This window comes from Girardinichthys multiradiatus, chromosome 10, assembly GCF_021462225.1.
Source record: "Girardinichthys multiradiatus isolate DD_20200921_A chromosome 10, DD_fGirMul_XY1, whole genome shotgun sequence".
Lineage (NCBI taxonomy): Eukaryota > Metazoa > Chordata > Actinopteri > Cyprinodontiformes > Goodeidae > Girardinichthys > Girardinichthys multiradiatus.
The window spans coordinates 8821028-8965206 of record NC_061803.1 but is presented as its reverse complement, the minus strand read 5'-3'; the positions used below and the strand labels follow the sequence as shown (position 1 = coordinate 8965206).

At 38.6% G+C, this 144179-nt stretch overlaps 6 protein-coding genes across 8 annotated transcripts; 4 read left to right on the top strand and 2 right to left on the bottom strand.

Moving 5' to 3' along the window:
* The first annotated feature begins 66982 nt into the window (after positions 1–66982).
* crygmxl2 (crystallin, gamma MX, like 2) lies at positions 66983–68711 on the top strand. Its single transcript, XM_047376224.1, has 3 exons — positions 66983–67111; positions 67751–67993; positions 68383–68711. Exons 1-3 carry the CDS (start codon positions 67103–67105, stop codon positions 68656–68658), a joined length of 528 nt encoding a protein of 175 aa, XP_047232180.1. The 5' UTR covers positions 66983–67102; the 3' UTR covers positions 68659–68711.
* Positions 68712–68957: 246 nt separating this feature from the next.
* Positions 68958–71230, top strand: crygmx (crystallin, gamma MX). Its single transcript, XM_047376225.1, has 3 exons — positions 68958–69077; positions 70291–70533; positions 70623–71230. The coding sequence occupies exons 1-3, from the start codon at positions 69069–69071 to the stop codon at positions 70896–70898; spliced, it is 528 nt and encodes a 175-aa protein (XP_047232181.1). The 5' UTR covers positions 68958–69068; the 3' UTR covers positions 70899–71230.
* Positions 71231–75534: 4304 nt separating this feature from the next.
* aldh18a1 (aldehyde dehydrogenase 18 family, member A1) lies at positions 75535–89168 on the bottom strand. The gene is made up of 16 exons (XM_047377633.1): positions 89031–89168; positions 88701–88850; positions 87554–87658; positions 87308–87460; positions 86281–86371; positions 83254–83378; positions 82849–82993; positions 82472–82545; positions 82176–82275; positions 81733–81953; positions 81396–81533; positions 80640–80835; positions 80402–80523; positions 79578–79764; positions 77102–77197; positions 75535–76286 (listed from the first exon to the last, which is right to left on the bottom strand). Exons 2-16 carry the CDS (start codon positions 88842–88844, stop codon positions 76120–76122), a joined length of 2064 nt encoding a protein of 687 aa, XP_047233589.1. The 5' UTR covers positions 88845–88850; positions 89031–89168; the 3' UTR covers positions 75535–76119.
* A 14266-nt stretch (positions 89169–103434) lies between these two features.
* Positions 103435–106381, top strand: LOC124874672 (phenylethanolamine N-methyltransferase). Its single transcript, XM_047376131.1, has 3 exons — positions 103435–103616; positions 103901–104111; positions 105295–106381. The coding sequence occupies exons 1-3, from the start codon at positions 103445–103447 to the stop codon at positions 105731–105733; spliced, it is 822 nt and encodes a 273-aa protein (XP_047232087.1). The 5' UTR covers positions 103435–103444; the 3' UTR covers positions 105734–106381.
* On the bottom strand, positions 105953–122108 carry LOC124874673 (protein phosphatase 1 regulatory subunit 1B-like). Its single transcript, XM_047376132.1, has 5 exons — positions 121723–122108; positions 112972–113055; positions 110888–110963; positions 109249–109365; positions 105953–109174 (listed from the first exon to the last, which is right to left on the bottom strand). The coding sequence occupies exons 1-5, from the start codon at positions 121849–121851 to the stop codon at positions 109056–109058; spliced, it is 525 nt and encodes a 174-aa protein (XP_047232088.1). The 5' UTR covers positions 121852–122108; the 3' UTR covers positions 105953–109055.
* Positions 122109–128720: 6612 nt separating this feature from the next.
* LOC124874662 (neurogenic differentiation factor 2-like) lies at positions 128721–134615 on the top strand. 3 transcript variants are annotated; one of them, XM_047376112.1, is made up of 3 exons: positions 128721–128950; positions 129361–129412; positions 133277–134615. In XM_047376112.1, the coding sequence occupies exon 3, from the start codon at positions 133290–133292 to the stop codon at positions 134364–134366; it is 1077 nt and encodes a 358-aa protein (XP_047232068.1). In that variant the 5' UTR covers positions 128721–128950; positions 129361–129412; positions 133277–133289; the 3' UTR covers positions 134367–134615. The 3 variants fall into 3 exon arrangements, with proteins under 3 accessions (XP_047232068.1, XP_047232067.1, XP_047232069.1); XM_047376111.1 differs by lacking the exon at positions 129361–129412; XM_047376113.1 differs by lacking the exons at positions 128721–128950; positions 129361–129412 and adding an exon at positions 131503–132990.
* Positions 134616–144179: the final 9564 nt, after the last annotated feature.

Genomic DNA, 144179 nt, shown 5'->3' with positions numbered 1-144179 from the left:
AAGCAAAAGAAAAGCGAAGGAAGAGGGAGAAGGGGTGGACAAGCCTCTGGTTTGGCATATGTGATCAGCACATTGGGCCAAATGATGTCATCCATCAGGATGGACACTGCAATTTCCCATCTATTTCCTCATCAATCAAACTTGAGTGTTCGTACAAGGTGAGGGAGGGGTGATATTTGTTTATGTATGTGAGCTTGTACACCTGCATGTGTGTCTTCTAAAGACAGAGAGAAGCACTGGCAATTTACAGACCAATCCTGAAAGTCATTAGATGCCTTTAAGAGAGAGCAGTGATACAGTCATATCATTTAAAATGCAGAAAACCAAAAACAGTTACATTTGAGAAGTATTTTGCAACTGACCCTAAAGATCAAAAAGCAACTAAACTGAAAAAATAAAAATAAAATAAAATAGCAACTGAAATATTTTAAGTAAGGAGGATTTTGAATATATTGATTTTATTTATCTAACGACATTACCTAAGTGCTTTATTTAAATATTACATAGAATTGCTCCTTCACCTTTGATATATTGTAAGACATGCTGCCACTAATTTTAAGACAGGTAAAAACTTGTGGCATGGCATCAGCGCTGCAACTCTTAGATGCCATATAAATCTCACATATGCATCCCTGCTAAATAATTTACAGAAGTGCAACTCAAATTTTGTAGCCATTATCTTACCAATAACATACATTTATCTCAAGCTACACAATGTAGACACCTTGTCTGCATTGATGAACATTCACTCACCTCTGCAAGCCCAATACTTGGAGTGGCTGACCCAGTAGTGGTGTTGGACTTATTTTCCCAATAGTTAAGCTAGTAACTGTTTGACCCCTTGAGGGCACTGGAGAGCACTAGAGAGCTTTGAAGGTTGAGGTCAAGTGATCACTGAATATGTAAAAAGTACGACAAAAAAGAAGTCTAAGTAACACTGCAACAAACAGGTACTTTTGCTATCCTAGCACACCGTAAATTTTACACCCTTCATCCCGATATACATGCAATTTATGTAACAGAGGGCATCATAAAGGATGAACATACTTAAGGCTTCAGAAAATGCAGATTAACATCTTTGCTACAAATGGTAACTCTTTCATTGAAGAGGTGTTTTATCCTGTTGTGCAGTAGGATGATTTTTCAAGTTGGCTTTTTAAAAACTACTATAAAAATAGCTGCCACAGTCTCAGGGGACTCACAGGAGTTTTAAACTGCTGCTTTTCTAACTTCCTTTCGCAGCTCTGCTGGAAGATTTGATTTTAGCTGTTGTTTTTTTTTTTTTGCTTCTCTCCTCAACAATAACATTTCTGTGGTCATATTCCTGTTAGCTTCTCTGCTGCTTCTGTTTTATACGTTAGTTGTAAAGTTTGTGTTAGTGTAAGTTAGTGGAGTTAAGGTTGCTACGTACCTTAGCCATCACTGGTGTGGTAGGAGGGTCTTCCTGTGCTAATTACCTACAGTAATGAATTTGTTCCTTTATTTTATACACAGGATCTCAAACAAGATCTAACCTCTGAATGTCATCCTTGCTTAATTTCCAAAATGACTTCTTAAAAACGAACAGGTATTTAGCCATTGACACAATCCCTTTGACTCTTAGACATGCGCTGCCCCTAAAAATGCACCAAAAAAGAATCCATTTAGTATCAGCAACTTATAGTGGTTCAAATCTTAGTTATCATAAAACTGACAGCTGCAAAAGAAACATTTCAAGAATACTGAAGAGTTTGAGCATGCAGTTTCAGTTTTGTCATGTAAAGCAGATACTGAAACTGCTGAAATGCTTTAAAGTGGCCAAAGATAATCCTCCTTGCCTAAATTCTGCTGTATGGAGAAAAACTGAACTGCTTTCTGTTCAGCAAAAATACAGGATGTGAATCAATCACCATAATAATAAAAGGTGTAGAAATAATCAGATTCACTGAAGAAGTAATGTTTGTTTTTAAAATTTAGGTCAATAAAAATAAAAACTAGAGCTTAAATTCTGTTTCATGTAAAGACACAATTTCAAATAAGGTTGTGCTCAATCATTCATTAATGTATTCATTATTTCATTTATTATCCAACATAGACATGAAAACAGATACAAATTATCTTCTGTGTTCAAATGTTTGGATATTATCACAGATGTAAAGAAGCTGTTGAATGGTGAATGCGCTTGAGAAGATTCCTTGTTTGCACGTTGATTTGACTTGGACTATCTTAGAAGGCATGTTGTTGTTTAGATACCTAACAAGCAGTTTCTTTAGGCAGCAAACCGAGCCTTCCGTTTCTCAGAAAAATCCTTGACAGACAAAGTTGCAAATGCTTATCTGGTACCAGGCAGCAGAGCCATTTATGTCATTCTGTCAGTTTTAAGCTTGCAAAATGCAAGTGCTGTAAAAAATGCATTTGCCCCACTATAGATTTCTTCTGTTTTAGCTTTTTGTCACACTTACATGTCAGATTTTAATGTCAAAGTTAACCTGTTTAAATACAAAATGCAGTTTTTAGACAGAGATTTCATTTAAGTGTAAAAACTTCTCAAACCAACTTTGCCCTATGTGAATAGGTAATCTCCCCTGCTTCATTACAAGATTCAACCGTAATTACCCAGACACAGACTACTGCCTGATCAGTAGAATCAAGAAATTACTTTTCAAGAGTACCTGTCTGACAACATGAAGTAGGTTAAACCATCCCAAAATGCAACACATCATGCAAAAGAATAAAGAACAAAATCTAAACCCCGTTAGGGTTTCACTGCCTTATTAGATATCAATGTTCATGATTCAACAAGTTATATAGAAAGTCATACTTATAAGTTATAATACTAAAGTTATAAATAGCCTTCACGGGAGTATTCTGCTGACTAAAAAGGAACACAAAGACCCATTTGGCATTTGCAAATAAGATACCAAAAAAGATCCCTAAGACTTATGGAAAAATATTCTGTGGACAGATGATACAAAAAGGAAACTTTGTGGAAAGTGTGTTTCCCATTACATCTGGTGTTAAATTACCACAATAATTTCAGAAAAATAACGTCAATCTGAGATTCAAACATAGTGAAGGTAGTATGATGGTCTGGTCAGGGGCTGATTTGCTGCTTCAGGGGCTGGACGACTTGTTGTAATTGATAAAAACTTGAATTCCACTTTCTAGCAGAAAATGCTAAAAGAAAAACTCTGACCATTAGTCTGTGACGCAAAACGCAAGTGCGCTTGATTTATGTAGCAGTATAATGATCCAATGATCAACACAGTAAGTCTACCCCTAAAAAGGCTCGAAAAGAGTAAAATTAAGTTTTTGTTGTGGCCTAGTCAAATTATGGACCTAATTTATTTAACCGAGATGTCGTTTGACCTTACTTATGCCATTTATACTTGAAAATCATCCAGTTTGTGTTATGATTCTGGCACGTCTGCTCTACCCTGTCTCCCTGGCTGCAATCAGCAGATTAGATGCACCTGGTGGCTGCTGCTGTGCAGTGCAATCTGTGAAATGCCAAGCACCTGTGTCTTCCCTGATATATACTGACTCTGACAAGCAGACGGTGCCAGATTTTTGAAAGCCATTGTGTGAGTAGATATCCAGCATTCCTTCCTGTCTGATCTTTGTTCTTGACCTTGCCTTGCTTTTTGGATTTATGCCTCTGCCTGCTCCCTGTCGGACTATTTGGATTCTGGTTGTCAACCTTGTTTCCTGCAACTGGTTTATGCCTCTGCCTGCCCCTTGCCTGACGGCTCTTGTTCCAATCATTGACCCTGTTTCTGTCCTTGGATTATTGAGCCAGCCTAGCCCTCGGATTATTCAGCCTGGAGTCACTTCTTACCTGTGCTGTGGAGATCACCGCCTGCCGCCCACTGAGGTTTCCCCTCTGGGTTTCAAGTTCCACTGAAGACAAAAGCAGGTTAGTGGCTTTTCTGATCCCTGCAAAATCTGGAGAGACTACAAGTCACTAATCCCTCTTTCTGCCTCAGTGATTCCTGGAAGCTGTGAGGAGTGTTACCTGTGTGACATTTTCCTGTGGCTGAATAAACCTTTTAAACTTTCAGTACTGTGTCTGACTGAATCTTGGGTCCGCCTTTTTCTGATTCATAGCAGAAAAATCTGGCCAAAAATGGACCCATCGCCAGCACAACAGTGGCGTACCCACGTTGATGAGATCCTTTCCTGGTTGGGTTCCGGCATTGAGGAAATAATTTCTGCATTACGTTCTGGTAATCTTGTATTCGAGCTGCCACCGTCACAAAGAAACCCCGCCAAAGTAACATGGACAACAGCAGAGGTAAGGGAGCCACGCCTCTTTCCGCCTGAGATGTTCAGGGGAGACTCAGACCAATGTCGAGCTTTTCTAACTCAGTGTGAAATTCATTTTGAGCTTCAGCCATCATCCTTTCCCACTGAACATTCCAAGGTGGCGTTTGTTATATCTCTGCTGGCAGAAAAGGCAAAACAGTGGGGAACTGCTGAATGGCATAACAGGTCTGCATCTTGTAATTTTATGAAACTTTTCCCAAGGAACTCATTCGAGTTTTTGACCCAGTCCTTCCAAGTTGTGAGGCCGCAAGAGGATTATTGTCCCTCAAACAGGGTGATCAGCCTGTCTCGACCTATATAATTGACTTTAATTTGTTGGCTGCAGAGAGCTGTTGGAATGAGGCAGCACAAATGGATGCATTCATGAAAGGATTAAACGAAGACATCAAGGATGAGCTAGCGACCCGTGACTATCCTTCTTCTCTGAAACAACTCGAGGATTTGGCTGCTCGCATTGATATGCAGAGAGAAGGAAGGAGAAGCGCCATGAGAAGGTTCGCTCATCATTAACTCAGGTTTCTGCACACCGGTATGAGAGAAGGAGTCGGTCATCTCTCACTGAGGATAATGATAATTGTGAGCCCAATGCCATTGGGCAGAACCAAGATTACCCCTGAGGAGAAAGATCGTCGGAGAAGATTCAAGCTCTGTTTTTATTGTGGAGAGAAGGGACATTTAGCACTCAGGTGTCCACTAAAAGGACAGCCTCAGCAGAGGAAGGGAGGTCTCTACTGAGCTGAAGTCAATTATCTGCCTCCTCCTTCTTGTTTCCTGCCCATTTTCAAACCTCTCCCATGTCTCTCCAGGGGGCCGTGTTTATTGATTCAGGAGCAGACACTGAATTCATGGACGAAACATTTGCAAATAAGAACGGCATAAAACGTATTCCGTCAGCTGACACAAGAAACGTGCTAGCTTTGGATGGTCACAGCATGAACAATTCACTTCTCAGGACGGAGGAGATTACCTTAACAGTTGGAGGTAATCATCAAGAAAAAGTAACTTTCATGATCATTAATTCACCTGAACTTCCTGTAGTCCTAGGGGCCTCCTGGTTGCAGAAACTCAACCCTCACATCGAATGGAAGAAAAAAGAAGTTCTGGGTTGGTCTGAGTCATGTTACGCTGACTGTCTTTTGTCTGCTGCTACGGAGGTCAGTGTGGAGAATGAGGTTGAGGAGACCTATCCGGATTTATCCAAGGTACCGCAAGAATATCATGATTTAAAGGAGGTTTTTAATAAAATCAAGGCCACAGCTCTGTCACCCCATAGACCTTATGATTGTGCTATTGATTTGCTTCCTGGCACATCACCCCCTAAAGGCAGAACCTATTCATTATCTGGTCCAGAGCACAGGGCCATGAAGAGTTATGTTGATGAGGCATTAAAGGCAGGGCACATTCAACCCTCTTCCTCTCCTGCAGGTGCTGGTTTCTTTTTTGTTGAGAAGAAGGATGGTTCATTGAGACCATGCATTAATTATAGAGGCCTTAATGAGATAACAGTTAAAAATAGATATCCCTTACCACTCATGAACACAGCTTTTGATCAGATCCAGGGAGCCAAGATATTTTCTAAGCTGGATCTAAGGAATGCATATCATCTGGTCCGAATCAGAGAATGAGATGAGTGGAAAACGGCTTTCAACACGCCTACGGGCCATTATGAATACAAGGTCATGCCATTTGGACTTACTAATGCTCCTGCAGTTTTTCAGTCATTGGTCAATGACGTTCTAAGAGACATGGTGGGTCAATTCGTATTTGTTTATCTTGATGACATACTGATTTATTCTCAAGATCTGGAAACCCACAGAAAACATGTCAGAGCTGTTCTCCTGCGTCTTCTCCAAAACCAGTTGTTCGTCAAGGCAGAGAAATGTGAGTTCCACATAACTACCACTTCCTTTTTGGGCTTCATCATTTCCCCAGATCAAGTGCTTGTCGACCCCTCCAAAGTTAAGGCCGTATTGGAATCGCCTGTTCCAACTGATCGCAAGCAGCTTCAAAGATTTCTGGGCTTCGCAAACTTCTATGGGAGGTTTATTAGAAATTACAGCCTGGTTGCTACTTCCCTAAATGCTCTTACCTCTTCCAAGGTGAAATTTGTGTGGAATAAGGATGCAGAGAAGGCCTTCAATAGGTTAAAGGAACTCTTCACGTCAGCTCCAGTGTTACGGTCTCCTGACCCAGAGAGACAGTTTATCGTGGAGGTGGATGCCTCAAGCACTGGGGTCAGAGCTGTATTAAGCCAAAGAGGTGAGGATGATCGTGTTCACCCATGTGCCTTCTTTTCAAGGACTCTGTCACAGGCTGAGCGGAATTACGACATGGGAGACAGAGAGTTATTGGCTGTCAAGTTGGCATTGACAGAGTGGAGACATTGGCTGGAGGGGACTAAGGAGCCGTTTATGGTGTGGACTGACCATAAGAACTTGGAGTACCTGAAATCAGCAAAACAGCTAAACCCCAGACAGGCTAGGTGGACTCTGTTTTTCGGTCATTTTAATTTCTCCCTGTCTTACAGGCCAGGAAGTAAAAATGGCAAACCTGACGCCCTATCCCGGATTCAAGAGCCTGAAGAATCTCAGTCTGCGGGTGAAGAGGAGTTTATCCTTCCTGAAACCGTCAGGTTGTCTGTGTCCCGAGTGGAGGTGGAAAGGGAGGTCCAGGAAGCCATTAGGAATCTGCCTATCCCACCATCATGTCCACCTGACCGCTGTTTTGTCCCTGAACGCCTTGTGCCTAAGGTACTGGAGTCTTGTCATTGCTCTCGTTTAGCTTGTCATCCAGGAATCAGCAGAACCATTCAGACAGTTTGAACTCAATTTTGGTGGCCATCGCTGGTCAAGGATGTCAAAGACTTTGTTGCTGAATGCACTCAATGTTGTCGAGCCAAGCCTTCTCGTCGCCCCCCTGCGGGGTTGTTGCACCCTTTGCCAATTCCCCCTCGCCCATGGTCACATATTGCGATGGATTTTGTGACAGGTCTACAGGTTTCTAATGGTCACTCTATACTACTAACCATAATTGACAGATTTTCAAAGATGGTTCATCTGGTGCCATTGGAGAAGCTTCCATCTGCTAAGGAGATGGGTGAGATATTGACCCGAGAGGTTTTCAGGCTCCATGGAATCCCTAATGACATTGTTTCCGATAGAGGACCCCAATTTGTGTCACATTTCTTGAAGGAGTTTTGTTCTTTGTTGGGAATTTCTGTTAGTCTTTCCTCAGGGTTTCATCCTCAGTCTGATGGCCAACCGAGAGAGCCAACCAAGAAATTGAAACCAAACTTCGTATCTTATGTGAGTCTGACCCGACCAAGTGGTCACAAAATTTGCCCTGGGTTGAATACGCCATGAACTCTGTGCCATCAAGTGCCACTGGTTTGTCCCCTTTTCATGTTGTGTTTGGTTTCCAGCCACCCATGTTTTCAGTTCAGGAGAGAGAAGCTAATGTTCCATCCGCCCAAGCGGCTGCCCTAAGGTGCCAAAGAATATGGAGAAAGGCCAGGAGATCGATGATCAGAATGTCACTGGTTCAGTCAAGAACGGCCAACCGGAGACGGATCCCTGCCCCTAAGTACCAGGTGGGGCAGAAAGTTTGGCTCTCCGCCAAGGACCTCCCATTAAGGGTAGAATCCCGGAAATTGGCACCCCGATTTGTTGGACCTTTCCCAATCTCCAAGATCATCAACCCTGTCGCTGTACGACTGAGATTACCCAACTCCATGAGGATTCACACCATGTTCCGCATTTCTCAGGTCAAGCCCTTTGTGGAGCCCCGAGTTGGAAACTTGAATTCCACTTTCTAGCAGAAAATGCTAAAAGAAAAACTCTGACCATTAGTCTGTGACGCAAAACGCAAGTGTGCTTGATTTATGTAGCGGTATAATGATCCAATGATCAACACAGTAAGTCTACCCCTAAAAAGGCTCGAAAAGAGTAAAATTAAGTTTTTGTTGTGGCCTAGTCAAATTATGGACCTAATTTATTTAACCGAGATGTTGTCGTTTGACCTTACTTATGCCATTTATACTTGAAAATCATCCAGTTTGTGTTATGATTCTGGCACGTCTGCTCTACCCTGTCTCCCTGGCTGCAATCAGCAGATTAGATGCACCTGGTGGCTGCTGCTGTGCAGTGCAATCTGTGGAATGCCAAGCACCTGTGTCTTCCCTGATATATACTGACTCTGACAAGCAGACGGTGCCAGATTTTTGAAAGCCATTGTGTGAGTAGATATCCAGCATTCCTTCCTGTCTGATCTTTGTTCTTGACCTTGCCTTGCTTTTTGGATTTATGCCTCTGCCTGCTCCCTGTCGGACTATTTGGATTCTGGTTGTCAACCTTGTTTCCTGCAACTGGTTTATGCCTCTGCCTGCCCCTTGCCTGACGGCTCTTGTTCCAATCATTGACCCTGTTTCTGTCCTTGGATTATTGAGCCAGCCTAGCCCTCGGATTATTCAGCCTGGAGTCACTTCTTACCTGTGCTGTGGAGATCACCGCCTGCCGCCCACTGAGGTTTTCCCTCTGGGTTTCAAGTTCCACTGAAGACAAAAGCAGGTTAGTGGCTTTTCTGATCCCTGCAAAATCTGGAGAGACTACAAGTCACTAATCCCTCTTTCTGCCTCAGTGATTCCTGGAAGCTGTGAGGAGTGTTACCTGTGTGACATTTTCCTGTGGCTGAATAAACCTTTTAAACTTTCAGTACTGTGTCTGGCTGAATCTTGGGTCCGCCTTTTTCTGATTCATAGCAGTTTGACTGAATTGAAAGAATTATGCAAAGAACAAATTCCTCCAAAATAAATTTTGGAGGCAAACAATTAACAGTCAAGGCACTGTTAATGTATATCTTCAAATGAGCTTGTATTTAATTTCAGAAATTCAACAATTTATTAAATAGGTCTACAATCATATTACAATACATACAATACATTAGTGTGGTTGGCCGTTGTCAAGCCTGGTATGTTGTTAAGATATAAGCTATACTTGGTAAATTTCGTTTTTATATGCGATCCTCAAATTGGCTTCTCTTAAGAGTTACCAGAATTTTGTCTGAACTTGGTAGAGCTGCAACTGCTATTCTCAAGCAGGACTTTGTACCTATACTGTAATAATGTTGTTGGGACCACAGCCATGGATTAAAACATCAAGATGCGGTACAGACTTTTCTAGAACTTTCAAAATAAATTGCATTTAACTGACGTCCAGCAACTGAGGAAGGGGGAGTAACAGCGGACTTCCCATGATGCCGCTGGCCTTATAAAACCCCCACCTTTCCAATGGTCCGATCTCTTCTACGCGGGTCACACAGGGACCTAGACAGAGAGACACAGCGCTAATGTCTCTTTGCTGGCAAACAGGCATAACTCTTCAACTGGATCCAAGGGCGTCATACGATCATCGATCAAAGTTAAGTACGAATGAAATACTGTCTGTGTATCCGGTAGATTAATTCATGAACGGGAATTAAGGTACAAGCGTTGCTTGACTTTCTCTCTGAGGCCTGCAGAAGCAAACTGTGTTCCAGAGAATTAACTGCAGAGACGCTGTCTCTATGAAGCCGAGTGGAGCGGTTTTCCCAGTCTGAAGGAAGGACACCGGCACCGCATCACCGTGGTTACAGTAACTGTGCAGTTGGTTGGCGGACAGAGCGAGCCGTCTTTCACCCACAGCTACGGAGGTTAGCTGAAGCTAACCCTTTGTTCACAGAGCTTTATTCAAACGTCGTCGTTGTCGCCCGGACAACTCCTCCTCAACACGATTCAACGAGGTTAGGGTTTGGGCAGAGAGATTTAAGATGAAATGATCTAAACGTTTTTCATTTTATGAAGTTTGGTTTTGTTTGTGTATCCTAGTGCTGGCAGGCACTAGGATAGCTGTCTGCAGCACATGCTCAGTTTTGTGTTCTGTGTTTGTGTGTTTTTAAAGTTAAGACATTTACTTGAAGGGTGATTTTTAAACAGAAGATTGATCATAACGCGCCGTCCGCGCTTATGCATTTTAACACTTTTATTAGCTGTATTTTAAAGGTGTTTGTTTGACTCAGGTGCTAAGCTATCAGCTTCTTTTGTTAGCTATCACTGCTAACAGCTAAGAACACGTGCTTGCATACTTAATCCCATTTCTCCAGAAGGTTTTGGTTCTTTTCCAAAATACCTCCCTAAATATTTTAGTATTTCCTTAAGAATATTTCTTTAAATATTATTTCAATAAATACAAGCAGCTAATGAGACCCCATTGAGAATTAGTCATCCAGAAGGTTGGTTTTATTCAGCAAATCATTCTTTAAAACATTATTTTATTAAAATAATATTTTATCTGATCTTGCATTGTGAATGGTTGTCTAAACGTTTGCTGATTATTGCCTAAGTTGGTTCCAAGACTAACTTAACTTCATTTCCAGATTCTTCAAGATAATCCTTGGTTATCAAGCATAAACATTACATGGTAATGTTGCATCACTCTGTTGGTCATGGTTTCAACCATCTTTAATCAACTTGTTTATATTGTACATAGCCCATTAGTCTTCATTATTCTTTAATTCTGCTTGGTAGTTTAGTTGGATTGTTTTAGCATAGTAAAGAGTTTGTTGATTGAAATATGTTTGACTTTGAGTTGACTTATTTTTGTTGATAAGTTCTTGTATTTTAAGAAATTGTGTGAATTCATTCCATGTGTGTGCTGTTCAATAATGCCAGAACTTGGCTCACTCTTTTCGATCTTGTCCTGATACCACCGCCTTACAAGGCTGGTATTCACAGGACAACCCTTAACAGACCAAAATATTATTATTAATATTAAATATTAAATAATATATTCAGATTCATAGTCACAACAATGTGCTTTATTTTGTCTATGTATTTTGATGTTAATTTTAAACTTTTAGCTTGTAAGTTGCAACAGTGTGCCATATAGCCCGGATCCATTGAATTCAGGTGTTTCAATCACTGGCATGGTATAAAATTGAGCATCTAGGCATGCAGACTGCTTTTACAGACATTTGTGAAATATTAAAGGTGAATTATGGGTCGCTCTTGGGAGCTACAGTATGTGTAATCCAGCATGGTGTCATGATAGGATGCCACCTGTGCAATAAGCCCAGTGGGGATGTTTCCTGCAACTAAATATTCCATAGTCAATAGTTTATGGTATTACAACAAAGTGGAAGCGACTGGAAATTCCAGCAACTCAGCTGCAAAAATCTTAATTTCTTCTCTCCTCCTACAAATGCCTCCTGGAAAAAGCTCAGAACCCAAAATCATTGTTTGCAATAAAATCATATGTACTAAAAACATCGCTTCAGCATTTGAAGACAACTTATGTAAATTTATGTCAAAGGAATATAAATATGGAAGGTGGGACTTAAGGTGTCCTGGCAGAACATTGCTTAATGTATCACCACTTTCAAAATATACTTGATGACTGCAGACCAAGGACACCCTACAAGAGCTGCAGTGGATGGATGGATGGATTGGATGGAAGGATGGGCAGACTTTTTTTCTTCAGAAACTGAAATATGTGTCTAAGACTGAAGTTAGCAGCAGCACTGGGGTCAACGGTCTGATCAGAGATTTTAGACTGTGATTGTATAATCAACATCTGAATTAAAAAAGGTCAGATTTGACAATGGGGCAAAACTGTGGATATGTTACAAAAACTACACAAGCAACGATATGTCTTCCATTAAAAATTACATTCCTAAAGTCGCTGTATACTCTATTTCTCCGCGTGAATAAAGTTACCTCTATGACGAATAATACATTTGTCTTTTCGTAAACCTTTTCTGAACTAGTGGTCCAGAACCCGCGTCAGTTTTATCATCATCATTTTCCTGTTTTAACATCATTGAGATATCTGTCTCCTTCCCTGTGTTGGGGGAACACAGTATCTGCTTATCTCTGGGACTTGTAGAGATCAGTTTCACCTCATTATTAACCTACACCCCCCTTCTGACCTTTCCAGCTCCCACCCAGCAGGCAGCAACATGTGCATCTCATTGTGGGAGGACTCATTGGCCTTCTCTTTACCCCTTGTGTAGAGATCCAGAGCCGATTTATGAGCTAACAGATTGGTCCCAAGTGACTCAGATGACTTGAAAAGTAAAACACTTGACTAAAGGTTGTGTCATAACTGCTGAAAAGCCAAAGTCAGAGTGATTTAGTACTTTAAACCTCAAAATATTCAAAACTCTAAAAACCTTTCTTAGATTTAGTTTTACGTCACTAATGTAGTGGCAGCTGTTTTGCTATCAATGTATAAAAACAATCTAAAAACTTGGGCATGCACATCATAAAAGTCGCAACAAAATACTTGTTCTTAGTGATGCATTGTTATTTTGACAATAACAAAGCTTCAACAAACCAACGAGAAGTATGATGTGATGAAAACATATGCTGTTGATTTGCTGTACAGTACATGAAACTAGATTTACTTAGCTCGGTGTTTGTCATTTAAAAGCAAGAGATAAAATAAATATATTTTGTTTCTTCACAAAACCTTAGTGTACAGTCACACATTTTGTTAGATGATATGTATTCTGCAAATATAAAGCAAAACTGTACATTTCAAAGGAAACTTAAATAATTGCTGCAGTCCAAACAAGTGAGGATTTTAGTATAATGTCATTGTTTGTTAAAACCGTTTAATCTTTAATCATTAAATTTAACCCAATGAAAGAATTTCCTTTATGTAAAGCATTATATTAATGTGATTTTAAGCCTGTATAACAGGCTTTTGTTTAACACAAATTAATTATAGGGAATCAGATGGTAATATTCAGCAAGTGTGTGATTGCATGTAAAGGTTTACTTCAATTCAGTTCCTGATGACTGAGAACCTCTGCCAAAAATATAATATTTGTGCTTCTTGCACAAACACAATGCACAAACAACTCACTACAAGAGTTAAGAAACCCTTAAAATCTTCCAACATTAAATATCAGCAAATAAATGGCCCTTTTTATCATTTCTTAAAGTAAACAGGCCATTTTAAAACACTTACCTCTATGAAACTAAAACATTATTACAAAAGAATGAGTGTTTTCAACAGATAGCTTTGTTTCTTAACCAGAAATAGCTTTCTAACCAAATTTTGTTGAATGGATTTGTTGTTGCTTATTGGCAACACAACAGGACGGAGTGAGCACTTCAACTCTCCCAAAAGATAACCCATTTAAAAAAAGTGAGTGAAATTGAGGAGGTGAAAAGGGTGTAATTCTCCTCAACCATCAAGATTATGAAACAACTGAAATCTCTGAGTCAAAGGAAGGGACAACCCAAGGCTCAGGGACTCTCACAGTTCCTGCCACGGCAAAGAAAAATGGCTTTAGCAGCGGCTAAAATGTTTGACCATGAACTTAAATTCACGTCCACCGCCTTGGGTCGTTTTATAATATAAATCTATAACTTTTCTCTCTAAAACATTCTTCCTGCATGTTTGTTGTTTTTAAGGATTTTGACTTTTCACATGTGAAGCATTAGCTTAAAAAACCCTAAGGGCCTAACAACATGTTGTAAAAAGATTGACGGTAGTATGTGGTGGGAATAATACTAGACAAGTAAAACACAAATTGTTTATTTGGAGAAAGGGACACTTTCAGCTGCTGTGTTACACAACCCTTGCACATCTTGCTGAATCCTGTAAAAATCAATATAATGATGATCAGAATCAGGGCCGAAATGCAAATTTGCAGAATTTTAGCTTGAATTAAAATGTTTGTCACAAGCAGATAGTCACAACTGTGAAGACTGGGCTCACCACAGAGAGCTTTTATATCCTTTGGTAGGTTTCCTGTCTGTTAGATCTAAAAAAATCCTGACATCTTTTGCCTCACTGAACAAATCACCATTTACATCTCACTTACTGAACATTCACATTGGAGACTTTACAATCACTACTTTCTTTTGGGAAAACATCACATGGATTGATAGTGATGCAACCTCATTACTCTTTCATTTTCACCAGATTCTCTGCCTTCTTTGTGCTTTTTATCTTTCTAGCTTTTAAAAAAATATATTTCTTAACCTTAAACATGGAAATTAAAATAATTATTATGAGCTTCAAGTCAAAACACAATTGAAAATTAAATACAATACAAATGATGATACTGTTTATTCTCTTTCAGAATGATCACTGCATTGATTCATATTAAATTCTTTGCTTTTGCTTTCTTGGATCTTTTTGGCCTCCACACACACATTGCACCCTCTTTTCAATTTTTGTTTTTTTTTATATTTCACATAAATAATAAATGTTTTGTTTTAAGTCAGAGACGCCTAATGTTGAGCTACAGTAGAGAAACAAAACAGAAGGACAGTTTCGGGCCGACACTTTTGTGGAAGAATAAATATGCAGAGAACAAAAAAGTAAAGGTACTGCACAAAACACACACAGGCAAACACACACAACACAGTGTGATTCTCTATTCTTCGCTCGCTATCTCCCTCACTCCCTTTGTCATCCAGTCTCAGTGCTAGCGAGAGTGCTGGCATCCACTCGGGCTGGGAGATGTTCTAAGACCTCTTCTCACTTTGTGCCAGCTCTGCTGTACCCTAGTGGGAGTGCGTTTAAGTTTCCCCATCTGCTTCTGTTCACATTATCTAGCTCCAGGGCAGGCACCTTGCCTAAAATACACACTCACACACACACATATGCACCCAGAGAGTGTTATCTTTGTGCTGATGACGCAGTTTTGGAGTTGTATGAAGCCCACACACACACAGCATTGCATGAGTGTGTATATATATATTTATATATATATATATATATAAATATATATATATATATATATAAATATATATATATATATATATATATATATAGAGGAAGTGCTGGCAACTGGAGAGCGGAGGCCGCTAACTTCCTTTGAGCATTCTGATCGCTGGCTTCTCATCCCCGCCAGGTTAAATTGACAGTGGAGCTCAGAGGACGTAGGGGAGGAAACATTGCTGTTTGTTTGGGCCAGATTTGCATCAGAGTCCCATTTTAAATGCCTACTCAATCAGATCAAGCTCTTTAATTTTAAATTGTGAGATACAAAGAGGGAAAAGCCACACAGGAATTAGTATTACAAGAGATCACTAATCATGAATAGGGAAAAACAAAAGCAGAGAGTTATATACAAAGACCCGGAGCAGATTCCAAGGCACTCTGAACTTAAAGAGGCTGCAAATGTGTTGTTTTTTTTTCCAAGTGATGTGGCCGGTGCTGTTTCCTTTCTCTTTTCTTTACGATGACAGGTGCCATAAAAAGCTTATTGAGCTGTCTGCCCAAAAGGTTAGAGGTCAAACTCATCTTGTCAGATGGTGAGCCACAGAAAAGGGGCCGGGGTAAAGTCCAAGATATGATAGACTGGGAGGAAAGCTGCAGCATGGAGGAAATCAATGGTGACAAGAGGTGATTCTGGGGTGGCTGGGCAATTTTGTCACGACCTGACGCTTTCTTCGAAACTCGGGAGAAGAAAAAAACCAGAACTCTGAACAGTACCGAGACAGTGAGAAAAAGAGGAAAAATGTGTCCAGCAGGGGGCTTTTTTTCTCTGAATGTTTGTCGTTCAAAGGTTCAGGCAGACATCAGTCAGAGTTATTTAAATCAACATCAGTGGAAGTTAAAAATAAGAGCAGCATGAGGTACCTGGCACAATCGTTGTTATGCAACAAGCAAACAAAAAAAATCATGTAATGCTTCGGTCCATTTCTAGAGGCTTCATATCTCTAAAAATTCATGGCGGATATGAAAAGTTTACGAACCTCTGTAAACATGGCTGATAATTAAAAACATTAGACTCTGAGGAATCATTTAATCTTTTTCACTTTTAACATAACCTATAACTAATCCGGCTTAACCGAAATGCAAAAATTGTTTGAGGGAGAAATAAAAACTAAAAACAGTTAAATAATGTGGCTGCATAAATGCTTTTACCCTTGAGCTAATATTTTGTTAAAGCACCTTTTGATTTTGTTACAACACTAAGTATTTTTGGGCAGGAGTTTTCTGAAGAGACACTCCATGTCTGTGTAATTGTGAGGGCATCACCTGTGCACAGTCTTTTTGAGATCACTCTAAAGATTTAGGATTTCATTCAGGTTAGGGCTCGGACTGGTCCATTCCAAAACCTTAAATCTCTCTTGGTAAAACCATTCTTTTGTTGATTTAGATGTATGCTTTGGGTTGTTGCTGTGCTAAAATATGAAATTCCTCTTAACCTTCTTGCAGAAGCCTGAAGGTTTTATACAGACATTTACTGGTATGTGGAAATGCTCATAACTCCCTACGGCATCACTAAGCCCTGAGTTCCCACTGAGGAAAAACAGCCCCAAGGCATGATACTGTCACCGCCATGCTTCAGCATAGGTATGTAGCACTTCGGGGGATGTTGTGCTTTAAATAATAATAGGTCACTTGTATACAATAATATCATTTTTAAAACCCCTTGTTTATCTGAACTGAAGTCACTTTTAAGAATGCTGAAGACCGAGATCAGAACAAGAACATGTAAGGGAGAAAGTGGTTGGTTGTCACACGAGTTGGTTGTCACAGTCACGAAATCTTGCTCCCTAGAGAGCACTTTTACAAAATGTTTGTGTGTAGATTTTTCAGAATAGTTGTCACAGACTATCTAAATTTTCATTTTAAGCAGCTTCATACTTGACATTGAGGTGAGAGGACTTAAAGTGTTTTTAAAGTGTTGTCATACGGGTCCTGTGCATGCAGTGCAATAAGTGGGCACACCAAAACAGTACAACCACTGTACATCTGTCAAAAGTGTGACTCAGAAAGTGAGAAAATAACATAATAGATATTTGGGTAGGCCCAATTATGTTCTGTTATAGACGCCTTGATTCCGTTTGTTTGTAATACCGAATTTTTTAAGTAGCCTAGCCTATATGTTCTGTCCTTTCATTTCATGAGATGTTGTTGTCTCTATAAGATGTTGTTTTAACTAAGATATGAAATTAAACATTGTAAATTAAAAAATTGCACTAAAAACTAATATATTTTTTCCTTTCAAAAATGTTTTTTCATTCAACTATTATCCAGGAGGATAACGTTACTCTACTGCAACCAGACACAAATTGAAATAATAATGAGCATAGCATTATTTTGGAATTTAAATGAATGTAAAAAGTGTGACAACCAACCTGTTCTCCCCTACATGAACAGAACATCTCTATGCAGATCCAAAATGTCAGTAATGCATTATTTAAAAGATTGCTCTCGTTCTACACTGGCATCTGTGTGCAAGAACAAAATATGTTTTACTGCATAAATTGACATCAACACATCGTGTAAAATACCCTGTCCATACTGCATACAGCATTGGGAGTTTTTTTCTCAAATAACCCTGTCCAGGTCAGTTTGACATTTTATTGCAGGTTGTTACATTTAATCCCTGCACACTTGTCATTTGTAAGCTGTGCCTTTGGGGATTCTTTATCTGCTGTTTGTTGGTCTGGAACCAACTAGTACAGTTTTGTTTTAGGGCAAACCTTTTAAAATTATGGCAGCTATAAAGAACAACCGCTGTAGTAATGTGCAGGTTTTTCATTGAAACCACAAAACCTTTACTTAGCCAGAATGTTCCTACTGACATACAGCATATCTTCTTCCAGGAAGTCCTGGCCAAGATGGCAGCATAAATTTAATCAATGTTGTTGAGATATGATAAATTTTATTTTTATCCCATTATCTGATTTGGGCTGCTTACTAACTGAGGTCTATGTTTGCAATGAACCCAAGGTTACACTGTGTATTTGAGTATTTATCGCAGCTTCCATGACCATTTTTCCTTCTCATCTTTTCATCAAGTTTGAAGGATCTTGGTTATGTCTCTATCCTGCCATTTTATCCACTTAAAAATGGCCGTTCCATGATATATCTAAATCCTTGAAAATGGTTTGTAACTTTCTCCTGATTCAGAGCTTTTGACAGTGAGATCCCTCAGACTGTTTGGAAGCTTTTTGCAGACCACAGCTTTTGCTGTGAGATACAACTTCGAAAATGCCTCAGGGTTTAATGGTTATTGGCTAATTCTGAACAAAGCCATATCCATAGTTACGAGAGAGAGTAGGCACTTATGCCAGCACATTTTTTTAGTGTTAGATTTTTGGTTCTTCCCCCAAAAAGATTACAGTTTGTTTCCTCTAAAACATTGTACAGGATAAATATCACATGAAGGAATTTCCTAAAAGATTAATCTTGGTCTCTTTTTTTTCCACACAAAAAACAGGCATTTTAAAAGGCCTGTGTAAACCTTCAGTATCCAATGTATGTATGTGTGTCGCATCCTCCTCTACTAAGCCTTGTAGGGCAACGTCCGAAGAGCTGTGACAGCAACTTTTTTCCTGTGCACCTGCGAGAAACAGACCCTGACAGCCATGCTGCGCCATCAAACAAACAGTTTTATTTTAAAAGAACCTTTAGATACGTTAGTTTTCATGTTTCTCCCAGCTCCTCATCCTAGGCTCCTTGCGTTTCATGGTCAACAAGATGTTCTTACTTCTTGCTTTACATTAGCTCATCTGCGTTTTGGGCACTTCTCTACTTCTATCTTGATATTTGTCAATACGAGCTCGACCTCAGTGGGCCTCTCCTCTCCTCTGAAGTGGAAGCCGGCAATAGCCTTGAAAACAGACCTTTAAATTAAATGAGGAAGAACACAGATTGTTGTATAATTCATCTCCATGCCCCGCTGAGGCTCCTCTGCGCGGCAGCGTTACTATCTAGATTAGAATTTCCTTTTGTTGCCGCCTGTTTGTGTAATACACAATGTGGATCCTGCCAGGACCCAGTAAATTACCTCTTTAAACATTCATTTGCTTTAACCAAGAGGAAGAGAGAGGGAGGAGGGGAGGAAAAAAGGGCTCTTGATTTCACATACAATGAATAAGTTAATAAAAAGACCCCCCCATTCTCCTGTGCATGCATTTTTTCTTCTCCACACTTGAAATCATTCTTCGCAAATCAAAAAAAAAAAGTAAGAGAAAGATAGAGGGAGGGAAGAAGAAAGACAGAAAACTAGAGTGAGACAGAGAATGTCTGCATATGCAAAAGTACAACAACAGAAGAAAAAAAAAAGAGAGAAAAAGATGGGGTGAAACCGATTGGAGAGGAGAGAGAGGAAGAACCAGATGAGCTCCTGGAATGATGTGCCTCAGAGTCCCCGCTTTCCGTATCCCAAAATACCTGGTGCCTTGGAAATGTGAAAGCCAGGCGTGCGACGGACGCCATTCCCCAGAGAGGCTCCGCTGGTATCATTAGCGAGGGAAACGGTGGGCTCAAGTGGCGTACAAACTTCAGCAAAACGTCAAGCGAGAGAAATCTGCTCGCATTGCGCCTCGTTTTTTTTTTGTATTTTTCGCCCCCCCACTCTTTTCTCCCTCTCGCCCTCTCTTTTTTCTTTCTTTGTGTTGCGTTTCAGATGCGACACCACTTCTTCTACCAAATTAATATTTCTCAAAATAAAAGGCAGGACAACTTTAAACTAGCGAGCGAAGAAAGGAGAGGGAAGAAAAAAAGACGAGACAGAGAGGGAGAATTTGGTTCAGTTTGCACGCTGCCTTCTGAAGTCAAGCCTCTGTCTTCCTGCTCTTCTCATTTTGAGGTCTGTGGTTTTGTCATCTCCGTCTTGGAGTCAGCTCTATCTAACTGATGAGGTCGTCACAAGTGCTTATGAATGCCAAATGAAGGAATAAAAGTGTATTGGCTGGTGGGAGGTCATTTCCATATCTAAGTTTGTTGGATAAGCACAAATCCTGCTCCTCGACCTGGACAAAGGATTGTCTCATTTCTAGACAGTTTCTGCACAAAGATAGCACACGCCAACTCTAGGCTTTAATTACATTCGCTTTGGTTTGCTTCTGCAGTGTGTGCAGTTACCATCTTTCACTTTTTCTGGCACAAACGAAACATACAGCCCTACCTTTTTAATCCTGAGAAACACACGCATTTTGAGAGCACCAAGTTACTTAAATGAGTTACTGGTAAGGTTTGCTTTTCTTTCCCGGCAGCAGAACCACAGTAGTGGCAGGGCAACAGTGCATAAAAGCAATCAGAAGGGACATTGAGTGTCCTCTGACAACTGGCTGGCGAGCGGAGCCAAATGGGTCTTTTCAACGCGGTGCAGCCTGACGCAGACGTAATTGCAAGTTAGGATCTAAATACACAAACAGTCGCAGCCTCAACTAGCCCTTAAGGAGCCATTTAGGGGCTGCCGCCGCTGCTACGCTTTTTTTGCTACAGTCTTAGAGCCCAATCAGAAGAGCATACACAGACATGTTCTATACAGGGTGCAACAACTCAATTCAATTCAATTCAGTTTTATTTATATAACGCCAATTCACAACACATGTTGTCTCAAGGCACTTCACAACAGTCAGGTACATACATTCCAATTAATCCTAACAATTGAACAGTGCAATCGGAGTTAGCTTTTTATTCAAATTGGATAAAAAGTTTTTCTATCTAAGGAAACCCAGCAGATTGCATCCAGTCAGTGACTTGCAGCATTCACTCCTCCTGGATGAGCATGTAGAGACAGTGGACAGTCACTGGTGTTGACTTTGCAGCAATCCCTCATACTGAGCATGCATGTAGCAACAGTGGAGAGGAAAAACTCCCTTTTAACAGGAAGAAACCTCCAGCAGAACCAGGCTCAGTGTGAGTGGCCATCTGCCACAACCTGTTATCATACACTGCATAATTCCTAATGACAGCTTAAACATGAGGTTAAACATACAGGGGACATACATTCAATGACACAATGTGTAATTTCAGTTTTTTGCACATTATGGAAGCAGAAAAAGAGGCCATTTCTGTCTAATGAGGCAAGTGTAATTGTTGAGTAAACTAACCATTAGTCCTGTACTTTAATTTGAGCTTTCCAAAGTGTATCAAAGATTCACTGAGGCCAACTTAAACCCCTGAGTGATGTTAAACATGGAATGTGGTGGGATATTTCTCCTCTCCTATTTCAGAACAGAAGAGCAGACAGAGACCTATAGAAGTTAAAAGAGGTGATATGTATTTGGGCGCATTCCAAACATATTCTCTGGCTTTCATCTTATTGAAACGTTAATGTTTTGTGGCAACTTTTAAAATGTATTTAAATCCTAAATGGTGGACAATATAATCTTTTTGCTTTGGACTCAAATGTGCTTTTAACCTGTAGGTATCATGGACTTACATGGTCATTAATATTTGCTTTAACTCATTGGTTATATTAATTTACATTTCTGCGGTAGCTCAGATGGGACGAAATTAACCCTTTACTCAAATGATCCACAATTAGTTCACTTTTGCTCTTACATGGATAAGGATAGGTAAGGAAACTCGAGTCCCAGACCTTCTCTCAATCAATTCTCAAGTCTTTAGACCGAACGGAAAAGTCAAGTCTGAAGTCTTTGTTTTTGTGACTTAAGTGTAACTCAAATCTAAGTCTAAGAATCTAGTCCTCATTCTTGCCCTTTCATTAAAAATAAAAGCATAATTTCTCTGCATCAGTAACATAAGTTTTATACTTGACTTCTTTTCTGAAATCAAAATAATTTCTGGTTAGCAACTAAGGAGAAGAGATCCTTTAAAATTTTGCAAAGTTCAAGTTTCCAATATACACTCAATGCCTCAAACTGACTTATCCATCCATCCATCCATCCATCCATCCATCCATCCATCCATCCATCCATCCATCCATCCATCCATCCATCCATCCATTGTCTATATCCGCTTATCATTGCAGGGTTGTGGGGAGGCTGATGCCTATCTCCAGGGGTCATTGGGTCAGAGGCAGGGTGCACCCTGGACAGGTTGCCAGTCCATCACAGGACAAAACCACGCCCACACACTCACACCTACATACAAGTCAGAGAGACCAATCTGTCGGGGTCTGTGAGTTTACTGTGTATTTGTGTTTTCCTGCTATTTAATCTGCTTGGTCACTAGATGGTGTTGGAGTTCACAGGTGCAAAGGGGACAAGTGCTTTGCATTCACTAATTACCTGGAAGTGTATTTAGACTGGAAGCTGCCAGCACTTCGATGCCTGAGTATTATCCACCAGTGGTAACAGACTCTCGCCCAACTCTAGCTCTAGTTTTGCTTTCTTTTTTCTTCTTGAACTCTGAGTAATTCAAGTGTGTCCTCCTCCTCAGATTGTTTCCAGACCTGGTTGAGTTCAAGCTGATTTCCAGACTCTTCTTAAAGAGCGTTCTCTGACTTCTGGAAAAGGATTCAAGTCTCCAGTTATTTTCTCCGGATCAAGTTCAAGCTGGCAGCTTCCTGGCTCTTCGACCATCCGGATCAAATCATAAACGAACCCTGTCCACCCTCCAACCAACTCTCACGCAAGTTCCTCCAACCCGTGCTCCACACCATCAATCCACTCTCATCACACAGTCCTGGATCAGAGCTTTTAAGGATCTACCTTCACAGAACTGCTCCAGCGTTGCGCTCTCAGACCCCGCATCTCTCATCCCTCTGGCGGTCCATCTTCCTCCCCCCAGTAAGCATAAAGACAAACTGACTTTACAATAACTGTTTATTTCCTCTGGTCTTACCCTCTCCCCATCTTCTGTGCAGTTGGAGATTTACTGGTCGAGGATCTCAAACCCATTTCACATAAATCTTTTAAATTTACTATTTATCTCCTGAGTATTATTCTGCATGTGGGTCAAATCATTAACAAAAACTATGACAGAATACTCAGGCCAACAAGACCCAGCAGAAGCACTTAAGAGAACCTTATCTTAAAATTCATCACAAATTCTAGCTCATGATTCATTTCTCTGTTCCCTTGCACAGCAGCGGAGACAGACCAACATTCAACTCAAACAAATTGCCTCAATACTCCAACACACTCTGATCAGCCAAAATTCCACTGCAGCAGGGGCCAAAGCCTCCCTGGTCTCACAGCAGCTTCCTCACTCGCGTGACGTCACTTCCCCTAACCCTGAGAAGTATTCTGGAGAGGTGGGTGATTGTCGGGGTTTTCTTCTTCATTGTTCGCTTGTTTTCAATCGCTCCCCACAATCCTTTCCGCATGATGATGTAAAGATTTCTTATATTCTGGGTTTATTGAGTGGTAAAGCTCACCACTTGTGGTCTCTAAGACAAAGAAATAGATCAGTGGCAGAGTTTTCGGTTGATTTTCACACTGTTGCTGTCGCTTCCGGTTGGAACAACTGTGCACTAAAGACTGCCTTCCTTCAGTGCCTTGATAAATCTCTAAAAGATGAGTTAGTATTGCTAGACGAACCTAAAACACTTAATGAATTGATCGCTTTAGCTACTAGGGTTGATAACCGTATGAGAGAGAGAAGGAGGTCCTGAGTTGAGTGAACCGCTGTGAGATCTCAGGTCCCATTTAACGCCCCACCTTCCACCAGATCTCGCTCTCAGGCAGCAGTTTCCGACTCAGAACCCATGCAGATTTGGCACACCCACCTCTCTCCTGAGGAGAGACAGAGATGCAGGCAGTAGAACCAGTGTTGATATTGTGGCTCTCCAGATCATTTCATAGCCTTATGCCCCCATTGTCCAGTGCGGCCAAAAGACAGGGTCCGTCGGTCTCCGACGGACCAACACAGTCCCTTCAGACCCCCCAGACTCGTTCTACCTGCCTCAATTGTTTTCAATCAACAGACTCAAAACCTGTCAGCTCTGAACAATTCTGGTAGCGAGCAAAATCTACTCGATCAGGAGCTAGTAGACCGTGCTAAAATAGAGGTGGAACCACTTCCCTCACCACGCTTAGTTTCAGCTCTAGATGGTCAGAGATTACATAAGATATCTCACCGTACTAAACCTCTTGAACTCATACTTTCTGCAAATCATAGGGAAAAGATTTTGTTCTTTGTGTTCCCCGTTGCCCAGAACCCTTTCGTTTTAGGTTTCCTGTGGTTACAAAGGCACAATCCGCACTTAAATTGGTCAGTGTCGAGTCGAGTCATGGTCCACCCATTGTCTCTCTTCCTGCCTCCAGTCAGCTGTCTCTCAAAGTCCCCCTGAGTTAGAAAACATTGATAATGATCATCCAGATCTCTCACAAGTTCCCACCGAGTATCACAATCTGAGACAGGTTTTTAGTAAGGCCAAGGCCTCGTCCCTGCCACCTCACAGACCGTACGACTGTGCTATTGACCTCCTCCCAGGGGCCCCACTCCCATCCAGCCTACTCTATAATATTTCTCGACCTGAGAGTCAGACTATGGAGAAGTACATTAATGAGTCTTTGTCAGCAGGAATAATTCGCCACTACTTGTCCCCTTTATGAGCGGGTTTTTTCTTCGTGGGTAAGAAAGATGGGTCCCTGCATTGATTATAGGGGTTTAAACCAGATCACTATCAAGAACAAGTATCCCCTTCCGCTCATTTCTTCTGCTTTCGAAGCGGTACAAGGCTCAACCATTTTCATTAAGTTAGATCTTAGAAATGCCTATCACAACCCTTCAAGACACCACTTGGACACTTCGAGTACTTAGTAATGCCTTTCGGTTTTTGCTATGCACCAGCAGTCTTTCAGGCTTTAGTCGATGACGTTCTCAGAGATTTTCTGAACATTTTTGTTTATTTCTACTTGGATGATATTTTGATTTATTCCAAGAACATGGAGGAGCACCATCGTCATGTCCGCCTAGTACTTCAACGGCTTCTGGAGAACCGGCTTTTTGTAAAGGCCGAGAAATGTGAGTTTCATCACCATCTGTTACATTCCTGGGTTTCATTTTAGAGGGTGGACAGGTCCGCTCGGACCCTGAAAAGATTAAGGCTGTGCTCAACTGGCCAGTTCCTGATTCCCGTAAACAGCCAATTTTTACTGTAGGTTTATCAGAAACTATAGTCAGACAGCCGCCCCCCACAGCTGCCCCCCTCGCTGGCTTGACCTCCACTAAGACTCTTTTCTCCTGGACACCGGAAGCGAACAATGGATTTCAGACCTTGAAAGATAAATTTTTCCTTACTCATCCTTACTCATCCAGATCCATCCAAACAATTTGGATTTGAGGTCGATGCTTCTGACACCGGAGTAGGGGCAGTGTTGTCACAACAATCACAAACAGATAAGAAACTGCACCCCGGTGCTTTTTTCTCTCGCTGCTTCAGTGACGCTGAAAGGAACTATGATGTAGGTGACAAGGAACTCTTAGCCATCAAATTGGCTCTGGAGCAGTGGTGTCACTGGCTAGAGGGGGCTGAACACCCAGTCTTAGTGTGGACGGACCACAAGAACTTAGCTTACCAACAGTCAGCCAAATAGTTAAATCCTCGCCAGTCACATTGGTCTGTGTTTTTCTCCTGTTTTAACCTGTCTATCTCTTACAGACCAGGTTCCAAGAATGCCAAACCTGATGCCCTATCCAGACAATTCTCCTCTGATGATTCTGAGAGAGAACCAGCTCCTATGTTGCCTCCCAATTGGACAATTGGTTCACTTACATGGGAAATAGAGGATCTCGTCACTCGAGCTCAACGCGACGAGCCCGACCCTGGAGCTGGGCCCCAGAACTGAACTTTTGTGAGTTCGACTGTCCATTCATGCCTTATCCACTGGCCTTATCCACTGGCCAAGTTTTCGGCCCATCCTGGAGTTAGCAGAACAATTACTCTGATCTCCAGACGGTTTTGGTGGTCTCTCCACCGTGATGTAAGGGAGTAAAGATACCTTCAAATTGGAAATTGTCCTGGTCTAATGATTATTGCAGATGTTGATTCCTGAAAGCTAGCAATCTTCTATTTTTTAATCACATCACAACACTGTGACAAAACTGGTAAAAGTTTTAATACTTTTCATAGACTGAAAATGGGTGGGATTGTCTGGTTCTGTGCTAGGTTGGACCACATTTTACAATCATAAATCTATGCAAAGAAAAAAACACGTGGGGTTCCTCAAGGCTCAGTTCTCTTCCCTCTAGTACATATGCTGATGAAAAACTTTATATTTTTGTGTCAACACATGCAGTATTCATGAATTAATTGGTTAGACTTTTCTCCAGCTTAACGGAGAGCAGACAGATGTCATAGTTTGGGATCCCAAAAAATGCAAGGTAATAATATAATTACGTGGAAGAAACCTAGGTGTAATTATGAATTTAGCTCTAAGTTTTAACATCCACACCAAGTGTAAAATGGAATCAACCCGTTGCCATCTTAAAAACATTACAATAATAAAGTTTAAATCATGTAGACCCCTCAGGTCATCAGAGACCTGTTCGCTCAGTGTTTCCAGGACCAGAGCTAAACAAGGGGGAGGCAGCATTTGATTTCTATGCTTCTGAGCTCCAGAATCAACTGCCTGAAAACCTGAGAATTACAGAAACTATTGGCTCCTTTAAATCAATACTGCAAACATTACTGTTAACTGCAGCCTTCCCAAAGATCAAAGAGTATTTCATTAATTCATTCTTATCATGTCTTAGCTACTATTTATTTGACATTTCCTTTTATTGTTTCTTTATTTTTATGTGATGCTTAAATTGTGTAGTTTTTATTTTAAAGCTTATCTTGGCTTTAATATCATTCTCTTGACCTCTTTTCCTTTATTTTCCTGTAAAGCATTTTGAATTTCATTTCATTTAGACCATCAGCCATCAGCAGCCAAACAACTTATTGAAACAAGTACATACAATAAAATGTGTTTTACTGCAGAAGGATTAAATGAATTTTTTTTTTTATAAATTCTGAGTTCAAGACTTTCAGCAGGCAAGGTGGCAGAATTGAAAGGGCGCTGCCCTTTTTCCTGACTGCGTTGCACTGTTCCCTGCAGATCCATGAAGCACTGATGGAGGTTTTAGAGCAGCTAATGTGCTGATAACACATTACATTTGAAGGTTCTGGCGCTTTGAAACGCTGTCGGAACGAGGTGTGGGAATCCAATCCATTAGATAAAGCCAACAGTAATAGGTATCCCATATCAAAGGGATATAGTTTAAAACTGCAGGGGCTTTGGATGTGCTCATTGCTATTTATTGTTTTAAGTGGAGCTTTATGCACAGGAGGTGATATCAACAGACTAACAAAACCCCTTTAAACACCAGTGGGCTTTCAGTGACATCAAATGTGTCTATTACCAACCTCTTGACAAGCCAAGGTGATTCATCTCTACTGTGCTGCCAGTGTGTGTGAGTGTGTGTGTCTGCTCGCTGTAAAGTGTGTGAATTATTTTTAATCCAGACTGCAATTTGAATGCTGCCTAGCTGAAATGTAAATGTTTTTTATTTATTTTTAAATTAAATTACTATATTTACTCTTAAATTCGATAATATAATCAAAAGAAAATATTAAAACTAAATGTATATTTTTTAAAAGCTAGATTCCTTGTTGGCTTAGTATGACAAACTCTTTTTCTTGTGTGTAAAATAAAAATAATAATAACAATAAAAGTTACCTGTCAGGCACTGACAGCTCACCACATTCTTAAACGCAGTGGTGCAAAATAACTACAGGTCCTAAAATCAAAGTCCCCCTTCAGCTCAATCACTCCGGCTGCCTCTCGCAAACACTGATAATCACTTTCCTCCCTTCCTTTTTTTTTCTCCCTTGTGTGAAACATCAGATTGTCTTTGATTGGGCTGTTTAAATGATTAGCACACCGCCTCGGTAGAGACGGCTGGCGGTGGCACCGGCAGAGAGAAGGGGAGCTCAAACCTCCTGCTGAGTGCTGCTGGATGCACCGCTGTAGAAACAAGGCATGGACCCCCCTCCACCACCACCACCACTACCCTATCTCTCACATCACAGGGAAAGATGGCGTCCAATAAACACTCACAATGGCCACCATTCTCCTGCACAGTTTGTCAAGTGCGGTTACATGTTTTCGCTTAGTATTTGTTCCCTGGAGGGCTGTTTTCTAAAGGGAGAGATGGGCGGGGGCAGCTTGTTTTGTTGCGGCTAGTGGTGTAATACAAATCTGGGTGCATGTATAGTATCATGAGTTGCCAGCTAAGAATAATATATGGTTTTATGTGTCCACAGGATGAGCTGAAAGAAGGCAGGTAGTTGACAGTTTCCCTGGAGTTGATTCTGCCCAAAGTCATAAAAAGACAGTATCTTTGCACAGCATGGGTGAAATATGCAACCTTGATCCTTGGCTATGCAAGAATGAATGTCTAACAGAGGGGATTTCTGGTGACTAGTAAAATTATGTTCTGGGCAAATAAGAACAGCAAAAGTGGAATAAATCAAAACATAGAAGCACAACAAAACCTCCCATTTCTATTTTTTTCTGCCACACAAGGAACCAAACTTTGGTCTCAGTGCCCAGAGTCTTAAATGAACAGCGCAGGGAGATACTTTGATATGACAATCATTCCCAAGCTAATTTGTCTTCAGTCGCAAGTGCTCAGGGCATCTAGCGTGCAATCAGCAGAGAAATAAAGAAACAGACAAAAGGAATTGTTTTCTGAATAATGTTCTGACATTGATACGCCAGTTGATTGGTGCCTACCTGAAGGCTAGATTGTAAATTACGAGCCACAATGCATCTCACGGATGGATTATGCAACAATTTATTTTGCCTGCTTTTATTTTTTTGGATAAATATAAAGAAATAAATTTGTTCATAATTAGGAAAAGGTTTGTTAGTCAGTACATGTAAGGTTGCTCAAATATCCTAAAATATACTTTTCTGTAATATTTTTCCAGTCATGATAATGAAGATTTTTTATGGGTTCTTTTTAAATTAGATTTTTCACATGCATGTTGTTTAAGTATGCAAATCATGCATACCAAATAGTATAATAATAAGCCCTTTCAAATGACTTTGTAACCCTTTTCAGGCTGATAATGCCATTGACTTTGTTTCCTTAGATCGAGGCTTGAAATATTTCTTTTTGAGATATTTTAGTCCACTTTATGTGGCTAGTGAAATTAAACAAAAATGTTGTTAATTACAATTAATTAATGATTTAACAAGGGGGTAGTTAGATTTTCACATGGGGTGGTTTGAAGAAATGTTCTTAATAAATTAAAATAACATTTAAGTGTGAGAAATATGTAATAGAGCAAACACCTTTCTCATTACTCATATGCAGGATTACCTACATGAGATTTAAAGACTATGTACTGTACAATTTAACCTTTACCCAAATTTACATTGAGAGATCAAACATGTGTAAACATGCTTCAAAAACTAGAATTTTTACATGTTATATTTTTCTGTCCACTGTCATTTGAATTCAAATAAGTAATATATTATTGACTGTCTATATCAGCTCATTATAATCTTTTCCACAGAAAGATTTATCTTTAAAAAAAAAGGAATGCAGAAGAGATTGGTTCAAATAGATGTGTAGAAAATTAATAAATGGTGTGTTTTTTCCATCAGCTGAAAGGATATTTAGGCATTTCTGTTTTACAATAACCCTTTCCATAAAAACTTCTTTTTTCATTTATGATCATTAAGATTTTCAATAGTTCTTAAAAAACTGAGCAGATGAATAAAATGCACTTATATCTTTTATATACTGTATGTCTAAACTTTCCATTAGATGTTATCCAGATCTAAACTTACTGTTTTTTCACTTTAAGCTACCTGTAAGTTATATACTTAATTATATATCTTATATGTACAAATTAAAAAGCATTGTTCACTCTTCTGTAATAATGTAATTTTTCTTAAATCTCACATATCAACTTGTAAAATGCTACTGCTTTAATAAGCTGTAAATACTATTGTGCTGACCAGTGTTTTCTCTTCATAATTACTCATAATGTAATGAAATGTAAAGATCTTACGCTAATTATGTGTATGTAATTTAATTTAATAGATTATTTTAAAGGTGTGTAAAATTTTGTCAGTCTTTTCCCAACTGTGTTGTTTGAACATGCAAAACAGATGTGTTCAAATATAAAATGTGTAAAAAGTTTATTTTTTTCCTTAAACTAAAAGCATATTTGGTCAAAGTGTATATTCAGTGTCTGTAGAAAATATCGTTTCTGTATTAACTACTATAAATCTTTCTTCCATTTGGGATCAAAAATATATTCCATGGCTCTTTAAAAGTTACTTTTCTAACATAAAAGATGTCTAAGTATTCAAAGTGCATATAAATTAGTAAAATGCTGTTTATTTCCAGAGTGCGCATAAACCGAACGTTTGTGAGATGATGTGCATAAGTAGACTCCCGCATTGTCATATATAGTGTTTTTACTAACCATAGTTGTTTTTATTGCAATTCATTTTAATGAACTCAAATTTAAATTTATGTTTAAGATATGTATTTAGATATGACTGAATGCTATAGATTATTTAAAATTTATGTAACATATTCTCAATTCCCAATTATTTCAATTGAATTGGGCTCATTATTCCAATTTATCATGTTTTTACCCACAAAAAAGCCTTTTAAGATAAATAAAAGAGTTGGTTTAACAACACCCGGCTATAAGCATTTGATCATAAACATCTCAGCGCTCTTTACTGTAACTCTAACAACAATTTCCAAGCTGTTTGGTGTTAAAAGGAATAAAAAAACAGTCCTGTCCTTGGTCTTTTTTACTCGGTGAGCAGAGCGGAGTCATTTCAAAGGCCTGGCGTGTTCCTTGTGCTCTTCTGCCACCCGGTGGCCGATGTGGAGAACAGAAAGAAAACCTTCAAAGAGGGCTGTCCAGGAGAAGTTGATCTGTCCCTCATCTCGCATCAAAACATCATGATTTGTATATTAGGAGATTCTTAGCCCTCAGGCTGAAGTAACAAAAATAAAACACTCATTTTTTTCTTTTTGTCTTCCTTTTTTCTTTATGTATTTGTCAGAGGCGTGACAGCTCATAGCTCCTTAATGGCAAAGATAATTAACTTTTTACAGGTAAAAAAAATCAGCAATAAGAGGGTTTGTGGTGGAGGGGGGGGGTCTATGTCTGTTTACCCACGTCATCATTAAAGTGACGACCAGCACCAGCGTACAGTGGGCTCATCTGCATAATTGAACAGAGTTAAAGAGTTACACCAAAGCCAGTGATTTCAGACTGTGTGTGTGGGTGTGTATGTATGTGGACTCTAGAGACTCAGTTTCTTCTTCTTGGTACAAACGTCATCATTAAAACCCCTTAGTCCGACGCATAACAAAGAGGTAGCTCATTAATGACAAAAATATCTCTGCTTTCGCTTTGCTTGGTTCTCTTCTAATCTCTCCTGGCACAAATGAGTTCAACTTCATGACGATAGCATGGCAAGACAAGAAAACAGGGAAAAGACACCGCTTTGGTGAGATGGCCACACTACATACAGAGATAGGCATGCCGAAATATGGAGAAAATAAAAAGAAATAAAAGGGCCTTCTTCCTGGCAACAGCCTTGTGTACATATGTCACAGCCTGTGCTTGTGCACTATCCATGTATACTTCCCTTCTAATGTAAAGGAATGCATATTCATGTGCAGGGAGAGCATGCACATCTCTGTACAAATGCAGATGTTTATGGGATTCACTTTGAATATCTGGGTGCATTCACACAGTGCATCCGAAAGGTTCCCTCCCTCATTTCCTGCACATTTTTCAGCACATGCAGGGGCCAAGCCATACATCCAAAGCTTTCCTCTTTTACCCCACATTTGTAGGTGCATCTGTATTCCACCATGTCATTAAGATGAGCAATGACAGCTGTAGCCTCTTCACCCCTCTGGAGGCCTCCGCTCTGCTTCCAGAAACGTGCCTCCCCGCTCGTCACAGGGATCCTCGGCCTATCTCTGAAACTGATATCAAACTGTGAGCACTGAGGTGATGGAAGGAGTGCAAGAAATGTTTGACACAAGTACAGTTGCTGCAACTTCAGTAAGTACCCACCCTTTTCAAAACTCACTTCAGTGGGAGCTGAATGGGATTATAGAAAGGCCATTTTAAAAGGAATCATAGGACGTTAATGGCCCTCTGAGAAAGAAAAGAAAAACGCTGGAGTTGCTCTCAAAATATTTCCTAAGCAGACAAAGAAGAGATGAAATGACTAGTCAGTTTCTTCCTCTGGTGTTGAGACGATCTAACAGAGAGTCAGTGGATAAAAGAAAAAGTGGGAAATGTTCAGATGGTGGTCCCTTCAAGGCATCATTTCTCAAGGAAACCTAAAGCCATGATAAATCAAGTGCAAGGATGCATTCATTTCTGTTGCAAATAAGGAAAGTTTTGAGTGATAAATGAGGTTTTTAAAGTCTAATAAAGCTGAAACAGATAAGTGGTTAAATTCAAGGAAACACAATTATTTTTAATAAGCTGTTTAGATTTTAAATATAGATCACTGCCTTCACCCAAGTGCTTCTACAGCACTTTCCACCAGGATAGAAATAGAGTTTATGTAATATAATTGGTATAAATTTAAACCACACATTCAGTATAATAAAGAGGAACAAGTGTGCTTTGAAAATGTATATATAGTGCCTTACGAAAGTATTTATACCCCTTAAACTATTCCACGCGGTGGGGACTGTGGTAGGGGTTCAACCTGTAACCGGTGGGGTTCAAATCCCTGCTTTGTCTGTTTCAGTTGTTGTGTCTTCAGAAGACACTTCACGTGCCTTGCCTGCTGATGGCGCTCAGAGGGCTCGGTGGTGCTGATTGTATGGCAGCCTCACTTCTTTCAGTCTGACCCAGGGCAGCTGTGGCTACAATGTAGTTCACCACTGTCAGTATGTCCCAGTGTGAAGTGCTTTGTGGTCTCTGGAGGCTTGATAAAGTGTTATACAAGTGAAAGCCATTTATCATTTACCATTCTATCACATGAATATGCTTTGATCTAAACCATTAGATTGTAGCTCTGGCTGTATTCTTCTCTGACTACCACATATTTAGCTCCATCAGTATTTCCCTCAGCTCTGACCAGATTTCCTTCCCTTACTGAAAAAAAAAGCATCCCCACAGCATGTTACTGCCACCACTACATTTCATGGTGGGGTTGGTGTGTTCAGGGTCATGTGCAGTGTGTGTTTTCTGCCAAACATTGTGTTTTGCATGAAAACCAAAAATTTCAGTTTGGCTTCATCTGGCCAGAACACCTTCTTCCACATGTTGCTGTGTCCTCTATGACTTGTGGCAATCTCTCTCTTGTTGACACACTTCCATGGAGGCCAGATTTGTAAAGTGAACAATTAGCCGTCGTCCTGTCAACACATTCTCCCACCTAAGCTGTGGATCTCTGCAGCTCCTCCAGTCCTGGCCAGACTGTCAGTTTAGGTGGGCAGTCATGTTTTGGTAAAATAATGCAGTTTTTCTCTGAGGGATTTTCAAAGCTGGGGATATTGTTTTATAACATATCCATTTTTAAACGTCTCCACTTCTACATCTTTGACTAGTCTACTGTATTACTTGATCTATATGATTCTCTTTGTCCAGTAATGTTCTCTAACACATCTCTGGTGCCTTCACAGAACAGCTCGATTTATACTGTGGTTAAAAAACACACAAAAGGACTCCGTTTACTAGTTGACTTCATAGGGCAATTGGTTGCACTGGATTTTAGGGATATCAGAGTAAAAGGGGTTGAATAGAAATTTTTTTAAACCATGTAACCCTGTGTTACTTTGTATTGGTCAGTCAATAAAATTCAGATTAAATACTTTGAAGTCTCTGATTGTAACGTAACGAAAAGTGAGAAGCTTAGAAACTTTTGCAAGTCACTGTAGATGTTTATGCTCAAGTTTCTCCTCCAATGTTTTTTGATTAATAAATACAACGCTGTATAAGTAATCAGTATTTACCATTTATTAGCAGTAAGATGTTCAAAGAATCAATATTATATCTGGCTGACCCAGAGTTAACATTGAGCATTAAATCAATGGAACACACTAGGAAAGGTATTAAAATGATGGGTTTTGTCCTGAAATGTGCCAAACATAACTGGTTTTTAAACAAAGCTTACAATCGACCTTTTACTGGCTGTAGCTAGCACCTTCTGTAACCTCACCCTCTGACCCACATCAGCATCACTAAACCCCACAGAGCCCCAGAGCTCAGTCCGAGGTCTCCCTTCTCTCAGACGTTTCTAAGTAGGCAAAAGATCCAACACCTGCTCTGGAAAAAGTCCGTCTCCAAAGAGGAGCAGACATGGCCGACCATCTGGTCACCTCTCCCCACACATCTTCCCCTTGTTTGAGCAAAGCTTCGGTGCTTCTGCTCGGGCTGATTGGGCCGGCTCAGAGCAGGAAGGCAGATAGGATCTTTCTATTTGCCCAGCGGCAGGGCTGCCTCTCTATCAGCGCTACCTCTAGGGGGGGGTGGGGGGGTTTATCTGGCCTGCTGATAACAGTGTTTGCACCCTCTGCCTTCTAGCCCTCCCTGACGGTTTGTTACACCAGTAAATGGGAGTCAAGGCTGAGGCGGCGAGAGGCAGCAGCAGTCTGCAGTTTTAAGCTACTCCTTGTAAACACGATTGACTTGGTTTGCTTTTACAGCTGAGTGGTCTGTGTGTGATAGAGAAAAAAGTAGAAAAGAAAAAACACTTTTTCCACCACAAGCACAATCTGGTCGGAGATATGAGTTTATGAGCATTCTTATAATACATTCAGCCCTGTTTTTCCTTTTTTTTTCTTCCACTTTCTCTTTAGCAGGCTCTGTATCCCTGTTTCCACTGTTGCTGCTGCCAGTACATCTGTCACTGGAGAGCGGCCAACTTGAGAAATGTGTGCAGAGGCAACATGCAGCATTAAGCAGCATCTGTGTCAGTTGAAACCCAGGGCAGTAAAGGAGACAGTATACTTTGCAAAGTGCACCTGAGTGTGAGCTGCAGATCACTTTTAAAGCTTGGCTGGGGCAAAGAACTTCAACATGCTTTCTTCATTTGCGTTGTGGTGAAAAAGCCTCGAGTTCTCCTCTTGGCTGAAACATCTGTAAGCTGTCCTAGAAACAACAGCCCTCACAGGACATTTACCTTGCAGAATACTAATTAATTCAGTTAATTACTTTGAGAAGTAAGCCTACCCATGTGTTGTAGTTTAGTTATGTCGGGGTCTGGAAGAACCATTTGAATCACAAGGTGAGTCCCATCAACCTGACAGTTTATTTTAAGGCAGCAGCGGTTCTTGATTAGGGCTGCTTTTACTCTAATTCACTTGTCCATGATCAGTTTTTTAGCCTTTTAACAACAATTTATGATTGTAAAAGCTTTATTTATTTTGTGGATTTTACTTTCTTGAAGGGATTGGGTTTTCAGTTTTGTTTTTGTTTTATTTTATTTTTGTTCCACATTATGTTACATAAAACATGACTAATGTCTGTGTATTTTATTAGGATTTTATGTAACAAGTCAACACAAAAAGTGCAGAACATGGAAATGATTCTGGGTTTTGGAAATTTTGCACTAATAAAATCCCAAAAAATTACACCTGCAGTTAGTACTTTGTAGAACCGCTTGCTGCATTTTTTGCTGCAAGTCTTCCAACTTCACCAGCTTTTCACATCTTGACACAACATTTTTTGCACCATTCTTCTTTGCAAAATTGCTCAGTCAGATTGGATAAAGAGAGCATCTGTGAACATCAGTTTCCACAAATTGTTAATTGGATGAAAATGGCTTAATTCTTTGTAGATTTGGACATATGTTTAGAGTAGTTGTCCTGCGTAGAAGAATCTCCACCCCAGTCTTGGGTTTGCAGCCTCAAACAAGTTTTCCTCCAGGATTGTCCTGAATTTAGCTCCATCCATTGTCTCATCTCTGACCAGTTACCTTGTCCTTGCTGGGAAACATGCTTCCCCACAGCATGATGCAGGGTCATGTTTCATCATGTAGATGGTGTGTCAAGCATGGCTTGTGACAAACTGTATCAGTGACTTTGTATGACATTCTTTCAACAGTGAGTCTATTTTTGCCCATCTTCCATAAAGACTAGATTTGAGGAGTGCACAACAAATATTTGTCCTATTTACAGGATCTCCCACCTGAGCTGTGGATATCTGCAGCTCTTCCAAAGTTATCATTGGCTTCTTGGTTGCTTCTTTCATTTTAGATGCTAAACTCTTTCTATTTTGTTAAAAGATTGGGATGCTGTTTTACAGCCTAACTCTGCTTTAAACATGTCCAGAACCTTGAAATGTCAGCTGTGTTCCTTGGTCTTTATGATATTGTTTGTGCTCTAAGGTTCTTTAACTAACCTCTGAGTTTCATTTAGGGGTTTCAGAGTAAAGTCAGCTGAATACAAATCCATCTTTTAAGGATTTTTAGTGAAAAATTGTGAAAACCATTTTTCCTTCTTCATATTGGTCTGTCACATTAAATAAATCAAAGTTTGTGTTTTAATGTGACAAAATCTGAATTGTGTTCAAAAATGCTTATTGTTGTTTCTTTTCAAAAACTCTTCAATTTGCTTTGATTTTATAGTTTTTCTTTTTTCTTTTGATCTGTTTTTATTTTGCTCTTGTGTAATATGTAACCTTTTAGTTTTGCACATTTTAGGAAAACCATAAAAATTATGTAGCAACACAAAAACATTGTCTGAATGAATCCATACATGAAAACCGTCCATCTATCTGCCCAAATCTGACGCTAAAACTCCTTTATGACATTATGAATTTGTGCATCTAGATGTCTGGCTTTTTTGTATAAAAACTGGTGCAGCGTTTTTCAAACACGCAGGGCCGCCAAATACTGTAAATCTTCACAGGCTGCAAGAATGGCATTCAACTAATGGACTACTATCTCCATTTCCCTTGTAGCACAGTTAAAAAGTCCGCTTTTATGTCTCCACGATGAGTGTGTGCATTCCTCTTTGGGATGACTGTCCTAGATTTAAAGGCTTGTCAGACAGCAGCAGGCCTTTAATTTATCCATAAACTTTTTCTTTTTTAATCTTTTGCATTTACACCAGAGGATTCTTGTTGCAGGAGTGGATGTTGCAGTGGATTATACGAAAAATGTCCAGAACTGGGAGTTGAAATGGAAGCTCCCGTCATCTTTGTATGCACAGCTTTTGTTTTGATGCAGCACTGGAGACAAAAAGTATTTAAGTACACAAAAAAATAATAGAATCCTAAGTATAACTTCAAATATTTTAAAGTAAAGTGATGACATGCAGATGTTAGTGATATTAAGATTACTGGAAGTTTCTAAACCTAATCGATGCCCTTTTTCCAACATAAATGGAAATATTCAGAGCTGACAAGTGAGCCTCTGATTTTCCCAGCCACTAAGATCCATAATTCATTGCTTTTAAACTGGACTTGTCTGGTGAAGTAAGAGCTTCTTGTGTTGTTTCTGTCTTCCTGTCACTTCAGGAGTCTGACATCTCTCTCAGCACTGTGACACGGCAGAGGAAAGAGCACTTCCGTGGCGCAGGTAAAGCCGCCAAGAGATAGAAGGCCCCCTTCATGAATAAATGATGGTGACATGCAGCTATAATTTGCATTCGTGTAAAAGTGACGCATCAGCGCTTTTGTCTGCCAAGAAGTCTAGAGGTCTGTTTTTTATATTTTATTTTATTATTTAATAGAAAATGGCTTTTTTTAACGGCGGCATACCAAAAGGTGTTGACAGCGATGCACCGAACTTGTCAAGCCGATCACAGCCTGCTTTTTGGAGCCGATCACAGCCTCTGCCTCCTTTTTCTCTAATTAGGCACATGCTGGAGGCATCATAACAAACGCTGAAACAGGTTTGTCCTTGCCTAATCTGGGGGAACTCATTTTTAAGGTTATTATGCAAATCAATACTGTTTACAAACATGAAAGCCGAAGTCCCATTTTTGATGTGCCACATCGGTTTTCGATGGCTTAAAGCCCTGGCTCGGCAGGTGTCATGTCAATAACAACCGAAGATCGATCAGAGCAGGCGTCTGAGGGGGATTGGGACAGCGGGGCCTTGAGGTGTGTAGGGATGGGGTGGGGGGGGTGAATTTTCATCAGCTTAACACTCAGACACAGACAGAACAGACCTTTAAATCTGCTCTGGAAAGATATTATGGTCATTGTTGTTCTAAAGCAAGGCAGCATGACCTGTTATTTTGAGGATTTGGTAGATCCAAACATAAAAATGAGGTTTTTTTTTATGATCACACAACTGAAACAGAACAGTCCCAAAGCTCCTCTATGCGTCTCCATTGTACAGCAGAAAGAAACAAGCTCAAAGTCTGCAGACAGAGACAACAGGAATACAAAAATCAGGATTTGGCAGGTAGGTTGCTGAGAGTGTGTTGGAGAACTCGCTATTATTATTCTGTGAATTTCAGAAATGCTTTTGTCTCCTTACCTAATAAATGAGTGACTTGTGACCCTGATATGACACTAAGATTGAATTGGTCGCCAGTTGGACAGCATGAAAATATAACATAAAAATGAACCATATGTATTCTTAATTTGAGATTATTTAAAGGCGAACACAGATTAAGAAAGAATTGCTTTTAACAAAGCCATTGGTGATTGAAACCCCTGCTCTTAATACTTTGTGCTATTCCTTATCCCGAAGTCTTCTCCTGTATCATTTCACAAGATTGGAGCATATAGTGAAAGGGCTCTTGGACCATTTTTCCATCCTGGTTGCTCTTTTATACTCTATTCTCTTCGATTCACCACACACGTTTTCTACAGGATTTAGGTCTAAAGATAGAGATTGCCTTGAAAGAAGGCTGATTTTGTGTCTGTTGGACCATTTCTGTGCTGATTCAGCCAAGTTTTGCATCATTATCCTGTTAAATGACCCTACAATAACCCATTGTCAGTTTTGTGGTCAAGGCTACTAGATTTTATTTAAAGATCTCATGCTGTTTCAAAGAGTTTATGATGCAATGTAATCTACCTACAGTATCACAGATCCACCACCACTTAACAATAGGCATGAGTTGCTTTTCATCCTTTAGTTTTACACCAGATTCACCCTTTTTCATCTTGCCAAAGCACATGGCTCCAGTTAAAGTCCCATTTGTTTATCAAAGTCCACATGTTTGTGTTTATGATGTTAGGAAAGAAAAGGCTTCAATCTGACAACACCCCTAAACAACCAGTTACCATATAGATGGAGTTTAAAAGTTGTTGGTGACACCAAGATACTACTCTAATGGGAAAGTTCAGGCAAGTAACTCTTCTTGTAGCCTTTTCCAGAATTCTAAAGATCAGCACACATATACCTTACACAAACTGCATGTTCTGTTGTCTACCATTTTGAAGGATGTCTAAGACAGTGTCACACCATATTTATACCCCATGGAAACAGAAAGTCATGGTTTAAAAGTTCCTAGACACTGTTAAACTTACAAAGGGAGGCATAAAATGAAACACTGCTTCGATTGCATTTGTTTTATTTGCAATTGTTAGTGGTGCCACTAATTCTGGCAACTGTGAAGGCTGGTGGTTTTTTTGAAAATTTGTGCTAATGTTTGAAAATTGTGCTAATGAAGTGAAATATAAATTTATTTTAAGGCTTTTTATGCATTTTTAACAGAGATTCCAATTAGTGTGGAAGGGGCTATGTTTATCAGGATGCTCAATCAAAAAACCAAAGAGGAAACTTGAACAATTTACACAAACAACTAGTACAAATTGGGATTTCAAACTTTCCTTTTATTGAATTGTTGGACTTTACTTGGCGGCATCTTCGGCTGTCATTCTTGAACAGTAAACATATTTCATGACTTTTCCACCGCCGAGCAGAATTCCACAAGAGCAAAGCCGTTTTTGATCTTTGATGCACCACAATGTGGCGCTGCCTGTCACATGTACGCGTCAACAACATACATCCCTGATCAACACAAGGGGCAAGCTGTGCGAGTTTAAGCACAGCCTCCTTCTTGGTGTCACACGTAGCAGCCTTTAGCCTTCAGAAGTTCAAAGCTCAGATGGTTAAAGGGGACTGTGTTGTCTGTGCTTTCTGGTTCTAATATGTTTGCTCGACTTTACTTCCAAAAGGCCTTCAGAACATATTCTGTCTTAAATAAAAATGTTCATTTGATTTGCTAGTTTCTTAACTTTTAATTAAAAACAAAAGCATCAAAAACTATTATTGTTGCACTGTTTTTTAAAGTTACAGTGACCTAAACAGAAAACTAAAAATGTGGAGTTTCCAAACTCAAACAAGGTCTTGGTTTCTAGTTTTCTGCTGCTTTTCCTCTCCAACAACTCAGGTCAAGTTCAAATCTTTAGCTTTCTCCAGTGATTCCCAGCCAACCATTCATTTATCCCGTAATTTATTTATACATTTATTTGATGCTGCACTCAATAGCATCTGACCCCGGTGCTCCATCATCTGGCTCTCCCGACCGAGAAAGAGCAAAAGCGGCCCCTGCAGAGTGAAGGAACGCAGGTTGGAGACAGAGTTTACTTTAAGGAGGGGGCAGCGGGCAATTTTCACAATGTGATATTGTTAAACGGGTAATCACAATGTGATAGTGCTGTTGCTTCTGGGGTCACACATGCTGATGAATGTTAAGGAGGAACATTTTAAAGGCCTTCAGAATGACCTCTCATATGAAAAACGGACCTTTAGCAAAGACTTCGACATGCTACAATGATCAGAATTATAATGTGTGCAGCTTTCGCCAACTTTCAAATTAGGAAGTATTCTTCTGCCAACGTAAGAAATTAAAGTTTGGATAATTTAGCATTGCATTCTTAAAGTTAGACTTAAACTTTGTAAATTTGCTGCTAAACTAGATAAATATTCTGCAAAATTATACATCCAATCTGAAAACAAAAGTTAACTGTCCCGTTAATAATATGTCTTGCAGATGTTGTTGCAGGTTGTATAAAATATTTGTGGATTTAATCTTGGTACAGCACTGTGGCAATGTGGAGCAAGACCTTCAAGCTGAAACCTTAGCCATTTTTTTCTGCTTATTCGAGATGGGGCCATAGAGGAAACAAATCCAGGAGAAAAACCCAGACATCCCTCCCCCCAGAGACCTTCTCCAACTCATTCTGGGAGATTCCAAGTTGGCCCCTAGTCAACAACAATATACTCTCAAAGACCCCTTAATTAGGTACACTTGTTCATCTGCTTGATAACACATAAATAAGCCACAATAACTCATCAGCAATTCATTGCATTTAAGTATCTAGATGTGGAGAAGATGACTTGCTGAAGCTTAAACCGAGCATCAGAATTAATGAATTTAAGCGCTTTATGGTTCTTGGGGCCCGAGAGTCTGGCCTCAGTATTTCAGAAACCGCTGTCAAACTGGGACTTCTGTGAATAACCATTACTTTCAGGTTCACAATGAATGATGCCAAAAAGAGAAAATATTCAGTGAGTTATTTTAACCTTAAATTACTTATAAATTGTCTTATTGAAATCTAAAGATTTTGGATTTGGGCTAAAGCCCCCAATGTTTTGAGACCCCAAAAACGCCCCTGGGATCAACGTTTAGGCTTAAGGTGGCAGTGTCTTGGTGTGGGGAATATTTTTTTGGAATGCTTTGGACTCTTTAATTTTATTTCAGTATTTTTTAAAATGCCACAGCCTACTTGAGTGTTGATGCTGACCACATCCACCTCTATCATCTTTATGACCACAGTGTACCCATCTTCTCTGGAAAACTGGGTCGGCCTTTCTGGTACAGCACTCAACTGGTTTAAATCCTACTTGAAGGACAGGGACTTTTTTGTGTCAGTAGGTAACTTTACATCAGAGACCACAAAAATCACATGTGGCATTCCCCAAGGGTCCATCTTAGGGCCCCTACTATTCAATATCTACATGCTCCCCTAACTCAGATTTTAATAAACAACAACGTAAGTTATCATAACTATGCAGACGACACACAGCTATACGTTACGATGTCACCAGGTGACCATGAACCCATTCAAGTGCTGGGTAAATGCTTAGAAGAAATCAATGCATGGATGGGCCTAAATTTTCTTCAGCTGAATCAAAAGAAAACTGAAGTAATAATCTTTGGACCAAAGGAAGAGCGTTTAAAAGTTAGCACACAGCTTCAGTTAATACAGCTAGAAACCACCAGTCAGGCTCGAAACCTGGGTGTAGTGATGGACTCAGACCTGAACCTTCAGAGGCACATAAAGGTACTAACTTGGTCGGCCTTCTATCACCTAAAGAACATCTCCAGGATTAAAGGACTAATGTCTCAGCAGGACCTTAAAAAACTAATTCTTGCATTCATTTTTAGTAGAATTGATTATTGCAATGGTGTCTTCACAGGTCTGCCTAAAAAGTCGATCAGACAGCTGCAGTTGATCCAGAACGCTGCTGCCCGCGTCCTCACTAGAACTAAGAAAGTGTAGCACATCAACCCGGTTCTAAAGTTCCTACACTGGCTCCCTGTAGCTCAGAGAATAGACTTTAAAATACTTCTGTTAGTCTATAAATCACTGAATGTCTTAGCACCAAAATACATGACAGACTTGTTGTCAGTGTATCAACCACCCAGACCTCTCAGGTCTTCTGGCTCAAATCTACTCTGCAGAATCAGAACCAGAACCAAACATGGAGAAGCAGCTTTTAGTTCTTATGCTCCACTAACCTGGAATAAACTGCCAGAAAACTGTAAAAGCGCCGAAACCCTAAGTTGCTTTAAATCAAGATTGAAAACTTATTATTATTATTATTATATTAGTTACGTTTTCAGTCCAATTTTCCTTTCATTTTCTTGTCCATCATTCTATTCTCTTTATTTTATTTTACTTTTTTAAATTACCTCTGTTGTTTGATTTTATCATTTGATTGGTTTTTCTGTGTCTGTATCTGTTTATTTGCTTTGTGATTGTATTGTAATTGTATGTACAGCGCTTTGAGTGTCTCGTTGCTGAAAAGCACTATATAAATAAACTTACCTTACCTTACCTCATAGCTACTTCCACAACATGTCACAAAGCTCAACTCATCTCAACCTGGATCATTGAACAGGACAATAGGTTCATAGTACTCCAGGGGTCTCCACAGTCAGCAGAAATTAAGCCAATAGAGCTTTTTTTTTAATGATGACCCAGGAGCACTGCATTATAGAAGTACATCAGACAAATCTGCAGCGGTTGTGTGATGCTGTCATGTCACTGTCGACCTCAAAGGAAGGCTTCTGTCACACCTTGTTTAATCTATACTAGGAAGATTTAAGGCAGCTCTACAAGCAAATGAGGGTTCAAACCAGTAGCTAGTTGTACCCAATAGAAATGCAGGTGAGTGTATAGCCCTTCCAGGAAATACCCAGAAAACCTCCAAAGGAAACATCAATCCCAATCAGATGTTTCAACCACTCCAGACGACATAACCCCAGGCACTGTAACGGTTTGCTCACCGCTGCCTTGCAAAGGTATCCACAACCCTTTAGCTTTTTTTTGTCATATTACTACAACAATCTTGAATATATTTCATCAGGATTTTATGTGAATGACCAACATGGAATGGAATACATGTTTTTGTGCAATTTACAAATCTCTTTAAGCTTTACTCAGTTAGATCCTACCGCTTAAACAACCTTTAACGACTTATGCACCCAATGCTGTTGTCATGAGTACAGTTATAATCTGGAAACAGTTCAGAAGAGCTTGTAATTGTAATTTGCTGCAGTGATAACATAAAAAAAAACATATTTGCACCTTTTGTAACTGATGATGCCTTTAAAAGCTGGTAAAAATTGAGGATATTGTCATTGCAAGATAGAAAATGGATTTGCTTTCTTTGAGTAGCTATCTCAAAAATCTTGGTTGCATTTTTTTTACTTGCATCTCAAATATTTTGTCTCACTTACCTCCTAAATGCAGAATCTACATAACCCTTAAAGCATCTTAAGTGACCAGCTTGGAAGGCTTTAAATAAAAATGGAAAACACATCTGAATGAGTCCACCTGGCTAAAAAGTGTAACGAGGAGACCCCCTCAGTGTCCTTAGACAATCTATAACACAGTTGGACATTGTCCTTAATGGTCTAAGAACAAGCTGTGAAAAATCCAAACAGCTCTGGACCTACATATGACGCCCCGGACACGGGTCATGCTGTTAACATATCTTTTGGTTATGTCCAAAGCTGTATTTAGTCTTAAAAGCTATTGTAGGCTTTCTCTAAAATATGTAGAACTATAAATTGCTCCCCATATATGTCACTGCTTAGTGTGATATTTGATACTTCTCTCAGTGATCAGGATTGCCTTTTCTTCCATCTATTCCAGAAAATGAATCATTTTCAGGTGGAAGGATGCTGTGTTGCCAAAACTTTAACCTGGATTTAAGATGTTATGTTTCATATACATTAAGAAAAGGGCCTGTTAAAAAACTTTAGATCACTTGGCAAGTATTTACGATAAGCACAAAGTTGTTCACACCTCCCAGCAGATGCAGGTTTTAAGTATTTTTTTAAGTTGACTAACACGTTTTTTTCTTACCTAATCAGCCAGTGAATCTGTGGAGTGGGATAAAGATTAGGGGGATGCCAAGGAGGCCTTCCAGCCTCAAAGACTTGGAGCTCATTACTAAAGATAAATCATCAAACTGACAGTGGAAACATGCAAAAAGGCTGGTCAGCAATCATTTAAAAGATTTGCTTCTGTAATGCCATTAACTATTTTTTAATAGATTTTTTAAAAAGGATATAAATATTTTTTTAACATTTTAGCAAAATGTAAATAAAAACAGCTACAGTGTCTTATTTTCTTTTAAAAGATGCAATCAGAAACAAACATCTTGATTGCATGAAAATAATTTTTTTATCCTAAATTTGCCAGGGTTATGAATTAGGGCTGCAAAATATTAGGAAAACCTGCTGTATGAAAATTTTGGTAAATGTTGCAACATTGATGATGAAGTAAACACTGTTAAGGTGTTTTGTGCTGTGGGTCCATAACAAACATAGACCCCTGATAATCTATAGACTATCCAGCTACTAAACAATTATAATTCATGATTTCACTTAAACAGCAAGGTTATATTAAAAAAGATGCTTATGGCCAATGTCTGCTATTATAGCAATGAAACAACTATAGTAGTTTACTATTGTATTTATCCACTTACCACCTCTTTAACCTCTGAAGCATTTAAACTGAATTAAACAACTAGTGTCACTAGAGGTATCGCAAGCATGGAGTACCTTAATGCATAGTCCTTAAATAATTATCTAACATTTAGTGCAGGCTAACAGTCCCTCGCAATATTCATATTGCTTACAGTGACATTGACATTATTAACAATACATGTGTGACATATTGTGCAGCCCCAGTATGAATACATTTGAATATAACTGTACATCAAAATTATACTAGCTCTACTGCTGGCTCTCTTCAGCCATGTCTTAAGCAATCTTTTACGAGTCGGGGGAAGATTTAGACTGATTTTAACTTTAACAAGCAGATTAACTGTGTTTTGAAGAAAAGCTTCCTCCACTAAAAGCAAATAGCTAAACTTAAGTCAGTGTTAACCAAACCTGACCTTGTTAAAATAGTACATGCCTTTATTATAGTGCAACTTGATTATTGTAATGCACTTTATGTTGGGATCAGTCGGGTCTCCCTTAATGTCTCCAGCTCATCCAGACACATTTCATTGGTTTTATCCTCCTTTCACTGGCTCCCTATGGGTCACAGAATAGATTTTAAAATTCCCCTCTTGACCTACAAATGCCTAAATGGCCTTGCACTCATACATCTCTCTGACCTACTACAACCTTATGTTCCTCCTCAGACACTGAGATCATCTGATCAGATTTAAGCTTAGAGGAGATCAGGATTTTTCAGTTGTAGCTCCAAAACTCTGGAACAATCTCCCCTCCAACATTAGGCAGGCTTCTTCACTTCCTGTTTTTAAACCTTTCTATTGTCCCTGTCTTTTAACCCAGTGTGAGTTATCTTAGTATTTTATTGTTCTGTGTTCTATGCTTTTTTTCTAAATTTGTTTTGCTTTTTCTTTTAGTCTCTGCCTTTGTCTTTGAGTGTAATGAATTAATGTAATGGTTATTATTTCTTTTAATCAGTACACAGTACGTTGAGGATGTCCGTCTGTGCTCATGGCCTTAACTGGCATTGTAAGGGTATGATTGGGTGTATGGTAGATTAATTTTTGCTGTTTGGTTTATGGGTTTTCAAAATGAAAACTTGAAAGCAATACAATGTATTTCAGCTTTTTTCAGAAACCTTCAAAACTCACATTGGTATCTTTCCACTGTAAAAAGTTTCACAGTGACTTAAAACAAGTTTTTTGTACCAAAGTAGGTATATTTGTATAGGTACAATTTGTAATATAAACCCTTTAAAACATTGTAGATTTGTATTTTAACTGCCAGCATGGTTGTTTACAAGAATGTATTTAATCACCTCTATCACTTTCTAAAGCACTGCAGAAAGGTTTTGTATGTCCTTTAGACTTGATCCAAAAATCAAAATATTATGCTCCAGTGTTGCTTTTAAAAACAAAATACAAAAAGATTCATAGATCTATTTATGTTATTCAGTGTCAGCCAGCTGTCTTTCTTTCCTCCCCAGCAATCTGACGTTGAAATGCTAACGAAACTGGGGCTTTGGAAGTTAGAATACACATGACTTTGCCTTCGATGAAAACTTTCGCTGTAAACTCGACGAAGCACCCGTGCAAGGAGTTCATCTCTTATCAGAGAGCGGGATAATTGTTGAAACAGGTGTAACTGTCGAGGTGTCAGCGTGTCTCTCTCTGTGTTCTGGTCCCCAAACCAACCTCCGCCTATGACTCCATCTCGCAAGTCTTTCAGACAACCTTGGTGTGATTTCTTGACAAAAGCGCATTCGCTCTCAAGGTGCACTCGAGAGCGAAAGTAAAAAGGGACAAAGACAGAGCCTCAGAGAAGAAGGGAGAAGAGATGGATCTTGTCTCTAATTATGCAAATAAAAGAGACTTGAAGATAAAGTTGGCTGACACAAGGGCACACTGAGGGACATGTTCACTTTAGGAAGATTTTTCAAAGTGGGAGGCAAAAATGGTTGTTTGCGCTATAAGCTATTGCTCCTAATTGGTACAAACTTAATGAATGCGGGGCGTTGTGTGGAGACAGATGCTTTGTGCAATGTGGCAGATTTCAGTGGCTGCGTGTCTCTTTCCATCGTGGGAACATCAAGAAAAGAAGAACATTTGGCAGGTCACAAAATTATACGAGGAAAAGGGGAAACCCAAGAAGAAGAAAGAAAAGGAGGGGAAAAAAGTAAACAGTTGTTTATTTTCTTAGTTAATTTATGGGTTCCGATAAAAAAATGTGTAGATTCATGTGTGTGTGTTTGTGTGTGTTTTGTATTTTTCCAATGTTTGTCTATTTGTCGGAGCAATCGCTTTGGTTTTGGCTTTCTTGCCTCGCCAGCTCTGTGGCTCTCAATTAGCGTGCAGGCCTCAGGGACCTAATTAACTAGTTCAAATAATAAATAATTTTCTTAAAAATCCCATTCAAGCCATTCTGACATTTGGGAAGCACTCAGGAGTTGGTGGTTGTCTGTGGTGGGGAGAAAAGGGAAGAGAAAGAGGAAGGAATGATTAGCTTGTTTGCGATTTCTGCTTATCCCCCATGTGGTGGATGGAGGGGACAGGGCTGTGTATGTGTGGCTGCACTGAGGGGAGCAAATTCACAGAGCTGGGCCCCACAGCAGAGGGAGGCCCCCGTGACCTTTTATCGAGTGTCCAATCAATAATGTGCGAGCGTCCAACTCTTTGAGTTGCAGTCTGAGCTGGGGCTTCTGAAGGCCCACGGCCATCAGCAAAGAGGGATGGGAACCGGCTACACAGTGGGCAAAAGAGTCCTTGGGGGCTAGCAGGGGAACAGAACCAACAGCCTTGTGTCATTTAGTCATAATGATGTCTTATTTTACTTCAGAGAAGGGGTTGTGGGGTGCGTGTGTGTGTGTGTGTGTGTGGGGGGGGGGGGGGGGGGGGGGGGGGTAGTATAAAAGAGGCAGGTGGGGGTAGTCAACCTTACTCCTCCTTTTGTCTGAGCGGTGAATGAATCCTCCAGATTGTGCAGAAATAGATCCAGACTTTTTTCCATAATAGACTCTTGTTTAGCATTTCTGTCTCTCTGGTCACATGTTCAAATGTAGTTTAAACTTTGTTGTGTCCTAAACTGTAGAGTACAGTTTTGCTTAAAATAGTAGCAGTCCAACCAGATCAATGTTTTTGGCAATGTTTCTACTTGGCAAATAATTTACTAGAAGGTGTAGTAGAGAAACAGAAAAATAAGAGACCCAATAGCCATGACATGTGTGCTGCTGATTTTGTATATTTGATTATTAATTAAAAGGGGTGGGGGGTCTAAGATAATAGTAGTGTGGAATTCAGTCAGTGAGGTGTCAAACATTATTTACACTACATGTGTCACTTGTAGAATAATAATTAGAAGAAACCTATGTAAAAACCAGTTATTCTCAAAAAATCAAAAAAGTTCCATAGCTGAAAAAGTCAGGGTCTGGAGTTTTGTGTATGTGTTTTCTTCTGCTAACCATGTTCAGTTCTCAGATGGTGCTGGAGTTCCTAGGTGCGTTGGGTGACAGGTGCGACTAATTTGCTGATTACTTGGAGGTGTACTTAAGCGGGAAGCTGCCAGCACTTCGTCGCCAGAGTGTTTGACTTCAGTGGTAACAAGCTCAAGCCACAACTAATCCTTGCCTTGTTCTAAGTTCTAAGTAACCTTTGTATGTGCTCCTTCACAGGTTGTTTACCTGAACCTTTGGATAATTCTTGCTGATGCCTGACTCAGCTCTCAGCAGTGTTTGGTTGATTTGGATTACCGACTTCTGGAGAAAGGTCTCCTGTTATCGTGGGTTAAGATCCCAAATTCCTGTTTTCTTCATCTGGACAAAGACCAGCTGGCAGCTTCCTGTTTCACCGTCATCCAGACCAAGGCATAAGCGTAACCTGTTCACCCTCCAACGCAAGTAATTTCATCCTGAACTCCTCACCATCCTTCGCAAATCTCTCAAGCTCGTTCCAGAGAAATTTCTGTGTTGAACGCTCAGACTCCGAACCCCCCAACCCCAGAACAAACAAATAGAAATCTAACTAGAAAAACATGAAACCAAAGCATAACCAGAAGCCCAATCCAAGAGTGCAAATTAGCAAAACATTAATACAAAAACTAAAGCATGACCAGGAAGACAGAAGCATGATTCAAACCCCAACTAAAAATAAGACCAACAAAAACCCCAAAACACCCACAAATCATAACAAAATGTTAAAGTGATTCATAGGTCAAAGCTACGTGTCCTCACATAATCATAAAACACTGCTCTGAAAAGACCAGAAACTGCTCTGAAAATGATCGGGTGCCGGCCAGTGACATAAAACAAACAGTAAAAGCAAAACTTCATGAAAAGGGATGTCTTAATCCGATTCAAAGTATTAGCTCATGGGCTTGATCAAAGTGCACTTAAAGGATCAGTATGGGTGTAGCTGTTTGCACTGAACTTCCACTCTCTGCTGTCAGTCAACCCTTATTAAGCGTTAATGACCTGGAATCCACAACTTGATGTCTTGATACGTTTTTTCAAACATGTCCTGTTGTACCTGAAATATTGAAGATTGCAAATACTTATTTTCACTCAGGAGATCAAACTGCTCTTAAAGACGACTCATCTGGATATCTTGATGATTTCTAATGACAGAGCCCTATCTAACCCAACATTTTTGACAAAGATCATTGAAAAGGTAGTTTATTAACACATTTAGTCCATTTCGATAAACACAATCTCTTTGATGCTTCCCTGTCAGGTTTCTGACCACAACACTGAGACATCAATGACATACGTCTTAACAGCGACACATCAAAGACTTTATCTTGGTTTTACTGGATGTCAGTGTTGCATTCGACACATAAAATCCAGGCTGACAGACTGGGAAAGTGGGTAGGTATGTCTAGTACTATGGTAAACTGGTTAATATGTTATTTGGCAGACATTTGCTACTTTGTGTTGTTTGGTAATTATAAATATTAGCAAACAAAGATCACATGTGTGGTTCTTCAAGGCTCCATTCTCAGGCCACTGTTTTCAACGTGTACAAAATTCCCCTAGATGAGATTGTGTAGTACTACACCATCTTCTACAATTTCCTTGCTGATGAAACACAGCTTTATGTTTCTGTCACACCAATGTAGCATGATCCACAACAGTTACTAAGTTAATGTGTCTAAAATATCCACAAGTGGATGGGGCAGATTTTCCTTATTGCACAAAAGACATAAGTTATTGTTTCTTGGTCTCAAAACTGCAAACCCAGAATCACCCTGAAACTGGGTGGCGTCTTACAGTGTTGAGCCTGTAAACCAAAATTATATATTGTTGGCTTGCCCTCTAAAATTTAGGCAGCTCCTATTCTGATTTGATGTTTGATTACATTGATGATTGTGATTATTATTTGCTAAAAACATCACATGCAGCAATGAATTGTGGTTAATATTCTTCAGCGAAGTCAACTTAGATGCGCTCTTAGCTGCAGAGTGAATCGAGGGTGCAAAGGGGGAGAGGCAAACGACCACTCTGGAGAATTGGGACACACTATGCATTCGAACCCGTCAACAGGAACACGCAGATGAGGGACACAAGGGTGGAAATGCGAGTATTGGGACAGGACCTAAGAGAAATGGGCTACTGTGTCATGTTATATTTATACCACAGGGAAACAAGAAGAAATGAATTACTAAATAAATGTTCCTGTGCACTCTGTTCTGTTACATTTATTCTATTGGAATTGCTCAGATGCCAATAACTGTAGATTGTTTTCTCTGAATGTGATTATTCCACTGCAATAAAATATTAAATTAATTTTAAGGTTTTTTTTACACATGGTTATCAGGGGTGCCACTAGTTGTGGTTGGAAATGTATTTTTTTTATGTTTCTGTGATAAATGCTCAGACAACTGACTCACACATCTAAATACTTAATATTTTCTGGCAGCCTTGTAAAACGATTTAGAAGATGCAGCAGTCAAATTATTATTGCCTGTCTGTTTAAGTTAACTATCTTCAACAGAAGTCATCATCATCACAGCACAGGAAAAAATTCAGCCTATTGATTGGTAAAAGCAAGGAGAGTATGAGTTAAAAGGGGATCTGAAGATGGGCTGACAGATGCAAGGCACATGCAGGACCTCGAGAAGAAGAGACCGCTTTTGTTTTCTGTCAGGTCTTCTCTGCTCAGAAGTGACTGTTGCACTCTCCACTGGCCTCTAACCCACCCCCGAGATCACTCCATTCAACTCTAGTGCCTCCTCTTTGATGCTACCGAAGGGGGTTATTGTGTAAACATTTTGCTAGAGCATTTGAGCATCTTAATCTTCCATAAGGTGATCTTTAGAGTGGAGCAGCGCAGGGTGCCGATGTTCAGAGGAGCTCCCAGATGTAGAGAAGAAACAGGGAACGAAAAGAGGCAGAGGAAAAGAAAAAGGAGAGGAAAAAGAAGCAGGTCTGTGTACTTGCTAGAGTGCTGGGAGCTAGAGTTCACTACGGGGGCGTAAGTGTGTCAAGAAGAGCGCTTTTCCCCCGTCCGCAAGCCCCGGGCCCTATCCGCAACATTAAAAAGCATAAACAGTCAATACTGAATGTAACTCAGAAAAAGAGCAAGAGAGGGAGCGTGGAAAAAAAAGGAAACATGTATGAGAATGCAAGGGTGTTTCAAGCGTTACACAACACAGTGAGATCAGAGGAACAGAGGCTGGGCTATGGTGTATAGTTGCAAAGCTTTCTGATGGAGGAAGGGAGCGTCTCCAAGTGAATCATTCATTGCGGGCGGCAGGGGTGTAAATACGAAGGGGAGTGTTGAAGGAGAATGGGATCAAGGAAATACACACCTGGTGCAAGACAGGGGTCAGATTGGACCCACTCAAAAGGAAAGGAAACAGAAAAAGCGAGTTGTTTTGGCATGTCTCTGTTTAGGCAGCGGCATTGCTTCTGTTGGTGCATTTGTGCAAAGCGGGACAGAATGGAGTAGGTAGAGGGGCGCATATGGTGGGAAGCTGCCTTCGCCAATACACACATGCCTCCTGTGCCGATTAGAGGAAAAAGGCTCAGATTTTTTGAAAAGAGAAAAGACTTTGAAATGTTCAACATTTTAGACTTCTTCCAGTTTCGTGATGTAAGGGTTTGTTTATCCGGGACGCATTGTTCTTCCTAGTAACTGCTCAAGTGTCTCAATCAGTCACTCCCTCTTTCTCTCTCTGACAGGTTTTTTCAAATATTTTCCAAACACTCGACACCTGGCTGACTAACTTCACAGCTGAAATCAGGAATGAAGTGTGTGTTTTTGTGTCTCTGGTTTTTTTAATCATCCATTCAGTCAGTCGTTACATATTTAGACATATAAAATCGTTCTCAATAATTTGTTCTTAATGGCAAAGAACTTTCAGGGAAACAAGTGTGGGCAGGTAGGTACTATAAGGCTGCCTTCATTTAAATTTTAACATCAGGAAATTTTGAATTCCATCCTTTTGGTTCAAGTCTAGACACTGTAACACATTTCCTACACAAACATGGATATTTTGCTAAGTTATTCTGAATTTGCATTTCTGTCCACCTATACAAAAGTGTTTTTGGTAAGAAAAATGAATGAATGAAAAAGCTCTTTGATATGTTTCTCCAGATTTTGCTAATTAAATTTTTAAGCAATTCTATGGCCAACTTGCCAAATGCCTGATATTGGTTTTTGCACTGGAAACCACAACAACAATGGAGACAACAATGGAGCGATTTTAAGTGGTTGTTCTACGTCTGTTGCTCATTTTGCCAGATTCTGTTGCTATTAAAATTCATAAGTGAGCTGAAAAACATAAGCTGAAGAAATGTTGAACAGTCTCAAACAGATACATGTTCAAGACGTTTATGCTTTTTTATTTTGATGTGCCATTAATGTATGCAATGCCATCTACTTGGACAGGATAGTTGATAGGTTTGCGACCATTCCTTTTTTCCAAACTAAATTCAAATGAAAAATCACTCTTAGACAATCACCAATTTCTTCCAGAGAATGTTTTCCTCCAGAGAATGTTTTTTCTTTGTTAAGCAATGCAGGACTGGTTGTAATGATGGAATAAATTAAACTTGTTATATTTTCCCATACTCCATCACTCCTTGTGAAATGTAATAAGTGGTGGTAAATATGACACATGTCATTTAATAACCCCCACCAGACACTAATTAGACACTACCTGGATATTGCAGTATGTAAATCACTTTTGAGGATTTTGCTAGCTTGGTAGTTCTAGTTCGCAGGTTGTAAAATCAGTTCTAAATGGGTTCTAAATACTGTGGATGCTGGATCTTACTGTGGTTCACTAAAGTCCCAAATCCTCTGAAATTATAAACGCATAGATGTTTATTACTTTGTTTGTAATCTATTGTTGAATTCATTTAGAACGGGGCATGGTGTGGTGCTTTTTAAGTGTTTTTTAGCCTACTTCATGTTGTCAGGCAGGTTTTATTTAGGTGATTTTTACATTCTACAAGTCTCACATTAATCAGGCGGCTGGCGAAACTGATTTAAACTGGCCAAAAAATGTAACCACATTTAATAAATAATTTAAAAAGGCCGATGTTTGGTCAGGTTAGTTTGGATAGCTTTGTTCCCTAAATAAATTAAAGCATGATTTGACTAGAGCATTTTGTTTTTATCTGTGTTATCTTCATCTAATATAAACTTTGTTTATACTCTGAAACATTTAAGCATGACAATAAAGAAAAAAACAGGCAAAATATGTAGAGGGCTAAACTAATTTGTGACATCGCAGTGTTTTGAATTCCGAAGGAGCGTCACAGGGTATCGCAGTTTGAACAAATATTTATGTGAGCATCTCCTACTATCACCTGCTACACTATAGATCCCCCTTTACTGTGATACCTGTTAAACGACATTCACAACCAGTTGCCCTCAGAATTCCTTTAATAAGTGAATAGAGTTCAACTGTGTACTTTAATCTCAGCATAAATACAGTTTATCTGTGAAAGACCCAGAGGTTTGTTAGAGGAAACTAGTGAACAATCTGGAAGACCATAGAACACAGCATAAAGGTCAGGGAGAAAGTTGTGGTTAAGTTTAACACAAAGTTAGGTTATAAAATAATATCCGAAGCTTTGAATATCCAATAAAGCTCCAACTGTGCAGTCCATCGCCTAGAAATGGAAAGACCTTGGTACACCTATAAACTTACCAAATTACCAACTTTCCATCAGAGAAGCAGTGAAGAGGCTTATGGTAAGTCCTGGGGAGCTAAAAACACAGGATAATCTTTTCACAGTTTTACGATAGATCAGTTATGCACTCCACAACTAATAGCAAATGCAAGACACAACTTAAATCCAATCAAAAATGTGGTGTAAGACTTGATGTTTGAGTGTTATCTCCACTCTGACAGAGCCTGAACTATTCTGCAAAAACAAAATGCACAAGAAAGCCTTGCAGCTCTAATTGTAGTAATGGTCCTACAAAGTATTGAGTCAAGATATATGAATAGAAATGTTGACCATACTTTTTAGATTTTTACGTGTAAGAAAATGTGAAAATCGTGTATACTTTTATTTTCACTTTACAAATGTGTAAAATGTTTTTTTGTGAGGTATTGTAGCCTGTTACCTTTGTGCCTCCTTAGCATAAAAAGAGGTGTTTTTTAATCTCTCTGTTTTAACATTTGGCATTGTTTCTGTTTGCTGTTGTGATGAACTGGTGACAAACTAAATTTAAAACCAACATATCAAGCAGTGATTTACATGTGAACCCCTTAAATTTATTTATTTTTGTTTGTTGACAGAGATATTTTTCCAAATAATAGAACAAAATGTGAAATTTAAGAAAATATAAGCAGTGTTGGTGTGATCTAAAACTTATAAGGTAAATTTTTCCTAGTGAACTCTATCGCTTTTTCTGAAAATGTTATCCTGGTTTTTGGCTAACCAAAAGTTACTTCACTGAAAAGTACTGTTTGAGCCACTTTGCTGCCAGAGCTTCAAATTTTAAACATTTAGAGATGGGAACAATATCTATGAAAAGTGGAAGAAAAATGTGTGGTTTCTACCCCAATTGAAAGGCTGTTTCTTTCGGTTGTCAAACAGAATGACTAAACATGCTCATTCACATGCTCCCATGGTAGCATGTTATTAATTTATCGATGTATTCACACATACACACACACACACACACACACACACACATACGATGATTGGCAATGGGATAAATTTTATTTGAATATGACTGACATGAATTATGTAACCACAGAGACTGTCGGCTTTGTTACCTCCCTCCAGCTCTTCGCTCTTCCTTCGAGATAACATACAGCTGATAATTTACAGTAGAATGCTTGTGAAAGTATAAAGAGAAATATAGCGACAATGCCCCCACAGAGAACAAAAAACAGAGTTCTTCCAAGGAGAGGGAAAAGGTTTGCGCTGTGGTCGGCTGGCTAACATTTTTCTCGACACTGGAAAGTGAAATTCAGCTCGGATGGTAGAAGTGTGATTACCTAGCCGACTGGGTCTGGCCAAAGGAAAACAAAGAAAAAAACAAAGTAAAAGAGAAAGTAAGCACAGCGACCCCCAATATCTGATGTTGATAGCTGTGGCAATAAATATCTATATATATATATATATATATATATATATATATATATATATACGTGTGTGTGTGTGTGTGTGTGTGTATGTATATATTGTTGCTGTTCTTCCTGGCGGCTAACATAAAAGATGAAAAAAAATAAAATTGTGTGATTGGTCTGAAAAAGTCTGTCAAATGTCAAGCAGATATCAAACAGCAGACATGTTTTCTTTTAAAGAAGATCCCGGCAGAGGGACAACCTAACCTTTCAGCAGGTGAGCGTAAGCCAGTCAGCCCATCATGAATGACACTCCTTGCTCTTTTCACAGCTTTGCACTCTCTGATTCACATCTACCACTGTTGACAGGAACTGCTGAAATAAAACACATCATTCTGGCAGATTAAAGTGTATCTTGTGGGTAGTTTGGAAGAGATAGAAACTGTGCAAGACTCCCTTCATTTTAGATCAAAATTTTTGAGGTCTTTCTTCTTTCTTCTTCCATCCCATTTTAAGATTTCAACATTGGTTGGAGAGATTTCCACAACTGAGTGGTATTTTGGTGTTCCAGCTCCTGTCGCTGATGCTGTTCTGCTCCCTTTCACTCCTGTACGAATAAGCTGAGGCGGAATGTCGACATCCCTGATTTCTTTCCTGAAGCGGCGAGACTTGTCGATGCCCTTGTTTTCATGTGCTACACTGAATCAATAATTACCGCTCAGTCGCTCTGTTCAAACAAACTTCTGCACAACTTCCACATAAACTTGTAGTTCTATTCCTGATATTTATTTGATATTATTCAGAGAGAGTATTTCTGTTTCTCTTTGTGCTCATTGCAGAAGGAGGCCATGGATCAGGTTAGACCAAGCTGGGACTCAGTGTGCTGCAAAGACACTTTAGCAGACTGGGTGCACTTTGAATTAAGCTGGAGGAAAATAATCCAAAACATTTGTAATTAACCAAAAAAAACTAACATATCTTTGCAGTGTAGCTAAATTTGTGCAGATGTGAGCATGTTGTGCAAAGCACCAATGTGTGTATCTTCTCCAGAAAGACGTCTGCTGGTGACAGAAACAGAAGGTAGAAGAGTTACGGAGGTGTACGTTATCACATTCCTCCCAGTCTAAGCTGCTAAGACAAGTTTAGCCTCCCCACAAGAGTTTTTCAGAATCTTTTATTAATCTTATATCTCGTATACATATTGATGCAAACGAAATTGCTAGCTGGCTTTTTGGCATGTTTCCTTATTTTGGACTCTACGGGGCCACTGCAAAATATAAATCTTACTTCCAGTGAGCAAAAGACACGGCTTAACTTTACCATCACTGGGTGTTTTTAGTATTCCAAAACATGTAGCAAAATCACAGCAGCAATGGTTCAAAAACAAAAACTCAACCTTCTTCTTTGTCTACCTCAATTATGAAACATAAATGCTGTAGAAAACCTGTGGGCTGAGCTGAAGAGAGGAAAGGTCTGAGGACTCCGGATGATCTAGCAGGGATTTCAAAAACCAGTCCTTGAGGGTCGATGTCCTGCAACTTTTACTTTTGTGTCACTAGCCCAACACAGATGAATCAAATATCTGAATTTCCTCCTCAGTATACAATCAGGTTCAACAGAAATCTGTAAAAAAAAAAACGTACTGATTTCATTTAGGTGTCCTCACAGACTGGAGCTGTGGATTCCTGATATAGAGAAACTATGCAATGAGGAATGGTCCAAGATGTCTCTCTCTGTATAGTCCAACTGAGTAAAATCTTATTTAATCATGCTTTTTCATTGTACTCAGAATCCAGTTTTTTTGAGTTTCCAGTTGGAAAAACAAGAAAACCTCCTTAAGTCCAAATTCCAGCATGAAAAACTGGAGGTCACAGAGGAAGTTCAGTGACCAATATAGCTGCATGTATTTGTAGTGAAACTTTCCAGAACAAACTATTTCTAAACTCTTCTGGGGGGTTATATTTGGTTTAAGCAGAAGCACATATAGTAATTTAAAATATCAATCTAAAACGATATTCCTTTTGTGTTTGAACACATAAAATAGAGTGAAATGCTATTAACAGCAGGGGTAGCAACAGTTGTGCTACTGGTGCTCAAATGACCTCAGTGTGTGATAATGTTACTTGGACATGATGAATTAGGTTTTAGCACATCTTAATCAACAAACCTTTCTGTCTGTATATATAATAAAGGTTTTTATCATTTTCTATAATCTACTATGCACAGCTGACTGTTTATATCTATTTAAGTTCAAACTATTTAAGTGCTCCTATGGTGTACTGTTGAGATATTGTGTGAGTAATGTTGATCATCAACAGTAAAGAACAAAGCTGGGGAAAATATCAACTTCCTGCTCGCTTTTCTCCATGTTAAGATTAATCTAATTTGGTCTTTATTGAGAGATGGATAACAGCAGTTTTGTTTTATTTATGTATGTTTTTTTTTTCTTTTTTTCCCTCTCTGCTCCTATCCTTTGTTTCTTCTCCTCAGCTGCCTCTGACAAAAGACAGCCAGCCTGCCAAGCCCGGTGTTGCTCTGGGACGGAGCTGTCAATCACTCCTGACGGCACCCTGACAACATGTACGTTAAAATTTCAAACGGGACTCAAAGGCAGCGCGTGACAGCGGAGCCTTTGAAAGTGGCTGTAGCGCTCGGCGACAGCCAGAGGAGTGCGGATGGAAAACAAACTAGAAAACAACAGTGCGGAGGGAGAATGTGGAAAAAAAGTCACATACTCAGAGAAGAGAAAAATAATAAAAGTTAAAAGCAAAACTGAGGAATCTGGGTCTTGATATGATGGAAACTGGCATTGGTTTCTCCCTTAGTGGATCATTGTTTTTTAATTTGGTTGAAATCCCTCCTGACTGAAACTCTTGGTCTTCCGGGGACTCTGCAGAGGGCCCTTCCAGGGATGGCAGCTCCTCTGAGGGCCTCGCTCATATCTACTTAGCCCCCCCCCCCTTATGCATCGCACTACCACATCCTTCAACAGAAAATAACTGTGCGCCAATCTTAACAAAGCTGATTGAATCTTGAGCATCTCTTTATCACTTCATGATGGATTCCCAGTAGAAATGGAAACCAGACGAATGTGCAGAGGCACAAATCTAACATGTTCTGCTTAAATACCAAGAACGAAGATGGACAACTCAATTTAGATTCCTACACTGGAAGCCTGCAAGCAAACACACCATATGGAGCACAATGTGCACAAATTAGCTTATAGATCAGAGCACCGGCACCTGTTCAACAGGGATAAACGAACAGCCCTGCACAAAAGCCCAGCCTGTGCCAGACCCAATGGTAGAACTACCATCTCTGCAGTTCTTCAGTCAGCATCTATATACACGGTTCAGAAACACGCTTTCTGGATTTGAAACTGCTACAAAGCCACCAGATTATTGTCTCCCCGAGACTTTGTTTGACTATGCTGCCTGTGTGTGTGGTTGTTGATGTTTGTTTGAAACAAGCTCTCCTAAAAAACAACTCTGACACCACAGCATGTGCCCGCAGCTACACTGTGCATTGTGGATGAGCAGCACGAGCACTGCTGGGACACAGGTCGTGTCAGCCTGTTAGTGATTTTTTTTTTTTTTTAAACTCTTCCCTGTAGTAAAGCTTTGTCAAACCGCTGATAGGCGTCAGAACAAACAGGAGATGTGGCACTGGCACACAAAGAGGCTGAGCCGGCTGAAAACGTGCCATTGTACGGCTCGTGTCTACATACATAAGAGTCCGAGCTCACGTCCAAACATATGAACTGCTGGGAGCTTTAACTGTTGTGGAAAAAACTTGAAACAGCCACCCCGCAGACAGAAAATGCTTTGGCTTCTAGTGCCCTCTAGTGCATGGAGCTGACTGGCAAATGACTGGGGTTTTAGTTTCAACTGGTCATAAACTGAAATGCACCAGTATGAGAAACTGCAGTCTACTTCTGTATTCATCTTGTTTTTATGTATTTTAAGAATCTATCCCTATGTATATCTGCCTCATCTTTTGCATCCATATGTAGCTACCTCTGCGTTACTTCATGCCAATAGACCAATTGATGCCTTTAACGCTTCCAAGACACGTTGATGCTTCAAAACTGTGGAATACTTTCCCAATTCACAATAGGCTGGCATCTTCACATGCTAAATTTAAATGTTTGTTAAAAATACACCTGTATTTTCTTTACCCTGTGTAACAAGTTTTGTTCTTTTACATATTTTTCTGTGTATCTGTTAGTCTGTGGTCTGTACTTTATATTCTCAGGTTTTGTCTACTGACAGTTATAGTTATTCACAATTCACAATTTCTTCTAACACTCAGAGGTGGTTTCTGATATTGGTGACATGGCTTACCACCCAGGGGATCACCCCACTGGAGGGCATCACAAGCACTCGATAGTTTAAAATAAAAAAAAACTTACTGGTTTGACTGGTCAAACCTGAGCAGGATAATTCTACATTGAAGAAATCTGTATTTTTGTGAAAACACACACAACAAATAGTATTTTCACTGCTTTTTGGCATTAGGACTATATTTATTTAAAACACATGTGAAAATAATTATATTTACAAAGCTGAAAGATGTACCAATTCTTTAAAAATCTACTGTGTTTGTGAGAACCTCAAAAAGAAAAAAATATATATATATATTGTTAAAATCATATCTTATCCCCGATACTTTATATAACAATTTTATCACATAAATGCATGTACATGCTAATTTCATTAACATATTTCAAGATGTACCAAATTGTATATCATATCATAATACATGTTTTTTGTCTCCAGATTTTGCCATTTGATTTTTTTTATAATAGATTTAAAGTGAAAAAACCAAGACAAGATTTTAGAACTGATTTTTTCTATTCTCTTTAGTTTACTTTTATGCACTTTTAGTTATATCCTTGTCTATATTGTTTTCAACTTATAAATGAAACCTGCCTCTATGACATGAAAATAATATTAGAATTTACAGCTTTTTTTTGTTTTTTTATCAGTCCAATTTAATGATGCAACAAAATTATGCAAATGCGTTCCTTTTGGTCTAATTATCCTTTTTAGAGGGTTTAGGACTATTGCATAATCAAAAAAGACATTTAAATATTGTTTTATGAGTAAGAATTAAAGTATTTCTTAATTAGTTGGAGATATTTTTAATCATAACCTTTTTTCACACAAGCAGACCTTTTATAACATAAGTGTAAAAAGCAACTTTTGTCAGTCTTATTGTAAAAAGATATAACATGCATAACCTTTGGATATTATGCTGAACAACTCTAGGCCTGTAATACAAAAAGAAAACGTTTATGCAAAATCAATCTTAAACGTTATTTGCACGCTCATGAAGATATTTACTTTCAGACTTAATTTCTCTTCAAATATATACCTTTTTTCTATCTTGTCCTACTTGTAGACCAATGTAGACAGTAGTCTGCAGCCATTGCTGATGCAGTTTAACATATTTAGGTTGAGTGAAGTTTGTGCCTTTGAGCAGCAGCTGGGTCCTCCAATGTGAGGACCCTAATGTAGTCCTAATTCACTTTAATGAAGAAGACTTTTTGTAAACTCCCTTCATACACCTTTTGTGCATGCATGATGGAAGGAGCAGGGGAGGGATTTGAGAGGCACCTCAAAGCTCTGATTATCCTTAGTGTCCCTGCCCAATAATGTTACCTGCTGGGACAGCAGCACTGCTCCTCTAAATAAATTGCAAGTGGCCTTGGGCAATGAGAGGAACCTTCCTTTGATCTGCCTGACTGCCAACGAGGAAAATGTGCAGGCAGTCAATCAAGCTCTTAAGGCTTTGCAACAATGGAGCAAAACCCGGTTTATTATTTATTTTTGAAATTGATGTGTTTCATTATCACAAGGTGGCATGGCAGGGGCCGTGGAGGGAAGTGGAGCGACATGATCAATAATTGATATGCGGTGTGAAAGAGCGTATTTGCAGCCTCTCCTCTGGTGCACTTGTCACTAGTTGTTGTCAGAACACATTTGCTTTGATGACAAATTTGAAGAAGTGAACAACAGCATCAGATCTTATTATGAATTTAGGGAGCGGGTGAAAGACAGGGGCCTCTTCACGCAGCGGCTCTGTTTGTTCAGGAGGGCGCTCTGGAGGAATGACTACCAGGCGCTGGGGGTGAGTTACAGTCTTGTAAGCGCGGAGATAAGAGGAGGGGGTTGAACTTTTTTGTCATGTGTCAGTAAACAGCGTGACTTGTTTGAAAGGCACCTGGATTACAGGGTGAAAAAGTTGCTCTTTAAACCTGTAGAGCTTCAGGGTGTGGGAGACACGCAACGTCAAAACAGAGTGTGGAGATGAGGAGTGAGAGGGGCTGAAAGCCCTCATTCCCCCCACCCTCCTGGGTGTTTGTCTGCTGAGAGAAGAAGAAGTTATCCTTTTTTAACAGAGTTTGGGTGCTGCTGCATGGTGGAGAATTTGAAATAGCTTCAGAACAGTACAAAAAGCTTGGATGGTTCAAAACTGTGCAAAAAATCCTAATAATGAGAAAATCAACAAAATCAGTACATGAGTATTTTGTTCTCCTTCTGTCATATAATTACAGTTGAACCCTGATATCTCTACACACTGTAAAAAATGATACACAACCTCTTTTCTCACTGTCTTACATTAAATTCCTGTTTTGGGTCTGTTAGGATTAACAAAAATATTTCTATTTGCTAAATGCTAGAATAATAAAAGACAATTTTGAAGATTTTTTTTTTCCTTTCTTTAAAGTCAAAGGTTTACATACTTTTGCTTACTATTTGGTATAATTGCCTTTTTAACTGTATGACTTGGGTCAAGCATTCTGAGTCTCCTTCCGCAAGCTTCCCGCAGTACCTTGCTGAAATTCTGGTCCATTCCTTCTGACAGAACTGCTTTCACTAAGTTGGGCATGTGGGCCACCTTGCTCACACACACCTCTTCAACTCTGCCCACACATTTTCTATGGGATTGAGATTAGGGCTGTTAAAGCCACAGGACATGTCTGCACAATTATGATCTTCGTCCCTGAGTGTATTTAATATGGTTTTTAACGTTGCTTTTGGAGTAATGGCTTCTTCCTCAGAATGGCTTTTCAGCTCATATCGGTACAGGATTTATTTCATTTTGGATAATAAAACTCTCCTTTTGCTTTTGTTTTGGGGTTGATGCAGACATTTCTGTGCAAAACCTGTTCACCTCTGGAACACAGAACCCGTCTCCTTTCTAAACAGCACAATCAGCAGATATACTGTACCCATGCTTTTTATACTAGCATATAATAGTTTGAACAGAGGATTTGTCTGATTTACTGTGAATCAAGACACTGTATAGAAATTTCTAGGTTTCAGCTACATATACATGCAGTGTCTGGCAAATGTATTAATACCCCTTGGCACATGCCAGCTACAAAGTTCAATGTATTTTATATGGCTTTCATAAGACAGACCAAAAAAAAGTAGTCCACAGTTCTGAAGTAAAAGGAAAAGGATACATGCTTTGGACAATTAAAAAAGTGAACATTGTAGCATGTCTATATAATATCTTCTTACAGGGCCCATTCCTCATCGACTGGACAAACAAATAAGCAACATGAAACTCCTGTATAACTTTTTTTATACTGATAGCATGAAAGGTTGACACCATGAGTGGTGAGCCACATTCCCCTTTAAAAAACCCCACCACTTAACAAAATATTCCATCACGAGAAAGAAAAGGTGAAACGTTTTGATGTTCAAGGACATTTTTGTAGTTAAATCTTTAAGGTTAGCCTATTAAATAGAGAAAAAATTTACATGGGAAATAGTGACAAGTTGTTAGCTAAAATATGTTTTAACCACATGAGTGCTGATTTTGCAAAACTTTTAAATTAAATCCCGATGAGAAACAGTTTAACAGAAAACTCAAGAGAAAGTGAGAAGGAAACATCAACAATTCAACATAACTGACAGCTGCATTTGCTCAGTCCAATCCCTCCATCTCCACTCTGTTCTTCCAAAACCATTTCCTCTTTTAATTATCCCCCCACAAAAAAAAAAAAAAAAAGATGGAGCACATCAGACGCATCACGGTAAATCCCGGGCCTGGCACGGCCTCACAGTGGCTCCCGCGTCTGGCAGTCCCGATAGAGCCTGCGCGCTGGCAGCGACAAGAAAAGGAGAGGTTCGCCTGGAGATTTTCTGACGGGAAGAATTGAGAGGATGATCTCTCGGCAAAAAGAGAGGTCCTCATTCTCCTCCCTGTGTGGGAGGCTGTTTTTTTGGCAAGCACTTTCCCATCATACCACAATTTTTAGCCAGCTCTCAGGAGCAAAACTCACACACAGACCCTCTTGTTTACACCTCAGTACCATAATGTTTTTTGTAATGACTGTTCTGTAGAAGGGCCCACTGCAGGCACTGCTAGAGCAGCTGCTCTCCTATCTCCCTGCACAACATTTTAGAGGTGAGACCTATTGTATATAGCTGGGACAGAGAAAGCATGATTTAGATTAAGGGAATGGGATGTCTTTTATATTGAAAGATGTCTCTTCTGACCTGAAATGTGTTTTACTGAGTGAATTTCACATTCTAATTACATATCACCCAGCCCAATGGATTTTTCTTTGGCAGATTGGATGTTACTGCTCTGGTTGCTTTTTGTTAAAGTTTCTCCTCTCACTGTGGGGTGCACATCAATCACCAGCAGTCATTCCGCAAGCTAATGGTGGCATCATCTCCCACACGATTACACCCAATTCATAGTGAGATCCTTGGACACAGTGGAGCTACAAATAGCCCATTGCTCTGTACCCCCTACTCCTTTCTCTCTCTTCCATCATCCTGAGTTTAAGAGTGGAATGCTCCCACAGCGGGTGGCTTTCTTCTCCTCCTGAGGGGAACTGAAAAAGCAGGCAAGGGCTTCTGTGAAGTCAGTTTCCCTTCAGGGTGGGGAGGAGACGTCTTGTAGCGCAGCTAAAGATGATCGTTTGAGATCCTGAGAAACAAGGGTCCTCTTCTCTGGAAGCTGCAGGAGCATAGTGGGGGTCAGGGTAAGCTGATACTCCTCCAAGATGCAAATTATAACAACGAGTGGTAAATGTGGCAATCGCTCCCTCTTGAGCAAGACGTTCTGTTGCAACCAAGTTTTATCCTTATCTTTGTGAAAATGTTAAAGGTCGGACTTGGTGGAGTTCAGCTCAAAGAGGAACAAGTACTCTCCACTGAAAGTACCAGAGCATGGGCTGGGTCGTCTTCTTCTATGGAATGGAACGATGGGTGTCTATTCACATTACATGCCATTATCACTACCTACAGTAAGGACGGTGGATTTTGTTCCTGGCATTTTTGCCCATGAGGGTTCAGATCCTTAAAAGGGAGTCAACCACCAATCAGTTGAGAATAACTGCTTTAAAGATCCAAAGCTTTAGAAACTGCTTCGTAACCCTTTCCGGCTTACTGCTCATTTGTTCTTAAAGTTTTAGATCAGGCATGTTTTGTTGCTTAGTGAGATCTTTTAGCCTACTTCATGCTGTCAGACAGGTTCTATTTAAGCTATTTAGTGTTTCTGCAGGTTTGGCAAGTTTGGCTAGTAAATATGAACCAAAGTTAATGTAGCCTATAACAGTTAATTCATTACCTAGCGAGGTTGGTAAATATTGTCCATTCTTACATAGGACCAGGTCAGTTTGGATTGCCTTAATAGATTAAATCATCAATTAAAAACAAATTTTTGCATTTAATCTTATCATCTTTGTGTGATACTGAAATTTGTTTGATGATCTGAAATATCTAGGTGTGACAAAAAAAAAAAAAAACCAGCAGGCAAAATCTCTGAGGGTTACATAATTTTCAAGGAACTATAACTGAAAATACGAACAATGCGACAAATACTAGAACTACACCACTAGAAGTACAGGCCAGTAAAAACTAAGAAATTTACTTAAAATGGAAATATCTGTGCGCTTCATAATATTAGGTACTTAAACAAACCGCTGTATTGCAATTCTTGCTCTCTTATCTAGTCAATTCTACAGCAACGCCATCAGGAATAACATTGGTACTGTGAGAATTAAAGGGCTCTTGTAGGACCCCTGCTGGTCTGGAAGCCATAAACAGCAGATTACCTCAATTTGTCAGAGTTTCAACTTTTTCATCATGCTGTTTCCCTCCTGTGAGTTGATTTTCTCATTTGATAAAAATGATGAAGAACATCCTTAATTTATAAACATATGAAAAATGTAAACATTTGTTTTTAATAGATTCTGATAGAACATTTCATTCCAAAGTAAACCTTTGCTCCAGAAACTCGCAAAACAAAACAGAACATCCCATTTGATCATCTACAACAATTACATTGCACCGTGTGATGAAAGGATATCAATGAACTACTTATGTCACAGGAAAAGAGCGGCACATCATACATGAAACCCGCTGAAGCCATATGGGAGTTTGGGGTGGATCAGTGATCAAAAGCGCAAAAAGCTAATAGTTGTGTGTGTTTTTATACACAATCAATGCACCAAAAAGCTAATAAAGTGTAAAGTGTAGGGGGCCAGTGTGATGTGTGGGCTTGGGTGCAAAGGGTCTTTATCATGATGAAAGGCTAAAAGATGGGACTGACCTTTCTGGCACCAGCTGGGCTTTAGGAGCATAATGTATGGCAGCAACTCTTTAGGCATTTTTCCCCTTCAGCTCCAGGCTACACTTACAAACCAAATACTCAAGTCCAAACATCTATCATTTTGCACAAAGACTCAAATGCACTGATGCCCCGAACCCCTCCTTTTTATATCACACAAACACTCACACACCACAAAGTTCTGTATATCTGCAAACAGACCAGTCCCATCTGGCATCAGAGTGCAACTGCAGGCTATGGAAGCAAAAAGAGAGAGTGCATCACTGTAGATTACATCAACGCAAAACTTCACTTGACCCAAAGTATTGTCACCACTTTCCTTCAATACGAGCTGAGCAACACTTAAGCTTTTATCCAGAAGACTAATAAACTGCTTCTTTGTAGTTATTTAAAGCTGAAAACTGTTACAGTTTTCCATCTAAGGAAAAATGTAAGCAAAAATGTGTCATATAGCTTGCTGAGTGGGCCTCAAAAAAATGACCACAAACGCTTTGTTTCTGGGAGGGGGCCACATAACTAAAGGGCTTTGTGTGGCATTTCAAAGGGCAGGATCACATGGCGGAACAAGGGTCATGCAAACACAGAATAACACTTGTGTGCTGTTCATTTTTTTGTTTTCTTTTTGACGACATGGGTTGCCAATTCTATAGGTAAACTCCAGCAGACAAGAGATAAGTTACCCCTGAGCTCACACACAAAGGAAACAGTGGTCGGCATCTGAAAAGGTAAAGAGTAGTAGTCCCTGATGTGTCACAGGCCTCATGGTCAGCAGGAGAATATAAAAGGACCAGTAAGTGAACTCAGGGCTACAGTGCGAAAATATCCACAGTCCTTCAACCATGGGAAAGGTATGAGCTCCTTGTGTAGCAAAGAATCGGCTAGGGCAAGAAAGCGGATAAAGAAAAACATACTCCGTACTACAATAAGGAGAGGGAAAACAGCAAAACGAGAGAAAATAGCAAACTAACCTTTTTAGCTGCAAAGCCAACAATGACTATAGACAGGAGGTTTCTTTTGACTAGTTTTGGTGTCATAATGTGAGTTGACCAGTCCAAATGAGGATCAAAACCACAGTCAAGGGAACTGTGGCGTGATGTAAACTATTTTATAATGACAAGAAAAAACAATTATATTTAATTATGAGGGAAGTTTGAGCATTTTCATGATTTTTTTCTCACCAGAATTAATCAGAAATACTCAACAACTAAGAAATTAACTCATACGCAATAGTTAAGAAGACCAGTAAAAACTGGTTTGTTTTTGTGTATGAATTGCACTAGTATTGGGGATGAAATAGTGGCAATGTGTTTTTCCAGGTACTAAGTGAAGGTACAAATTTGTGAGGGGATGAACTGACGCAATGTCCAGGCTGGATATCTAAGTCATGACTCCTTTAAATGTTAGGGTTTATCAGTATGGTGTGTGGATTGTTCATATTTTTTTGTGAAACTTACTTTGAGCTTAAATGTTTGCCTCCTTTATCTCAGATTGTTTTTTACGAGGGTCGAAACTACCAGGGCCGCCACTGGGAGTGCAGCAGTGACTGCATGGACACCTACCGGTACTTCAACGGCTGCAACTCCATTCGTGTCAGCGGCGGTTACTGGGTGGCCTACCAGAAGCCTCACTACATGGGTTACCAGTACATCCTCGGCCCTGGCGACTACCCGGACTACAACTCATGGATGGGCTTCAACAACTGCATCCGCTCCTGCCAGATGTTCCCCCCTGTAAGTCAATCAGACAGACAGATCGGGATTCGTAGCACCCCGTTCCCCAACCAGCTCATTGTCACCTTGCACATCAAAAAGCTGCTTCAGAAGTTTATGTCAGTCATAGATCACATCATAAAAGTCTCTGCTTAGAGGTCCAAGAGGAGATCCAGTCATGTTTTAAAATAGAACAGAATAGAATAGAATTGACTCCTCCAGCCCAGTAGAGTGTTTCTTGCAGTGGAGCACTGTAAAAAGCTTAAGTTTGACATCCTTCAAAATTACTTCTTGTTAATTCTCATTTGTAGTTAAGAAAATAATACAATAAATCTCTACCAAATATCTTTCCAGGGTGCACAGCTATCAAAATAGTATTACAAACATACTCTGACGTCTTTCACTTTCAGTATAGGGGATCCTATAGAATGAGGCTCTACAACAGGCCCGACATGATGGGACACACGATGGAGTTCATGGATGACTGCCCCAATGTGTACGAGCGCTTCCATTACCGAGACATCTACTCCTGCAACGTCATGGAGGGCTACTGGATCTTCTACGAGCACCCCAACTACAGGGGGCGGCAGTACTTCCTGCGCCCCGGGGAGTACAGGTCCTGCGGTGACTGGGGCTGCTTCAACCCCATGGTGGGCTCTTTCAGGAGGATGAGGACTAGCATGTAAAACTCCACCTATGCAATCATCAAATGAACAATAAACATTTACCTTTAAAACAATGTCCTTTCTTTTGTGGGATTATTTGAAGAAGTCTACGCAATATAAAAATGTACAAAATCATGCGTTTCTGGCATTCATGCAAGTAAAGGCAGATGCTGCAACTCTTATTGAAGGCCTCAGGGAAAAAATGCAGTTGTTCAGTATTTTTCTATAGACAGACAGAGCTTTGACAGAGACAAAGCAGCTGCTGCAGCTCACCATTCCTATAGTGTTCTACCTTGTATAGAGTGCACTGTGCTGACACAACAAAGCTTTGTGTCAGGCTCACAAAGCCCTGATCCCATCAGGATCTATAAAGAGGACCGGACAGTGGCTTTGCACCCGATCTGGTCTGAACTTAACTGAACTAAGTCAAAATGGGCAAGGTAAGTTTGACATTTTAAGTTCATTTTAGTTACTTAAATGCAAATACTTGATTTGTAGTTTGTAGTTTCTGTGAAAATGGAATAGGAATAATTGCAATGCAAAGTATCAATGAATAGAAAAAGAATACAATATAAATTGTTAAAACAATGAACAAAATATCTATGACTACTTTAAGGGTGACACAACTTATAATTGTCTTAGTTTAGACTCAGAATTAGATTTTTATTCTCCCTCTAACTGCATCTTACTGAATTTTTTATTTAGCTTTCCTTCAGGCACATTGTTTTTTTATACACTACACTTATACACCAATCTTTTCTAAACTTAACCACTCATAGTTAAGAAAAACTTTCAAGAATAAACCAGATTTTTTTGGCTCCGAACTTGGCTCTGAATAGTATCATCTTAAAAATTATTCAGTGTAGAGAAATTTGGATAATTATGACTTACAGGAAATAAAAATAAAAAAAATTAAAAGGATTTTTAATATGGTTATGTCAGTCTACTTAAAAAATGTCCATTTACTTTACAGTATACACAGTGAGTTTTTGGTCAGCATCTTTTTGTACGAAATACTGCATCAGTGCGGCACGGCATGACGGTGTTTAGCCTGTGGCTCTGCTGAGGTGTTCAGGAGGCCCAGGCTGCTTTCATAGCCTTCAGCTCCTCTGCATTGTTGGTCTGGTGTCTCTCATCTTCCTCTTGGCAATGCCTCCGTTAAAGCAGGTACTGGTACTTTTGGCAGTGGCTGCAGTTGCAAAGTCCCACATGCAAAGGAAATCAGCCTCTTCATGAAGCTTGTCAGCATAGAGAAGCATCAAGGCCACTAAAACGTCCTGGTAGACAGCTGCACTGACCTTGCACTTGATGAAATGCAGTGGACCAAAAGCAGCAGATGACATGGCCCCTCAAATCAACCTTGATTCCAGACCTCTCACCCTTCAAATTACTGAAATAAATAAGTTATTTGGTGAGCTTCTAATTTATTGAAATGCTACCGTATTTTTAAGCTACAGTACTAACACTTATTGGGCTGGACAGAGCAGATCACTGAAAGGCTTTTTATTAACCTTGCTGAGTTTCACTCCAAGCTGGGATGCCAAGTTTATTTGCAATTTATGAACGGCCAGAGGCAGCTTGGAGAGAGGTTGCATTTTTGACTGAAATAGCTCTGTGGTGATACTGTCATGTCCAACCATCTTTCAAATGCAGATTATCTTCTATGAAGACAGGAACTTCCAGGGCCGTCACTATGAGTGTAGCAGTGACTGCCCCGAGATGCAAAGCTTCTTTAGCCGCTGCAACTCCATAAAGGTTGACAGCGGCTGTTGGGTGGCCTACGAGAAGCCCAACTATTCTGGATACCAGTATATGCTGCACAAGGGAGAATATCCCGACTACCAGCGTTGGGCCGGCTTCAACGACTGCATCCGCTCATGCCGCATGGTGCCTCCTGTGAGTTTTTAGATGATGTTCTGTCCTGCTTGCTGCAAGGTTTTCTCTAAACGTGCTGCACTAACACTGTTACACACTTTCCTCTGTAGTACAAAGGAAACTACAGGATGAAGATCTTTGAGCGTTCTGACTTTGCGGGACAAAATCTGGAGCTGGTGGAAGACTGCCCAGATCTCCACGAGCGCTTCCACACCCGTGACATCTCCTCTGTCAACGTCATGGAGGGCTTCTGGATGCTGCATGAACACACCAACTACAGGGGGCGCCAGTACTTCTTGCGTCCAGGAGAGTACAGAAGGCACAGCGAGTGGGGAAGCACCAGCGCTACTTTTGGCTCTCTGAGACGTGTCACTGAGAACAACTGATTTATAGCTACATTTTCTTTTTTACCCCTATTGAACCCCTCTCTTTAAACCTTCACCCTCTTGTTTCTCTGGTGCCAGCTCTGTTGGAGCTTGGTCTCAACTGTGTGGTCTTCAAACCTGCAATCAAACACTTTGTTGATGGAGGTTTGGTCTGTCTGATGTGGGTTTGTGGCTTTGTTTGGTCACTTTGCATTGAACCTCTTCTCCAACTCAGTGCTCAAACAAAGCTCATAGATAATATTGGTTGTCCCACCACAAAAAAGATTTTGCCTGCAGGTCCTGAACCTTCTGTCTTAATGAAATCACAATAAATGAAAACTTGATGAAAATCAGCAAAAGCGATTTTTGATTTGTTGTTCACTGGCACAGCTGTCACTATAAGATGATCTCTTCTTTTAAACTTTAGATACCAACATAGATACAGACATGAAGAGTATCCATTGAGGTCCTTGCAAGACCAAGAGTTTGCAGTTTTCTATAAGGTCATTACACAGACACAGAGGGAAATTATCAAGGAAACATAAGTGTGTTCTTTGAAGTCTGCTGTTAAAGACAAAAAGAACAGTATCTGAGGATGGGCATGTTGGAGTCTTTATGAGATCACATGGTACAGAGTGAGCGCTCCGGGTCCATGAAAGATGCCCATGTTAGATCAACATCACAAGACCAGTGCCAACTCAAAGAGCCGGAGTCAAAGTGGCCTGTTATTAGCCCCGAGCATCAAGCTCTCTCAGAACAAAAAACAAAACCCCCGTCCACATTCTCTGCTCATGCATTTTTCATCACACCCAGATACTGAGCCCTTTCAGAAATAATTATCAATTATTGAAATTGTTAATTAGACGCTACGTAATTGGAGAAGATACACATGAATAAATAACGTTGACCATTAAATATTGATACAAAAATTTGAAACCCAGCATGGAAAGCATTTGAGAGCCTTAAGATCAAGCTAAACAAGTAATATGAGTTTTGGCCTTCAGTTATGTTCAATTAAAGGAGTGCAGTGATTTGCCCGTCATCTTTTTTTACATCTGCGAACAACAATGCCCAGTGGACAACAAAACATCAACAGGGTTCAGCAGGGGAATGGCTGTGCGGCAGTCTGGGGGAACTGATAGTTAGAAGTGACAAAGAACGTCCTGAAACGAAACTGTGAGGTTGTTTAAGCAGATATGGGGCAGTGGTTTCTGATATTGATTAAATTAATTGGGAAAAGCATTCCAGAATTGGAAATATTTTTAAAATTACCTGTATTTGAAGTTTAACATTAAAAACTTCACAAAACATTAAAGACAAATGTCCTTTACAAACAATAATAGCAAAACTACTTTAAGACTCCTAAAAGTTATGCTTATTTGGAGTAAAATTACACAATAGAATTAAGATGATATAAAAAGGGTGCATGTTTGACACGTATCATGTAGAAACACTGGTAGCATATGTGTGCGTACCAATAACTAATCATTTCTCAAGAAACCTTTCTGATTTGTTTTCAAAATTCTGTCTTTGGTAGACGTCTATCAGCATCCAAAATATTGGTACAGTTTGCCCTCTCTACCTGCTGAAAGCTCTATCAGATAGTGCAGACATCTCTTGTCTTTAGCCCTCTTCAGGTGAACCCACACACTTTGTCTCAGATTTATGTGTGGACTCTGACTAAGCCACTTCACAACCTTAATTTTCCTAAGGTAAAGAAAGTAATTATATTTCCATTTGGGTCACTGTAAGGTTGAAAGGTGAAAACCTTTGATTTCTAGCAAATTCTGGATGAAGCCTGGCAGGTATTTGTCCCAGTTTCATCTGAAGAAAAATAAAGCCCTATTTCATTGAAGCTGTGGTCGAATGTTTCGAGATGCTTCCAGCTGCATGGTGAACCTCCGCCCTGCTTTCAAGTCATTTAAAGCCTCCAACAGGTTTTCTTCCATTCAGGTTTAGCACTATTCATCTTCCCATCGATTCTGACAAGTTTACCTATCCCTGTTAAAAAAAAAAGCCTCCCCACAGCATGATGCTGCCACCACCCTGTTTCACTGTGGTTATGGTATTCTTCTGGTGATGTGCAGTGTTGTTGCAGTGCCAAAAAACATTTTAATAATTGCTCAAAAGTAAACTTTTGCTTTCATCAGATTAAAACTTTGCCCCATGATGCTTCTTTTTCACAACCCCACTGATAATTAAATTAAGAATAGTAGAGATTCTTGCAGAAGTAGTACACAAGCAGGGCATTCCAGAACTTTACTGTGTTAGGTATATACTGTATGTAATGAGGTCGCTTTTTGGTATCCTTTTCCTGTCTGATACCTTCGTAAATCAGATCCTTTGATGTTTTGTAACCTTCCTGCAAACTGTTGCTTTAGCTAAAGGTTGCAAATGCTGAACTTTAATACCAGTTAATCAGACTGACTATTATTCATGGCAGATGTAAACTTAAGAACAATGAATGCTGAAATCAGAAATCGAAACGTTGCTTCAACAAAGTATTCATTTAAGGTTGTACACATCTCTGCGACCATGCTGCAACATTTAACAACAGTTTTAACTTTTAAATTTTCCCTTTTAACAGATTTGTTTTGTTAAGTTGTCAGTTTCAATTGCACAGGACATTTTACAGTAAAGGCAGGAAAAGTTTTGCGTTTATTTATCATGTTCTGTGTGATGTTTTTACATCACAGTTTTTTTGGCGCACACTTCTTACATCCGGCGTATAAGAAGTTGATACTTTTTTTTCATTTTCAGCAGATTTTACTTAATACAATCATGGCAAGACTTTAAAAAGAAATCTTGTAGAATCTGAGGACCGCGGCTGATAAAGAAAAGTAATTTATTTTTTTTATTCCATTTCAAAATAAATTACAGGGTTTTATGCTGAAAACTAAACTGCATCAGCTGTAACTGCAGCTAACTTTATTACATTAGATAAGATGACATAAAACTGTATAAAACACAATACACCAAAGAACAAATCCTCATTGTTCCTGTATTGTTCCTATTCTACCACCAATCATTTAGATGATATTTTCAATCGCTTCGCACATAAAAAGGACCAAAAAAGTGAGATCCGAGTTTTCTCTCCATCTTTATCTCTGAACCCTTTGGACTTATGACAGGAAGCTGATTGAAGGGTAAGTAGTGCGTTTTGGAGAATGAATTCTTTAGATGATAGAAAAGAGGGAAAGATGGGGGGGAAGCAGAAGAAACCCAGAACATAAGTCTATGATTCCATTATTAGTCTCAGTTCTCTTCGTCTCTCTTTTCATTTCTGATGGCTGGATAATTAAACCTCTATAGTATTGTCTTCCATCTTCCTTGCCCCACTTCCAGCAACGCAAATTTCCCTATGGGCAACTTTAAAAAGGCCCCCTTTTAGACATCTGTTTTTCTGATCAGCATGACTTCTCTTCCCCCTCCTTTGCGTTAATTTGTGTTCTTTGTAAAAGTAGAAAGACTAGAGCCAGGACAGCGATGAGCATACATGTAAAAAATCCTCAACATTTCAACAGCAAGAACAAAAGGAAATCAAAGAAATTGGGAAAAAGAAACCCCAAATATTCTTCCTTAACTTTTTTTATTCTACATTACTCTCATTAAAGAACCAAAAACCAAACCTTGAACATGCATTGCGAAGACATCAGAAAGGAGCTCAGAAGCTGCAGCACTACAGAGCTTCATTTACCAGCAGTCTCATTCAGCCCTGCAGCTTTAAAGAGAGGGCTTGTCAGTTAGCATTCCCAACTCTGACAGAGGCTTTGGGCATGACAAGTAACAAGCAGGAAAGCAACAAAACACTCAAAAATGGGCACAGCTGGCAGCAATAATAAATAAATAAACAAAGGATGTGAAAAAAGCATAATTACCGTAAAAGGCCAATTTGTCTGTCCAGTTTGGGATCTTGTCACATTATTTCATTTAAAATTGTAAGTTAAAACAAAGATGTGTAAAAACAATCACTTTGCACTGGTTAAGTCAGACTGAACTTTTCATAGCTAAAATAACCCTGGACCTAGTTTTTCTAAAAATACTTCTGAAATGTGGAAACATGGATTTTTAAAGCAGCAACAAAGCAAGTGAAAGAATATTGTATGAAGACGTACATTTAAAACCATATAATTTATTTTCCTGTATAAAATCACCTTTTTCTTCAAAGTTTGACAGTAAACTGGACTAAATGTTTCCTGTTTTATAAATTATCCAAATTATTTCAGATTACTGTCTTGATTAATGTCTTTAATGCATTTCTTGGGTTTAATGATTTTAGTAATTTTTCAGAAGCTTCTCCCAGTAGTTTGTTGAAATGTTGGTAGATTCCTGTAAGAAGTGGTCCGCCTGAGTCAGGTTTAAGGCCGCCTTGCTCACACTCACCTTTTCAGCTCTGTCCACAAATTTTTTATAGTACTAAGATCAGGGTTTGCAATGGTCAGGCCAATACATTCATTGTCTTTAAGCCACTTACTAACTAATTAACTAATTTAGTGGTATTAGGGACATTACTCATTTGAAAGACAGATTTGTGAACAAGCTTTAACTTCCAGTTGATGTCTTGCCACACAATGTGCATTCATCATAATGCCATTTTCTTTTGAAGTGAACCAGTCCCTCTTATAGCAAAACACCCCACAACATGCTGCTACCTCTCCCATATTTTACAGTGAGGCTGTTTTTTTATTCAGGTTTGCAAGCTTCCCAGCTTTCGTTCTGGAGTGGATACACTTATTTCACACCAAAACATGTCAAACTCTGGGACATTACCCCTCTCCTTCCTTAACAGTATAATGTCTGGTTTATTATTGCTTGAACAGATAACAGTGGAACCTTCAGCCATCTGGAAATCCAGGGATTAGCCAGACTCATGGAGGTTCACAGTTCTTTGTCATCCAGAAAATATAAATAATTTCAGTAATCCCAACAGACCTAAAATCAGTACATGTTTAAGAGGATTTAATGACAGACAGTGTGAAAAAAGTGGTGGAAAGTCAGACCTTCTCCTCCAAAATGCATTATTGTGAAGGCATCTTTGGTCATTTAAACAAATTATATGTCGAGTGTCATGGAATTAGCAGAAAGTTATAAAACATTTGTAAACTCTTAGTCCTTGAATGAAACACTTATGTGAATAGAAAAATCTTTTCGGTGTAGCTGATAATTAAATATCAATCAAAGCTTTGGAGACAGGACCCAAAAACAAAGTTAAGATGAATGCTGTCCTATATACTGTTATAATTTAGGCAACAGGGAGGTTTTCGTGGAGGTACTTCATGCTGCCGTTCTCAGAGAAATCAGCCACCGTGTGTCCCTCACCTCTCAGGACCCACTTGGTGGTGAGCAGTCCCTCAAGACCAACAGGGCCCCGGGCATGAATACGGGCTGTGCTAATGCCAACCTCTGCTCCTGTACACCGTAAAAACAAACAAACAAACAAAAAAACAACAGTATTAAATAAAATCTCATGACAGTTGCAGAAGAAAAATATTACCTGTCAGTAGAGTTTTAGGTATCAGGACATAATAAAAACTATTCTAGTCTTTACATGATTCAAAGACCACCTCAAATGTACAAAAATACATTTCAAAATTGCTCACTGTCATTTAATAATAAATAAATAAAGCTGAAGTCAAAAAGACAATCCTTAATTATGCACCTTGTAAAAACAACACATTTTTTCATTTTAAAGATATATATATATATATATTTTTTAAAGATATTTTTTTGGCACTAGTGGCATTTATTTTTCCATTTTTGACAGTAGGTAGACAGGAAAGAGGGGTAGAGAGAGGGGGAGACATTCGGTAAATGTCGCCGGGTCCGGGACTCAAACCTGGGACAGCTGCCATTCGAGGACTGTAGCCTCTGTATATGGTTGTGTGCTTTCGCCCCTACACCATCAGTGCCGCGCCCATTTTAAAACAGGTGAAATACTTTTATTAACCTTCTAGCATTTAATCTTATGCTCAAATGTTCAATATTCCAGGTTTAGACAAAAGAAACAGGTTTAACAAAACAATTCTTGAACTACAATGATGGACATTGTCCAAAGAGCTTAATAAAATGCAGAAAATTAGTGCTGAGTGACAATTTAAAAGAAATGAAAGAAAGTCTGCTTAATTTAAAGAAAATACACTAAGTAGACCATCTTGCCTATGATTTCCAAGTGAGCCTTCTAATTGGAAACCACTGGACTCTGTGAAAATAAAAAAGATACTAACCAAGTCCAAATCGATATCCATCAGCAAAACGTGAACTGGTATTCCAGAAAACACAAGCGCTGTCCAGCTGCTGCAGAAACTGTTCAGCTGTCTCCTCTGGAAAAGAAAGAACATTCACTGAAACAACCCTACTCCCCTGATTTAACTTCTGAGCTGAAAATACCATAAACATTTCTGATAAAATAATGCATAAATGGACTGTGAAGTTATCCTTCGATGATTTTGGAAACAGAGGAACAGTATTTTCTAACATGCATACAGGAACACTCAGGAATCATGAGAAGATCCACCTGAAATATTCTGGATTGATCATTGAGAATAACTCTAAAACTAAACCCTATTCCTCCAGCGAATGAGTTTTTAATACAAACAGGTTATTTAGATGCAAATAAGCAGCAAGAACTGTGAAATTGAATACAACTTTTAATGGTATTTTGTACAAGTCTTGCATAAAAGCCAAAGATATTATTTTCTTCTAATGATTTTGATTCATAATCTGCCTATTGACTTATCTGTCAGCATATATGCATGTTTGCTGGAAGTATCTCGTAACAGTAACATAATTTATTTGATATATTGATGCCTTGATGTGGTGTTGTAGTAGGACCGACGTGCAGAGAAGATTCCAGGAACAAGGTATGTGAAAGTAAGTATAATTTAATGATCCTCACTCACAGACCAGGCAGGTTTGAAATAGGACATGGCTGACAGGAAACCAGGAGCATCTAGAAACAGAACCAGAACCAGGCCCAGGCCAGAACACAGAGTAGAAAGACTAGACATAACAGTGTGCTAAACAGGATGTCAACACAGGAACCAGTGACAAACAATGACAACTAAAGAGCTTAAATACAAACAGAAATGCAGGGTGAACCAATGAACAGAGAGACTAGGTAATCAAGGGAAACACACAGGCTGTGCATGACAACAATCATGTAGACATCAGTTCTTCATGAGTTAATTATCTTTATCAGTCAAGTATAGGTGCATCTCAATAAATTGGAATATTCTTCAAATGTTTATTTATTTTAGTAATTGAAATAAAAAATTAAAACTAGTAAATTGTATAAACAGAGTGATGTAGTTGGTTTAATTTTGATTAACAAACTAAATCACTCAATCTGTATTCAACAATTTTATGTTATGGCCTGAACAATGATGCTGAAGACTGCTGACTTGACAGCTTCCAACAGACAGTCACTGACACCCTAATAAAGTAGGGTAAACCACAAAAGATAATTTTTAAAGAAGCTTACTCACTGAGTTCTGTATTCAAGCATATAAATGGGACGTTTAGTGGAAGCCAAAAGTGTGCACAGGCATCAGTGATAACCACAGCCTTGAAGGTAAAGGGTTTGGGAGACCTTCACAAGGTGTGGACTGAAGCTGAAGTCAAGGTGAAAAAGGACTATACTGCTGCTAAGTCATCCAATGTCCTCTTTTCAGAAGAAAGTTAATTTTTCATTCAATTTGGAAATCAGAGTCCCAAAGCGTGGACGAAAAGCGAAGATAGTCCAAAGTCAGTGCGGATGTCTACAAGGAAATTTTAGAGCACTTCATGTTTCCTTCTGCTGACAAGCTTGATGGAGATGCTGACTTCATTTTCCAGCAGGAATTGTCACCCATGCACACTGCCAAACGCACCAAAATCTTGTTTAATGAACATGGTAACACTGTGCCTTATTAGTCAGCAAACACAATAAAGATTGTATGGAGTTTGGGTCAGAGACACAGGCTATTAATGCAGTAATCTATGCATAGGGAGCCTTGACCAAGTGTTGAGTGCATGTACTGTACAGCACATGAGCATACTTTTTATTGAAATAACTATTCTGCATAAAAATGAATTTTCATTGGTATTATGTAATATTCTGAATTTCTCAGAAAAAGCAAATTTTGTTTTTTTATTCCCTCTCATCCAGAATCATTAAAAATAACAGAAATAAACACCTAAAATATACTGCTCTGTTGATTGAATCCACATCATATGAATTACAATTCTTGACTGATGGTCTAATTTATTAAGATTATCACTTTTATTCACTTTTATTCACTATTCTGACAGCAGTGATACAAACTTTAGTTGAATTGAAGAAGCTTTCTCGGCCACTAGATGGCAGCAATTCATCCTCCACTGTCAGTTATTCATCAAAGTAGAAACGTGTATTCAGCACTGTTTTCGATAACTAAAAGGAAAATGCTGAATGAAGTGAATACTTTTATTATAACAAACTAAATGGCTCTGCACCCCATTACCCTTACAATATAACAAAAAAATTACTTTGCTCATCTTGACAGCAGATCATCACTGCTCATTAAGTGAAGTGTAAGGGGAAGTTAATTAATTGAAAACAAAGTAATATTCCTTTGTGAAGAGCTTTGGAGCGAAGACAGACTGGCTGGTGCTGACTGGTGTGGGTTTAGTCATGCTGACATAAAATATCTGTTATAGTAAAAACAATGTGCCGCCACTTACTGTTTTCTGTGATGATAACATCCGTGTGGGAGCTTCCGTACTTGTGTATATGCTCCACAGCCTCCTGCACACTGTCCACTACCTCCAAACAACACTCCAGGTCACCATACTCTGTGCGCAGGGATCTGGCTTCTGATGGACTGAAGGTCAGGTAGGAAGCAAAGCGTGGGCCTGAGTGAATCTTCACCTGATGACACCACACAAAACATAACTTACCTAGAGTTGTGGGGAAACGGTAATGCTTAAAATATATCATACATATTATACATTTGATCAATAAAGCATATAGGCACTTTAAAACCAGATTATGCTTAATTTTCATTTGAAATGAGAGCTTTATTTAAAAGAATTATGAAAAAAAGCTGAAATATAACTTCTAACTAAATATAACTAAGTTTTTTTGATAAATGGTTTGTTTTCTGGTTAGAAATGAGGCTGAACTTATTAATCCATCTAAAAATGGTTCAGTTCCCTTTCTGATATAGAAAGTCCTTTGAGTTTGATTTCTGTCAATCAAATTATACATTTGGCAATTTTGTCAAAAACAAAATCATGGACAGTTTCATTAACACCAGTTACATTTGTTTGATAGGAACTGTTAGAGGTGACGACAAATGTGGCACAAAATAAATGTAAAAAGCAATACTTTCTTACTGTGGGGTTTTCTTCCCTACTAAACAAATGTTTCAGTGTGAGATTATGCTAGTAGAGTAAAGGATTTTATTCTATTGGCAAAAAGTATTTTGGCAAATATTTACCAAGGGTGTCAATAAGTGTGGGGGAAATTGTAGACACTGAGTACGATCTGACTGTTTTTCTTTTACCTGTTCATTGTGCAACATTTCAATTATCTGGTCAAACATGGGAGTCCTAAGGATGTCTCTGTGAATTAGTAGAGTTTCCATAGCATTGCATGCAGCTGGGTAGTCACACTTTGAGTCTCTTACTGAATGGGAAAAACAGATGAAGAGGGCAGGTTTGTTTAAAAAAGGGTAGCACTAGTTTCTGAGTATAAACAAATATGTAAATAATTTTTAGGTTTTGCCAGCTGGATTTACAGACCGATTTTTATGACTTTAGAAACACTAGCGTCTGCATCAACGTAGACATGGCAGATTCCCTCGCTGTGGCCCAGGACTGGGATGCCCTTTGCTACTCGCTGAATTTCCTGCACTAGCTTCGACGAACCTCTGGGAATGATCAAGTCAATCATCTTGTCCAGTTGGCAAATATCCTCCACTTCCTCATGAGTACTCACCTGAAAGAAAGCACCAGCAGATGAACATTTCAAGTGCCATGTAAAAGTATTCCTTTGAACATCCTATAGATTTCTGTTCAGTCCATCATCTGAAAACTGAATGAGTATGGCTCAACAGCAAACAACCAAGAAATGACGGTCCAACTTAACTGACAGACAGTATTATTCAGTGAAGTAATCAAGAAGCCTGTTGTGATCCCAGATGCAGTTAGTGCCTATCCAGCCTTAATTGAGAATCTTTTGCAAGACTTGATCATTTTTGTTCAGACACTCTTCATCCAATCGAACTGAGCCTGAACTATTTTGGATAGAAGAATATACAAAAACTTTAATCTAGATGAGCAACGCTGGTAAAGACCTACCCTAGCAGACTTGTAGAATGCAATTGCAACAAAAATTTGTTCTACAAAGTGTTGACTGAGGAAGGCCAAACACAAAGTCGAATTTTTAGGGAATGCTTAGAAAAACAGTCAGAAAAGGCAGACATCCCACCACTCTATATGTAATGATTACACAGGGTTCATGCATGCCTTAAATAAAAGACTATAAAACCATTTTACCATCTGAACCGCCTCTCTGACTCCATGCAGAGAAAGGGCTTCCTGGGTGAGCTGGTGCAGGACATAGTTGGTGTTGGCAGCTTCTTTGCCACCCTTCAACAGAAGAGCGTTCCCACTGGCTATTGCCAGAGCAGACACCTTGATGAAAAAAACAGAAGGGTTGTGCAAAAATAGGTCTTTTCTGCTTTACAAATATCTAAATTGAATTCAGATTACTTGCTTGCAACAGAAAAACTAATCCTGACCTCACAGATTTTTGTCCATGCACATAATTTATTAATGCTCTCACCTTGGTTAAAGTGTAGTATTAATCTTCATACTTTCTCTATAACCTTACCTGTGGCAGGCAGTCAGGACGGGCTTCAAAGATGACAAGAAGAACCCCGATGGGGACAGTGACCTGCTCCAGCTCTAAACTTTGAGCCACCCTGGTCCTTCGCACCACACGCCCAATGTTGTCCTGAGCCGCAGTGGCGATCTGATGCAGACCTACAGCCAAACTGTTTAGCTTTTCCAGCGACAGGCTGAGACGCTTCAACATGGCTGACGGCAAACGTCCTGGGAAAAAGGTTATGACTGCTGTTTATTTGACAGAAAGATCTAACAGCTTGTTTGCTGTTGATGAAAACCTGTTGGTGACTCTAAAGTTATATGTCTAAGTATCTAAAATAATTTCTGACACAATAAAAATGGTAGACATCTACAGACTTAAAAGATTACTTTAATGTTGGCTTCTGGTTTGCTCAGGCCTTCCTAAGCGGCAAACGCTGGTCCTGTTACCTGCACTGGCAGCCATCTCAATATCCATCTTGTTTGCTACCAGAACTTCATCTTTCCTTTCAATCAGCAGCTCTGCTAGATGGCAGATGATCTCACTTCTCTGACAATGCAGAAAACAAAACGCATACAGAATACAGGCTCAGCATGTGGCAGATCTGTCTACTAAAGTTCAGTGTTTCTCTGTAGCTGACAGGGTAGAAACGAAATTAAGAGTTTAAATAATGGAGATTAACATCCTATAAAATGGCATAAAGAAACAATAAGCTGACATGTTTTCATTGTGATCTATTCTTCACCTGGTCTGGATGAAGTGATGCTAGAATTCTTCCTGAGTTTCTGGCCATTTCGGTTTGCTCCTCCACAGATGGACCTAGAACCGATAACAGAGCCCAGGATTGGACTGATTGATGCACCAGTGACATATGAGATCTCTGATCTTATATAGAGATGCACCAATAAAATAAAAGGGCTAATCTTTTACCACCTTACTATTCTGATGGATTTAAAGCTTCTACTACAAACGGCCTGCATTGTATTTTGTCTCTTTTATGGGTAAAAAATAACATGAATCAGTAAAAATTGGAATCAGTAGATCAGACCTCAAAGTAAACCAGAAACTGGCGTTGGCCAGGAAAAGCCTCATCTGTGCATTCCTAATCTCATATAAACACACCAGCAGGTTTGATCTCAGAGAAGAAGGTTCCCACTTTCTTCCCCTCCACAATGTCAGTGATGACATGGCCAGATATTTTGGGGTTCGTGCCGTTTGCGATGACCACTGATGTGCCTCCTTGCAATGCCCAAAGTGCTGCCATGACCTACAGCGAAAACAATGAAGAAAAACACAAACAAGTTTTACTTTTTTAGAATACTAAAAAAAAAAGAAAGTTACTTACATCCAATGGAAGCGGAGCAGAAAAACCCTTACACAATATCTCAACATCTGCACATTTCATATTTTGTCACTTAAAGTCCTCATTAAAAAAATATGTTAAGCATTCTCTTTTCTAAAAAAATTAAGTAATTTCACCTGCCGATGATTTTGCACTAATAAATAATGGAGAGACTTCTTACAAACCTTGGCCTCCATGCCTCCAATCCCAACTCTGGACTTTGTCCCGTATGTGATGGACTGCTGGTCTCCAGAGTAGAAGATGTCAATACGTTTGGCATCATCTGTCCCAGGTGGGCTGTTGTACAGCCCTAAAAAAATAAGCAGTCTTAATGTAACGCATCTTTTGGTAGAACACAAACTGTACTCTTGCAAATACAGGTCCTTCTCAAAATATTAGCATATTGTGATAAAGTTAATTATTTTCCATAATGTCATGATGAAAATTTAACATTCATATATTTTAGATTCATTGCACACTAACTGAAATATTTCAGGTCTTTTATTGTCTTAATACGGATGATTTTGGCATACAGCTCAAGAAAACCCAAAATTCCTATCTCACAAAATTAGCATATCATTAAAAGGGTCTTTAAACGAGCTATGAACCTAATCATCTGAATCAACGAGTTAACTCTAAACACCTGCAAAAGATTCCTGAGGCCTTTAAAACTCTCAGCCTGGTTCATCACTCCAAACCCCAATCATGGGTAAGACTGCCGACCTGACTGCTGTCCAGAAGGCCACTATTGACACCCTCAAGCAAGAGGGTAAGACACAGAAAGAAATTTCTGAACGAATAGGCTGTTCCCAGAGTGCTGTATCAAGGCACCTCAGTGGAAAGTCTGTGGGAAGGAAAAAGTGTGGCAGAAAACGCTGCACAACGAGAAGAGGTGACCGGACCCTGAGGAAGATTGTGGAGAAGGGCCGATTCCAGACCTTGGGGGACCTGCGGAAGCAGTGGACTGAGTCTGGAGTAGAAACATCCAGAGCCACCGTGCACAGGCGTGTGCAGGAAATGGGCTACAGGTGCCGCATTCCCCAGGTCAAGCCACTTTTGAACCAGAAACAGCGGCAGAAGCGCCTGACCTTGGCTACAGAGAAGCAGCACTGGACTGTTGCTCAGTGGTCCAAAGTACTTTTTTCGGATGAAAGCAAATTCTGCATGTCATTCAGAAATCTAGGTGCCAGAGTCTGGAGGAAGACTGGGGAGAAGGAAATGCCAAAATGCCAGAAGTCCAGTGTCAAGTACCCACAGTCAGTGATGGTCTGGGGTGCCGTGTCAGCTGCTGGTGTTGGTCCACTGTGTTTTATCAAGGGCAGGGTCAATGCAGCTAGCTATCAGGAGATTTTGGAGCACTTCATGCTTCCATCTGCTGAAAAGCTTTATGGAGATGAAGATTTCATTTTTCAGCATGACCTGGCACCTGCTCACAGTGCCAAAACCACTGGTAAATGGTTTACTGACCATGGTATCACTGTGCTCAATTGGCCTGCCAACTCTCCTGACCTGAACCCCATAGAGAATCTGTGGGATATTGTGAAGAGAATGTTGAGAGACTCAAGACCCAACACTCTGGATGAGCTAAAGGACGCTATCGAAGCATCCTGGGCCTCCATAAGACCTCAGCAGTGCCACAGGCTGATTGCCTCCATGCCACGCCGCATTGAAGCAGTCATTTCTGCAAAAGGATTCCCGACCAAGTATTGAGTGCATAACTGTACATGATTATTTGAAGGTTGACGTTTTTTGTATTAAAAACACTTTTCTTTTATTGGTCGGATGAAATATGCTAATTTTGTGAGATAGGAATTTTGGGTTTTCATGAGCTGTATGCCAAAATCATCCGTATTAAGACAATAAAAGACCTGAAATATTTCAGTTAGTGTGCAATGAATCTAAAATATATGAATATTAAATTTTCATCATTACATTATAGAAAATAATGAACTTTATCACAATATGCTAATTTTTTGAGAAGGACCTGTAAATATATCTGAACCAGTTTGAGAACACAAGCCCTCAATTTAGAGCAGTGACTAAAAAAAGTTTAAGAGGAGACATTTGGCCAGAAAAAATAGACTTTGAATGTTTTCACATTTTGTCTCATTACAACCATTCACCTGTGCTCTGACCAGCTTCTCTTTCACTGTTGAAAAAAAGCCATCCCCACAGCATGACACCACCACCACTATGTTTTACTCTGAGGATCGTTTGCTTACACATTGGCCAATAAGTTCAGTTTTTAGGCTACCTAACTGAAATGTAACAATGCACGTCTTTCTGCCAGCCTGATCCCAACAACATACATAGAAGTTGTGGTGCATAAATACTTTTGCAAGGCATTGTATATGCATTTCGACACCATAGCAAAGATTTGCAAGTAGTAAACCTTAAAGCTCACCTTACAATTGGAAAACGTTTAAATTAATCACATAAACTAATTTACTAAGCTTTGTCCAGAAAAAATCACTGCCAGTAAACACATTCAATAGATTTTAAATACATTTACATGGCTTGGAAGATGCATAGGTGTTGCACAGCCCAGCAGGAGAAGAGAGTATACGACGAAAGTGAGGGACACTCTACAACTCGTGTAGCTTGAATGTTATGGCCACATTTTTAACAGCATTTATGCAAAGTGAACATAAGTAACAGGTGTTGCATTGGCTCATATTTACACCTGGGGTTATAGCTAGAAACACATGTCCTGGGAGGCACAGTACTCTGATAAACAGCTGTGTTCTAATTGTTTTTTAGCTTTATATATGTTCATCATTCAATATGTATATCTGCACAAACTAATCCAAAGCAAAGAAAATAAAATAACATCTTACTGTTAAACTGGTTATTCTAATGAATCTAGTGTCATTAAGGTGAATAGAAAATGTTTGATCCGAGCCATGTTACACCCTTAAAGGACATGTAATCAGATTCATGCTTGTGGTAAATGTGTTTTAACAAGAAAGAACTTGTCCCTCATTTATAAATTACTGCACAAGCTCCCTATTATTAAAGAGTTTGTTCATTTCTGCCATTGTCAGCTGCTTTTTTTTTTTATCACTGAATTAAATTGGATATATCACTGTGAGAACCAGATTTGGAAATGCGACTTCAGGTCTGCTTTTGTTATTGCCATAGAAAACAGAGTTGCAAAAACACACTCTTATTATTTAACTACAACCTAATAGTTGTGGTGGAAACATTCATACCTTCAACATCAGACAGTGCTATGAGCAGGTCAGCCTTCATCTCCACAGCCAGCCGTGCTGCCAGACTGTCATTGTCCTTAATGCTGATTACCTGAAAAACCACAAAGCTGCTGAAGTTCATAAGAATGAAACCATTGATTTTCAGTTCATCATATTGTTTTCTGAGAGACTAGAATTAATCTAATAAACAATAAGAAACATAGCTAACTCTACACTTATGAGCACCTCTAGTAAAGACAAGTAAATAGGACTAAAATCTTTCATGGCAACAGAATTTTAAACTGAAACCTTTGGAAAAATCCAAACTTTAACTTAAAAGAAAAACTCTTGTCAGATGTTATAGATGGAGCCTAAGCAATGTTTTTTTGGCAAAAATAAGTCGGGATGATTTTCCTAATGTGTATATGTACTCAAATTAAAGGGTGGATTTCTTAGGGCTGGGTTATGCTTCGGTAAAAAAGGTATAGTTTAAATATGAAATGCGAAGCATAAATAAACAGCAGGCTTAATCTTTTTTATAGAAGAGACAATATTTTCAAGACAGTTAAAAAAATACTCTGCAAAGTTTTGCGGCATAACTTAAAAAAATTATGTAGCACATAGCCTTTAGACTTCCATAATCCTTTTGTTTTTTGTTTAGCTGTTGCTATGCTAAATGCAGCACATAGAGCTTAAAAATATAGCTAAATGTGTGTCATTGCTACTTTGCTTTTAAGACCTGCATTGAATTGAAATTTATACACAGATGTTTGTCATCTCTACATGTTATGACATGAAGGAGGCATCCTTAATGTTAATCTTGGCTCCTTCAGACCCCAACTTCCACCCATTTCTGCATCCATATTCATCAATTCTCTCGATACATGCAGATACGTTTTAAAGCAGAAATGAAAAAGTGAGGCACAGGTGCAAACTCAGAATGTAGTAGAACAATAGAAAAGAACTGCAACTAACTGGTGCATTTTCCATGTATAATATAACAGCTTCTTGCAACTCCGTCATTCCCCCATGCTTTCTCTGAATTTACCCCCTGCAGGTCGCTGTTGGGTTCTGGTGGAGGTACCACTGCATCATTGGTGTTGATGATGGGCACAATGTTCATGCGCAGCAGCTCCTGCAGTGTGCTGTTGAGGTTCTGCCTCTTCTCATCATTGTGAAAATCCAGATTTGTCACGAGGACCTGACAGACAAAAATAATTTAAGAATTGAGTAAGAGAGAATGAAAACAAAGCCCTTACATTTATCAGCCAAGCGATTAAATCTTGGTGAGTACCTGTGCAGTGCATGTGCTGTATTGAGTGAACATGGCTTCATACAGGGCCATCAGGCCGCTCTGTCCAGCTGCAGCACAGGCTCGGGCCTCCAGCACTGGCACAGACTGCAACACAAATGACATCCACACAAACCTGTTAGACCAACCTGTGAATCCTAACAAAAGATTATTGGTAGATGAATGTGTCAATATACTGTCAGGCAACACAAACATTTTTAGTTAACTGTAATCTTTAAAACAACCCAACTAAAAAAGTGTGCTGAATTCATTTTATAGATATAAACTCTTATGACACATGTAGAGCACCTTCTGTTATATAGGTGCAACAAGACAAATTAAAACTGACTTTAAAAGACTAAATTGCATAAGAACTGATAAATCAGTCATAGAATGACCTGCAACTACCTACAACTCTGATTAGAAGATCAGGGAGATAAAGTCCATATTAATCTGGTGCGTACAATGATTCATGTGAACTATTTTGTTCAAGGAGGAGTGATTATACAACATACAACAACGGTTCTTAAAAGAAAGATTTAAGTGTGCAAGTTTGAATTTACATTTTTGATATCTTTGCCCTGTTGAATTTGAATGCAAACATTTCAACTAGTTAGCCATTAATTTGAGATGAAGTTGAAGAATTTGGAGGTAGTCTAACTTCCACATGCAATAAACCAGTACCTCTGTGAATGAAACAGCATGATGCTGGTGCTATGCCTGATAGTTGCTAAACTATGTACAGCTATTGGTGTGTTGTCACTTTTATTAATTTTTGTGATAGTCACTTTTACTATTTTACTATTTATTCTGTTGGTTCCACGAGAGCAGCATTAAGATCAATATCAATTGTGGACTGTTTAACAGTAGAATTGCCCTTCTTCTAACTGTTGTCCTGGAGCAGTCTTTTTATGGATATGTAAATAGTTCTTCCATTTTTTCTTTTCTTGTTTGTTTTTCAGGAACATTTATTTTTTATTTTAAAGCTTTGACTGTGCACTCACAGCAATACAATCTATTGCTTTTTGCTGTATTTAAAATGACTTTTTATCATCTCTTTTATTATTATCGTAATAAATAGCACAAATTATCTTGGTAAACGTTTCAGCACATATTCCTAGTTTTGAAATGTTCCAGATATTTTATTTACCATATCCTTATGCTGACCGTTTCCAGATTGCAATGCATGTCGGACACTTTGGGACAGCAGGACCTCATGTCTTAACCTCTGCTTGCCAAAGGCTACAGCTCCGCTGGTGACAATCATCATCTCCCTGCCTTGATTCTGCAACATGGCCACCTAAACAGCGACAGGACCAATTACAAATCAAAGAAGTCATTGATGTATTCCATCTAAAGGTATACCTACATGTAATCGACTAAAAAACATGAGCCTGAAAGTGAATTTCCTGCTGATTTTTAGCTACATTTAGAATTTTTTTCCAGCTCCCAATTGTAACTTTAGTAAGTCGAGACTCACCTGCTCCACAATAGAAGCCAGGCGCCCCAGAGCCAGACCACATTCATCTCCACGGGTGATCACAGCGCTTCCAAGTTTTATTACAATCCTCTTGGCCTTACGCAGTTCACCACGATGTGCGAAGGAGCTGCCATGGACTCTATTATTGCACTCTGTAAACAATGAGTAAATGTGATGTTTTCAATTTATACTTAAAAATCACTTTTGCTTGTTATTCATTTAATTTTATCACTAATCGCAGCACTTAAAACGCCAAACCTAGCTTTCTGGTAGTCTTCCATGACAATAATCACTTAACTGCATATGGCTGCTGCTCACACACTACTGACAGTTAATCAAGTCTTTTTCCATAATATAATCATTAATAACAAGTTAGAGACCTGATTTTAATTGAAAAACTTTATATTTAAGACATTTTAAACTAAAACACTTGAGAACATTAGCAATTTAATTTATCAATGTTTTCTTTATTTGAAATGTAAATGTTTTGCTGGGATGTATCACTGATGTCTATGGACAAGGCTAAGAGAGTGAAGGTCTTGCGTTAAATCTTTCCGTATCCGAGGGGAACGGATAATAATGGCCGTCAGACTGCCACATCAGCAGTGCAAGCAGACAGAAAGCCTTTGCTGACATCACACGTTTTTCTGTACCAATGAGGCGCCTGAGTGGAGGGGGAGAGGGGTGAGGGACAAACCCAGGATATACTACGCAGAGCAGAGTTAGTCAAAAAAATTTCTATGGGCACAAAATCCTCAAGAGCAATTAGAAATGTCTTTGATTTGAATTTAAAGCACAGTGAAGTAGTCTGTTTTTCCATTTTTGTAATAAATATATTTTTTCTAACATGCAAGTATAACATCAATTGCTATTTATTTAAGTAAAAGTCATTACACTTTGGAATGTGCAAATTACACAATATTCTTTTACAGAGACTAAAGTAATGTTTTGAACTTTAGTCTTCAAAATCTATCTATCTATCTATCTATCTATCTATCTATCTATCTATCTATCTATCTATCTATCTATCTATCTATCTATCTATCTATCTATCTATCTATCTATCTATCTATCTATCTATCTATCTATCTATCTATCTATCTATCTATCTATCTATCTATCTATCTATCTATCTATCTATCTATCTATCTATCTATCTATCTATCTATCTATCTATCTATCTATCTATCTATCTATCTATCTATCTATCTATCTATCTATCTATCTATCTATCTATCTATCTATCTATCTATCTATCTATCTATCTATCTATCTATCTATCTATCTATCTATCTATCTATCTATCTATCTATCTATCTATCTATCTATCTATCTATCTATCTATCTATCTATCTATCTGATCAATAATTACCTATAAAGTTCTTATATTTGCAAGAAAGAATCACTTATTAAAAACATTTTCATACAAAGTTACCAAAGGATTGCAACATTAGGTAATGCAGCATAACCTTGCCTTGTGTCAGGTGTTTGGTCAGAAACTGGAATCTCTGTGGTGGGATTTTTGAGCACAGGGTCAGCTTCTGTAGCAGCATGTTCAGCTTTCCTATTATCTGAGAAAGAAACAAAGATACAGCAATGTGAAAAAAAAAGATGAAAAATGTTTATAAAAAATAATTAAATGTTCTGTCTGTTAAAAGAGTGATGGTGATGTAAGCCATAATGTGAAACATCTACATCAAACTTTAAATACGTTTTTAATGAATAAAATGTAAATATGAGTATTTATTCTTACTTTAGGCTTTTGAAGTTCCAGTATAATAATTCCTGTTCCTGGTACAGACTTTTATAAAATCTCCTTCATCTTCTTTGACCATTTATTTCTCCCTTCATCACAGACAGACTGTAAACAGCAGAAGGGAGCTCCACATGTCAGTGACTCGTCCCTTCACAATAAGAGCTGCTGATGAAACTATCAAAACAGCTTGGAAAATATTTATTTCACGCAGGTCTTTTAACAAAGGTTTTAAATTAATTCTTAGTAATTAACACTGGTTAGTGGAAATAAATGATGACACCAAGAGCAACATCCACTGTGGGTAAGACATTGGCTGCTTAAAACCTTTTAAAATAACTTAACTTTATTAATGTCCGCCTTGTAATCAGACATTGCATTTTGTCAACTAAGTATATAGCCGTTTTAAAAAAAAAAGAAGAAACAAAGAAAAAGAAACAATTGCAACATTTTGAAAAACAACTAAATGAAAGAAAACTACAAGAAAACAGAATATCTTGTACATAACACTAATAATTCAGAAAGCAAAGCTGCAAAATGCTGTTGTTGCATGTCGACGTGTGTGTCTCTGTAACTGGATAGAAATTGGGCCTGTTTGTCTTGCAAAGTGCCTTGAAATAATATTTCTTCATAATTGGTGCAATATAAATAAACCTTATTGAATTGAAATAATGTCTTTCAACCTCAATAACGTTTCCCTGGACAATGTAACTTTTAATAGGTTGGTGTGTACAGGAACAAGCACAAAATATTGAGTTAAGTTTTATGGAGATTTTCTTTTGTTTTCCTTTGCTTTATTATTATCTGATGTCGGCAGTGAGTTACTGTTTCTGTGCACAATACTAGCAGGATGATGTTACAGTGACTTGCAAATGTATTCACATCCATTGAACTTTTTCACGTTTTGATATGTTACAACCACAAACTCCAGTATATTTCAAATGGGACTTTTAAATGACAGACCAACTCAAATTAGAACATAGTTAAGAGGTGAAGGGAAAGTGATACATTGTTGCCTCCTTTGCTTAAATACCACTACATAAAATACATAGCAACCATCTGGCTATAGAAATAATCATTTTTATGTCTAACTTAAACTTTGAATACGTCTGCTCTTTAGAGGCCTCAGAGGACTACTATGTGGCAAGAAGAAAACCACTGTTAAGAGAAAGCCTTAAGAAGCCCCATTTACAGTTTGCCACAGGTCAAAGGGCAGACAGCAAACTAACACTACCCATTACCCGTATCTCGCCATCGCCACAGAGAAATATGGTGGTGGCAGTGTCATGCTGAGGGAATGTGTTGCTGCAGTGGGGACAAAGAAGATGGACACAGTTAATAAGAAGATGGCTGGAGCTAAATATTTTTAAATAAAACTATATTTTTAATGCAATGTCAGGTTCTGTTCGAGGTGACAGGGGTCACAGTGTAGAAATAGTGCAGGCTTAGAGGAAATGCAGAAAGAGATGTTGTAGTAGAGGAGGTAGGGAAATACAGGTTAAGTGCTATGGTAGGAGATGTTCTCTGAAGAGATGAGTCCTCAAGAGTTCTTGAAGATAGACAGGGACACCCCAGTTCTGGTAGTGTTCAGTAGGTCTTTCCACCATTATTGTCTTGAGAGTAGTGTAGGCACTGCAGGTTAACAATCCTTTGACAACTATAAAGACAAAAAAAGAGTTGTGGCATAAGTCTTTACAGGAGCATTCAAGTGCAGGTCCTTCTCAAAATATTAGCATATTGTGATAAAGTTAATTATTTTCCATAATGTAATGATGAAAATTTAACATTCATATATTTTAGATTCATTGCACACTAACTGAAATATTTCAGGTCTTTTATTGTCTTAATACGGATGATTTTGGCATACAGCTCATGAAAACCCAAAATTCCTATCTCACAAAATTAGCATATTTAATCCGACCAATAAAAGAAAAGTGTTTTTAATACAAAAAACGTCAACCTTCAAATAATCATGTACAGTTATGCACTCAATACTTGGTCGGGAATCCTTTTGCAGAAATGACTGGTTCAATGCGGCGTGGCATGGAGGCAATCAGCCTGCGGCACTGCTGAGGTCTTATGGAGGCCCAGGATGCTTCGATAGCGGCCTTTAGCTCATCCAGAGTGTTGGGTCTTGAGTCTCTTAACGTTCTCTTCACAATATCCCACAGATTCTCTATGGGGTTCAGGTCAGGAGAGTTGGCAGGCCAATTGAGCACAGTGATACCATGGTCAGTAAACCATTTACCAGTGGTTTTGGCACTGTGAGCAGGTGCCAGGTGGTGCTGAAAAATGAAATCTTCATCTCCATAAAGCTTTTCAGCAGATGGAAGCATGAAGTGCTCCATAATCTCCTGATAGCTAGCTGCATTGACCCTGCCCTTGATAAAACACAGTGGACCAATACCAGCAGCTGACACGGCACCCCAGACCATCGCTGACTGTGGGTACTTGACACTGGACTTCTGGCATTTTGGCATTTCCTTCTCCCCAGTCTTCCTCCAGACTCTGGCACCTTGATTTCCGAATGACATGCGGAATTTGCTTTCATCCGAAAAAAGTACTTTGGACCACTGAGCAACAGTCCAGTGCTGCTTCTCTGTAGCCCAGGAATTTTAGGTTTTCATGAGCTGTATGCCAAAATCATCCGTATTAAGACAATAAAAGACCTGAAATATTTCAGTTAGTGTGCAATGAATCTAAAATATATGAATGTTAAATTTTCATCATGACATTATGAAAAATAATGAACTTTATTACAATATGCTAATATTTTGAGAAGGACCTGTAGATGAAAGCTGTTCCATTAAGCAGCTTATAGGCTAACATCAGTGACTTGAATGTGATGCGGGCAGCTAAGGGCAGCCAGTGTACGTACAGAGTTGTGATGTGTGCTCTTTACTCGAAAAAAACCACTAAGAGGCTGCAAAAGACCTGAGACTGGCACAACGGTTTACCTGACGGATGACAAAAACACACAGCAGATGCTACAGTGCAGTGGTTCAGAATAATATGAAGGTGTTAGAATAGCCTAGTCAAAGTCCGGACCTAAATTTAACAAGGAATCTGTGACTTCAAAAGACTTTCTGGTTTAATTGCAGGGAAAGGTGTTTCCAAAAAATATTAAGCAAGGGAAGCTGAATTCAAATGCACAACACCTTTTTTTCAGATTATATATTTTAAAACCTGAAAACCATGTATCCTTTTTTCTCCACTCTACCATTATGTACTACATTGTGTTGGTCTATCAGACAAAAGTCCCAATAAAATACAATAAACTTTGCAAAAATACTTTTGCATGAACCCCAAGTGTGATTATATAACTTAAAACCTCAGTCTTTATTTCTTTTTACACATTTAACCGGCAGTATTTTTAACACATGTTTCTCTGAGAAGTATATCTATGTTCACTGATTTGAAATAAATCAGAAGCCAGAAAACTCAGGGCCATCATCCTGATTAGTTCTTTAAGAAACTGGTCAACTTTCATTTACTCTGTGTGGCAACAAAAAAGTCAAACTGAACAAAGCTTCATTGTGTACCTGCACCATCCTGCTACATGAAAAGTAACCCGGAGCAGAGTTGACTGACACGGCCACTGCCCCTAGGACCACAGATAACTAAATTGGCTCCACTGGCTCTGGTTAAATGTGTGTTATTCCATTATATGAGCCCTGCTCCTTTTTCTGCTCCCTGCTTTTACCCTTTATCTGTTCTTCTGTGATCCTCTTTGTTCTTTTATCTCTTCATCTGACTCATGGGAAGGAACTGCCCTGCACCTTTCTCCTGCCTCTTTCTAATCTACTAACTACATTTATTTACGAGGGTTTGTGTCTGTGTGACTGTGTGTGTTGCCATGTTGTGTGTTGCTGCACAAAGTTTACGTGCAGGTTTGTCCATTTCAATTCTAATTAGTTGATAAAGTTCGTTTTTTTTATATCTTTTAATGCCTTCTTTAGAATGAGATTTTTCATAATATCCATCTCAGTTTTAAGCCCCTAGGATATATGGCAAAACCTTCTTAGCGCTCCCACTTGTAATCCCCCACCCCCAAGAAAAACTTTGTCAAAAGGACACAGGATGGACGACTTTGTTTTCGGTCAAAACAATGTGGAAATGTGGTTTAAAAGTGACCGGTGAAAGAAGACATGACATGAAGACATTTGTTGAGTTTCTGTTCCCGAAAAGTAGTTGTGAGAGCTGAATTTGGACCACATCAAGAATGCTGAGCCTGACATGCAATGTCTATGTTTAAGCTAAAGTTGAACAAGACTGATCAATTAAATAACATCCTATTTCCAATGTTAAATAAATACAATAATAGGCTAAGCAGAAACAGCCATATAAACATACATGGGTATCCAGTATGTAAATGCAGTTTCCCAGGTTTTTAAAATAACACACTTTACAACATGGTGAAATATGTATTGCTGTAAATTATTTCTATTTTGGAGTTGCTAGGTTTTGATGCAAAGCTATATTTATACGTATATATATATATTTTTTCTCTTTTTTTAAGTTGTTTGTATGGTTTTGCTGTGGCGAGGGTTGTGGGGTTGACTGAAAAATCTACAGAGGCTACTTATTCATTTCCAGGAAATGCTTTACTCAAATGTAAGAAGTGATTCGTGAAGTAACAATAAGTTAGAAGAGTCATTCTTCTATCAAAAAGCTTGATTCCAAAAACAACACTGTGTCAAGAGTTAAGCTTTAAGGTGAAAAGGTTTGATATTTTCCAGCCAAGGAGAGAGAAGGTACTACCTGTTTGGACAACAGCTCTTTGCACAGTGTGTAGAGGGTGATAAACTTCCTGGCAAGGATCCAGGCATTGACAAAGCCTTCAGCGACAAAACATGATTTCACAGATGAGCTCAAAGTCTGGCACCACCATGGCGCAAGGTCTGTGGGCAAACGTGAAAAAAGGCACTTCACATAATGTTTTGGTCATGCTTATTTGTTCAGCTCATAATTGAACATTTAACCTCTTAAGCCCAAGGGTCCACTTACAAGGGGACTTGGACTCTTTAGCTCATAGCTCACTAACTTTGAGACTGACACACACTTGTCATATGTCCAGATCTTCATCTGAGACTCCTCTACAAAAGTATCTACTTCATTCTTATATCCACTGACCACAGCTCAAATGCCATGCAAAAAAGCCAACATATAGCCAAAATGCAACTTATGACCAAGATCTGTTTTGCAGTGTGGAATGATTCAAAGTGAACTGTTTTTCATTTTCTCCATTCACCCTTTTTCCTTATAGTTTGTGTGAATATATAGTTTGGAATGAGAATGTGAAGAAAAAAGGGTGCTGAAAAAATAAAAATGTGTTTTTTTTTGGAAAAACTGTAGTTGTATGACCAAATATAAAATAACAACCCACATTTTCAATTTCAAGAATAAATTCAAAATTTAAATAATTGTGCCAAACTGTGCCAAAGTGTGCCAAAATGGCACCGTAGGGGACTGCCTAGATTTGTAAAAAGGAAAAGAGAAAAAAAAAAAAGAACGAGATTTTTTATTTATCTGTAATTTATTCATACAGTGTCTTGCAAAAGTACTCGGCCCCCTTGAACTTTTCAACCTCTTGCCACATTTCATGCTTTAAACATAAAGATATAAAATTCTAATTTTTTGTGAAGAATCAACAAGTGGGACACAATCCTGAAGTGGAATGAAATTTATTGGATGTGTCAAACTTTTTTAACAAATAAAAAACTGAAAAGTGGAGCGTGCAATATTATTCGGCCCATTTACTTTCAGTGCAGCAAACTCACTCCAGAAGTTCAGTGAGGATCTCTGAATGATCCAATGTTGTTCCAAATGACTGATGATGATAAACAGAATCCACCTGTGTGTAATCAAGTCTCCGTATAAATGCACCTGCTCTGTGATAGTCTCAGGGTTCTGTTCAAAGCACAGAGAGCATCATGAAGACCAAGGAACACACCAGGCTGGTCCGAGATACTGTTGTGGAGAAGTTTAAAGCTGGATTTGGATACAAAAAGATTTCCCAAGCTTTAAACATCCCAAGGAGCACTGTGCAAGCAATCATATTGAAATGGAAGGAGTATCTGACCACTGCACATCTACCAAGACCCGGCCGTCCCTCTAAACTTTCATCTCGAACAAGGAGAAAACTGATTAGAGATGCAGCCAAGAGGCCCATGATCACTCTGGATGAACTCTGTCCATAAGACAACAATCAGTTGTACACTGCACAAATCTGGCTTTAATGGAAGAGTGGCAAGAAGAAAGCCATTTCTCAAAGATATCCATAAAAAGTCTTGTTTAAAGTTTGCCACAAGCCACCTGGGAGACACACCAAACATGTGGAAGAAGGTGCTCTGGTCAGATGAAACCAAAATCGAACTGTTTGGCCACAATGCAAAACGATATGTTTGGTGTAAAAGCAACACAGCTCATCACCCTGAACACACCATCCCCACTGTCAAACATGGTGGTGGCAGCATCATGGTTTGGGCCTGCTTTGCATCAGCAGGGACAGGGAAGATGGTCAAAATTGATGGAAAGATGGAGGGGGGATGGGGCTAAATACAGGACCATTCTGGAAGAAAACCTGTTGGAGTCTGCAAGAGACCTGAGACTGCGGCGGAGATTTATCTTCCAACAAGACATTGATCCAAAACATAAAGCCAAATCTACAATGGAATGGTTCACAAATAAATGTATCCAGGTGTTGGAATGGCCAAGTCAAAGTCCAGACCTGAATCCAATCGAGAATCTGTGGAAAGAGCTGAAGACTGCTGTTTACGAACGCTCTCCATCCAACCTCACTGAGCTCCAGCTGTTTTGCAAGGAAGAATGGGCAAGAATTTCAGTCTCTCGATGTGCAAAACTGATAGAGACAAACCCCAAGCGACTTGCAGCTGTAATTGCAGCAAAGGGTGGCGCTACAAAGTATTAACGCAAGGGGGCCGAATAATATTGCACAACCCACTTTTCAGTTTTTTATTTGTTAAAAACGTTTGACACATCCAATAAATTTCATTCCATTTCACGATTGTGTCCCACTTGTTGTTGATTCTTCACAAAAAATTTGAATTTTTTATCTTTATGTTTGAAATCTGAAATGTTGCAAGAGGTTGAAAAGTTCAAGTCGGCCAAATACATTCGCAAGGCACTGTATGTGCAAACATACATCGTTATCTGTTCCCTTATCCAGATGAGTATGAATGCTTGTCCAATCAGTCTTAAGTGTCTTCACTCTGCTTGTGATCATATTTCTGCGCTGATCTCCATGGCAGTTGACCACAAATGTATCACACCTGCTTAAAAAGCATGTTTATAATATAAAGTTGAACACATTTACATGCATGATCCTCCAACTGCCTTTCTTTTGCCTGTACAGTCAGAAGTGGAGTATTGAAGTCTTAATTTCCTGGTTCAGAATATTTTTTAATTTCCTCTGTCCACCTGTATTTTAAAATAAAACTTTTGATTTACACCTGTAATGGTTTAATTTTAAACAGTTATTAACAATATTAACTTAGAGCTCAAGCAAAAGGCACACTTGTGAATAGCATAAATGGCTTTTAGTGCTGTATTTCATATGGTTTTCTTTTGTGATTAGAAATTCAATTAATTTCAAAAATAAAACTCTGGGTGCACACTGTAATTGTCACATCGTCAAAAGTAACACAAGAGGCTTAAATATCTACATACAACCCTACAATGAGTTGACCGAAGGCTTTTTGTTCCCATCATGGTCCATCTGGCATAATTGTACCTGGATATTTGACCACTTTTCTAGAGGTCAAGGTCATGTTCATAAATTTCCAAAAGGGCTGGGGTCCAGGACAATCCAGAAGGTTACAAGTACCCTGCTTTATCTATTCTGAAACCATATTTGACATGTGTTTGTGATCATTGCTCTGTTAGAGTACCCAGTTAAGTCCAAGTTTGAACCATACATGTCCATTTAAAAGAAATCTAGAATATCAAGAAAAAGCTAAAGAAAATGTTGTCACTCATTTTAGAAAATGAAACTCATATTATATAGATTCATTACACAAAGTGTAATATTTCAAGTTTTTTTTTTCATGTGATTTTGATTATAGTGCTTTACAGATAATGAAAACCAAAATTCAGTGTCTCAGAAAATTTTAATATTACATAAGATTAAAAAAAGGATATTTGAAACAGAAATGTCAACCTTCTGAAAAATAAGCAAATTTCTATGCACTCAATACTTGGATGGCCCTCCTTTTGCATGAGTTATTGCATCAATGTGGCATGGCATGGTGGCCATCAGACCCTGGGGAGGAGTAATGGAAGCCCAGGATTCTTTGGGCCTTCAGCCCATCTGCATTGTTGGGTCTGGTGTCTCTCATCTTCCCTTTGACAAAACTCTACAGATTCTCTATGGGGTTCAGGTCAGGCCAGTTTGCAGGTCAATGAAGCACAGTAACACTGTGGTCATTGAACCAGCTTTTGGTACGTTTGGCAGTGTAGGCAGGTGCTAAGTCCTGCTGGAAAATGAAATCAGCATCTCCATAACGCCTGTCAGCAGAAGGAAGTGTGAAGCGCTCTAAGATTTCTTGGTAAATGGCTGCAATGACTGTAGACTTCAGAAAACACAGTGGACCAACTCCAGCAGATGATATGGCAACCCAAATCATCACGGATTGTGGAAACCTCACACTGGACTTCAAGCAACATGGATTCTGTGCTTCTCCACTCTTGCTTCAGACTCTGTGACCTTGATTTCCAAATGAAATGCAAACATTGCTGTTATAATGAAAAGAGGACAATGGACCACTGTGTAGCAGTCCAGTTTTTTTTCCCTCTTAGTCCAGCTAAGATGCTTCTGACATTGTCTCTGGTTCAGCAGTGGCTTGCACAAGAAATGCCACATTTATATGAATATTCTAGGATACAACACTGTGAAACAACCTGCTTCTTTAGCAATGACCTCTTGTGGCTTATCTTCCTTGTAGAGGTCAGTGACTGTCTTCTGGACATCTGTGAAGTCAGCAGTCTTCCCCAAGGTTGTGCTGACTTCCCAGACTGAGAGACTATTTAGTAGCTCAGGAATCCTTTACAAGTATTTTGAGTTAATTAGCTGATCAGGGTGTTTCCATTATTTAACTTTTTTACAAAATCCAATTGTAATTTTTTGAGACATTCAATTTTAGTTTGTCATTATTTGTACACCAAAATTATCAAAATTACAAGAAATAAAGGCTTGAAATATTTCACTCTATATGTAATGGCCCACACTATATTTTATATAGATTTAACTTTCTAAAAATGAGTGACAAAAAACTACAACTTTTTTATGAAATTCTAATTTTTTGAGATGTACCTGTAGCGGTGGAGTTAAGGGGAAGTGGAAGAATTTGGAGGTTGTTCTAGTCCCTATATTACACCTATTTTTGTGCAATTTACCAGTACCACTGGCAGTGAAACAGACTCACAGCATGATCCTACCATCTCCATGCTTGACAGTTACAGTGTTCTCAGGTTGGAGACCCTTACTTTGACAGCTCCAAACATACTTCTTTCTATTGTGGTAAAATACTTCAAGCTTTCTCTCTCACCCTAAATTTGTTACGATTTGGTGTGGTGATGGACTCAAGGCATCATTTAATGAAAATAAAAACATGAACTTATGAAATGAAACAGAGGGTAACCCAGGAGGAAGACAAATCGACAAAGTAAATACAGGAAGACATCTGAAGGACAACACAGAGCCACAGGAACAGAAAACTGTTACTGAATGTGGATCAGCAGTGGGAGAACATGGGCTGAGGCGTCAAGGGCGACAGACTAAAAATCACTAGAAGAAAAACACATGGAAAATAAGTTTTTAAAACAGAGAAACACTGGAATTAATGAAGATATTAGTAAGCAAAAGAGCTTAATAACAAAATGCAGGAATAACTCAAAACATAAGAGCCAGAACAAATCATTATAAAAAAGATTTTACCAGAAGCATTTGTTCATGCACGGAGCTGTAGATTTATTTCGAGCTTAAAAGTGTTGTGTTGGGTTCCCGTTTGTTTCTGAACACCCAAACCAATTTACTTTCAATTTTTACTTTATAAGGGTGAAAGTTTGTGTCACGTGGCCATACCTTGGTTTGGTGTTCCAACAGAACACATTAAAACTGGTTTTGGAATAAGCAAATCTGGCAATAATAAAACCTTCAACCTCAACCCTTTTCAAAATGTGTTGATTTCCCAAGAAACCAACAATTTTTGTTTCAAAGTCATGTGAATTTGTTTGTTGTATAATTACTCCATCCCCCACAAAGAAATGGTTCAATCCATACTTAAAGACTCGGAATTAATAATATTTATGCCCAAAGTTAATGACATTCATGTAAACTTTTCAACTAAACTGAACTTATGACTTTTGTAATATGAGAGAGTCACTGATGCAAAAATAAGAATGATGGAGTAATTGAAAAGTAAAGTATGAACAAATATAATACAATGCAAAGAGCTTGAGCTTGAGGTGTATCTTTGTAAGCATTTCTCAACTGGTGGACTGTGTGAGGTATATTTCTAAAGTAACTATGCAGGTGGGAGCTGGGCTGCAATAAAGCTGCAACACAGAACTAACACCCCCATATCCTGTTATTGAGTAAAAAAGATCAGAACAGTTCTACTGTCCCTGGTGAGAAATTTCATTTGTGTGTGGAAATGTTCTGTCAAAATCAAACTTCAAGGGTAAGCTGGCATACACAAAGTATAAGGTAGAAAGTGTTTTTGTTTTAGAAGTACAGATCTAAAGAACAAGGAACCCGTCTTTGCTGGTAATGTTTGCTCTTTTGTAGTTTTTATAATTTAGTTATATGTATTGTTACGCTGATAACATTCAAATTTACTTCAAAAAAATATATATGTCTTACCTTTGCAGCCAGGTTGTTGGATCTTTTATATCTTTTTACATCTTTCCTAAAAACGGATTTGTTTGTTATTGAGTTAATTAAAGCAGAATATGTCACATTAAAAGTGGAAAAAGTTTGGAAATATTTAATCATTGTTTTCCAGGGGTGTGTAAACTTTTAAAAGCCACGGTAATTCAATTAAATTATGCATGAGATTTTTGCAATTCTATGATTATTCACCTATTTTAGAAAAATAAAAATACTTAACTACAAATAAAAGTTCATGCATATGCCGTAGTGTAAGTATTTGGTTGACAAATGGTTTGTTGACAAGTACAAAGTGCAAGTAAATAATAATAAATGATAAATAATAGTAAGGTGCAATAGTAAGGTGCAAGTGCAAAAGGTTGGTACAAATTGGTAAATAGAGAAATTGATCCCCACTGTGCACAATCCTGAACTGTTTTAGTTTAGTTGTTAAAAATCAGGAGAAACAAGTGATCAATCGTGTCAAAACCAGTTTTAACCACTTATTCATAATTCCCCCCTAAAATATTTTTTCTTTCCTTCCAAATTGCACTTCCACAAAATGTATATTTTGCTCTTGAACGCTTACCTCTTCATCACTTACAGTGAGAAGAAAATGCTGATGCACGTCTAAATAGGGGATTGAAGACTTCATAAAACCATTTGCGTTTTAGTAACTCTACACTGACTGCCTTTCACCAAGCAGCTCAACTTGCTGCTGCAACTCCTGTACAGTGTCTTTCAAAAGAATTAATACTCCTTTTCACATTTCGTCCTCTCCTAAACATAATTTCTTTTACTTATTGGGATTTTTGGTGACACAGCAACATAATGTTGCCCATAACTGCATTGAAACATCACCCAACGGCCTGTCAGAATTGTTAGGAAGATGGATTAAACTAAATACAGGGAAAACGTGGAACAAACCATGTTAGTCTAAAAGACTCAAGACTAAGGCAGTTGTTTACCTTCTAGAAGATCAATTACCTTACATATAAGAAAACTGCAGTAGGTCCTGAAAAGTGCTCGTTTGCTAACTCAGGTGGGCCAACTAGAGTCTCTCCATCACTAATGATGTATGATTTCAAAGCAACAGGTTCATAGTCATTAAGGATCAATGGATGAATATTTGGCACCCAAATAATTTCATTATGTTTTCCACAGCACCAGATTTTGTTCCCGGGTCAGGCTAAGCTTAAAGATGTGAATCACACATAACTGGTTATCATGGCTTGGAAATACATTCATCAGAATGTGCAATAAAGTTTAAAACAAGTGGAGATTTTTTTCTTTTGTAGTACCTTTCTTTTCTTTAGACTTTTATTATCGTTTATTTCTTTAAAGATTCACACTCTTTGGTGTTGACAAATGTATTTGCCTCACAAAGAACGTACACTTCCCTCTATATACTTAAATATTAAGTAAAATGTCTCACTAAGAAAGAGATCAGTCACTTGTCTTCAAAAATTTACTTTTTAGAGTGCAGTGAAGGACCTGAAAGGCCAGAAGAGTAGTGCATTAATGGGTGTAGTGTTGGAGGAAAGCCCCTGGTCTGATGGTATCAGTGCTGCAGGGCAGAAAACAGAGCAAGTGAACAAATGCTATCAGGCAGCATGGGCCAAACAGAAAAAACAGGATCGCTATCTCTGCAAGAGTGGCCCAAAGCACATACGCACACATAATGGCATAGATACACCGACACACACAGGTATATAAGTCAACTTTCAACTTGAATACTGACCAAGGGCAAAGACAGAGCTAAGGAAAGAAGTGATGGAAGAAAAGGCAAAAGAGAATGGCATTGCAGCTATGGCAGCCTATTACCAGAAATTTGATCCTGCAGCATATCTGCAATACAACTACACTCCACCACGGGCAGATTTTGCCAGAAAAGACAGCATAGTGCCTTGGAAACTAGCTTGTCTACACAGAGCTTTCACTGAAGGTAATATCTTTTTCATAAGGTATTTTCCATAGTACAGATGTGTTACTAGCTCTAAAAAACATAACTTTTGTGTACTGTCATATGTTTTGTTGCATACTGCACAAACACAGCTCATTTTTGTCTGAATAGCAATGCTTAAGTTAAAATATTGTTACTGTTTGATCAGAATTAATTCCTAAAAACACATCTGACCTGTTTAAAAATTTTGAACTTTTGCACTACTCCAAAAGTTTTACGTCTCTGCTCCTGCTCCTTTACTTTTTACTACTCCATCTTTCTCCCAGGGGATGTGAGCGGTGAACTCCTTGTGGACATCGGCTCAGGCCCCACTTTGTATCAGGTGATGAGTGGCTGTGAAGTTTTTAATAAACTGATCCTGACAGACTTCTTGGAGGTCAACCGACAGGAGCTGAGGTGCTGGCTCCAGAATGAGGGAGCATGCAGCCTGGACTGGACTCCTTACTTAGAGCATGTCTGCAAGCTGGAGGGAAAACGGTATGAAAGAAATATCGCTACAAACCAGTGACTTAATAAAAGAAATTACATGCCTTGAACATTTGCACATTTTTACTTTTTAAAACCTTAAATATGTTGTTTTTGGGAGATTTAATGTGACACACCAACTCAAGGTAGTGCATAACTGCATAGTGTAAGGGAAAATATACATTGTTGCCAAACTTAACTCATTAATTCAGCTGAATTTTGAAAAAGAAAACCACTTAATGTGTGGAGGAAAACTAACACCATCACTGTGAACACATGATCCCCATGATGATGCATGGTGTTAACTTAATCATGGTTAAGAGATGCTTTTTTTGTACCAGAGCAAGGGACAGGGAAGCCAGTCAGAGATGATGGGAAGTTGAAGATAAATACATGAAAATCCTTTAAGAAATCCTGTCAAAGGCAGCAAAAGACTTGAGCCTGGGATGGAGGTTCACTTTCAGCAGCAGACATGGACCAGCAGAGGTATTATGGAATGGTTTAGATTAAAACACATTCATGTGTTAGAATACCCAAATCCAATTGAGAATGAGTTGCTCTCACAGATACTCTTCATCCTTTTGGACAGAGCTTGAGCTATTTTGCAAAGAACCTTGGGCAACAATTTTAGTCCCTAGATGTGCAAAGCTGGTAGAGACGTATCCCAAAGAACTCGTAGCTGTTGACCTGGAGGGGCTGAATGCAAATGCAAAATTATTTTGAAAACCATGTATAATCTTTCTTTCCACCTTATATTGATGAACTACTTTGAGTTGAACACGAGAATCCAAACAAAACACATTGAAGTTTGTGGTTACATTTTTACAAAATGTGACTGAAGAAAATCATCCGTACAGCATGATGATGCAACCACAATGGGTAAGGTGTGTCTAGAGGTTTGCTGCACTTCTAGAATCATCCACAGACCTATACACCTAAATCAAATGGCTAAATTACCTTCTCAGCATGGAGTCAGGTTCTACAGCCCTGCTAATGACCAAATTATTTAATTGTTTAGAAGCAGTGCTACAACTAAAAGTTGTAGGACAATGGCACTTGAGGAGTATGAGACCTCTGCTCTAACACATAAAATCCCAATAAAACACATTCAAAGTGTATTAATATTTATTCAAGACATGGCATGTGGTCGATGATTACATATAAATTGGTAATTCTTCTGTGCTGTTTTTACCAGACCCTCAGCATGGAAAGAGAAAGCTGGTCGGCTGCGTCACGTCATCTCAGACATCCTCCCCGTTGATGTGCATTGCTCTCAGCCTCTTGCCCCTGAAACCCTTCCTTTAGCTGGGGCTGACTGCCTGGTGTCCTGCTTCTGCCTGGAGAGCGTTAGCCCTGACCTCCCTGCCTTCACCAGGGCGCTGGGTCATATTGGGAAGCTGCTACGTCCTGGAGGCCACCTTTTGCTGATCGGAGCCCTGGGAGAGAGTTATTATTTCGGTGGTCCTGGAGTAAGGATCCCTGTGGTCCCCCTGAATGAGGCCCAGGTCTGTGATAGTTTGAAGGAAAGCGGTTATACCCTGATCAGACTTGAAGTGTACACTCTGCCTCAGGATATGCAGGTTGGAGTCGATGATGTGACTGGGGTGTTTTTTGCAAAGGCAAAGAAAGAATAATTAAGGTAATTGGAATGGGTGCTAAAATATGTAGCAACAGTGTTAAAACAGTAGTTACTAGCCAGAAATAGGCAATGTAGGCAAATATAGTTAAATATAGCCCAGTAAATATAGTTACTAGCCTTTGCAGTCAAATTGATTCAAACACATTTTTTTGCATGATCTTAAATTATTGTCACAATTTTACAACTGGGTCTAAAGAAAGAAAAACCCTCAAAGTCAATGTAAACATTTCTTTCTTTATTTTCCTTTTCTGAAGTAGGAGAGCAGGATAATCCATGTAACTTTTAAAGGACTTTATAAGCTAAATGCTTTATGTTACATCAGTTTTTAACTGAGGAACACAGTTAAAGACTGATCCCTGCTGGTGATGTGCGGCTACTACAGCTTTATGATTGTGAACGTTAACACAGGAAGCTCTCATATTTTGTGACATTTTCTGTCATATGTTAATACTCTGTGAGCTGGAGTTGGATCTATCTATTCTGCATTTTATCCTTGTAAAAATACAAATAAAAGCAGTGTCCGTTTCATCCTCTTTAATTACATTAATATGTTGCTTATATTTTTATCAATATATCCAAATAACATCAGTGTGAAAATACTGAGAAAATCAAATTTAGTGCAAAAATAAAAAAGTTTGTATTACTCTGTGGTGAAAGTTCTCTCAATTTCTAGTGTGATGTTGTGTGTTGTGTAATTAGATAAATTGAACACTAGGTGTCACCTTACAGCCACTTGAGTGTCTCAACAATAAGGACTAAAAGCTAGCTGGTTATTGTTCTTGAGGTGGTCACTCCTGTTCCACCTCTTGAAAAGAGTAAACCAAGTGTATTCCTGCCTAAAGGAAAGTGTGCTGGTATAGATTCTCAGTCAGTACATACACAATCCTAAAGTGCTGGAATACATGTAGAAAGTAACTTAGAAAGTAAATGGGCCACTTGTGTTGGTTCTTATAGACTTTTCACCTCTTATCTGAAAGGATTCTTCAGATTGCCTAATGGGTTTGGATTTTCAGGCATATACGTTGTTTTGGGAACATTAAGACACATAAGTTATTCGACCCATTCTGTCCTGAGTTCCATAATGAGGCAAATATGTGAGGTGTTACAGTCACGTTTCAAGGCGTCCGTGACTGTAGAACCACCTAGGGGGGTCAAACGTGCAGCATGACCTGCTGAAATAAAGTATTTGCCGCTCTAGTTTTTTTTTTTTTTTGGTTTGACATTTTTGTCACACTTAAATCATCAAAACATTGGTACGTCATTGATTTAAGCGATCTTAATGACCATATAATCGTCGTCATCCTACAGATTATATATGAGCTGGGAACTCCTAGGCCATGATGAAAACTGGAGAAGCATTTTTGATGAGATGTGAAATGTAATCAAGAAGAAATAAGAGAAAGTTCAGTTTCTTTCTAAAGAAGCATTTAATGTATGCTAGACCTCTTGTAACGTTCACCATCTGAGATATTGACATTTAAAGCTCTGTGTTGGATGATTACGAAATTAAACATGTCTTTATTGATATTTAATATTATTAATTGTAACTTTAAACAAGTTTTAACTGAAAGGAAAGTACTAGGCATATTTTATAGCAGGAAAATAAAAATAAAAGTAAAGACTCTTGTTTCAAGGATCTTTGACTTGGCTCAATGTGTTTTAAGTATTGAAATCTCTTCTCTTGGAGTATTCTATTGTAGTGGTGCTCTTCCTCACTCTGCTACATTCTTATACTACTCTCCAATTATGCATTATCTCTGCAAATATTGCTGTGATTAAAATTATGTTGTCTCTCAGTCTGTTCTCTCTGTGGAAACTAAACCAGACTCAGTGTTTCTGTGTTGAACTGCCACCTTTCTGCCAGTAACTCCATGTTCTCTCTCAACAGGTAGATTTGATTCCCCTGGGTCTGCCTTTCAGTTTATAAACCTATCTATATAATGGATAAAAACCATTAAAGTAGCTACTCTGGTCACTAACTGCACATGCTCTGTTTTCCATCCAATCAAAACTTTGCTCTTTGACAAAGGGGTGGGATTTTATGGGTTTATAAATGATTGAGGACGAGGGACTGGTGAAAATTAACGCGTCAACCCAATTGGCTGGCTCTTCCTTAGACGGATGTTTTTTTTCAGCTGGCATTTCAAAATGAACTTGACTACTTTGCAGCATAACTATCATTGAATTGGAATGTAGGTAATTGAATCTGAATCTGTATTATGATTGAACTGATTTTATACTTCTGTTTATAAATTAGATATGGTTTCCCATAAAGTGCCTTGAGATGACATTGGCTATGAATTGGGGTTGAATGAATGAATTGAACTGAATTATTGCTTGTAATCAAATTCAAACAGCATACAACTATGTCAAAATATTCTGGACTATCTAGCATGTTTGATGCGGGAAATAAAATATTTTACAGCATAATTTCTATGGATATAATATTTAGTCCCACTGAAAGCAACAACCTGTTTGAATTGTTTTAATAAGAATGAATGCATCAGTTATATACAGGTTAATAAATGACCATTCACTCTTTTCAGGTTATTAGTTTAACCATGTAAGATTTCTTTCAGATAGTGGCAGTTCAATATGCTTTCCCAACCGGATCACATTTGCTATAATCACCGTGTTACAAAAGCCTGTTCATAATCTTAAAGCAGATGAACATGGCTGCATCAACATGATCAGTTGGAATCGTCCTCATGATCATAACTGTGGTAGCTGTGCAGATGTGATCATCTGTTATCCATCCTCTTTCTTTCATCAACCTTGTGTGCAAACATTCATCACGGCTCACGGAGTGAAATGAGTGAAATTCAGATAATCTATGACCATTTATACGTCTTATAATGATTATTGACGTGGATGTAGATGTCAGTTTTATTTATATGCACTTTGGTATATCAGGTGTGTCTACCATTTTAACCTCAGGACCCCATTCACAATTTTTAGCCAAGAAAGAAAAGTACTACACTAAAAATCTTATATAGCCTTCCTGTTTTGACATTTTGATTGTTTTCTTATAGAACGCATTTACTGCATCTGAAACATGTGCCCAACTTTCTCGGCTGGCTGAGACGTGTTTTCTTTCACAAGTCTCAGGTTAAACTTTAGCCCATATCTGCTAATTTATATTCTACCTAAATGATTGTGTTTTTCCTCTGCTCTTTTTTCCACATTCAGCTATAACGCTGCATGCGTGCACACACCTGAAGACCGTAAAAACACCCAACAAACCCATGAAAAGGTCCATGCATGTGCTGCACAGGTGACTTCTCAACAAACACTCTGTCAGTTCTGACTTCTTTTTGTCACTCTCCCTTTACTTCCTCCAGTTTTGTGGTCTCCTCTTTGAAGGGCACAGCGCTTGCGGATGAACTTCCCAGCAGGTCACAAATGCCTGTGAGTGGTTTGCTTTCTTCTCTTGAATCTGGTGCAAAATAAGTTAAAAATGCTAAGTCACATTCTATTCAGTGAACGTTTCAGTAATTCTGTAACACCCACTTGTAGCTAAAGCTGTCTGCTGCTTCTCCTCCTCATTGTGTTGCTCCTCTTCCTCTCCAGAAGAGGGCTCTTCTCTGTCAAGAGACTTCAGGTGTGCCTCGGCCATCATCTGGACAGCTGGAAACACAAATTAATAAAGTAAATTATATGCATAAAGACGGACTGGGTCCTCTTGCAAACAACAGATGGATGGGAGCATGAACTGTTGTTTTAAAGTTTGGATTAAACAAATGTTACTTATATAGGAGAGGCAAAAACAAGATGGAACATAAAATGGGGCCATGATGAATTTAACTTTATTCAGATCAGATTGTTTAGGGACAGAATCAAAACAATGAATAAATTATCACAGTTTAAAATAAAATAAATCAATTTGTTCCACATTATACTTGAATGTAATTTAAACTTTGGCAGAATTGATCCTCCACTTATGCTCACTAATTGTCATCCAAAATAATTATTTGCCAAATGACCAAACAAAAAAAGAAGTAGAGAAAGAAAAAAGGCAGATCCCATGTAATTTGAAGACATTTGAGCCAACAGCTTGTGGCTATTTTTAAATACAGCTTTTTTAGCTTCCTGTGACAGTTTGCTGTACAGCAGAGCTAATTCTTACTTGTGCACCGACAGAAACAAAAAGTGGACATTCAGTTTTAGATGTGTTGTTTTGTCTTCCTCTTTAAAAGTATAACAGATAGTAACATTTCTGTTAGTATTTCTGCTTTTGAAAAATACAGAGCAGTTAAGTTGCTATATCCGGGGTAAGCGAGCTTTATAATACCAGGAGCCATTATGGCCTCAGTCCTATAAAATGAAATTTCCCTCGAGCCACAAAATCTGCACAACCCTTAAAAGAAAATTGACAGTTTTTATAAATGCCTAAATTGGTTGGTTTTGTGGTTACATTAGGATTCAATTTCATTTTTATTTTCAGGTTTTAAAATAAATAAAAAAAACATAAAACTTCAACAAAATAAAATAAAATAAATACATTTACTTAAATTCTATATTTATGAAAAACTGAAAAAAACGTGGTCTGTGGCCTAATCATGAAAAGAAAATGAGATATTGCATAAAAAGCACATAGACTAATATCCCTTTTTTTGTTCCTTTTATATTTAAAAACACAACCCCATTCTTTATCATTTCTGCCCCAAATTTTTATGAACCACTTTGGGTTGCCCAAAGAGCCAGATCCATCAATGTAGCTGCAGGTAACAGACACCCCTATCCTATCTTTTAGATAACTGAAAAGAAGGGGCATCTCCTGTTCCAATGAACTAGTTCCCCAGCTAACCAACACAAACATATTTTTGTCTGCATTAATATTAGTGTGATGCATATTTGTGTATGTGAAAGAGAGCATGTTGCAGCTGTAGTCCCTAATCCAGGATGATCCAGAATGGACTCACAGCTGTTTCTGCTACTAATCTGACATGGCACACTGATCCACACTCTCATAAACGACACAGAAACCAACAAATCAGACTGTTTCTGAATACAAATGTCTGAATTTTGGCAGCGGGGAGCCATGTTGTTTTATGTTCCAATTCAGCATCCCAATTTTTAAATAATTTTTATGACATACGTTACAAGAATGAGAACACATTTGCAAAATAATGTAAAAAAAAATATTTACCTTTAAGTGAGGGTGGCTGGTAGGTTGCCATGTGAACCAGTTTGGCTTTCATGGCACCATTTTCACCCAGAACCCACTGAGGAAGTAAAACATGCGAATCATTGTTCACAGCAGACAGGGACCATATGTTTAAGTATTACATCAGTGGAGCATGCCAAAATAGCCCCACATTATCTTGCACTGGTATTGTTTCCGTTATAAAAATTATAATATAACAGATGTGTGTTATTTATAACTGACTGCTGAAAAGGAAAGACACAGAAAAGTTGTACTGTTTTGAATTCAGAGAAAGAAAGAAAACCTTTGGAGTTTAATCAACATGAGTCAATATGCAGAGCCAGGCAAAAATACCACTTATATATTTTTTTATCATTTCATCTTTTGACTTTGTTGGTAAATAGAAACAAAAATTCGAATCAAAAAAAGACTTTCTGAGTGAGTCAAACAAGTCTAACGTCAAAACCGTAACCCTGCTCTCCCTTCAGGTGTCAGGTGTCCCTTTAAATGTTTTCACTTGTATATAATTGGCATTTTATGTGGTAGAGCAACACAAAGTGGTGCATATTTGTGAAGTGGAAGAAAAATAATGCATGATTTTAATTTTTAAAAAATTACAATCTGAAAAGTGTGGCATGCATTCAGCCTTGTAAGTCAATACTCGAAACAAATTTTCACAGCAATTACAGCTTCAAGTCTTTTAGGTTATGTCTCCTCCATTCTTGCCCATTTGTCTTATATATAATAATATAGATTAGCGGAAGCTCAGTCAGATTGGAGGGAGAGCTTCCGTGAACACCAGTAATGTCACATTCAGCTTCAGGTCTAGGTCATTCCAACACATGACTATGCTTGGATCTAAACCCTTCCAATGTAGCTCTTGCTGTGCGTTTAAGGTTGTTCTCTTGCTGGAAGGTGAACCTCTGACCCAGCCTCAAGTCTTTTGCAACCTCTAGCTATACCAGGATTTCCCTCTATTTAGCTCTATCAATTTTCGAACTAACTCGCACCAGCCTCTCCGTCCCTGCTGAGGAAAAGCATCCCTACAGCATGTTGGTAGCACTACATTTTTTATTGTGGGCATGGCATGTTCAGGGGTTCTAGACCAAAAGGTTCAACTGTGGTCTCATCTGAACAGACCACCTTTTTTAACATGTTTCGTCTACATGGCTGAGGCACATTGCATTCTTCTATTGGCTTTTTTTCCACAATGGCTTTTTTCTAGCCACTCTTCCATAAAGTCTAGACTTTAGGAATGCACAACAAACCGTCAACAGTTTGTTTCACCTGAGCTGTGGATCTCTGCAGCTTCTCCAGTGTTACCATGGGCCTCTTGGCTGTTTTTTTGTATTAACGCCCTCTTTGCCCAGCCTGTCAGTTTCGTTGGACTGCCATGTTTGACCTAACCTGTCTGCTGGTATCCTTGGTCTTCATGATGCAGTTTGTTCACTCAAGTTCTCCTCTGAGGCCTTCACAGAGCTGCTGAACTTAAACTGAGGGTTAAATAGACATATATAGACTCTATTTACTATTTTCAAACAATTCCCTTCTAAAGTTAAATGTTTTGCATCAGATTTTTTTAAAGGGCATCAGAATAATGGGACTGAATGCAAATGCAACCCACACTTTTTATATTTTTATTTGCAAAATATTTTGAAAACCATGTATTATTTTCCTTTTAGCTCATGATAATGAGCTACTTAATGTTCACCTATTATATAAAACTCCAATAAAACATTTTGAAGTTTGTGGTTTTAGTGTGACAAAATGTGAAAGCGTTCAAGGGGTATGAATACTTTTGAAAGGCCCTTTATATACAGGGAAATGGTAGAAAGACATCAAGATGTTAATGTCTTATGAATTGTACCTTTACAGCTTGGGAGCAAGAGGATAAATTGTTAGAAAAATATCTCTCATTTACACACATTCTACATAAAACACTGAATGTTTGCACTGTATTGTGGCGTAATATAAAAGACTAACAAGCAAAATAATCTATAGCTCCTCATCATCAAAGAAGATTAAAGTTTAATGGAAAAGTTCTCTGGCTTGTAACTCCTCGGTGGTACAGGTCAGCTCAGTTATACCTGATGAGAGCTGCTGTCTTCCTCTGGTGATGGAGGGTCTGTCAGTTTGAAGAGAGTGGCAGGTGTTGGCCTCCGGCGTCGAATCTTTGCAAAGACAAAAAGAGATTTTTCTTTCTTTATGTGGTTGTATCAAACTACGGTGTGTAAGAGTGTATACATTTCAATTTTTCATGTGTTTGCACCAAGCAACTCTCTAAACTCCAAATGCAAGTTCAAGACTTGATTGATCAACTGTCAATGTCAGAGTAGTTCAACAATCAAGACTTTTACCCGATGGTACAGTTTTTCTTGTTCTTAAGAACATATGACACTATGTAAGAGAAAGTGAATGACTATCCATAAAAGGTGGCATGCATTAAATCAGGCTAATGTTTTCCTGTTTTAGGCTAGTTGTGATTATCAGTTATTTCTATTTGCTAAATGTCACTAAAATGAGAAGGTTTTCATAGAGTCTTCAAAGTTGCCACCTTGGAAACACTAAGCATAAAATGCACTTAAAAAACATGAAAAGTATCAGATTATGTCATTGCTGCTTCAACTGAACAACATTTGAATTCACCAGAGGCACACCTTTGGATGTACTATAAGACAGCACCTCAAAAACACTGCTTCGTTTTGTAGTTTAAGAAAATTGTGGACCTTGACAAGCCGAGTTCTTCCTTTCCACACACCTTCTGGGTAGATGCAAATTTCACACGAAAACGTCTCTGGGACACTAATCTCGCCCCCTTCCTAAATGTTATGATGGCCCGTCATCTCATGCTGTCCCTATTGCATATAATTGTTTGAACAGATGATTGTTGGACCTTCAGGCAATTATACCCAATGACAAATCAGACTTGTGGAGGTCCATAAATATATTTCTTATTTCCTAACCTATCACTTTTGATTTTTTCATAATGTCACACAAGAAAGCATTATGGGTTAGGTGTCATCGTCTACAGATGGGCCTCAATTTAACTCATGTTTAATTAACCTATTGGAAGCACACAAAGCCACAACTTTATTAACTGGGCAAAACAAAATATTTTAAATACATAGTTATCTTATCTATACTTCTTAATTTTAAGAAAGTTAAAAAAAATATCTAAAAACCTTTATCTTTATTCTGGCTTTAAGCAAATGGAAATAATTTGGGTAATCCTAACAGACAGAAAACAGATAAACATTAAGTCTAAGTTAATGTTAGACAGTGAGAATTTTTTTTTATGTATTTCTATCCAGTGTATTTAAATATCTGGGTTCAACTACAGATGATGTTGCATTTGAAATACTGTTCTTTCCAACATTATATATTTTATTTTTTCCTTCATTGCATGTTTTTATCACTGGAGGAATTTAGATTTTTACCTGTTGTTTTTCTTCCCATGAGATGCATAAGAACAATTTGCAGGGTGAGTCAGACTCTAAGAGTTATGCAAGTTATGAGTTCTAAAACAAATACCCATCATGCAACTCGAGGAGTAGTGCTCTTTCCCCTTTCTTCACAATTCGTCCAAAAATACTTCCATGTTGTAAACATGTAACATTTATTGTGAAACAGCAGAGAGTATAGCAAGAAATCTGTTGTTTGTCTGTGTCAGTTTGGCATTTACAGATAAATCCAGGGAGTCATCCATGGTCCTGAAGCAACACTTGAGTTTTTAATGACAATATTCTTCTAGTTGAAACATATTTTTGATATTTTTAAGTAGGTAGGCCTACAGGATAACAAACCCAAAATTTCATAAAGTAGGCAAAATGTGTTTACCCTTGTGGTCTAGTACACTATGTTAATGCATTGCCTTAAATTTGAAACATTGTTTCAAAACAGTACTTTTATTTATGTTACATCTGCACTTTGGAACATTTCAAACGCATGACTTTTATTTGCAAATCTATCATTTTTTATGTTGGAGAACACAATTTAGAGATTACTCCTTTTCAGCTTCAAGCAAATATTCTATTATTGTCAGAGTTCCTGCAAAACCAAGGATAGCACTGTAGGCACAATATATGTGGGCAGCATTCATGCTGGAGCAACTCCTACTGCCTCTATCTCCCTTTGTTTGCTGGATTTATACATATTCATGTTGCAATCACTTCAGTGAAATACACTGCTGATATTTGAGAACAAATGAGAATATGTATTAAAAAGCATCATTAAGCTGGGTAAAACAATTATGTTTTAACACAAAAATATAAAAAAAAATCTTTAAGCATCACATAAAACAAATAGACAGGGGGTGCAGTGTTGGTGGTGTATGGGGTTAAGCTTGCAAACCATATATGGAGGCCTTAGTCCTCGACGTGGCTGTCCTGGGTTCGAGTCCCCAACCTGGCGACATTTGGCGCATGTTTTCCCCTCTCTTCATTCCCATTTCCTCACTATCTATTGTCAAATAATACTGGAAAAATAAAGGCCTCTAGTGCTGCAAGAAAAATCTTTAAAACAAATAGGAATCTCAGCAAAAATCACTAGAGGGCTAAAGCCTAGTTTAAGCATCTGTTTGAGAGCTTTTCCAGTTGTAGAACTTGCTAGAGTAGCCTTAAGGTCAAGCTCCAGCAGAATGTTGATGCTGTGAAAATCTGAGATACTCCAAAACACCAGTGGGTAGCAATGGATATCTAAAGTGTTATTTACACATGTACACAGCAGGTATGTGAATTATTTCCTTGGCTTTGGTATTTTAGCACATTACATTTTCTTGTAATATCACTCACATAAACAAGGTTATGGGTATGTGCCTCTAGGTTGACGTGGCTTTCCTGTGTATTTTTTACTATACATGTATGACTTTTGTTTTCATTCCGCAGACAAATTACATTAATGTGACTATGTGTATTAGCCTTTGAAATAATTAGGGTTTTATACAGTGTCTTGCTCTGTAAATATGTCTAGCCGATGAATACCTAAAGTTCAGCTTTCAGAAAATTAGAAAATGACAGTAGACAAATAAAACAAGGATTTATAATACACAAATGTTATGTTATAGCCTGCACAATCACAAAAAAGACTGCTGACTGGACAGTTGATCGGTAGAGAGTAAATGACACAAAAGGTCATTGCTAAAGAAGATTTCTGTTCACATTGTGCTGTGTCAAAGGAAATAACTGGAAAGTTGAGTAAAAGAAAATGTGTCTACAAGCATGCACTGAGAAAACCGTGAACTGTGAACAAACTGCTTACCGGACATTCTCCCTCAGGAGTTTCTGCTAGAGAGCAGAATTCATAGTGCCATATATTACAGCAAGCAGTCTAGGTCCTGAAACAGCAAAGAAGTCCCAGATTATCTGGCAACCACCGCCATTTTTGTCTGATGGTTTGATGTTTTCTTTCTAAACCGTTGTTAGATGTACACCAGATTTAACAGTACACACACTTTCCAAGATGTTCTGCTTTTGTCTCATTAGTCCACCGATTATTTTCCCCAACGAAATGTAAGATGGGCCTTTGTGATTGTTTTGGTCAGCAGTGGTTTTTGCCTGATAATTTTTATCTAGTCTTTTTCTTATTGTTGATTCATGAAAAAGTGAGGCATGCAGTGGTTCAGATGTTGCTTTGGGTTCTTTTCTAAGCTCCTGGATGAGTCGTGAAACCGATCTTGGAGTAATTTTTGTAGACTAAAAGGTTTGCCACTGTTTCGTGTTTTCTCCATTTGTGGATAACAGCTCTCACTGTGGTTGGCTGGAGTCTTGAAGTCTTAGAAATGGCTTTGTATCCCTGTTCAGAGTGATAAATGTTAATGGCTTTTGCCTTGTAGTCTAAAACATGTTGTCAGACAGGTTTCATTGAAGTTATTTCTTCATTCTACAGGTCAATCAAAACTCAGGCCATGGTGTGGCTGTTATGTCAAAATGAGTAAAGAACATAACATCAAAAAGCCTCCCAGTTCTTAACCCCATTGTAACCTTAGTTCACAAAAGGCAGGTGGAAGCAAATTTTAATATGTTGTAATGACCTCTAAGAACCACGTGATACGAGAGTTGATAATAGTCACACGTTATTCCCCCCAGAAGTGGTTTTTCAGGACGCTAGAGAAGGATCAACTCTGTAAATATTGAGTCTATGCATACATTTATTCATTTACTGATAAAATTTATTGAAACCTGTGAAATATTTTAATTGTTCCTCAAGATATCACAGAAACAGGTTAAATCAAAATCTAAATGTTTTTCTTAGAACCTTTCCCATGACTGTTCATAATTTTATACTATTTCTGTTTTATGTAATATGCCATTTTGTGTATTCGGTTGTTTTTCATATAATCTTTAAAGAAAGGTGTATATTACACCACATAATCAATGAGAACTTTATCTGACTGGAACCATTTTCAGCAGACTAACTGATGAACAAACAAATGTTCTACCGTTCCTGTATTTTATAAACTGAATAACTTCTCATCTATGCTGAAGATCCTGTTAGTGTTTGGACTTCTTAGCTTTAACTGCACTTGCCCTTAATTAAAGCCTCAGTCATCCCCAGCTAATCTTTTTTTCATTTTAATCTGCATCCTCTATCCTTGGCTGATTCTTTCTCCAGTTCTCATTTATTGCTTTTTCTTTCTTTAAATATTCTGATAGTCAGCTGCACTGCTAGAGACCTATGAAATGTTGGAAAATATTAGAGGGAGTGGTTAAAAACTGCTGAGCTCCATTTCTAGATGTTAAACAATGACAAAATTCCTGAAACTGTTACCTGATTTCTTCCAGGCGAGTTATTTTGTGAGCACTTGAACGTCACCATACTCGGTGACCTCTAGAGCTTCAGGGGAATGATCAAATGATCATGATCAAAATGAACGAACCATGAACAACAGAGGCACCAGAGTGAAAACTAATGAAATACAGGTGGTAAAAATTCTCAGCCCGCAGGAAAAACAAGGCAGTGAACCAAATCCACAGATAGGATGAAAGGAAACCGGGAAATTAAAATAAACCATTTCTGCAAATAATGTACTGAACAGTTTTCTTGGAAGGGGTTCATGGATTCAGTGATTTGTAAAAATATATGTGTGGAAAGAATAAATGAATACTAAGAAGGTAAACCGCCACAACCTGAATGTGAAACTTATGCAAGTCAGAATGTAAATAAGACAAAAGATCAGGCTGAGAGATTTTAATCAGTGTTCCAAATGACGCTATAGTGCCTGACAAAAGTGTCCATACCCCATGTTTTTCTCAGGTTGAGAACGAAAGCTTTCATGTGTTTTATTGTGATTTTAGTAGTGCATTAATTGTGAAATGGAAGGAATATGATTTATTGTTTTCAAATTTTCTTTAATATTCAGACTCCTGAGTAAATACTTATGTAGAACCCCTTTTCACTGCAATCCCAGGATCTAACAGGATTTCTTCCAGCACTGCCATGTAGTTAACTGCATCCATCAATTCTGATCAGCTTCCCTGTCCCACTGAAGAAAAGCATACCCACAGCATGATGCTGTCACTACCATGTATCACTGCGGGGTTATTGAATTCAAGGTGATGTGCAGTGTGCCTGCCACACAGTGGCTTTTGTACAAAACCTTAAAAGCATTATTTTTGTAGGCTGCACGGTGGCGCAGTTGGTAGCACTGTTGCCTTGCAGCAAGAAGGTCCTGGGTTCAATTCCCAACCAGGGGTCTATCTGCATGGAGTTTGCATGTTCTCCCTGTGCATGTGTGGGTTCTCACTGGGTACTCCAGCTTCCTCCCACAGTCCAAAGACATGCCTGTTAGGTTAATTGGTCACTCTAAATTGCCCTTAGGTGTATGAATGAGTGTGTGCATGGTTGTTTGTGTGTTGCCCTGCGATGGACTGGCAACCTGTCCAGGGTGTACCCTGCCTCTTGCCCATAGACTGCTGGAGATAGGCACCAGCTCCCCCGCAACCCACTATGGAATAAGCGGTAGAAAATGACATTATTTTTATCTATTATGACCAGATCATCTTCTTTCACAGGTTTGCTGTGCCCCCAACAGAACTTGTAAACAATTTGTAGAGTGCACCACTAATATTTGTTCTTTCAACAGTATCTTTACAGCTCCTCCAGAGTTACCATAGGCCTCTTGGCTGGTTCTCTGATTATTGGTTTCCTTGCCCAACCTATCAGTTTAGGTGATGTCTTTGTAGGTTTGTTGTTCCATTTTCTTTTCATTTTCAGATGACTGAACAGTACTCAGTGAGATGTTTTAAGTCTTGGAATATTGTTTTATAACAAAGCTCTTCTTTAACCTTTTCCACAAATATCTCCCTCACCTGTCTGGTGTGTTCCTTGGTTTTCATGAGGCTCTTGGTTCACTGATGTTTTCCAACAAACCTCAAGTTCAAGGAGTAGGAATAATTTTACAAGTCACTGTAGTTGGAGGGTGTTAAAGCAAATGAAAGCATGATTCTGCACTAGAAGGGGTAAAGAAAATAGTCCAACACTCTGGGGACAAGTAAGCTGTAAACAGCAGATGTGCAAGAAGTATTTGAGTGCCTAGTGATGATTGATTTATTAGTTTATTTTTACATTCCAGGAAAGAACAAGCTTTCCAAACAGATGTCTTTTGGAAAGTGTCTCATCATCCACTTGGGAAAAATACAGATCTCTGACATAACACCTGTCTCCATCAATAAGGTTTTGCTCCAGGCAGCAGTGTGGGATCATGGTAGGAGTATTTGGAGCGAAAGACATTGATAAAATATTACAGAAGTCAATTTGCAATTATTGTTGAACAACTAATGACCATCTGCATACATAAATAGAGTTTCTGCCTCTATAGCCCTGCATGTTTCACCTGCACTTGATTTCGGATGATTCAGCCTTAGGCCCAAGTTTCATTTTATATAACAAGCAAACTACCTCCTCCATTTACATGAAACATAATGTGACCTTCTTTCATTTCACATGTGTTGTTATAGGGCTTCTGCTATGCTCAGACAAATCTCATTTTCAGCATTACAGATGGCCGCTTTATCCCTCAATTCCTCCTCATCCTCCTCCCCTTTGACGGGCAGAAAACCCTCATTACTTTTAAAGGCTCCAAAAACTATAAGGCTACACAGCTCAGCTTAATCCCAGAGCTGCTGCCCACAGAGTAACGTAGAGTGAAATACAGAGTTTGGCAAAGTCTTGCTACGTAGTTATGTAAGTGCATTTTAACCTCAGCAGCAAGGACAAAATGAAGATATCTCAATTTTCTGTTCACGTCATTGAAAACATTTCATGCACCGTCCCAATTTCAGCAAAACTAAAAAGCAGCTAAGCATTTGATAATATTCCTAGATTTTAGTGCATTAGGTGTGCCTTTACAGGTATTTGTCAGCCTTTATGACCTTGGTCTGACCTCACCATGTCACATATACACATTTAATCATCAGTAAGTCAGTCAGTCAGTCATTTTCTACCGCTTATTCCATAGTGGGTCGCGGGGAAGCTGGTGCCTATCTCCAGCAGTCTATGGGCGAGAGGCAGGGTACACCCTGGACACCCTGGACAGGTCCATCGCAGGGCAACACACAAACAACCATGCACACACTCATTCACACACCTAAGGGCAATTTAGAGTGACCAATTAATGCCTAGCAGGCATGTCTTTGGACTGTGGGAGAAAGCCGGAGTACCCGGTGAGAACCCACGCATGCACATTTAATCATTTTTCGCTTTAAAACAATGCAGAGATAAGCCAATCTCTCTAGCCACAAAAGGTAATTACTAAAGAAGCTGGTAATTCACAGTGTTGTGTAGAGAGTGCTGTATCTGAGCATACCACTAGAAAGTTAAGTGGAAAGAAAAAACGTGCTAGAAAAAGGTGCACAAGTGACAGAGATAGCAGCCATCTAGACAGTTTACATTTGCTATAAGATATTAATCTCTCTGTGTGTAATGAGTCTACAGTGGTGAGAAATAATTTGTAAACTTTTTTTTCACATATAATATGACATTTATTTTGTGCAATGCAACTAAAAAACAAATGAAATGACAAATAGATATTGGCTCCCCTTAGACAAAAACTTTGGTGAATTACCCTTTAAATCAAATTTTAGCATTCAGTCATTTTTGTAGGAGTCTTTCAGCACATGTTTTGCCACTCTGCCTGCAGAAATGTTCCAATTATTCTCATCAGGCCTCTTTGGGGGTTTTTTAAATCAGTTTTGTTCTGTACTCTGACTAGCCAAATTCAAAACTTCCTCTGATGAAGTAGATTCCCACCTTATGTAGTTGTGGCCCAAAGGTAAAAATTGTGTTTCATCCAACCATAACACTTTTAGCTATTTAGATGTTTTCTTTGAAAGAAAATAATAATTTCTTGAAAACTCACTCTTTAGTAGTCCAGTCCTGAGAAGCTGCTATCCTGCAACCTTTAGATGCACCCCTTCTCCAACACACCTGAATCAAGTGAATGGCTCCTTACTTGGCATCTTTCTTCTGACTGATATCTTTATACAATGGGATCATTTTGATTCCTTGTAACCTTTCTACTATGGCTTTAGGATCCAATTGAGCAAACTGATGCTGAATATAAACTGAACTGAAATGAGCTTCAACAAAGAATCGTTACAGGGTTATTGAAACATTACCATTAGTTTGTTTTTCAGTTTAAATGAACAGAAAAACATGTCGAATATCAAAGTTCTAAAATTATTCATTTTGGTATCATTGTTTCACACACACACACAAAAATGGCATGTTAACAGGGTGTACTTTTGCGAGCCGTTTTATATAAAAATTTATATCGGCTTCACTTTTTGAACTGAATCACTAAAACACATGTTTATCTACAAACAGCATGGTGTGGGGCTCACCATCTCCACCTGCCGTGGATCCAGCTGCAGAGCCACGGAGGAGGGCACGGAGAACTGGATCTTCCTCCGCGCATCCTTGTCCGCGTCTCGCTCCATCATCTCTGGATCTGTGGGCAGCAGCGGGTCCATAGCATCCAGGCTGCCAAGCGCAAGCGCACTAAAATCGCAGCAGCGATTTAACTACCTGCAGCTTGTAGTGAACTGCCCAATGGTCAATTTGAAGCAGATGCGGGTCTATAAACCAAGTGTGAATCTCTCTGGTTCTCTCTTTGGTGTCTGAGGCTGAGAGTGACAGAATCTCCAGCTTCCTCTCACTCTCTCACGCCTTTTCTGCCCTCCCTTCTCGCAATCTCTGCTGTCCCACTGTGATTACTGACCTGCTCTACTTAACGAGGAGTTTTATGATGCTTTCAGCTGCGGTCGGAAATTGTAATTTCAAAGTGGCAGAGCTAGAATTCCGTTTGAGGTGAGCTGAAAGTAAGACATTCACGTAAACGACAGAGTTGCAGGTAATGTTATTCAAAATTCCTTCTCCCTTTCGTCAAATACTTGTATTAATTATTAGTGTTATTATTCTGTAAATTTTTCTCGAGTAAATTAAAAAAGATCCCTGAGATAGGGATTGTCAACTTTTTTTCAGAAGGTCTTGTAAAATTGTTCGTTACAGCTTAGCTTTACTACTTTTTTTCCATAAACTTCAAAGTGTTTTATTGGGATTCCGTGTGATAGATCACCACATGGCGTGTTTGACCCCTGTTAGCCATACATAAAATCCATTGCAAGCAATTGCTTTTACATGTCAGCTAATTTGTAAATAGAGCCCAGCTATGTGTAATTTAATCTCAATATTAATCCAGTTGTTGCCTCATAAGGTTTGTTGTAGAACATTAGTGTAACAAACAGCATCGTAAAGACCAACAAACACAGCAGACAGGTTAGGGGGAAAGTTGTGGAGAAGATTAAAGCAAAATTAGGTTATAAAACAATTTTTCAAGCTTTGAACATCTAACAGAGCACCGTTCAGTCCATCATCTGAAAATAGAAAGAGAACACCACAATTGCAAACCAACCAAAGCATGGGCAAGCATTCATCAGCAAAGAAGCCATGAGACCCATGGTGACTCTGGAGGGGCTGCAGAGATCCACAGTTCAGTTGAAAGAATCTGTGAACAACTATTAGTCATGCACTTCACAAATCTGGCCCATATACAGTAATGGAGTCGCAAGAGTTTTTTAACGTCTTAAACCGGCGGGCCACGCCCCTTTTTGGCGGTCTAAAAAACTAGGAAAAACTCCACCAATTTTTTTTTTCTTAAATATATCTCAGGAGGAGGCTATCATCTTCACAAAACAATTCCCTAAATGAGTTTTGCCCAAATACCTTTTAGTTTTACAGCAACTTAAACACAGGCAATGGCATTTTAAGGTCCCTCAGACATTGCTGACTCTTTAAACAAAAAGCTCCTTTCACTTTGCAGCACCCCCACATGTCTCATATCATAACAAACTAGAGATACTCACCTTTCTAACATGGCATAACTTGTCTTTCTAGCACCTTCTCTGGTGATGTAATTTGCTTGCACATTACAGTCTGCTGGTTGCTGTCCGTCGGCTGCTGGCTTGCATGCTACTCCGTTAGCTTCCAGTTATGTTTGCAACTGTACATTTTGATAATACACAGGGTAAATGTCAACCAAAGGCTATGCCATATGCATAAGAACTCCTACAATGGAAATCAGCATTTTATTTGACCAGATTCCCTTTTAAAATACATTTGGGAAAGTTTTGGCACCCTTTGCCTAACTGCCCTTTCCGCCTGGCACATTGACCTCTAATACGTTTGTGGAACATATATGCTTCAAATAATTCAGTCCAAATTTGCTGCAGTTATAGTGAAGATGTGGATGAATGCACCCTAGGGATTCTTCTAGGAATTTCAAGGGATTTTCATGGTGTTTTGCAATTTTTATTTCGAAAAAAACTTTTGGCAAGGCCCAAAAATGTTTATTTTTTGCTTTGTTTAATCACAAATAAATCAGACATAGTAACATTTACAATAATGGTTCCACTGGAAAAATATTCTTGTATGTCTTACCGTTACACAGGTACCAAAAGTTTGCATGTAGCCTTTATAACTGGACCTATACTTGTTTTATTTAAGGTATGTAATTTCAGGCGGAAATTGCTTTAAAACCCCTTAGGGCCTAACAGCTTAAGAAAGACATGAGAAGTGAGATTTAAATTAGGCCACAAGCCATTTAAGGGCCAAATCAGCATACAGAAGAAGGTGGTATGCTGATCAGTTAAGATCAAAATCAAACATGTTGGCCTGCATGCAAAACACTATATGTGGCAGAAAACTAACACAGCATGTTGCCCTGAACACATCATCCACATGGTGCAGTGGTAGCATAATGTCGTTAGATGCTCTTCTTCAGCAGGGACAGGAAGCTGGTCAGAAGATGGATGAAGCAATAATAGCCAATATTGGAATAAAAACTGATAGAGGCTCCAAAGAAATTGAGATTGGAGCAGAGGTTCACCTTCTATCAACACAGTTACCCTAAACATACAAAGGGAGCTACCATCAAAGATTGAAGCTTCCTTTGTAGGGTTACAGGGCTCAGAAGGATTTCTGGGTTTCCTTCATAGCCCTGATGCCCGAAAACCCAATCTCCGAAATCAGAAAAAGAAATGAATATTTACTTGCTTAGAATTCTAGGCAATAATAAATCAAATCGGAACATTAACACACAACCTGGATGAAATTATATAAATGACGACGTTTTGCATGGTCATGGCTCTTTATCCTGAATATTATCAAAGACCAATAAAATCATGACACTAAATTAATTTTGTAGTTATAACAGGCCGCCACGAGAGGGCGTAAAAAGACAACAGTTTGTTCATGTTTTGACAGTTGATTTTTCAGCACCTTAGTTTTATGAGATATGATGCGGGCAGATGTTAAATCGACTCATTGTATTTGGACAACGGCTCGGTGTTGAATAATAAAGTTATGAAAATACTCGTCTTTAGATGTTAATTATTAACACCACAAAAAAAAAAAAAAATAAACAATACATATGTGTCCTGTAAATTTCACAGGCCAAATTGTAGTAGCTTCTTATTACCAGTAGATGTCCCTCACGTCTAAATATTAAAGAAACCTAATTTGACATCCAAATAAAGCCATTTTATAAACTCACTTACATTACCTTCAAAGTATCAAAATCCATGCCCAAGTAATGTTTTGTCTTTACATTTTATTTTTAAAAGGGTCTTAATAGTTTAATCAATAGTTATTTCTAGTGATGATGGTATAAGTAAGAGATTTCCATGTGATTGTGAGATGGGAAGATGTCTTAGCTTTGAAGATGAAACGTTTGTATTTAATAATCAATGAAATGGGAGATGGCATGCACATTTTCACCATTATTGCTTTTAGATGAGCCTGTAGGTAGAACAAAGTATAAATACCACTTTGCCTGTCACAAAAGAGACCAAGATAAAGCTTGGATGAGATACAAGATACAAATCATGAATAAATATTTGTGGTAGTCCAATCTTTCCAACTGGGTGTCTTGCTGATGTTTTGTATGATTCTGGATCAGTTTACTCTGTTTTATTTAAATAAATAGTATGCAACTGTTCTTTTTGTATTTATTGTTTTAATAATACAAATCTTATTAAGAATGACTTTATTACTGTTTGTCTTGCCGAAATGTTTAGAAAATATCCACTGTGCCTTGCAAAAGTAGATTTTGTCACATTATAACCACAAATATAAATATATTGTGTGGAGATTCTATGTGATGGTCCAACACAAGGTTGCACATAATTGTAAATTGGAAGGAAAATTATATTAGGTTATTAAAATTTCTTGAGAAATGAAAATCTCTATATATATATAAATAGAAATATACATGTTTTGTCAGAACCTTTTATGCTGAAACCTGTAAATGAAATGGAACAAGTCCAACTAATTTCTATCAGAAGTTAATTAGTAAAAGTAGTGTTGTAAAGTTTGGTTTGTTGGAGAACATTAGAGAACAAACATCATGAAGACCAAGTAACACATCAAAAAAGTCAGGGAGAAAGTTGTGAAGAACTCTAAATGGTTAAGTTAGAAAACCATATACCAAGTACTGAACATCTCACAATAAAGCACTGTTCAACCAATCATCTTAAAAATTAAAACAGTATGGCACAACTGCAATCCTATCAAGACAAGGCAAGATGACGGAAGTTGCTCTGGAGAAGCTCTTCAGCTCAGGTGGAAGCTTCTGGACAAATATTTAATTGTGTACTATACTAAAAGAATGACAAGAAAAAAAACTATATTTTTTAAAAGAAAGCTGTAAGAAATCACATTTTTAGTTTGTCACAAGCCATCTGGGGACCCAGCAGCATGAAAAAAAAAGGTGCTCTGGTTAGATGAGGCCAAACTCAAACGTTTTGGCCTACATGCTAAATGCTATGTGTCATAGAAAGCAAAGTATGTACACTGCCCTGAAAACATTATCCCCACAGTGAAATTGAATGTGGCAGTATCATGATTCATCAGTATCATGGGATACATTTCATCAGCAGGGACCAGGAAGCGAGTCAGGGTTGATGGGAAGATGGATGGAGCTAGAGAAAAGCATCACATGATACATGGCAATAGCTGAAGCCAATCTTTTAGAGGTTGCAAAAGACTTGAGAATGGGGCAGAGGTTCAACTTCCAGCAGGACAGCTACTCTAAACATGCAGCCAGAGCTACAATGGAATGCCTTAGTTTAAAGCATATCATTGTGTAAGAATGGCCCACTCAACAATCCAGACTCATTTGACCGTCTATGACAAATTTCTCAAAAATTCTGTCATATCGCTTGTCGATATTCTCATAATTGTATAAATCATCATCCACATATTTTTGATTTCCGTCTGTTTTATAGAAGAAAAAATGTCCTGGCTTAACGATATACAAAACGATGATTGCAGGTTGTTTCTTAAGAAACAAGTCTATGTGATCTGAAAAATGGGAATATGTTCATTAAATAAATTTGAGCAAACTGTCTGTGCTGATTCTTCACATTTGTGTGAAACCTGTTTCATGTTGGCCTTGCCTACATTTTTATCAGAGGATTGGGAACAACAGGCACTCCATCATCTTATCTGTTTGAGTAAAAATAGAGAAAACTTGCACCCTGCTTAATAAATTGTGCATCAATAATACAATGGAGATGATAAGCCTGCTCCCCCTGGCTTTATTATTCATTCCCTTTCTTATTCCTTGACTTCTGCTCCCTCTCTGCAATCTGTGCTTCTGCCACCTTTGGCACTGTCCGCCTACATGGCACCTGTGCCAAGCCTGGCAGCACAAATGGGACGCTCTGCTTAGCTCAGTTCAATTGACTCGTTTAGGCAATTGCACCCTGACTCTGATCCCAGTTGCTGCCTGGGCATTTACTCATCCATAGCCTTTGAGTGGACATCGTAGAGTTTTCTTTCCTTTGAAGATCGTGGTAATTTATCCATGTATTGATAGATGTTTCTTCTGTGTATAAACTGCCAAAAGTACCAAAATTGTAAAAATATAGTAGTAATTTCTAATATATTTATATAATAATATATATGGAATTACCCATAATCATTATAAATGTGTCAATAATGTATCAAATACATTGTTAAATAGCTAAAAGTGAAGTTTATTAATTAAAATGCAAGGCTCTGGCTCCTCAAATCGACTCTAACATTTGATCGATCAACCTGCACAGCAAATACACTTATAACCAAAAAGTTATATTTATTAATGCTAAAATTGTTGAGCTATTTGTGCATTTTCTTCCTTTTTTTTCGACATACTGGCTTATTAAGGTAATCATTTACAGATGGACAACCAGACTTTCATAAACAATAATTAAATATTTAAAGACATAGTAAAATGCATATCACACATTTAGGTAGAAATGTAATTGCTGAATTTATTGCTGCATTTGTGGACCTCCGTACTCCTGCAGGTAACCATATGAAATAATTATGTAAACTTTTTTTCAGTAAAGCAATCTAATGATGACACATGTATTTAATTGTTTGTTGAGCTATTTCTTTTTGTTTTCTATTTAAATTACATTTTAAATTACACATTTAAGTAGAAATTTAATTATTCATTTTATTTTAGTGAGTTATAGCATTTTTGGACCCCCATATACTCCATACTTTTTGTCAGTTAATACATTCATAAGCTACATAAGTGTTTAATTGTATATTTATTGAAATCTTTATGAATATATTTCCCATTTTAATTACATATTGGCACAAATATGTAGTAGTTTAATTATTTTGTGCTTTAGTGAATTGTGTCATTTTTGAACTTTCCATACACTCCATACTTTGTTTTCAGTAAAAAAATATTTTCATAATGACATGCTTTCTAAATATATACTTATTAAAGTTTCACATTTTCATTACATATTGACACCATTTCTCTTATTATTTGGCACTATTGGACCTCTATACCTTGGAGTATCTGTAATTTAAAATTTATTGTATAAATCAAATTTCTCACAAGATGTTCCCCCAAGATTTGAGTGAGTCATTTTTTCTGATTCTACTGTACACATTATTAGTCCATAGTAAGCCTAAAATTGTCACTATCTAACTGTGCTATGTGCTGTAGTTACATAGGATCATTTAAAATGTTTTTTATAGGCTTACTATAATTATTTCTATTAAGGGAATTGTTTTCCTACACGCCCTATATGAGATTAACCCCATTTTCCCCAAAGATAGAGGCAAAAATAAGCATTTTATTTGTGCCATCTTTCTCTTTTTCCATTTTTTTCTTTCAGCTCAGTGACAGATGGCGAGTCCTTCTCCCGCGGGAGTGGGGGGGGGCTAGTCTCTGTGAATGCGGCCGCATGTCAATCACCGGCTCTCATGTGATGGCTCCTGCCAATGACGTGCCAGCCATATGGGCCTGGCATCAGAGCTGGTATGTAACCCACCCTGTCCCGCCTCTGAGGTGGCACACGGCTCCCTCTCCACACGGTTTGTGCAGCAGACACAGACAGAGCAGCAGCAGTAGATCCAGACAGAAACTTAGTGGCAGGAAACAGGCGTGAGAGCATCCACGCAGCATCCCCGCAGAATCCACGCAGGGCGTGTGGACGTGATGCCCACCCGGAGAGAGATGGTGTAAACAAACCACTCTTTGCCCCGTCACTGAGCTCCGCCGCGGAGGTAGGTTAAACATCTCATGTTCTTCTTTGCCTTTGTGCTCGTTACTCCTGCAGCTTCGGAGAATATTAATGTGTCAGATCAAAATAACTGAAGATAAATGAATACCTTAAGCGTCCTTTATGCTCAGTTTGCTCTTGTTCTAAATCAGACAAAATCCTAAACTCCTCTTAAATCCGTGCTGTTATTTTTGCACATAACCATCTTTGTATGTGTAATTGAAAAGATTTCAGTTAAATAAATTAATAAAATCACGTAATTAGGAAGATATCCTTACTAGCATTTTATTGTCTTATAGAAAATGAGCATCGTCGGTGTAATTTATTTGTGACTGCATGTCCATGTGTGTGTGTGTGTGTGTGTGTGTGTGTGTGTGTGTGTGTGTGTGTGTGTTCGTGCACGACGGTCGTCAGAGCCACTGTGGGGGTTGAATTCTCCACAGAGAAACACGAGCTAATTGACAAGGTATTGGTTGGCATTAATTACATTGTGCTTACAAGATTAGGGTGGAGAAAAATATGCCCTTGGACTCCACATGCACAGCTGAGCTCAGACACATCTGAGAAGATCTTAGAATTTTAAGGCTTAAATTTAAATTTTAATGCATAACTTTCCTATTGAACCCGACTTACAGGTATTTTTATTGCCATAGCTCTACAGGGCAATGCTCTTCTAGAAAGGATGCAATTCACCACGCATGCTGTGCGTAATGATGGTGTTTTAGATCTAAAAAAAAAAAAATGTGTTAATTAACCTAAAATATTAAGATTCTTAATAAAAAAAAGAAAAATGTTAGAATAGAATGATAGCCTAGAACAAATGTAAAGACGTTTAAACAAGCTTTACTAGAACACATCACGTAAGCCTTCTGCAGAATGTCATGCTTTGATGCTCTACTCCGTGTATTTTAGCATCTTTTTGCAAATTTGCTTAAAATTTCACAAACAATTAAAGCGAAGAAAGAAAACAAAATCACCACGGTCGTTTTCATTCACTTCTTTAATAATATGTTCATGCGCAAAAACATTCTGGATCTCGTTTCATACAGGTTATGGGACCTTGTTGTGCTTGAATTCCTCAAGGATGGCACTTTCCTGCAGTCCGCACCTTGAGTCCTTCCCTTGGGAATAAGCTTTTGCTGTCCGACGCTTCTCCTTCAGGCCGGGCTGCACACCAGCCGACACGCAGTTTTAGGCCGAGGAGCGTCCAAGACTGATGCTTCAAGCCATGAAATAATAACATTTTATCAAATTTAAATGAGGACAATCGGGTCTATTTACATTTCCAAGATTTTGACAAAATTATGAAGACATAGTTTGGTTTGGACTCAAGATTAATCATAAATAACGTGGTTTTAAGTCGTTTTAAACATGAAGACCAAGAAAATATAAAAATAATAGCCCAACTATTTAACAGTATTATTATTTTAGTTTTTTAGTTAGTAAAATATGTCGGAGACACTCCTTGAGGCTATAAACTCAAAACACTCCACGGATTCTGGTTTATGGATTTTTCTTCAGGATAGTCCTTGTCTTGGCTTCAAGTCAGAATGGAGTTTATTAAAAATCTTCCTCTCGTTTCTGCAGAACACCCATGAATGTATAAAAAGCAACGGGTCCACAGCATCATCGTCGGGTGCTGGTTTCCCCCCCCCCCCCCCCCCCCCCCCCCCCCCTTGGCATTTATGTTTCTTGATCTTTGCCCGGCTTGTCTGGTAAGAAATAGGGCCATCTTGCTGCGTGACCTTTATGAACAACAATTCGTCAATTCGGAACCTCATTGGAGAACCCGATCTGGCAACCACACACTTCACGTTTTCATCTATGAGCTAACAGTCCTCTGTAAAGAGACTAGGTTTACTGAGTCCAGTAAATAAAACATACCCATTAGAAAGTCGCTGAGATGTAGTTTATTCTGCTCGTGGATCATTATCTGTCATATTTCATAGTCAACTGGTCCAAATGGGACTAAGCCAATCACGGGTGCTTCTCATTGCACTTCAGTTTTGGTTGTTTCGTGCAAGACTGAATTCAGCTCTTGAACCGGAAACGGAACCAATTGCCACGGGAGATTAGTACAAACTATAGCTTCTGGATCAATTCGCCCCTTCAAAGTCTACCCCCATTTCGTACCCATTGTCCATTCCTATACTTCCATTTCGTACCTGCAACCAAACAATTTCGTACCTACGTATCAAAACCATGGCGTATAATTAAATTTTCGTTGTGGTTGCATATTTTAATGAAATATGTAAATGAACACAGAAAAATCTCAAAAACCACGTTTTTAAATTTAACGTTGTAAATTTTACGTTTCTATCTATCTATCTATCTATCTATCTATCTATCTATCTATCTATCTATCTATCTATCTATCTATCTATCTATCTATCTATCTATCTATCTATCTATCTATCTATCTATCTATCTATCTATCTATCTATCTATCTATCTATCTATCTATCTATCTATCTATCTATCTATCTATCTATCTATCTATCTATCTATCTGTAATGTAATTTAGACTCTTTCTAATTTCATTTTTACCAGTAAACAAACCATTTCAAACATATAATTATTGCCCATCAGTTTATTTATCTCTGTCCAATAAACATAAATGGTGAAAGAAGAAATCACATCTTACATATTATCAAGTTTAACAGTTTATTTTCTAAAGACAAAGCCGTTCCTAAGATTGTATTGGGCCCCGTGCAGAATTTGATTCAAGGCCCTACTCCCAGTTAAGACCATTATCTACCACCCACCACAGCACTAACATGTCTTTGTATAAGCTTGGTTGTTTGACTCTAATACATTGTACAACACATTTTAATGATGTACACATAAGAAATCATTTTAACAGATTTAAACAAAGAATGTGTTTCATTTAATCAATGAATAATTCATTTCACAACGTTTATTAAATAGGCAGCAGAGAATACACAGTAAAGACACCAACACAGACACAAGAAGCAAAAATGACTAAAAAAACGATGAACTATAGTAACATTAAAGTAACTGATAACATAAAAGTTAATGAAAGAACATGTTCTTCTCACAACTAGTATATTTTCAGTTTTTTGACACTAATAATTGATCATTTAAAAAAAAAGAAAGAATTTTTGAATTAAAAAGTTGGCTCATTGTTAATTAACATAACCAACTACAATGCTTTACATCTCTTTGACTTGTCAATTGCTCTTGGGGGACCCCTGCTGGTCTGGGTGTGGGTGGGCCTTAACAGTGGCTTAGTTTGCTCTACTTTGGGCCGGCTCTGTCTCACGATACCTATTTCCATTTCTGATTCGTATTTGGGCCACTTGATTCCTCTGAAATATGACAGATTATACTGTATCTGATCAATTCTAATTCTGAGTGTCATCTTGCATGTAGATATTCTTTATTAGAATCATACAACCACATTTCCCTATAGTGGGCCAGCAGCAGAAAATGTGAAATGACTGTATCCCAAACCCTCCCAGTAGGTACGAATTGACACGCAGTCAAAACATATAACATATGTCCCGTAGTGGCCGGCTCCATTTCATACACGAAACTAAATAAGTATTTGTAAAGGAAAAGAACCGAACAGTGAAGGAAATTTTCAGATATGAAAGGAACAAATCTACAAAATTCTGAAATGGCTAAGGGGCAAAATTACCACTTCCTTTATTTGCTCCCTAGAAGAAATATAAATGGGGGTGTAAAATAAAGCTTTCAGAAAATAATGCACGGTTTAATGCAAATATATGTGAAACGTTTTAATTTGGTTATTTGTGTCTGTAATTTAACAAAAGAGTTATTACTAAAATGATATGCAATCTTGATGGACGTGGGTATGAATTATCTTGTTTGTTTACACAAAAAGGAAGAAAAAGGGGCGAAAACGGGTACGAAATGACTAATGGTGACAACAGGAAACTAGCCTACTCTAGTTGGTTTTCAAAGTGAGTACTAATTCATGCATTGTTGCTAGGAAACCGCTCAAGTTGTTAACCAAAAAGCCAGATTCGAAACGAGTAAAGCTAAAGAGGTAGGAAATAGGTAAGTGGCGAAATGACCAGCACCCCAACAGAATAAATAGTTGTGAATAAAGGTTTCAGAAATAGCATACAGGTGAAATCAGAAGGTATATTTAAGCATTTCATTTGACCCTATAATTCAGGAAAACATTTTAAGTTTAAAGAAAAATAAACTTGTGTGCAATGGTTAAGTTTACAGGATGGTTTGTTTACGATAGGACAAGGAGGAAACGGAATAGAAACCCATAGGTATAAATTAACCAGGAGCCACGATCGTGCAGCTGAAACTTTGTGTGTATATCTTGCAGATTGCCTGCCACAATGTTGAGCCGTCTGTTCAGCGAGGTGCTGCCGGACGTCCAGCGGTTGGCAGCTGAATGGGTGGATGACACCGAGAGCGACGGATGCAATGTGAAGGAGGAACGCGAGCCCTGCCACCTCGAAGAGAACGATTTAGACGAGCCGCAGGAGGGCAGCAGCCGGGCAGAGTCCGAGATGGCTGGGGACGACGACGATGACGACGACGATGTCGACGAAGAAGAGTGCGGGGACGAGAACGGCGGGGATAAACCCAAGAAGCGCGGCCCGAAGAAGCGCAAGATGACGGCGGCGCGCGTGGAGCGCTCTAAGATGCGCCGCGTTAAAGCCAACGCGCGGGAGCGCACGCGCATGCACGATCTGAACTCAGCGCTGGACAACTTGCGCAAAGTAGTGCCGTGCTACTCCAAAACCCAGAAACTCTCCAAAATAGAGACTCTGAGGCTGGCCAAGAATTATATTCTAGCCCTCGGGGAGATTTTACGCAACGGAAAACGTCCAGATGTGGTGACCTACGTGCAGATGTTGTGCAAGGGCCTCTCCCAGCCTACCACAAATCTGGTGGCGGGCTGCCTGCAGCTCAACACCAGGAACTTCCTGACCGAGCCCTGCGCAGACGGAGCCCGTTTCCACATGCCCAGCTCTCCGTTCTCAGTCCATCCCTACTCATACCGATGCTCCCGCCTCTCTAGCCCCCACTACCAGCCCGGAGCCGGAGCCCTCAATATGCGGGCCCATTCCTACAGTGGTCCCGGGTATGAGGCCGTGTACATGCCGGGCGGGACGTCTCCAGACTACAACAGTCCGGACTATGAGGGCCAGCACAGCCCACCGGTGTGCCTGAACGGCGGCATGTCCGGGAAGCAGCAGGAGTCCTCAGACACAGACAGGAGCTTTCATTACTCTATGCATTACTCCGGACTGACCACATCCCGGCCCAGCCACAGCCTACATTTTGGACCTTCGGGAGCGCGCAGCGGAGGCGCGCACTCAGAAAACATCCCACCTTTCCACGACGTCCACCTGCACCACGACAGGGCGCCACCATATGAGGACCTGAACGCTTTTTTCCACAACTGAGCTCAGAAAGGGGGGGGCAAGGGCTGCTCACCGACTTTACAGAGACAATCCTAAAGAGAGCGTTTATTATTAAAACAGCAGTCGGAGCTTCTAAATGATTATCTTCTGTATGTCACCTCTATACTGTTGTACATCAAAAATGTGTCCAATAAATTATTCCTGTATGCAGATTGAGTGCAAGTTAAAATGTGAAAGTCAACAAGAAACATGTGACAAAAACAACAGAAATAATAAAAATGTGTTTTATAATTGTCTGAGTTGAGAGGGCTTATTTTGCTGTGAACAATGAAAATAATAAATGAATTAATTAAAAAAAGAGTGGTGTCACTCAAATAAAATACAAATTCTTGAGATCTGTTGAGGGAATGTTAGTTTCCTCAAATAAATAAAAAAACAAATGTGTTTGTCTTCATTTAAATCAAACATCAAGAGTGCAATTCAGAGGTAAAGTTGGCCGTTCTCAGCAGACGACCTTTTTCAATAAGTAGGCTGTGCATGAGTTTTCTCATGTTAAATACATAAACATATCTATATGCTTTATTAGAAATATATTATAAAAGGCTTATGGAAAAATAAAATTCGCTATTAAATTGATTTTGGACATAAACCTCTGTTTCGACCTGTTGCTTACAAAATGTGTGATAGTTTCATACATGTCATCCCAATAACCTGGAATGACAGTGGGGAACCAACTTTTGATCATTTAAATATAAAAATCCTTTTCGTATGTGCAAAACGGGCAAACCAACTGAGAAGAGCCATGCAAATGAACAGGAACACATTTTAATCTTTGCTTCTTACCACTTTATATGCACAAAACCCCATGACGCTGAGAGTTTATAAAGTAAAAAAAAAAAAGAAAATAAAAACATAAAAATAAATTAAGTATACCATGCAAAGTGCGCCGACAGTTTTACATTTTAGACCTGTTGCTTGGGGAAATATATTAAATAGTTTTAAAGAAGACTGTTTTCATTGATGCGAAGCTCAAAAAATATGTATAAAAATGACCCCGAGAAAGCCGCAGCTTGCCTGACGCATTTTATGGTATTAAGCTAAAATGCGCAGAAATTTCCTACAAAAGCTTTAGGGTGATTGCTATTTTATCAGCAGAGCAACTGTCAAGAGCCTCTGTCAAAAATGTCCTCATTAAATATTAACACATACTGTAGTGTAAATCTTTTGGCAAACATTTTTTTGTTTTCATTAATTTAAATTTAGCTCATTAAAGAAGCTTTCAGGCCTTCCACTGAACAGGGATTTTCATGACCTGCGGATCAAATGCGCGACCTCTCTTGTCGTTGTTTCCGGTGGAGTTGGTGGATCTGAGCCCATTCACAAACAGGTTTGATTCTCAGGTGACTGTGCTGATTAAGCTATGTCCAGATGGAAATTAATTACATATTTTTTCTTATAAAAAAGCTGAAGCGCAATACTTTATGCAAAGTCAAAATGGCCACAAACTAAACTGCTTCAGTGCAAAAATCAATTAAAAACTTTGTATTTCATTTGTGCAAATATAAAAAAACATAAAGCTTCAGCTTCTTATTAAAATATCAAGTTTGAGGTTAGTTCTCTATTAAAGTATTGTGTTGGATAGTTTGAGTTTATGCATATTAGAGAGTATTGTTCAATAGCGGGAGCCGGCACCATGTTTTGGACCAGAGCCCAGGGCCTCATGTGTTGTCACTGACATCCAGGGGTAATCAGTAGCTGGGCGTAGGGGAGAGAAAAGTGACCAATCCAGCTCCGAAACTGGCCAAATTAAAGTCAAAAGCTGTCTGTAAATTCCACAAGACACAACATTATCAACAAGTTTTATGTTTATCTTTTTGCTATTTTGTATGATTTCATGGTTGATCCCACTCACCACATAAATAAAAGGAGCCGGGCGGGTACTGTCGTGGTTTGCGGTGGTGAAGGACCAAAGCGGCAGCAGGTCCCTGGCAGGCGCCTGGTGGATGAATACATTTAATTAAACAAAGACTGAACTTAATGGACACGAAGGGAAAACTCAGGAACCAGGGATATACAGAAGCATAAACAGGAGGATAAACAGACAACCCGACAATAAGGGAACAGAAACACGGACTTAAATACAACAGGATTAACAGAAATCAGACGAGTGCAATCAAACAGAAACAGAAACTGGTGCAGATCATGACTGGAACAGAATCAGGTAGTCCAATGGCCGTTCGCTTAAACTGGAAGAGGCCAAAGCTAAGTGGACTCTCATTAGAGAAATCCAGTCACACATATATATTCATTTAAATTAAGCTGCCACGAATAATATTAAAATAAATCACAGAAACAATAAGTAAATAAATGAAATAAACTATTTATATTACAACATAACTTACCTGCGCGGTTCGTGAATATCAGAGGAAAACTTGTAAGAACAGATAAGATATTCCTAATTGAGCATTAATTACAAAATGATCAATATTTGCTTTATTAGGCTACAATATGATAATTATGTTTAATACTTGGGTGAAAGAAGTATAATTTGCTTTTTGTGCGTGCAATTTTCAATATATTTCCAGAATTAACCCCTTTCTAAATATTTAGTGGCGATATTTCATCACAATCTGCTTAAAAGCCTAATTTGATTTTTATTCAGAATTTAACACTTTAAATTGTGTAATTTCCTGCTTTTTAACCGATAAATATGCGCTTTTAGACACCTGTAGCCGACGGACAGTGTGAAAAGTGATCCTGTCTGTCAGGCTGAATTTAAATATTTTGTAGTATCAGAACCATATAATTAAATCATTTAAGAGGGTCTCTCAGCTATCTGCCCGCCTTTATTTAAAGTATTGGCCTGAGAGGGCATGTTCGGGATTTCAGGTTGTCGCGTTTTATATATTACTATTATCAGTTCTTTCTCTATTTGCTTTTTCTTTTTCCCCCCAGTGAAGAGCGGCCGCGGGTGGCACGAAGATTTGATGGCGCAGTGCAGTGCCAAGTCGCTAAATGTCTGCAGAGCACCAGTAAAGCCAGAGACCAGTGGAAAGCCCACCATCGCGGACGACCCGGTGCCAGCTGCGCCACGTGGCAGCCAGGCGGCCCCTGCCAAAGGGGGCCCTTGTGGGAGGGACCCGGTGTTTCTTTCCTAATTCACTCAGCATCTGTTCATTATTCTCCACCGTTATAGGCTGAGTGTCCACGCGTGGCCCCATATAAAAAGATAATTTTTTTCCAGGTTTCCGGTCATGCACTTGCTGCAGACCACATGAGAGAGGCATGAAGGACTTTTATGCATCCTGTTAGGAACCTTGGCGTTATAAATAATAATAATAATAATAATATAAGTTAAATATGGTATTTACATTAATTAAAATTATTATTATTTTAAAAATGTTTCCAGTTAAATCAAAAAAACAAATGTTCCCGATTATATTCGAGTGTGACATTAAGGTCTGACAACATGTGGTTACTCTAAATATCTGTGACAAATAGGCTTAACTGACACGACTGAAATGCATAAAATCAATTAGTTTGAATCCCAGTCATTGGGAAGCTGTTCACATGAATGTTTATAATAATACCACGCAATTACTGTAATTGAATAATCCACCCTATGGGTCAGTTTCAGTGTTTTAAAAGTTACCAGCTGATTCAGTGTAGACCCCTTAAGCTCATCTAGGCAGGCCCACTGTGCTTACACCTCCATCTGGACAGTTTTAGCCACATTTATTTAATTAGATAAACATTTATCGGATTGGTTATTTGGAGATTAGTTGATGTTGGGAAAAATTTTAATGTGAAAAAGATGAAAAGTCATTGAAAGAAGGCTAAAGCAGATCAGCCTTGTATTAAAAAATGGTTTATTACAATGAGCAGATGAAGGTGAAAATCCCCCACTGAGGAGCTCCTGAGGGGCAGTATTTGTGTACATGGACGATGTATGAAAGACATGATCTGTTTGTCACTTTTTCCTCACTGGTTGAACCGTTCACTTAGCTGAATTTGTCTGGCTGCATGCAGAGCTAAATTTAAGAGTGACCTCCACTGCAGTGGGCATTGGATGCCACTACATCATCACTCACCCTCCCTGCCAGACCGAGTGCCACGCCCCAGATCTGTGGAAATGGGATGAAGCTGAAGCTGGCATGGAATGAAATTCCACTGCAACTCTGGTAACAATGACAGCATGCACAATGCATGTAGGCATGAAAAAGCATGTAAGGTCTTCTGTGTGTTGCCAGAGTGAGTCCAGGGCCCTAAACAGAATTTAATGTGGGACCCGCCTTCCATCACACCATCGCTGACCTCATGTTTACATTTTCTCTGCTTTTAGTTTTCTTTACTATTTCTTTTCTTTTTTGCAATGTTTTCAATGTTTTTTCTTGAATTTTTGCATCACTGTTAATGCACTTTTTCTTGCATTCTGCATTTCACAAAAGGCTCCAAATGTGATGCTGCATTTAGAAGCAACGATGCAAAAAAAGGTTATTACTAGACGAGCTACAAACAAGTGTGCATGGAACACAAGCAGCAGAAAACTAAGATGAAATTATGAATGTTTTTCTTAGGATGAGTGTTGCATGTGTATTTCAATTATGGCATTAAAACTACAGAAAGTGGAAAGGCATCAAACCTCACAGTGGTCCTCTGATTAAACACTTTCAAAGTTGGGTTATGTAAATAAAATGGCAAAAAAAAATGATTTGTTTGAGCAGTGTGGAGCTTGTGTTGTGCATTGTAGGGTATAGAGGTTGTTGTCACTCTGCACAGATGGTGGCAGAGTTGTTTTTTTATTTATTTATTTTAAGGAGTGGTGGAGGGGTGAGGAAACAACGAGGGGAGTGTGGCACGAAAAAAAGCAAAGGGAAAGGCGAGGAGGAGGGTTGCATCTCTGATGCGGCCATGCCACGGTCACACGGGCAGCAGTAATTGGCCTCCATATTGAGGGGTTTTGTGGTGCTGCAGGGTGGGCAAACTCCCAGCTGGACCTGTCAGATGGTATTCAATCCAGCTCATTGCCCTCACTCCTCTGTTCCTCTCTCTTCTCTATCCTTCCCTGGTGTGCTCAATTCTTTTTGTTCCTCTCGTCTCTATGGCCTTTTTTTCACCCATTTTTACCATCTCTCCCTCATCCAACTTGAAAACTTTACTCTAACAGCTCCGTTTTTAAAATCACACATTCGCCACATCCACACAGCGCATATCCCCTCCCAGCATTTCACTTTTTTTTTTTAAATCTCCTCACTTTCTCTTCTTCAGCTTTTTCTCACTAATGGCACATGGTCACTTCAGTCTAACACATTTAGAATTTTAAAGTACATCACACTCTTGCAGAGCTTCTCCATCTCTGGTCACCCACGTGTAAAAACACACACCTACACAATCACAGTGTGTTTTCACCACCTTAGGAGGACGTCACAGCTGACTTACTCTAACCTTGATCATACTTTTCCAACAATGTGACACATTCATGAGTAATATAAGTACACAAACTGAAATTAACAAATTTAATTTCAAGAGTCTTCCACTTTTTTAGCAGAGTCTCTTTCTTTGTGACCAGGCGATGGTGACTCTAATTTGAAACTTGGAGTCAAGTTGCGTTCAAGTCTTAGACTCAGGGTCAAAAGACTTAACATTTGACTTGGATTTGAGATCTTGGATTAAAGTCTCTTAAAAAATATTTAGCTCATGTAATCAGGAATAAAATTAAGCCAACAAGTTAAGATCATTTTACATCATAAATAATTCCTGATGTCCCCTCTTAATTACTGTTGGGCATGCAAATGTATGGTTGCCATGGTAATGTCCTGCACAATATATATATATAGGTATATATATATGGGTTCTCTATGGTTCTTGAAACTAGCTGTGTTGCAACTTAGGTTTGGGTCACACTGAAGTCCTAAAGTTGCATTCTAAAACTCCCATCACATTTTCTGTCTTGCCATGTACACAGTCATTTTGAGAAACAGCAGTTATATAAGCCTGAAAATGAAGATGTCAGGAACCAAGCAGTACAGAGTAGAGGACACAGGTGTGTAATTAAAAAAAAGTGGGTTTAATTTACCCAAAAAACATGAACAAATGGTTAACAAAATGGGCAATTATACAGGCATGCCAATAAAAGAGGTCAAGTCAAGATACTAGACTCAAAATCATCACTGACAAGACTCAGACAGATATAAACCAAAACCGACCTCCTGAACTAACACATAAGGGCCCTTAAATACAGGTTTAGCTAAACCACACACACACACAATAGGGGAAGACAAAATGGCTGCCACATAATAACAGGAAATAAATCCAAAACACCCCCTAAGGTTCCCCCCACTTGGCATGAAGCGTTTGGTTTAGTCCAATGAGGCCATCAGCAGTACTTCAGGAATCTCAGCCCTTAGCCATGCCTTTTGCCCATCAGGAAGTGGAAGCCAAACACCAAACAGCCAGGTAAACTCAAACAAAGAAAAGAGTATTAATACAACATAGAACTGAATTGACCTTGCAGTGTTAATATGTGTGCACTTCATATAAACATTGTAAGGCGATAGAAGAATAAACAAAGAAACAATATAATTAAGGAATATTTAAAGTAATGACTAGAAAGTAAATTAAAGAAAACCAGATTATGGTAGAGTGTGGCTCTTACCCTGTGTGGCTTGCCATCACAGAGGAAATTGCAACTTTTTTGCAACATAAAGTCCTGTCATGACTTTGAGGTATGTGTCTTACTTGTAGTCACATATGTGCTCCTGTTTTGAAAGGTTTGGGTAAAATTAAATCAATAGTTTTGAATTCACTGTATCCTGCTGCGTCATGACCTGGTACATCACTTTTCCGTGGCGGTTTTTTATTAAATTTTTTTTAAAGGATGATATGATATTCAGCAAAAGAAGAGTTCAGATAATTATTGGCCAAATTAACCAGACAGTGAGAGATGTGGTAACCTTTACTTATAGCTTCAAACATTCTACATCTTCAGGTTAGTAAAGAATCTGCATAGCATAGTGTGAGTTTAAGTACTGTTATTTTTGGGTCGTATCAGAATTGCAGTTGCATTGTTGTGCGGTCTGCATGACTTTTGAGAGCTGTGGAGCTTGTGTGGGAAAATCTTTCAACAGCTCTAAAAATCTATTGCAGGCTGGTTGATTTGATGAGCACATTGTGTATGCTACAGTGTTAGTAAAGACATAGGAATTGAATGTGGCAAGGTCACATTCCTATAGCATTATATTATATCATGCCTTTAAAACTGTTAAAACATAATAGTGTAACAAAGGGTATAAAGACTCAAGACTTGACTTGGTCTTGAGGTTTATGACTTCAATCTATCTCATGTAATCAGGGTTGAAATGGAGCTGGTAAATTTAGATCTTAAGAAAATAATTAATGTCCTCCAGTCTAAGTTAGCATTCTGTATATGGTAACACAGAGAGGTTTTGCTATGCATCATAAGTATTGGATTCTCTGTAATGTTTCTCTACAAACCAGTAAACAAAGCTAACAGCAGCTTCCAGGTACATCTGTTTAATGCTATTAAGGAAGCATTTACTTTAAGTTCTGTACGTAACATACTGCAGCTCTGACAGGTGATGTGCATATTCTCCTGCAAGAGTGCATTTGATTCATTAGCCAAGGACATACATGGACCATGGCCTATTAATAGTTGATAACAATCTGTTCTTGTTAGTTGAAGTTTCATTAATAACGACCTCAAAGATTACTCTCAAACTGAAACATGTTAAATATTGATTTTACAATAAATTTCAAAAGAAAAAAAACAATACTAAATGTACCTGCAACATCTTATTCTCTTGGTATAAAAGCATTTTGTAGAGATGGTGATACCGACTCAGAAAGAAACTGAAACATCTATTTGTTACAGGTAGCCCTGTTACATAAAAAAAAAAAAAACAGCCATTGTTAACATCTCATACTAACACACCCTCCAGTTTCCTTTAGGTATGTTCCCTATTTTTTCAAAACAAAATAAATATTAATGAACAATAAAATGCCAAATGGACACAGAAATAAAATGTGATGAATTCGACTGAGGTCAGGTATTTTAAAATATCTTTTAATAGTTTTGTGACCTGGCGGTTGAAAACACTCACACTTATCATATGTGGGCTTATAACATAAATACAACTGTTCTTTGAAGGGCCCCGTAGGTTTTTTAGAGAACAATAGTGAAAAAACAACTGTATGAAGACCAATTAATAATTTTATTTTGTATGTTCTGTTAGATTAAACCTGTTTAAAAACTGCCAAAAATACAAATTTGTGCATGCATGGAAATCTTTAAATAAATGTATACCAGACAGGTCAGGAATAAAGTTGTGGAGAGCTTTAAATCAGGTTTAGGTTTTAAAACAACTTCCCAAGCTTTAAAACTCTCACAGGGCACTGTTCAATCCTTCATCCAAAAAAGGAAAGACTATGAAACAACTACAACCTACCATGTCATGGTCACCCATGGTGTAGAGAATCCTGGCAGCAGAGGATTAACATATCTGTTGTGGTTCATTTTAACAGTAAATTACTGTTTTGTTTTCTTGAAAGGCATTATATGACAAAAGTATCCTTTTTTTTGCAAATATGAAATCTAAACAAGAACATTAACATAAATAAGACTTTTTACTTACCAACAAAAGTTACTATGCTGTTACATTTAATTCCAATTCTAAGTGCTCGCAAATTCAAAGAAAATAAAGCAAAGATCTGGTGGTGATAAGACTTTTTTCCTCTAAGTAACATTTTCAAACATGAATACTGCTTTTCACGCTTCTGACTCCAGAGTTTCCTCAGGAGTCAGGAGCATAAAGTAATTATTCATCTGTACTAACACACAGATCATTATCGACCCAGCAGCCCCCTGGGCTTGTTTTCTCAGCTCTTTACATTTGCAACAGGATGGTAAATAAACACAACACACAAATGAAGTGGTAACAGTTAGCACCCTTAGATCAACTCAGTATAGATGCTAAAGGCCAATTATTTTTGCTAATTTTGGACTTAATGATGCTCCACAGGTGTTTTTGGTTTGCTGACCTCAATTTCTCCAAGTCAAATAATTAAAGATGCACTGATTAGAATTTTGCTGTCGACTTCCATCTCCTTTATTTTGTTTATTCTGGAGATATTGATTTGAACATATCCTAGTTTCTCTTTAAGAACTGTAATAAAAGAAGACAAAAAACTGTTTTCAAAATGTTTTTTCCTAAACTCCTTGTGGTTAGTTCTATAAGCAGAGGCGATGTCCCACCATGGGTGTAAAAAATGGTTTTACAAATACTTTAAACAAGGACAAAATGATTGCAGAGTTCACATTTCAAACTGTCTATAGCATCTTAACTGAGATTTCAAACATACTGCCATAAGTTCCCAGAATGTTAGTAACAAAGGTTGAAAACTCAAAAATGAAAAAAAAAATAAACAGAGCACATTTGTTGTGTTCCATTCAACTTTCCTGTTATCTGTGTAAAGTCTTGTTCTCTCATAGCCTGAATGAAAACTCTCTACATTTAAAAAAATACATTTAAATAATTAGCAACAACTGTTGTAAACAACTCTAATTCCAAATATTTTTGCTTCTTCACTCAGTAATAGCATCCATAAAGAAAGTTGTTTAAGTGTGACCAAACATCACTTTGGTATGGTCCGTTCACTAATAGTAGAAACATCAGAGTTTTAGTTTGGGCTTGACCAATCAAACTGGTCTTCCATCAGCATATCTTGGTGTATTTATTCAAATAATTGCATCTTGACACAAAATACTGTTTTTGCTTTAAAATGACAGAACAGTCTGTTTTTGGCAAAGAGCCTTAGTAAATATTACCCTGCAGGCTG

Excerpts from the sequence above, each read along its gene's own strand:
- LOC124874673 (XM_047376132.1), bottom strand. The coding sequence starts at position 121,851 with ATGGACCCGCTGCTGCCCACAGATCCAGAGATGATGGAGCGAGACGCG. Across the intron at positions 109,366-110,887 it reads CCAGCCACCCTCACTTAAAG|CTGTCCAGATGATGGCCGAG; the intron begins GTAAATATTTTT and ends TTGTGTTTCCAG. Across the intron at positions 109,175-109,248 it reads GCAGACAGCTTTAGCTACAA|ATTCAAGAGAAGAAAGCAAA; the intron begins GTGGGTGTTACA and ends ATTTTGCACCAG.
- crygmx (XM_047376225.1), top strand. Across the intron at positions 70,534-70,622 it reads CATGCCGCATGGTGCCTCCT|TACAAAGGAAACTACAGGAT; the intron begins GTGAGTTTTTAG and ends TTTCCTCTGTAG.
- LOC124874662 (XM_047376111.1), top strand. The coding sequence starts at position 133,290 with ATGTTGAGCCGTCTGTTCAGCGAGGTGCTGCCGGACGTCCAGCGGTTG.
- crygmxl2 (XM_047376224.1), top strand. Across the intron at positions 67,994-68,382 it reads CCTGCCAGATGTTCCCCCCT|TATAGGGGATCCTATAGAAT; the intron begins GTAAGTCAATCA and ends TTTCACTTTCAG.
- LOC124874672 (XM_047376131.1), top strand. The coding sequence starts at position 103,445 with ATGGAAGAAAAGGCAAAAGAGAATGGCATTGCAGCTATGGCAGCCTAT. Across the intron at positions 103,617-103,900 it reads ACACAGAGCTTTCACTGAAG|GGGATGTGAGCGGTGAACTC; the intron begins GTAATATCTTTT and ends TCTTTCTCCCAG. Across the intron at positions 104,112-105,294 it reads TGCAAGCTGGAGGGAAAACG|ACCCTCAGCATGGAAAGAGA; the intron begins GTATGAAAGAAA and ends TGTTTTTACCAG.
- aldh18a1 (XM_047377633.1), bottom strand. The coding sequence starts at position 88,844 with ATGTTGCAGAATCAAGGCAGGGAGATGATGATTGTCACCAGCGGAGCT. Across the intron at positions 86,372-87,307 it reads CCAACAGCGACCTGCAGGGG|GTAATCAGCATTAAGGACAA; the intron begins GTAAATTCAGAG and ends GTGGTTTTTCAG. Across the intron at positions 76,287-77,101 it reads TGGATATCGATTTGGACTTG|GAGCAGAGGTTGGCATTAGC; the intron begins GTTAGTATCTTT and ends TACGGTGTACAG.